This window comes from Alexandromys fortis, unplaced genomic scaffold, assembly GCF_014885135.2.
Source record: "Alexandromys fortis isolate MF-2015 unplaced genomic scaffold, M_Fortis_MF-2015_v1.1 scaffold_51, whole genome shotgun sequence".
NCBI lineage: Eukaryota > Metazoa > Chordata > Mammalia > Rodentia > Cricetidae > Alexandromys > Alexandromys fortis.
Window position 1 is genome coordinate 8,567,875 of NW_026067925.1, and position 110,228 is coordinate 8,678,102.

A 110,228-nucleotide genomic window follows, 5' to 3' on the forward strand; every position below is an offset into this window, starting at 1 on the left:
ATATATCAGCCCTAGCTGTCCTGGAACTTGCTTGGTAGACCAGGTCAAACTCACAGAGATCTGCCTGCCTCTGCCTCCTGAGTGCTGGGATTAAATGCACCACCATTGCCTGTCTCTGACTCTGGGTTTTTATTACTAATACCCATTAGAATTTGCGCTATAGTGTCTGGCTGTTGGATCCTCTGCAACTAAAGTTACAGATGAGTCTGAGCTGCTCTGTAGGTGCTGGGAACTAACCCCCAGTCCTCTACAAGAGCAGCTAGTGCTCTTACCACTGAGACATCTCACTTGTCCCCAGATTTTGCTTCTTTTTATTTGTTTGTTTGTTTGTTTTTTATGTTTTGAGACAGGGTTTCTCTGTGTAGCCTTGACTATCCTGGAACTCACTCTGTAGAGCAGGCTGACCTCAAACTCACAGAGATCCGCCTGCCTCTGCCTCTTGAGTGCTGGGATTAAAGGCATGCGCCACCAGTGCACTGATATGAGTACTGGGACCGGAAGTGTGGGTCTCTGCAAGAACAAGTGGTCTTTGCTACCAGAATATCTCCCCAGCTTCCAGTTTTAAATACATTTGTTTATTTGTGAGTGTGTGCATGCACTCAATGCATGTGTCACTGTATGTCCCATGGCACACTTAGAGAGGACAGAGGTCCTCCAGAGGTGATGGTTCTCTCCTTCCACTATGTGGCTTCACACTTAGAGGTAAGTGCCTTTACCCAGTTGGTCATCTTGCCAGCCCAGGCAGGTCTTATTTTGTTTATATTTTTGAAAACATTTATTTTTATTTTGTGTATATGGTATTTTACCTCCTAAAGTCAGACTTTCCTTGGTCTGCCAGCTCACAAATAATGAGACAGACATTATTATTATTATTATTATTATTGGTTTTTTGAGACAGGGCTACTCTATGTAATAGCTTTAGCTTTCCTGGAACTAGCTCTGTAGACCAGACTGGCCTCGAACTCACAGAGATCTACCCGCCTCTGACTCCAGACTGCTGGGATTAAAGGTGTATACCACTACAGCCTGGTTTATTATTAATTATTAAGACTTGGCCTTAGCTTAAGCTTTTCCCCAAGTAGCTCTTTTAACTTAAAATAACTTTTTTTAAATCTATGTTTTGCCATGTGACTCAGTTACCTGTCCTCTGTAACATATGTCTGACTTTTTTGAATCTTGCTGACATCTCTTCTGTGGACCTAGATTCATCCCAAGTTCCTTTCTTTGCCCGGAAGTCATGCCTATTTTCTCTTGCCTTGCTGTTGACCATTCAGCTCTTCATTAAACCAATCAGAAGGTGCCTTGGCAAAGATACATCTTCACAATGTACAATATACCACAACACTATAGTTACAGTTTTCTTTAGTTATGATAGAAACTAAATTGGGTATAAAACTTTGGACTCACCAAGAAAAAATAAATTAAAGTATTTTCTCTGAATTTGCCAAATACAAATGGACTGGACAATGTGAATATAGTTTTTACCTGATACTTGTTCTTATTGTATGTAGTTTCCTATGTTAGAGTTAAAATCTTTCTTTTTTGATTAGACAAAAAGTGGGAAACGTTGTGGAATATTTGTTTGCATTGTGAAGCTGTGTCTCTGCCTAAGGCACCTTCTGGTTGGTTTAATAAATAGCTGAATGACCAATAGCTAGACAGGAGAAATTAGGTGGGAAAAAGAGGAACTCAGGGTTAGAATCCAAACCTGCAGGAGATGCCATTGAGACCAGGAACAAGTCAGACATACAGTACAGAGGAGAGGTAACCAAGCCATATGACAACATAGATTAATAGAAACAGGTTAAGTTATAAGACCTAGTTGGGAAAAAGCCTAAGCTAAGGCTATGCTTTCATAATTAATAATAGTCTCTGTGTTGTTATTTGTGAACTGGCCACCCAAGGGAAAGTCCAACTACAGCCTGCATCTATGTCTGTGCACCATGCATGCTGCAGTGCTCCCAGAGTCCAGAAGTCATCAAATCCCCTGGAACTCTAGATACTTGTTAGCTACCGTGTAGGTGCTGGCAGTCAACCCCTGGTCCTCTGGAAGAACAGCACGGGCACTTAAGCTCTGAGCCATCTCTTCAGCCCCGGGTTTGTTTTTAACGAAGTCTCTTCTGATGTTCATTTGTAGTTATTTTATTAAGCACTAGTTATTTACAGTGAAGGTACTAGGAGTACAAAACCCAACACGATATGCTGCCTTTTGTCATATGTGGGGAATGACTGGCTACGCATGCATATTTGATTGCCTTTGACTTCTCCAAACCTATTTTTTAATTTTTTTAGTTTTTTTTAAGTGTGTGGGTGATTGGCCTGCAAGTCTGTATGAGCATCATATGCATGCAGTGCCTGAGGAGACAAGAAGAAGGCATCAGATCCCCTGGAACTGGGGTTACAGATGTGAGGCTCCATGCTGGGAATGGAACCCAGGTCCTCCAGGCCCCGCCCATTTTGGTTCTTTTTTGGTTTTTCAAGACAGGGTTTCTCTGTGTAGTGACTGCCCTAGAACTCACTGCATAGACCAGCCAGGCTGGCCTCAAACTCACAGAGATCCACCTGCCTCTGCCTCCTGAATGCTGGGATTAAAGGCCTGTGCCAGGACTGCCTGGCCTCCTTTGATTAAAACTCAATTTCTTAAACTTTTTCCATCCCTTGCAAATCTCCAATGCTATTTTCAATGCTGTGTGAGTTCTTCAGCCTGGTCTCGGCTGGCGTTCAGGTGTTTCCTCCTGCCTTTCCAAGTGCTTTAAATCTACACTGTTTACCTTCTGTCTCCCCCAACACTTCCCCTGCAAGGTACAGTCTTGTGGGCACCTTCCATATCTGTTCCTTGCATCTCTAAGGCCTAGAACAGTGCCTCACAGACACTAACACACACGTTAGAGAGCTGATTTGATAGAGGCATGGGCAAGGTCCAGTGGGAGCAAAGTGATAATCTGGTACAGAAATCTTAACTGTACTTGTAGTTTTGACCTATGAACCCTTAATGAGTCTATGGATTTGCGACATTGTGAGGCAAATCCAGTTTGTTTTGGCTTCCTTATAATGCTCTTATCAAGCTTCTCTCTTAAGTGAACTTCTTACTGACAAACTCGTTCTGCTTTTTCACATATTTAATACACCAAATGGCCATAACAATATATTTTTAAAGTAAATCTGATCAAGGTACTTCTCTTAAAGCTCTTGGGTGGTTTTTCAGGTAAAAGTTAAATAGGCTGAGAAGATGGCTCAGAAAGCAAAGAGGCTTGCGGCCAAGCCTGACAGTGCGAGCTCTGTCCCTAGAACCTACGTGGGAGAGGGAGAGAACTAACTCCTACAGGTGTTAGTTCTGGCCTCCACGTGGGCACCTACCGAGTCATAAATACACTACATTAAGAAATGTAAAAAAATTACAGAAAGCTAATCGCCTCCCACACACAAAAAGTTTTCAAGGTGCATGTGACCTTGTCCTGCTTTTGTTTGTTTGTTTGTTTTTGAGACAGGGTTTCTCTGTAGCTTTGAGCTTGTCCTGGAACTAGCTCTCGTAAGCCAGGCCATACCTCCAAGAGTGCAGGTATTAAAAGCGTGCACCACCACTGCCCGGCTTCCTTTGACTTCTTAAAACTCAATTTCTTAAACTTTTTTGATCCTTGCAAATCTCCCAATGCTATTGTTTTCAGTGCTGTGTGAGTTCCTCAGCCTGGTCTCGGCTGGTGTTCAGGTGTTTCCTCATGCCCTTCACAGTGCTTAGAAGTGCTTTCAATCTATACTGCTTACCTTCTGTCTCCCCCACCCTTCCCATGCAAGCTGCAGTCTTGGTGGCACACTCAGTCTCTGTTCCTTGTACCTCTGAGGCCTAGAGCAGTGCAGTGCCTTGTAGACTGTTCATAAAACACAAGTTAAACAAATGGATGCGTGAGTAATTGGCTTCTAAAGGCTTGTCACCCACTGAAGTACTTTTTCAGTATTTAATTGCTACCTTATTGCCTTATTACCGCCCCCCAGAGCACTTGTTTGTTCCGTTCATTTCTGCACTTGAAGTGTAAGACAGCTCTCGGTTTACAGTAGGGGTGTCATCAGAACTATTTGCTAAGAGAATGAACGGTTGAGTAAAACCCCGGATCCTTGTGAAGATTTTAAGATTCAGAGATGGGAAAGCTTGTTGTAACCGAGAATAGGCAAGCAGCTGGGCAGGCTCTGGGGGAACAGGTCAGGGACTGAAGCCAGCAGTGGTAAGACTGGATTTGTATTTGAGATGAGACGTTGTAGGATGCAGGTGAGTAGCGAGCAGACACTAAAGCGGCCCTGTGTGGAGGCGCAAGCCTGTAAACCCAAATTAGAGGTCAGCCTGGGCTACAGGGTGAGCCCCTACCACCGGGGGAAGAAAAAAAGCCCATTCCCCCCGAAACCAACAATGGTGGATGGATGGAAAGTAAAAGAAACACAAATTTCACACACGGTGAGTAACTCCTTATTAGTGTCCGCGGGTTACCAGCCTCCCCTTCCCCTCGGCGGGGAATTAGGGGGGGGGGGGGGAGCGGGGAGAATAGCAAACTGCATTTCCCATCATGCATCGCGCCGGGAGGAGCCTTTCCTGGACCACAACTCCCGGCATGCCGCCTGTCCCGGCGGCGCGGCGCGGCCCGGAGCTGGTTTGACGGGAGGAGCGGCGGCGGAGGATGGAGGCGGTGGTGTTCCTCTTCTCGCTCCTCGACTGTTGCGCGCTTATCTTCCTCTCTGTCTACTTCGTATCCTTGCTTGAGACGGGCTAGGGCTGTCGCTCATCCCCAGGGCTGCCGCCGGGGCAATGGGCGGAGGGCGGGCCGGGCGGGCGCTGGCAGGTGTGGGGTGAGGGGGCGGCGGCGCGGGCCCGGGTCGCAAGCGGAGGAGCCGAGCTCGGTCTTTAGCCGGCCTAAGCCAGCTTCCTTCAGCCGCCCCTCCGTCTGCTCTCGCCCGCAGGTGCCCCCCGGGAGATCGAGGCAGCCCGGGGCCGGTGCTGGCGGGCGGAAGGTTTTGCCGCCTTCTCTCGTCCCAGGTAGAACCCTTGCCCCTTTGTCCTCGCGGGTGTCTGCGCTTCTGGGGACACCCCACACCCAGGAGATGACTCATTCCAAGAACTGGCGATGTGCTTCCTTCACGTGTGGCCCTTTAGAGAGTTTTTAAAAAGGAGTTTCTTCAGAAGCATCCACAAAGTGGTTTTGGTTGCCCTCGGCAGTGGGAGATCTGTAAATTCAGTAACTATATTTGACTTAGTCCCCCGTTTTGAAACAAAAACAAACAAACAAACAAAAGGCTTGCTCGTGTTAAAAGTCAGTATTTTCTATAGTACTTTCTGTGAAGGTTTCAAACAGTATTTTCCGGACCGATAAATTATGTTCAGCAACCTAGCACTATTAGTAGCTGTGTGGCTACAGCTCTTCCAGGTCTTCGGGGATCACAGTGCTACAGCACAGTGTTGTAGTGCTGTAGTGTAATACACAGTCCAGTTGTTGTTTTCTTTCTCGAGACAGGGTTTTTCTATAGTTTTGGAGCCTGTCCTGGAACTAGTTTTGTGGACCAGTCTGGCCTCGAACTCGCAGAGATCTGCCTGCCTCTGCCTTCCAAGTGCCGGGATTATTATTATTATTATTATTATTATTATTATTTTATTATTTTCGAGACAGGGTTTCTCTGTGGTTTTGGAGCCTGTCCTGGAACTAGCTCTTGTAGACCAGGCTGGCCTCGAACTCACAGAGATCTGCCTGCCTCTGCCTCCCAAGTGCTGGGATTAAAGGCGTGCACCACCACAGCCCAGCCCACAGGCCAGTTTTAAGTAATTAACTATGACTAGAAAAGTGCATTAGGATTTTTGCATGTTACCCTTTTTCCTTCAAAATCATGTCCCTTTTTCTGATCAAATTTAACCTCTTTTTTTGGCCTTGTGCAACTTTAGGATAGCAGCACAGAGTATATTTTCCACTTTGTTGTGAACTGACTGTTTTAATAGGAAGGGACAAAATTTGGAATTAGAAATCATTGCTCTTCACTGTCTCTTACCCGCTTCTTTAGGATTGGACATGTTTGTTTCCTAGATACACACAATGAGAACTTGTGTTAAACACCCAGCAGTGTCTGCCCTATTGCATTTATTTAGCATCAGTTTTTACTTTGATGATTTCTAATAAAAAGAGCCCTGTGTTTTATTACCTTTGAGGAACTGACTAAAAGGGCAAACATCTCTTGCTGAAGTTCTGATGACCACTGCTTAGCTTGTGATAAAAGAAACCAGAGTTGTTGGACAATCTGAAATGCTTTATTATTATTATTATTATTATTATTATTGCAGTTTGGAAAACTAGATTTGATCATCTAAAACAGTCTTGGTCTATACCAGATCATGTAGTATGTATATGTTAACTGGAATGTTTAACATTGGTTACACATTCAGGGTGCATTTTGGTGAGAACACATTACTGTGTTGTAGGATAGTTACAGTAATAGTGTGACAGAGAATAGTTGGAGAATGGTCAGAATAGACTTCATGGACTATATAGACTATAGGAGTGTGGGGAGTTTGAGTAGTGAAGAAACCTGCAGGAAAAAGGGGACAGATATTTACAGTCACTGGCCAGAGCAAGGTGCAGGGCAGGCATGTTCATTTCTGGGTGATAGTTATAGAGCACCATGGTTGCTTTAGGCTGTAGCAAGAAATCAGGTAGGGAAGGAAGTTAGATCAGATAAATGAGGAGGGCAGTAGTGAGTCACTGCAAACTTTTGACTTAAGGAAGTGCTTTAGGTCAAAGATACACAATTTCTGCTAGAAAAAGTTCCAGCGATCTCTTGTTGATCTGGGGGTGTGGCTCAATGGTGGAGCACCTCCATAGAACAGATAAGGTGCTGGACCAAGAGAGTAGGGAAATACATTCGTATGGTGACCGCAGTTAACAATGTATCCTGTTTGTGAAAAATTGGAAGACTGAAAGTTGCATGCTTTTTACCACAGAAGTAACCATGTGAGATAATGCATCCTGCCTGGCTAGGTTGTATCATTCTACAATGTATATATTATTTGAAACATGTTATATATGATAAACACATGCAATTCTGTTATTTTAGAAGCTCAAAACACAACAGTTTTTTAAGAAGCTGAATCTGCAGAGTAAATTCAAGCTAGGAGAGTTTGGGAGATAAAACTATTGGGAAGAGGTTCTTCTGAATTTGAACTATAGTGTTAATTGTGGTATTGGCATTGTCTGGTTATGAATTTGTGGGGAAAGTGATGAAGAGGTGATATTTGATTGAAAACATTTTACTTTTTACTAAATTTTACCTTTTTTTTTTTGAGAGTGTTAATTGTATCCTGTGATGCCCTTGATATCCAAATTCACTATGTAGGTGAGGGTGGCCTTGAACTTCTAATCCACTAGTCTCCTGAGTGCTGGAATTGCTTTCTGAAACATATATAATGCTTGGTTGTCAAACAGGAAGTCTGTGTGCTCCTGACAGACGGCTCATTAGGGTAAGTGCCTGTTGTGAAAGGACCTAGTTCTGCTCCCCAGCACTGGGGAAAGTGGAAGCAGAAAGGTCCCAGGGGCTTACTGGCCAGTCTAGTCAAACAACAAGTTTCAGGTTTAGTCAGAGACTAAAACCAGGGTGGACAGAAGTAGAAGATTGCCAGCACTAACTTCTGGTGCATACATGTGCACATACATAGACTGTACAAACACAAGAATTATGTATATAATTCCTTATCGTAACCATCAGATCATAACATTGTCTGATTTAGAATGTGATTACATTAATGCTAGATCATGTTGCTCAAAATTAAACAAGGTAAGACATTGCCTAGCTATTCAATGTAATGTTGTAGCTAGAACTGCTGTGTTTTACAGTATTTTAGATCATGGAATTATGCTAGATCTGATTTTAAATATTGTTTCTTACTATGCATGTTTCTGGTCTTGTCTACATGAGGCTGATTGTTCTGTTTTCTGTGCCCGTACTGCCACCTCCCACTCATGGAGCAAATGTTCAGTCTGCCTTTTGTTGAGTGGAAGGTCTTTCTTGTGTGGTTTGTGGGGAAAAATGGACTTGGTTAGTTTGTTTGAAGGCCATTTCATATTTAGTATAATAACTTATATTGACATAAGTCCTCTAAGTGGGGAGTTTAGATAGGGGAAAACCATTTGTTCCTGATCCATTTTACGAGCTGGACAAAGAAGCTTTCTGGATAAAATTTCATGTAAAAATATATTGAGGGGCACTTTTTGCTTGACTTAAAAAGCAGTGCCCATGTTACTTCGTATCTTAAGTCTATTGAAAAAACAAGGTTCAAAGGAGTTGGTTGTTAGTTATTCCCTTACTGAAAACACCTGCTTCCTCATTTTTACTGCTGTTGTGCCATACCTGGCTTGCTGTACCATCTTCTTTTCTTTTCAGAGTAAGTTGATGTTTCAGTATTTGTGTCATTACGATCTACTCTTCTAAAAATATAAATCTTCATTGCTGAGCCTCAGAGTAGACAGTGATAGTATGTCCCTTAGACTCCCACCTCCCACCCCTGTAGTGGTGCACATCTTTAATCCCAGCACTCAGCAGGCAGAGGCAGGCAGAGTTTGAGGTGCTGCAGAGTGTATTCAGGATAGCCAGGGCTACACAGAGAAACCCTGTCTCAAAAACAAACAAACGAACAAAGGGAAAAAAAAGAGAAAAAGGTGTGTGTGTGTGTGTGTGTGTGTGTGTGTGTAGGGCGGAATAATTGTCACATTTCTTATTTCCTTAGTTTTCTGTTTACCGCCCTTTGATACTATTCTCTACACGGTATCATGCTGGTTGTGGTAGTCAGTACCTGTAATGGCAGTATTTAGGAGGCTGAGGCCAGAATTCTGCCATGATTTTGAGGCCATCCTGGGCTTCATAGCAAGACCCCTTCTACTTTCTTTCCCCCAAAATGAATTAGTAAAAGATTAAAAGGATGTATCAGTCCCCCATTTCCCCCTCCCTGCCCCGCCCCGAACCATTTCTTTTTCAGGCCAGCATGTCATTCTGCCCTCTAATTGGCTGTTCTGAGGCTGTTTCATAGGTCTCATTTGGTTGTGGAGCCCCTGATTCTTGAATCTTGTGTCTTCCTTCTTGGTTACAACTTCATTTTGGGGGAGTAGCTTCTTGAGGTACAGCCAACATGTAGGAATTGGAGTTCTGAAATGTTTGAACATATCTTACTTGAATCCTTGATTCTCTGAGTACGGGGTTATAGTGTGGCAAGATTTTTTCTTTCTGACTTTTAAAGACATTGCTTAGTAATCTTCTGTCATCCATTGCTATTCAAGTTAATACCCTTTTATTTTTAGTTATGTTTATGTGTATGTCCGTATGTGGTAGTGAGTACAGGTGCCTGCTGAGGCTAGAGATGTCAGTTCCCACAGGGGTTTGAGTTATATGGGGTTGTGATCTACCTGATGTGATTACCGGCCACCTGCTGGTAAGGATGAACTCTTAGTCACTGTGCCATCTCTCCAGTCCAATTTTTTTTAATAATTTAAAAAGTGATTTATATACTTACCTGTCAGGGGAGATACCATGATCATGAAGGTGGTGTTCCAGGGCAAGGCTTATCCATTGCACTCTGGTTGTGCTGGCCCCTGAGATTTCTCCAAATGTAGGAAATTCGACTGCATAATTTGTGGTAGTGAGGGACCACGTTCGCCCTCTCCCCTGATTTAAAAAAAAATTATGCTTTTATTTATGTGTCTATGTGAGTCCATGCCACATGTGTGCAGGTGCCTGAGGAGGCCAGAAGAGGCGTCCCCTCAGAGTTATAGGCAGCTGTGGGCATTCCCTATGGCTGCTAGGAAACAGATTCAGGCCCTCTAAGAGCAGCCAGCGCACTAACTTTTGAACCATCTCACCAACCTCTACTTAAAACTTCTGTTCTTCTTTTGGAGGAAGCACCTCACTAGGTAGCTCTGGCTGGCCTTGAATTTGCAGTGATTTCCCCTGCCTTCCTAGTGCTGGGATCACAGGCACTTATCATTACACCTGCTAATTATTTTAATCTTATCTTTCTGAATGGCATTTGCTTGGCATTTGCTTCCTTGGGAAAATGGAGATGAGGAATTTTTCTGCAGGGTGGGTGAGGAATGGGGAAATATTTGAAGATGAACATTCTAACTGAAAAGGCATGTGTATGGATATGAACCACACTAATTTAGAGCAGGAGACTTTAGCATATTGGCATAGATGCTGGGATAGAAGGTGAGTATTACTCTGCTTCTTCCTGAAGTGTTCAGACTGGCTTATGGACGGGTCTGAGACTTTGCTTAGGGTGAAATAGAACTGAGACATAAAGATTTCATTTTAAAGCTGTTAACTGACATATTTGCCTAGGGTAGGAGGTTATAGCCCTGTCTGGGGTTTCTGAGTCTAAGCTAAAAATTCTCTGCACGTTCATCAGTTTAGCTTCCGTGTCACGTGCAGACAGGAAAGGTGGGTCAGAGGTGTAATGCCTTGTTCTTCACTTGCAGTGGGTGATACCAGAGGTGGTTGGCCACGCCCTAGTCACTGTGCTCATGCTTGTTTCCTTGCACTGGTTCATCTTCCTTCTCAACTTACCTGTTGCCACTTGGAATATATATAGGTAAGTATAGTTTGTTACCATTTTGTGACAGTAGTTCTTAAGAAACTAACAGCTGGGCCTGGTGGTGCATGTCTGGCAGTAATCCCAACATTTGGGAAGAAGAATTAGGAGGATCAGGAGTTTGGAGTCTAGCTTTGCCATTTAGTGAGTTTGAAGACATCCTAGACTACATGAAATCCTAGATAAAAGAAAATAATTAAGAGCATTTCCCCCACAAAATATCCCAGTGAATAAAATAAAGAACAACAAAGTACTTATGAAATCAGAATAAATCATTGTTTAATCTGGTATATTGGACAGATAGTAGTTCGCATGACTCAGTCACATGTTTAAGAGCGATCTGTTGCTAACTTTGGGGGGCAGTTCCCAGTCAGCACCAGGGTATTGGGAAAATCCACCAAGGAGGCATGGGCTAGACTTTTCTATCTGGGGGTAAATTAAGGAAACATGCTTTCTGCTGGTAACCTAAGAAAAAAGGAACAAACACACACTTTCCTGATGGTAGCTAATCTCTTACTTAATCTGTTGCTAATCTCTTACATACATACATATCTCTCCTGCTCAGTTATGTATTTCAGTATTCAGTTATAATATCTCTATCACATGACTGCATATCTTTTACATACATTTTTCTTCTTCATCTCTTTTCTATACAGCTTCATTTTCCTTGCCTCCACACAGTTACAAATCTCCTCACAGACATAGTTAGACATCTCATTTACATATCCTCTTCCCATACAGCACTTTGGACAGATCCTAGGCGCAGCTCCTCTATGGAGCAGCAGCTCCCACACATAGCTCTTTCTTCCTCACACATACTTCTTTATCGTTCATTCATTCTCTCATACTTCTCTCATGCTTCTTTTTTTTTTTTTTTTTTTTTTGTTTTGGTTTTTCGAGACAGGGTTTCTTTGTAGCTTTGGAATCTATCCTGGAACTAGCTCTTATAGACCAAGCTGACCTCAAACTCACAGAGATCCACCTGTCTGCTTCCAGAGTGCTGGGATTAAAGGCGTGCGCCACCACTGCCCACCTGGCGTCTCACGCTTCTTCATTTCTCACACTTCTCTCTCCCACAGCAGCCTCTTCTGCATGTCTCTGCCTCGCCACTCCTTCTCTGCCTCCACTGCCTTCTCACACCTAAACTCTGGACAATAAAGTTACATTTTTAGGGCCTGACCCCTCTTCCCAAAACCCAAGATAAGTCACGTAGTTTCTCTCAGGCTAGGAATGTCACAATGACTGGACAGTGAGCAACCATGGCCCTACACATAGCTCTCAGTTGGTGAGAGTTCCCAGACAGTAAACAATTGGCTGAACTTTGAGGTTGGGGAGGAAATACAGTCTAAAGTTGCTTCAAGTTCTGCTGTTGAATCAGTAAAGCAACTCATGGAAAAATGACCTTGCGTATATGTCTCTAGGGCCAACCAGCCTGCTTTGAATCTGCTCTAAAGTTAGCTTATCTATGTAAAAGACTGTCTTTGTGACTGAGAATCCTTTGTCAGTGTGAGTAATGTAAAGTATCCTAGTATTATTTCTATTCATTAGGATCATCTTCCTGACTATTCATAGCTATGTGTGCCCAATAAGTATAAAACACACCACCAAAGGGCTGTGGAAAGAACCCCACAACTGTTCTTATTAGGGAGGCATAGCAGTGGTACCCGAGAAAACCACGGACAGGAACAACTAGTTATCCACTGTCAATAACCCTACAGTTTGCCAAGGGAGTTGGCTTGTTAAACACTAGTTGTCACTGCTGTACATTTCCACAGCAATCTAGTTGAGTGGTGGTAGCACACGCCTTTAATCCCAGCATTTGGGAGGCAGAGGCGGGTTGATCTCTGAGTTTGAGGCCAATCTGGTCTACGGAGTGAGTTCTAGGACAACCAGGGTTACACAGAGAAACCCTGTCTCAAATCCTTTTCTTCTAAGAATAGTCGAAGGCTTGAGAAAATAAGGCCTTTTATTTGTCTTTATAATACTGGAAATAAAGAAAATTGCATTTTAGTACCTGCAAAGTACACAATTTGTGTTTGGGATTTTTTTGTTTGTTTATTTTGAGGTTTTTGTTTGTTTTTGCAGTACAGATTAAATAATATAGAAAAAAAGACTGGCCAACTTTTCCATAGCCGAGGCAGGAACTAATGGAGAAGTCAGGGAGGAGTGCTGTCTACTGGCTTGCTTTCCCTGGACCAGCCTCCCACATCATTAGTCAAGAAAATGCACCACAGGCCAATCTGGGGCCATTTCTCAACTGACGTTCCTTCTTCCGAAATGACTATCTCGTATCAGTGTACCATCTAGTTTTATGTTAACTTGACACGAGCTAAAGTCATCTGAGAAGACAGAACCTCAACTGAAAAAAATTCATCAGCCAGGTAATTGGGACACACACCTTTAATCCCAGCACTCTGGAGACAGGCAGGCAGATCTCTGTGAGTTTGAGGCCAGCCTTGTCTACAGAGCTAGTTCCAGACATCCAGGACTATACAGAGAAACCCTGTCTCAGAGGGGGAAAAATGTCTCTGTAAGATCAGGCCAAAGGCAGGCAAGCCTGTGGGTCATCTTTTAAAATTAGTAATTTGTGGGGGAGGGCCCATTGTGGATGGGTACACCGCTGGACTGGTGGTCCTGAGTTCTATAAGAAAGCAAGTTGAGCAAGCCAGAAAGTGGCACTCCTCCATGGCCTCTGCATCAGCTTCTGCCTCCAGGTTCCTGCTCAGCTTGAGTTCCTTCCCTGACTCACTTCATTGATGAACTGTGATATGGAAGGATAAGCCAAATAAACTCTTTCTTCTCCAAGTTGCTTTTGGTTATGGTGTTTCATCAGCACTAGCGATCCTGAGGCAGTCATGTTGACATGAAACTAGCTGCAAAGTAGATGAGGGATGTCCTTGAATCTCTCTCACCTCTGCCTCCCAAGTGGTGAGGTATCAGGCATGTACTAGTGCTGGGGACCAAACCCAGAGCTTTGTGCAACCTAGGCAAGCACTCTGCCAACCGAATTTCATCCACAGCCCTATCTACTTGACTGCTACATTTACAGATTCTGGAAAGACACATATAAAGAGGAGTCCACAGTCTTTTCTGACTGGTCTCTTAGCATGTCAAAGTTTATTTGTAGCTTGTATAAGCACTCTTTTTTTCCCCCCAATCTGGGGTTGAAGGTATGCCCACCACAACCAGCTAAACTCAGGATTTTGTGTATGATGGGAAAAAGCTGTTCCACTGAGTCACATGTGCACCCCACATTTTATGTTTTTAAGTAACTTGAGGGAGACTTTTCATAAGCAGAATGTATTGAATAGAGAAGTTTCATGAGTATAGAATAGAGAAGGGCCAGGATAATGAGAATTCAGTTCAGAGAACGGAGAAGAGAACATTTTGTTGGAAAAGGGTTGTATTAGTGGGAATGAAAAAGAGAGATCTTATAAAGGGTAACAAAAGACAGGAATTCAGTATGCTGGCTGTATAAGATGAGAGAGCAAGAACTGGGGTTGGAAAAAACCTTAAGGATCACCAAGGAACTAGGTAATGGAATTCTAAATTGTAATCTTTTGGAAGCTTTTTGTAGGTATTTATTCAGGTATGGTTAGGCCAGTAGGATTTAGGGGAGAGTTTAAATCTTGTGAAGCTCAGAGAGGCTTTTACATTTCACAGAAATGACATTGAGAAACTGTATGTGGCAAGACCAACAGAAGCAAGAAGCCTGGACGTGCAAGCAGGAAGAGGCTGTTTATGGGGCTGGGTTCAGACGTGTATTGCACACGTGACATGGTCTGGATGAAGTGTAGGCATAAGCGTCTGTTCTTGCATAGTTTTCCTTCTCAGTTTACGTAACACGTTTCTGAGAGCCAGGTGTGGTGATACATACCTGGAATTTCGGCACTCAAGAAGCTGGGAAAGAATAATCCTCGGGTTCAAAGCTAGACTGATTGTATAGTGAGTTAGAGGCCAGTTTGAGCAACAGAGTGGGACCCTGTCTGAAAAACAGGGGCTAGGGAGATGACTCTGTGGTCAAAATGCAAGCATGACGGCTGAAATTGAGATCTCAGCACTCAAATGAATAACAGGTGGGCATGTTGGCCTGGGCCTGCCTGTAATCCTGACTCTCAGGTGGAGGCACGTGATCCCTGGAACAAGCTGGCTATCCGCTGAATTAGAGAGTTCTAGGTTCAGGCAAGAAACCCTACTTTGGGCTGGAGAGATGTCTCAGCTGTTAAGAGCATTGCCTGCTCTTCCAAAGGTCCTGAGTTCAATTCCCAGCAACCACATGGTGGCTCACAACCATCTGTAATGAGGTCTGGTGCCCTCTTCAAGCCTTCAGGCATGCATGCAGAAAGAATATTGTATACATAATAAATAAATAAATATTAAAAAAAAACCCTACTTTGATACAGAATGTGGAGAGCAATTGAAGAAAGTACCTGATGTCAACCTTTGGCCTCCACATGTACATTACACACACAAACACAAAAAAACCCTAAGAAGCTTCTGAGAACTTTAAAACATTAATTTGGTTTTGGAACCTCTTTTAACTTATATCTAATGAGAAAGAGCTAAAGAGAGACAGATGATGTGTTAAAAGTTCTCAGAATTGGGCTGGAGAGATGGCTCAGTGGTTAAGAGCATTGCCTGCTCTTCCAAAGGTTCTGAGTTCAATTCCCAGCAACCACATGGTGGCTCACAACCATCTGTAATGAGGTCTAGTGCCCTCTTCTGGCGTGCAGGCATACATGTAGACAGGATATTCTATACATAATAAATAAATAATTAAAAAAAAGTTATCAAAATTTACTAGGTATTATTACTACATTTGTTTTAGTGGGTAGAAAATTAAATGAAAAAAGGAAAACCAAATGGTAGCCCAAGATATCATTATACTGCTCTGTTTTGTTTGGATTTAAGGCTGCAAGGACTGGTCTACATTTGCAAGTTGATTACTGTTTTTCAGTATTCACGCTGAGATTTAATTTCCTTCTAATGTATGTATCTTTTATCAGGTTCATTATGGTGCCAAGTGGTAATATGGGAGTGTTTGATCCAACAGAAATACACAATCGGGGGCAGTTAAAGTCACACATGAAAGAAGCCATGATCAAGCTTGGTTTCTACCTGCTCTGTTTCTTCATGTATCTCTACAGGTAACTTTAGAGTCCTTTTTACAGCATACTGGATGCTGTTTTGGTTCATGAGGTATTATTATACTGTAAGATTTTGTACTGGCATTGTAAAACTTTGGGGGGATTATGTGAATTTATTGTGTCTGCGGAGATTTTTTTATGTATGTCATTAATTTAGTGTTCTATCTAACCTAAAAGAGGTTTCTATAATACCTAGGCTATTCCTTCGCTGTTGAGGCTATTAACAGGTTCTAAAACTGCCATTGCTATTCATCTTCTTAGAATCTAGCTAAGAGTTTTCACAGTTCCATTACAAAAAGCTATGGAAGTGTGTGTGTGTGTGTGTGTGTTCCTAATGATTAGAAACTCTTGTTCTGGGGGGCTGGAGAGATGGCTCAGCGGTTAAGAGCATTGCCTGCTCTTCCAAAGGTCCTGAGTTCAATCCCTGGCAACCACATGGTGGCTCACAACCATCTGTAATGAGGTCTGGTGCCCTCTTGTGGCCTGCAGACATACACACAGACAGAATATTGGATGCATAATAAATAAAATTAAAAAAAAAAAAGAAACTCTTGTTCTGCCAGGCATAGTATTAGCATGGTGTTATATGCTTTTAACTTCAGCACTCAGAAGGCAAAGGCAGACAGATCTCTGAGTTGGCCTACATCGTGAGTTCAGACCAGCCAGGACAACATGGTATGATCCTCTCTCAACAAAAAAGGGGGGGGGGAGGAGAATAGAAAAAGGGAGTTGGAGAGATGGCTCAGTGGTTAAGAGCCCCGGCTCTTTCAGAGGATCCAGGTTCGAGTCCCAGCCCCTCACGGTGGTTCATCTCCATCTCTAGCTTGGGCTTCATCTCTGTGGGCACCTGGTGCACAGACATAGATGCAGTCAAAAAAACAAACAACTCATTAAGTAAAACATTTTAAAGTGCTTGTTTGTAGGTTTTTGTTTGTTTGTTTTGGTTAAGACCGGATCTTGCTGTGTAATCCTGGCTATCCTAGAACTCACTGTGTGGTCCAGTCAGGCCTAGAACTTAAGGCAATCCTCTTATCTCATCTCCGTAGTGCTGGTATTATAGGTGTGAACCTCTGTTTCTGGGAAGATAATAGTTTGGTTTTGGTTTTCAGTTATTGTAGTTTTATGTGTGTGGTGTTTTGCCTGCTTTTATGCTTGAGTACCACATTTGTGCCTGGTGCTCTAGAGCTCAGAAGAAGGCTTCAGATCCCCTAGAACTTGAGTTACAGTTAGGAGCTGCCATATAGGTGTTGGGAACTGAAACTGGGTTCCTGCAAGAGCAAGAAGTGCTCTTAAGCACTGAACCATGTCTCCAGCTCCAAGATACGGGTTTTTTAAAAACCATTATTTTAGCCAGGAATAGTGTTGCACATCTATAATCCTTGCCTTGGGCTGGAGAAATGGCTCAGAGGTTAAGAGCACTGGCTGCTCTTCCAGAAGTCCTGAGTTCAAGTCCCAGCAACCACATGATGGCTCACAACCATCTATGAGATCTGGTTCCCCCTTCTGGCCTGCAGGTGTACATGCAGGCAGAACACTGTATACATAATAAATATAATCCTTGCCTTTGAGAGGCTGAGACAGCAGAATCACAAATTCAGGACCATTCAGGACTACTTAGTAGTTATAGCAAGATACTATTTCAAAAACAAGAAAACAAGGGCAGTGGTGGCTCACAATTTTAATCCCAGCACTCGGGAGGCAGAGGAAGGTGATGTCTATGAATTCGTCCTCACACCAAGTTCCAGAACAGCCAGGGTTGTTACACAGAGAAACCCTGAACTGAAAAGAAAAACAAACAAAAGACCCAAAACAAACAAATAAGAAAACAAAAAAGTGGAAGTAGTATTTTAGGGGCAGGTTTAAGATGTAATTCTTTAGAGCCTGTGTGACTCTTGTCTAGAGTGCTCTCCCCTTTTCTATCCTTCCTTTCCCCTTGTTAGCTTAAAATCTTGTCATTTTTAGCCACATCGTTGTTGCTTTACCTCTGAATGTCATTCATAGTTGAAAGGGTTGGAGTGGATGCTTTTGTTCAAAAGTGATTGTACTACCAATTAATCAGCTTTTATTTCAGGGGATTTATGCTTCTCACATCTGCTACAGTAGCAGGCATTCAGGGATTGTTTAATGGAATTAAAGTTTTGGAAAAAAATATTCCCATGTTTAAAGAATGGTGGAGCCCAGTGGGCCTTTGGCTTGTAGGTCAAGGTGCTCACCTAGTGGGATCTGGGCTCTACTACCTAGGGTGAGATTTGGGAAGTGCTTCTTAGCCTCTGTGTGCTTTGGGTTTTCATCTGAAATGGGCTGTTACTAATTTACCTAATGGATTATAGCATGAATGAAGTGCATGTAAAGTGCCTAAGTTTATTACCTATAGTAAATTCAAAAATCTTTTCAAATATTTGCGACTACCTTTAATCTGCACTGTATACTGAGTAAGTTTGATATGCCTATTTGTTAGTAACACCAAGGTTATTTCTGAGCATTGCAGTAGTTTTGGTCTGTTGATCAAGATTGATCTTGATCAGTTGTTCAAGAGTGAGGTTGATCCCTGTCATTGAAGGGAAGGATTATATTTCATTGTGATTTTCTTGAGTATTTCCTGTCTTTATGTCACATAGATTCCTGTGTGAAAGCTTTGAGGTTGGCAGTTACAGTCTGGAGTAGTATACAGAATGAAAGAAGGGGGCCTGGGTCTTGCTGTCCTCACAGCTCACTAATCACTACTAGCTTGCAAGCCAGACCACACAGGAGCATGAACAAGGTCAGCTTCCCAAAGGAGGTGCTTCTAAGGCTCCTTGTGAATAGAAGCTACTGGGGTAATAGCAGACTGCTGGGACTCTGCACAAGGCAGACATCTGGATAGGGAGTTAACGTGTGTGGTTGGTGGTGGTGGTTTTTGACTGGCCTTAGCTTTTTTATTTATTTATTTATCTATTTATCTATCTATCTATCTATCTATCTATCTATCTATCTATCTATTTATTTATTTATTTGAAACAGGGTTTCTCTGTATAAGTCTTGACTGTCCTGGAACTCAGTTTGTAGGCCAGGCTGGCTTCTAACTCAGAGATCGCCTTCTTCTGCCTCCTCAGTGCTGGGATTAAAGGCATGTGCCTGGCCATATTTTATTTGTAAAGAGTTTATTGTTATTTTTAGTGTGTGTGAGTGCTTGTGCATGTGGATATGTGCATGTGAGTGCAGGTGCCCTTGGAGGCCAGAGGCACTGGGTCCCCTGAAACTGGAGTTACAAGTAACTGTTGTCAGCCACCTGACATGGGTCCTCTGAAGAGCGAAGTGTTCTTAGCTGCTGAGCCGTCTCTCTAGCCCCTACTTATTTTTTAATGACAATACCAAATTGGTTTTAGATTTTACTTTCTTCCTCTTATCTCAGTTTGTTCTATTTTAGTGAAAACATTAGAAGCTTTTATCTGAGTATTGCTATTAGGTTTAAGTGACTGCAGTGAGTGAGCCTGGGGGATGCAGGGCTGAATAGACTGGATTCCAGGAGAGTCCTAACGAAACGTTAGTAATTCCAGTTCTTCTTTCCACAGTATGATTCTAGCTTTGATAAATGACTGAAGCTGGAGAAGTCGGGGTTGAAGCCAACCTACACTACACTGCACAACTGAGGAGCCAGAGACGACTTAAACCACCCTTAAAACCATGACCATAGCAGTATATATTTTGGTCTTTGAACAAAAAAAAAAAAAAAAAAAACCTATTTTTGCTGTATTTTTACCACATAAAGTATTTACAAAAAATGAATTGAGTTTTTGTAGATTTCTCGTTCATGAAGGTGTTTCGTGTCCTTTGTGGCTGTTTGGTAGAGGTAGGAATGTGTGCCAGTTTTGCATGCCAAAGAGATAAAGGACACACCTAAAAGAGCCCTTACTAAATGAGCTGGGTTGTCTTGAAGTCTGAAAAGCCAGAGCAGAGAGCAATACAAACCTGGAGAAAAGAAGAAAGTTAATTACCCCTTCTTTATATTGTGGCAACTTCATGTTAATGTGGCTTAAGGATTTTGAGGACTTTTCAGCTAAGCCTTTCAACAGAAAATGACATTTTAAAATATATTTCTTTGCAGTATTTAAAACCTTATAAGGCATGTGCCCAGGTACAATGTAATTCCTGCATATAAAGGAAAAATAAATTTTAAAATCAAGATTTTATCAAGAGCTTTCATTTTAAAGCTTATATCTACATGATTCCCTCCCCACCCTCTGACATCATAATTGTTCCATTTGTATTTCATCTCTAGTAATATGTTTTAATGGGTTTGGAGAGGTGATTTGGTAGAAGTCACTCAGAATTAGGAAACTGGTTGGTCATTGTTAGTGAAACAACCTGTGAGTGCTCACTTGGTGCAGAATTAATCTCACCTCCTTTTCTTCTGCCTGATTGGGAAACCCAGTACAAGCCACTGCATGCACACGGCAGTACCTAAGCCCTCTTTAAACTCTGGCTCAGGCAGAAGCAATTAACTTCCTACTCTGTTTATCATATCTTGCAGTGTAGCGTGAATCTGGCAACTCTTCCTCAGTCCTATTTGCACTTTAATGTTGGTATCTTAAGCACTGATATTTAAGAAAACATGACTGTTAACTTTGGCATGATGAACCTTGGTGGCAAAACAGTGTGCGGTTTCCCAGAAGATTAAATGTTTAAATGTTGCCTGTCTTACTGAGTGAGAATTGGTAGAAGCAAGACAGCCAGGAAGTGAGATTCCCTGTTAGAATGAGAGAGGTGCTCTGTCTACACTGGACAAAAGGATTTGGGATGGCATGCAAAATAAATTCGGATCTTTGGGACTTTGAAATCATGGAAATTCTCCCCCAACAGTAATCTTGTGTTTCAGCCTGGGAACAGGCTAAGAAGCTGTAACATTGTTACAGTTACTTTTGTGTTTACCTTTTTCTTACTTTTCTCCCTGAGATACCTTCTGCTTAACAGCCCACCTGCCATTGCCTGTCAGTGTTACTCAAGCTTCACAAGCAGAACTGTTGGAGAATTCATAGAACTGAGACAGGCTGTCGTACTTCAAGTGGCTCCAAGGTAGTGAAGGGCTTTGGGCTAAAATGTTTCGTCTTCTCCAAGTAGTCTTCACCCAAACTGAAAGCAATTAGTGGAGCACCCTTGGGCTGTCACTTGTCTGCCAGCACAAGCTGCCTAGTCTTTAATAACCAAACTTTGTTCTCAAACACTAGTTACAGACAAAACCCTTTGTTTCTCATATTGCTTGTGTATATCAAAGCCAGGAAGGGGTTGGGAGAATCATTCCTCTGGAATTTTTGGAGAGGGGTGTTTTCTATAAACCCTGAAAATGAGGATGCAAGCTCTGGCCCTAAGTGGTTGTGCCTACAGTGCTGCTGTACAGTGATGAGCGTTGCAGGGGACCGGTGAGGCTCTACATTCTAGCATTCTCATCTCCAAGATGGAGACAGAGGTCTCAGAGTGTGGACCTCTGAACTCTAGTTCAGTTCCTGTCTTCCTGTGCCCGCTGTAAAAGCTTTAGTGTTGAGGGCCTGGCCAGTGCAGACTACCATTGGGTGCGTCTATGCTGGGTCATATCCCTTTTCATGCCTGCTACTCAAGGGGAGAATGTAGCAAGAACCCAGAGGCCTCCCTCTGATGTGGTCTAACTTTAAACCTCTGTACTGTCTCCTGGGAAGAAGTGCTCACAACTTTCCATATGCTGTCACTTGTATGCAATTGGTCTCATTCTAGATTGTGCGCTCCTGGAGAGCAGAGTCCACTCTGGTCATGTTTGTGTTGTCTTCCTTTCCTGGCGCCTGATACAGTGCCTTGCACACAGAAACAATAAATGGCTATTGAATAACAAGCTAATCTGATTGTGTTGTTCTATTGCTCTTTCATTAAGAAGTCTGATTGATGTCCTTTAATTCAGAGAAGCAGCAATGGAACAGCAGAATCAAAGCCCACCACTATCTTTCTCTTTTTTCAAGGCAGTTAACTTTAGAAGTATTCTTTTTCTAAAATGACATATTGATTGTCTAGCTTGTATGTATGTTTTTGTGAGGGTGTCAGGTCCCCTGCAACTGGAGTTACAGACAGTTGCAAGCTGCCATGTAAGTACTGGGAGTTTTCTCTGGTTCTCTTGAAGAGTAGCCAGTGCTCTTAACTACTAAGCCATGTCACCAGCCCAATAATGTGCTGCACACTAGAAGTATTGTAAGATCTTCTGGGCTTATAAGGGAAACTGTTGTATTGGATTTACTTCAGTCTGCTGAAATTAATTTTGCTTACAAGTAATATTTTATCAGATTATGCATTATCACATACTAGGTGTAACTATCTCTCTCCAATATCTAGATAAACTTGTTTTAATAATGCAGAAGTAGCCGGGCAGTGCTGGTGCATGCTTTTAATCTGAGCACTCTGGAGTCAGAAGCAGGTGGATTTCTGAGTTTAAGGCCAGTCTGGTGTACAGAGTGAGTTCCAGGATAAACAGGACTACACAGAGAAATCCTGTCTTGAAAAAACAATAATGATGATAGTAACAGAAATAGGCTGAATTGGGGTGTGGCTCAGTGTTAGTGCAATTTTCCAGCATGAGCACGGTTATAGGTTTCATCTCCAATACCACAGAAGGGTAGAATTTGAAATTATGTTTGCCATCTAGGGTCAGCAATCGGAGATTTTCTCTTTTTTTAAATGTTTTTATATGTATAGGTGTTTGGCCTGATTGCATGTCTGTGCACTGCAAGTGTGCAGTGCCCCTAGAAGCCAGAAGAGGACATCAGATCCCCTGGAACTGGAGTACTGAAAATCAAACCCATGTCCTCCAAAACAGCCAGTTCTTAACTGGAGAGTCATTTCCCTAGACCATTCATTCATTTTAATAGGATCTCCTGTGTCCTCGACTGGTCTAGAACTCAGTATCAACCAAGCTACATCCCACACTTTGTCCTTTAAACCAGGCATAGCCTGTAGTAGAACAGATTGAAATATTTTTGATGTAGTAAAGTTGGTTAGGAAGGCTGTTCAAAATATGTCTGTCCTTGAAGATTTCCAGTGAAGCCTTTGGATTTAGCCTACTTTTCTCAAATATCTTAAAAGGCAGGAAGCTAGCTAATGACTTGGTCATTCAAAGCCTCAACTGTAGTGCCTCAACTGTAGTTACCACATCAGTCACAGCACTAATTTGGTACTACACTCAGGATGCTTTTCAGAAAGGTCATTTCAGTTAGAAAGACAGCTTTTCATGTGCTCCCTGTGAGGCTGGGTGCAGAAGAGGGTGATAGGTGGGTGAATACAGTTCACTTACTGAAGCAGAGGTTTGGCTTCCTGTTGTCAATCTCTGCCATATCTGTTCAAATGGCATTTTTTTTTATCTTGGGTCCCACTTATGTATCAGTTTCCACTAAATATTAGAACCTAGTGAAAATGTGTGCTGATTTAAAAGCTAGTGGAGGAGGTGGACACCTGTAATCTCAGCACTCCAGAGGCGGAGGCAGCACTGCTTCAAGGCCTGCTTAAGCTACACTGCTCAAATATGCTAAGTTCCTGTTTTCTTTTTCTTTTTTTTTTTTTTAAAAGTATTTAACTTTATGTGCATCTGGTATGGTGTTAGATTCCCCGGAACTGGAGTTACAGACAGGTGTGTGTGCTGGAAATTGAACCCAGGTCCTCTGGGAGTGCAGTCAGTGCTCTCAACCACTATCTCTCTCTCCAACCTTAAGTTCCTCTCTGTATCAGAGTGGAAGGTTAAGTTTTTGTTTCTGCATTGGTAGGCAATGAACCCAGGGCCTTGCACACGTAAGTATTCTACAACTGAGCTATACACCCAGCACTGGTATGTAAGATTGAGCTACTATTCCATGACTCTCCTGACATCTCTTCCACACAGCCCACTCCCTGGGATCTGTGATGTCAACTGAGGGGACTTGACCTCACCTTACATCCATTACCCCCTAACCATTTACTTGTGGTTGGCACTTGAACAAAGGCGTTTTGTTCATTCCCAAAGCTAGCTTCACACTGCTCATTCTGAGGAAGAGAACATGGATCCAACTGCGAGAAGTTTCCTTGACATCTCTGGAACTGATCTACCTCTGGGCCTGCTTATTCCACAGACTGGACTGAACCTTATTTAATTGAGGGCTATGACTGACAACAGAGATCTGTGGAACAAGGCAAGTTCTCTAGCAAATCTGCACATTCTTTTTCTGGGGCAAAGGGATATGGATGTCAGTGGACAACTCTGTGGATCAGCTCTCACCGTCCATCTTGTTGAAATGGAGTGGTCTCATCTGTGCCACCGCACAGCATACTCCAGGATAGCTGGCCTGCTACCTTCGGATGATTATTGTCTCTGCTTCCCAGTCTTCCCAAGATTACAGACCCACACCACCATATCCGGTTTCTTATGTGAGTGCCGAGGACTGAAGTCAGGCTTATAAGGAAGTGCTTTTATCTGCTGAGCTATTGCCTTCAGAACGTTTCTTTTAGTGCTGGGAACTGAGATTGACTTCACAAACACTTGTAGGTAAGTACTGAAGTCACCAAGCTCCATCTCCAGCCGCTATAGATGACCCCAGGTTTCTTAGTTGATATTTTCTACCAGTTGTAATAATCAGTGCATTGTACTGATAACCTACCTCCTTCCTGCCTACCACGCTCTGAAGCAAGTTCAAGATCACTTTAGATTTAGAATCTTAAAGCATACACAAATATAGTGCCAATACGCTCTGTATAAACTATCACGGGGAGGAGGGAGAGCCTTATGTGGCTCAGGTAGGTTCAAATCCACAAACCTCTTGCTTTTTCTTCTAGAGTTAGACTGTTTACCATTTCTTTATATTAAATAACCCATGAGGGCTCAAAAGTTCTATAGTTGGTTTGTTAACACATAGGCATCTAAACAAGGTCTATACATTTGGAGAATGTCTATAAGCCTTTCATTTCACTGCAGAAGTCAAAAGGACTGGAGTGACAGACACTTGTGAGCTGCCATGTGGGTGCTGAGAATTTGAACCTGGATCTTCTGGAAGAGCAGCCAGTGTTCTAACCTCTGAACCATCTCTCCAGCCTAGAACTTGGTATAAAGACTACTAGGATGACCTTGAAGTCTGCTTTATCCCTTTTAAGTCTTAAATCACTCTTCAAACACATTTTTTTTTCAATTCTCGGTTCAATGTCTGGTGGGATACTATTAGTTCCCTTCTAAGATTAGTGACACAGCTTTAACATACTAAGTAACTTGACTGGAGACTCTAGAAAACTGAAGTATTTAATTATATACATACCTTCTGAAATCTTATGTCATTTAATTTTAGTGACACTAACAAATTTAGATTTTTTTCCAAAGTGGCCACCTGCAGACTAAAGGGAGACTATGGTATGACTGAAAGCATTAGCTCTAAACTAGTCTCAGTTAAATCCCATCTCTTAAGGTGTAATTTAACTCTCAGCCTCATACCTGTCCTCCCTCATCTGTAAGCTGGGAATTACCATCTCCTTACAGACCTGTGCTGATATTATCAAGTAGCTTATTCTAGGGGTTGGAATACACTAAGCACTGGGTATATTAGCAGTTTATCAGTACCATACATGCACACACAGATTTTCTCCTATTATTTATTTCTGGGGGCGGGGGGAGGGGGCACATATTGTTGCAGGAGTTGGCTGTCTTCATGTGCGTCCTTAGTAACCAAATTCAGGTCACCAGGCTTGGAAAAAGCCCTGCTGAGCTATCTCAATGGCTTTTCTAAGTACAGGTTCTGGGATCTAACCTTACCTATGACTAGCTGCATAATGGTCTTCTTCAAGAACACTAACAATTGTTTCCTTATGCTCCACTCACAAACTCTAGTCAAGATATGGCTACCAGTTCAGCAAACTAATACAACAAGAATCAATTATTCATTCTGTTTATTGAATTGAGAGAAGGGAATACAAAGGACTGGGCAAGTGCTGTGCACTGACATGGAAAAGGTGTAATTAAAATAAAATTTAAAAACCCCAATAAAGCAAATCTAAGTTACTGTAATTTCAACCAAACAAAAAAATTTAAAGACATTTAATATACCACACATTTATAAAATAAATGTCAACCAAAAGGTGTTTTGTAAATAATTAGTAGAACAAGTGAAAATAAATATGAGACCTGAAGTTTTTATACTTTAATGAAATAATAAAGAAATTTAAACTACTAAATATAATCTGAGAGGCAGTTAAAAAAGCAAACCCCAAAGTTTAAGAACACAATCCTCTGGAAACATCTGTCAGTTCATAATAACTGTTAGTCCACACCAACAGCTGTGTGAGCTACATCACACAATGCCATATCACTCTCCATAGCTCAGAAATCTCCAGAGCAACACTAAGTTCTTCATGTGATCTCTACAGCTTGGTTTGTAAGCACACACATGCTTCTGTGATCTGCTCCCCTCGGCACGTCACCCCCACACACCCACACACACTCTCACTCCTTTACTTTCAAGGGACCAATAACATTCCCCTCTGAGCCTAAGAATGTTATCATTTTAGCATATTGATCCTGATAACGTAAATGTCTAAGCCAAAGATGGGACACAATTTCATTCTTATAAAAATAGACAAGTATTAACCAAGTCTTAAAGAGCGCACGTTACATGTGCACTAGGCTTTCAGTAAAAATGACAACCTAGTTGTTTCTAGGATATTTTATGAATCAAGTTCTTTCTCAAACACAAAATTTTATACGATTAATCTCATTAACCCAGGCTGTCTGGATTAAATAGATAGGGGATGGGTTTATACAGCCTTTTTTTTTTTTCAATTCTAGAGCAGCTACTGTAACAACAGCTCAACACTGCCAAGTTTAGATTAAATTCACCCTGTTTTTAGAAAGTGTCGAAGTGTAAGTTAGCAGTTTAAGTGAAATCAGTTATGGTTTCTGAAATGGAGGGAATGCTTTGGCCAGCAAACAAAGGGAGATTTGCTGAAGTCTGAGACATTAAAGTAAAATTACTAATATATATTTGAAAACTGGGACACAAAGGATATTAAGACAGATTATCTTCTTTCCTCCCCATTCTTCTGCTGTAAAGTAAATGACATGGATATGTTCCCTTTCAAGAGATGTGCGATATACATTTACCCAGTGGGAGGCAGAGGGTCAGTTCTTGTTTGCAGGAACCAATGTCCTAAAAAAGATTTCAAGGTGGGGAGGGTGGGGAAGAAGAATTTTCTATTAATGCCACAGAACGCCAGTTGAGGCAGAGCACTCCTAACCACTGACCTTGCTCAATTACTGTTTGCATTTTCTCAGACTAAGGAAATAGTGATAAAATTGCTCTTGGTTTATTTAACAGGTTATTTTAATTACCTATAGTCAGAGAATTCCTTTTTTGTTCTCCCACCCAATAAAATGGGCCAATATATGGGGACATTGTAAACAAAATTTCCTGTCTTCAACTACTTACCTGGATTACTAGACTATCTGGCCAGCAAGAGCAATGAAATACAGCTGGCATGAATACTAAGAAAATAGACAGAGTCTGAAGCTCTGTCATCTCCCAACTCCCACTCTTAATTCATTTGCTCACCACCCACACACCAACCTCAGTGATTCCCAAATCCAACACTTTACCACTAAAAACCAGTTATTTAGAGGAAAAAGACATTTAATTTCATTCTTGCACTAGCCCTTAATCAATGCATTAACAACAACAAAAACATTTTTAAGCATATGGAATTGAGCCTACTAACCTGATTTTTGGAGCCAAAATTCTCCACTATTTTGATCTATGCGCAAAAAGTATTGGTACTTTTCAGTTTATACATTGGTTAGTATCTTGTGACAGGCTTGACAGAATGTTCCCTCTTAAGCCTTTTTGTGTTGTTTATCACATTGTCAGAAAATTTCAGTTAATAGCTAAGGGTTAGAAAAATCCTGCCACTAGGTTCTTCCATCATAAAAGCTAGGGTTTCTTCACCATCTTTCTCACGTTGACTTCAGGGTAAATATAGGAAGTGGATGCTTACAGCAAATTGGCACAGTGAAGTACCAGTATATACAGGAAACTGCTAGTTAGGGCAGACCTGGCAACCAAATTCACCTAGCTGCTATGAACACCTTTGCATAGTTGCAACTCCACTTTAACAGGAGTTATGGTCTTGTAAAATGTCCCTCCCTTTCAGTCCACGTTTTTACTTCTGTTTTGAACTGTACTTCAGAAGTACTGTGACAACTCAAGACAGATCTAGGTGTGGCTTGGTGTAGAATCTGAGTGGGCACAGATCTCAGGGAATATTCCATAAGTACCATGTAGGACGATGTAACCACATTTGTAAACAGCTGTGGAGTTGTTTGCCACATTTTGTTAGTGATTGTTACTGTAGAGACTGGGGTGTATGTATTAATGGCTTCAGGGTATATCAATCAAAATACGGTTTTAACTGCACTGAGGTAAAGAGGAGTTGCCACTTAATTATATACATTAACAAATCAAAGTTTTTATTCAAGCTTAAAGTAAAAAGTAACTTCAGTCAGGAAATGAAGTACCAGATAAAGGGTAACATACTATTTTAACTTGGAAGTATCAAAACAGGATTTCTCTGATTTTCTAAAGTGGTGGTCTCTGCAAAATGAAGTTTAAAGAAACCTTTTTACACATCAATTTGATAAAATAATCGCCGACTACGATCTGCCATTTCCTTACTGTGGGCTTTGGGAGAATGAACACTATTTGAAGGCCAAGTGTGTTTTCTTCTCCCTGCGACCACCCTTCATGACCTCTACCATCCAAGCCTCGCCCCTCTTAGGGCTATGAAGGGTATGATCATGATGAGATTGCCATAGACTTGGCTCAGCCTCAAGGGCAACTTGGTACAAGATGTTTTTTTCTTCACCAAGATCTTACTTTGGGAGTGATTCCACTTCTCCTAATAATAGCTGTGGTCACCCTTATTACCCTCTACTGACAACAGGGCATTTCAAGGGAGACTGTTAGAGCCAGTGGCTGTGGGTTCAAAAACACCGTGAACATCAGACGTTGGATGTAGTCTTCAAAATGAGTAGTCTTTGTTCCTGTAAGGAAACCATCCCTTAAACTACAAGGGGGAGGAGAGGGAAAGACGGTCCACAGCACCAGTTTGAATGAGGTTCAGTATGGCAACATCTGAAAAGCTGAGAAGGAATCTTTCCAGTGTCCCTATATGTTGGGCATTAAGGGCAACTAGAAGAAATGACTGAGGCTTTAATCCCAGTTTATTTATGTTTGTAACCTGCTGAATTCTTCTAAGTCTCAACTACACTATAAATTCCCAAAGTAGCCTATCTTCTGATCTCTACTTTTACTAGATCACACCAAGACCAGAAGAACATGGAACAAGCTTTCTCAAAAACCTAGACTGATGGCTGATTTTTATGTTGGTGTATTTATAAAATTCTCCTTTTGAATCTTGAATTTCTTCAACATCAGGTACTGATGCCCCTTCGGGAACAAAATAAAAAGGGGGAACCTTCCAAGTATCTCTCTGCTCTCCTGTGCCATGTCCTTCTGAGCAGTCTCTGACCATGCCATCTCAGGTGGTACTCCAGAAGAGCATCAGTCACACTGCATATCTGAGTCACAGAGGAAACTCTTTTTAAGCTGGTTTAGATTCCAAATGTATACAAATGAAGTCACTTTAATCCTATAAATACTTCTTAATTTATTTTTAAAAAATTGTGCTGTTAACCCTTTTACGGGGCAACGAGCTATGTGAAAAGTACAAAACTTTTTGTCAAATGTAATATTGAGAGTGCTTTTGACATAGTTCACTGTTTATCATCTGATCAGTATATACTGCGCAACGGGCAAGGCTAGAATCCATGAACCAAGCTGCAAAGATCTCAAGCTAAATAAGGCGGAAAGATTTGAAGAAACAAAAGGAAGTTCTTTCCTGTCCAATGTATACTCTTCAGACTAATGAACTCTTCCTATCAAGCCTTCTAAACTGTTAAATAAAGTTTCCAAACGAGCATTTGAACTTCATTACACAGAAGAGCAACAAGAATGGTATCCCACCAGACAAAAGGCAGGAGGGAAAAATATATATATACTGAGTTCAATGGGTAAGCCTGAATGTAGCACAGTTCTTCACAACCGATGGGGAATAATTCAACATGGTGTCCAACAACGTTCTAACGACGTGCTTCATCAACTGGTTACTATGAAGCAAAGTGTAAATGTTTGGCCCCAATCGGGCTTCAGAAATGGTTCTTTTTTTCATGACGAGCATGTCTGTCCAGCTATCAATCATGTTTGTTTGCACCAAATCCCAAGCCATTAAAATACGACTAATTTTAAGTTAAACAGAAGTCGTCTGCTCCAATTCGCCATCAACTATCCATGCTACTGCATTCCTCTGAATGAAGACAAGATGAAAACGTGCAGAGAGAAAAAGAAAAAAAAAAGATACCAGTTAGAAAGTTTCAAAATCTGCATTAGTATATAAACAGCAGAATAAATAACATAAATAAAAATTCTTGATATTTTCGTAGTCCTTAATATATCTCCCTCAGGTTTTAGGTTATATAATTACATTATAATGTAACCTCATGCTTATTTGAAATAATACAGAAAAGGGATGAACATAATATTAGAATTTTATAATTTTATGCTACTTTTTGACAATCTCACTGTGTAGCTCTAGCTGGCTTTGAACTTTGAGTTCTACCTGCCTTTGACTCCAGATTAAAGGTGTGCATAACCATGCCTGATGGGATTCCTTATTTCATTTATTAATTTATTTTGGTTTTTCTTTTCTTTTCTTAAGACAGGATTTCTCTATATAACAGCCCTGGCTGTTCTGGAACTCACTCTGTAGATCAGGCTGGCCTTGAGCTCAAGAGCACCTGCCTCTGCCTCCTGAGTGCTGGGATTAAAGGCATGGACAGAATTCCCTATTTTTAAAATTAACCTTGAAATAGATAATTGGGATAAGAAAATTTTGCTAGTTTACAACAAGAACAATGAAAGAAAACTAATAATACAAGGCAGGGCTGCACACTTTATGTATTCAATCCCTTCAGCTGCTAAAGCCTGGGGTCTCCGGTATCACCCAGCTCCATTTGGGAGCGGTATATATATGACCTGTATTAAGATAGAGTTCACATACCATAACAATATAGTCATTTGGGTACTTAATAGTTTTAACATATTGATAGCCTATATAACAGCAGCACACAATTTTAGACCAACTTTACCATCTTATAGCAATCACACAAATCCCCATCTAAAACAAAACAAAACAACAAAAAACCCCAAAGATTCCTCTAGTCTCTGTGGACTGGCCTATTTTTAAACCACTTCAATATAAAATGCAATCACAGCATATTGTGTGTCTGTATGTTTTTGTTTCTGGTGTTTCATTTACTATACATTTTCAAGGTTCATGTACCTTATATAGCATGTATACATATTTCATCCTATTTCATTTTATATACCCCCCACACAAACAAAACCCAGAAAGTAACTAAGGCAATCAATCTTGTAACTCATTACCAAAGATTAGAAATCAAGCCAGGAGGTAGAGTCATGGCTCAGCAGTTAAAAAACAATGTCCGTCCTTTCAGAGGGCCCTGGTTCGATTCCCACAACACACACAATGGGATTTTAAAAGTTTCTAACTCCAGTCCCAGGGAATCAGACAGCCTCTTCTGGCCTCTGGGCACCACACATGTGGTTCAGATTCACATTCAGGCAAAAAATCCGTAACACATAAAGACAAATTTAAGAACAAATAAGATGGCACCAAGGGTCAAAGCTCTTGCTGGTAAACTTGAAGATCTGAGCTCACTCAACAGAACCCGTATGGGAGAAGGATACCAATTCCAGCAAGCAGTCCCACTGATTCAACATAGACGTGTACCCACCACCTTCCTGTACCCAACAAATGTACAAACTTTTTATATCATAGATATATGGTTTTAAGTATTTAAATGACATATAACCTTAGACTACGTTCTTTGAATGTTATTTTTAAGCCACTTACACTCCCAAATTCCTATTCTAAAAAGGTATAGAAAAATGTTTCGTTTGTATGTGGAAAAAGACCACAAGGGATATTCTCAAAAAGTACTTCTTTTATTTGAAATGAGAATGACCATATCTGTAGGGTCAGACCTATGTGATGTAGCATAATGAACATCGCTGAACTGGTCCTGATCCGGGAACTGAGCCAGTATCTGGCACACCCACTGAAGTCACAAAGTACAACTCCTATCCCACTGTGCTGCTGCCGGCACTGCTTATGAGAGGAAGCTGCTGCGTAGACAACTCCTGTCCTGCTTCTCCCAATCACATTCTGACTGACTAATAAAATACAGAAGTACAGATAACTGCAGATGCAGATGTCCAAAGATCATAATTTGCTCTGTAGACCAGCTAGCCTCAAACTTAAGAGGCCCGTCTGTCTCTGCCGCCTCCCAAGTGCTGGGATTAGAGGTGTGCGCTGGCTTCATCTCTGTCATTAAAAAAAAAAAAGCTAACTTCCCTCCAATGAAAATCATTAATTGAAACTGTTAAATGTTTTTCTTCCTAAATTGTTTAGGTGGGAGGTTGGAAGAGCTAGATGGCTTTAGCAGTTAAAAGCATTTGTTGCAAAAAAAAAAAAAAAAAAAAAAAAGCATTTGTTGCTCTTGCAGAGGACTGACATTCTGTTCCCAACATGCACATCAGGTAGCATAGGCACACAGCACAGGCACACACATGAGAAAAACAAAACAATAACCACCATTGGTGGAACATACTGAACAAAACAATCTCTAAGGGTTTCCCTCTAAATGAGACAGTTTACTTGTTCTCTCTGAGTGAAAAAAGGGCATTTACATAAAATATCTTATTCTCTCTAGTATTATTATATTTAATCAAGAATTGATCCTCATCTGTTAGCTTTATGGCTTTCTTCATCAAGTATCAAGGTGGTGGGAAAAACCTTCCAGACCTAGACTTGCCAAAATGCAGCATTCAACAAATTAACGAGATCTGCCATATTTTGGTTCCTTCCCTATAAAATGAAAGTAAAAATGTTCTTCTTACAAGACCATGAACACACAGAGAGCAAATATACACTGAACATGCTACTTGGCACATGGGCAGCACAGAAACTTTAGTTCCTTCTTTCCTTCGCCATAAGACATAGTTAATGTTAGTATGCTATACAGTGCTAACATATTAGTAAAACCCAAAAATGATGATCAATAAAATGAAAGTTTCTCAGAATTTATAATTGTTTAGTTCTCAAGTACATAAAACATTTCATATAATAGCACATTTACACAGTGTGACAAAGCATCACTTTAATAAAATCTGTATGTGCATGCAAGTGTATACCTGCAGGTGCAAGATGTGTGGATGTCAGAGGACAACCTTGGGTGTCAGTCCTTGCCTTCCACCTAGAAACAATCTCCCTTGTTCTCTGCTGTACATGTCTGCCTAGCTGGCCTAGCAGCTTCTGGCGATTCTCCTATGTGTCCACCTACCATGTTCCATAAAAGCAAAGGGATTATAGACTCACACCACTATACACCAGCATTACATGGGTTTGGGGATCCAAACTTAAGTCCCCACACTTATGGGGCTAACACTTAGCATGTTCCCATCTCTTAACCCCCCAAATTCTAAAGTATATTACAGCTAACTTGATGCAAACGAGGAAGTACATTGTAGCTTACTTTCTTCGTTGTCTAGCCAAAAACAACAAATAAAACTTAATCTTAGATTTTTCAAATTCTTTTTATAAAGTGAAAAGGTGAAATAAAAAAAAGTCATGTTCTACATTTAAGCTACTATTTAAAAGTACTGTCACTCAGAGCAGTATTTGTCTGGAGAACACAAGGGCTGTGTGTGCCTTACCTTCAATATTCTGGTGGTCTAGAAAAGGTGCTGGTCCCCATATTCTAACAGTGCCGTCATCTGATGCACTGGCCATCATAGATGGAATCTGTGGGTTCCAGCTAACACAATTAACTGTGCGCGTGTGCCCTGTCAGTTCTGCAATTGGCAATTCACTTCGTTTGTGCCAGATGTAAACCTTGTGATCTAAATGTAGAGCAATTCAGAGAAGTGTTAGAGAGCCACGTCATCAACAGAATTACCATTTACCACACACACGATTCTTCAATATTATATCTTAAAGGGAGGAAAAAATAAAATAGTTTAATAACTTCTATGAAAAGCCATGTTAATACATTATAATTTTTTTCTTCCTATTCAAGGTACCTAGCTCTGAAGCCACAAAAATAGCTACTTGCAGTAGTCTGTTCATTTGTGACTAATGCTAATCACAACCTGGGGCAAGATGGCTCAGTAGTTAATGCTTGCTGCTCTTGTAGAGGACTAGAGTTCAGTTCCCAAGCACCCGTGTAAGGTGGCTCCCAACCTCCCAACTGTCCAGACCTATACATGACATTTGTTAACAGAACAACTCCAGATACAAATAAGGTATCTGAGCATAAACCAGCTCAGAATAGAGATGATGATGATGTACTCTGTGGAGGTGACAGAGAAACGAGGTATCCAAACTGGAAAACTGCAACCATTAGAGGAAAACCTTTATTGGGAGCTTACAAAGTACTTTACTTGTGTAATGAAATCTTCCTCATGCTAGGAAGTGGGCACTCTGCTTCTTCCACACTGTAGAGACAGTGACTGAAGTAATCTGAAATAATGGAAAACTAATCTCTCTACTTTGCTGTTCAGGCACATGTTTATCTAAAAACACAGGTATTTGTCATCTACAAACCAAGTTTACTAGAAAGAAAATTGTAATTTGAGTTTTTCTGAAGCCAAACAACTATCAGCATAAATGTGTTGCTCAGACACACATACTATCTTTTAAAAAGAAATCATTATTATTTTCCATTGCCTTGATAGAAATAATTATTCTGTTGAAATATAGGTAAATCATAATAACCAACTTGTGGTTTTTGGAGACAGGATCTCTCTATATTGTCCTGGCTGTCCTGAAACTATGTAGACTTGGCTGGCCTCAAATTCAGAAATCCACTTGTTTCTGCCTCCATCTCTCTCTCGAGTGCTAGGATTAAAGGCATGTGCCACTATGACCAGCAAGCCTGACTTTTCCGACCTTTGAAAACAACCAATTATTATAAAGGTATAATGATTTAAGTAAATTTTGACTTGATTCAAACATCAAACGCATGTCTAAAACATGATTAGGATAGGTTCCACTAATCTGTAACAGGCACAGAACACTAGCAGCTTAAGGCCCTGGGTTCCATCACCAGCAACATAAGGGAAAATGGACAAACAATCAAAACCAAAACCAAACATCAAGGATTCAAGCCATTCCCCAAAAGGTAACATTAAGAATATAGTCGATAATCTACTAAAAACCTTAATCTTCTACCTGACACCTGCTGATAGACTGGGAGAACACAGACATTAAATTCACCTACGCAGTGAACGAACAGCGACACCAACTTTACCTTCACTGCCACTAGCGATGAAGTCTTCATTATGGCCTCCAAAACATGAATGGATTGTATAAAACCCTTGGGTAACACCTTGGTATTTCCTTACTAAAACTCTGTCTTGCAAGTCCCATAAATGAACTCCCTGCAGGCAAAAAGAAAAAAAAAGTTTTTGTTGCCTTTTTTTTTCCATTTTTTTTTTTTTAAAGGCTGGTCAAGCGAAGCAGTGGGAGTGGAGAAGGAACAAAGAAATCTGTAACTGGTTGTGATCAATTAGTTGTAAACACCACTACTCTCGGACCAACTTTTTTTTTTTTTTTTTTTTTTTAAAGATAGGGCTAGTTCTGCCTCCCATCTGTGACATTTATTTATTTATTTATAAAGACAACCCCACCAAATACTCTAGGATAGCCTGGAGCTGATAGATCCTCCTAGGTTTGTGTGCTGTGCTTTTTTGTTTTTGAGACCAGGTTCCTCTGTGTAGCCCTGGCTGTCCTAGAACGTGCTCTGTAAACCAGGCTGGCTTCAGAGATCTGCCTGCTCTGCCTCCTGTATGCTAGGACAAAAAGTGTTCCCAACTATATCCCACCCTCAGGTTTTTTTTTTTAAGAATTCGGGCATGTATGATATCATGAAGCTTAGTAGTTTTTTTTTTTTTAATTAAAAGGCAGACAATCTAGCTTAGGGTCTTATAATATAGTGCCTCATGTTGTGGTGACCCTAACCATAAAATTATTTTCATTGCTACTTCCTAACTGTAATTTTGTTACTGTTATGAACTGCAATATAAATATCTGATATGCAGGATATCTAATAAACGACCCTTGTGAAGGATCATTCAACCCCAAAAGGGTCTTGACCCATAGGTAAGAAACACCGAGCTAGTCCAATGGCTTGGAAGCACTCTTAAATTCAGAGATTGACTATTCTATTCTGCTTTTCTGAGCGCTGGGACTAATGGTACGGGCTCTACACCCAGCCTCAATAGACTCTTTAACAATAATTTGTGAATATTCCTTTGCCCACTGGAACATTTTTATTTTCTATTTGTGCAAAATGCTATTATTTCAATAAACTTATAGCTAATTCCTACATATTTAAGCATTAAACACATACATTACCAGCTAGACTAAAAACAACAAAAGCACATTTTCACTAAGTTGAATTTTTTCTGAAAGTTGTAAAAAAAAAAACATACCTGAGTTGCTACATTTAACAAAGCTAATCGGCCATTTTTTGAAATAGTAAATGACATAATAGGATGATCTTCTTGTACTCTGTAATCAGAAATAATTTTTCAGGAAAAGCAAATGAAGAGTCAAGAACTTCAAATTATGAGACTATAAACTATTTTAGCTTAAATGACACTTTTGCCTTACACATGTGTCAATAAGAATGAGTTAATAAGTACCCCATAACACCAATTCAAATCACCAATAAAAACTATAAACAAAATCCCAACTATATACATATTTTCGTATAAATTAGACTATTCTCCCCCCTTTTTTCCGAGGGGGGGGGGAGGTTCAAGACAGGGTTTCTCTGGGTAGCCCTGGCTATCCTGGAACTTGCTCTGTTGACCAAGTTGGCCTTGATCTCAACAGACTGGCTGGCCTCTGCCTCCTGAGTGATGGGATTAAAGGTGTGCCTAGCACTGCACCCTGCTAAATTAGACCATTTCTACTGGAAACAAAATAATAGTTACATGTTCCTATCTGTAAGGTCCTCAAAGTTGTAGCCCCGGATTCTCTGGTGGGTGTCAGAAGCCAGTACAGTCTTGCCGTCACTCAAGCACCATAGGCATTGCACTCTCACCCCCTCCCAGGAGTCCAAAAGATTTCCATCCAGGTCCTAAGCAGGGAAACAAAACAAAAACAAAACCACTCAGAAAGCAAACCAAATGTAAATACTTGACAATGACTTATGAAAATAGCTTTGTTTTTGTCTGAGGCTGATCTAGTCAAACTCTACATGTATTTTAACTTAGGAGAGTTTGACTACATACAGACCTGCAACTGTACTCTGACATGCAAAGCTGGGATATGAAAAAAAAGAGAACTAGGAATAGCTTATAACCTAATAGAATAAAACACAATGAATTCCATTTTACTAGAAAGGGGCAGCTTGTAATACCTACCCAGGGAGGTATTAAATTGTCAGTGAGCCGCCCTGAAAGTAGTTTAAATGACCTACCCAGAAGAAATGAAGCCTACTGCACAGCCTAGTAAAATGTGTTTTATTCCGTAGAGGTCAACTACAGACAGTTTATCTAAATAAACACCCAACTGAAGTGATGCAGTGGGGGAAAAGATATGAAAACATGTACTAGGACCCCGTGAGAAGAGACAGGTGTGACATGTGGGCCCTAGACAAAGCTTAGGGACACTGCATTTGTATGTCATAGAACAATTTACCTTAGTTTAATCAAATAATTTGCAATTGCAAGGTGTGGTGGAACACGCCTTTAATCCCAGCATCTGTAGGCATATGTAGGAGGATCTTTGTGAGTTTGGGGTTAGTCTGGTCTACTTGGAATGATTGGATAGCCAGGGCTACATGGTGACCCAGACTCAAAACTGACATCAAAATCTCAATCAACACAGCAGCTATTGACCATAAGATTCTTTAAATCACTTGTCAGTACCCATCACTTTTTTTAAAAAGGGTTTATTTTTTAAAATTAAGTGTGTCTGTGTGAGGTGCACATGTGTATAGCTACCCACAGAAGCCAGAAAGGGGATGGAGGTGTTGGATCCTCTGACAGCAGTAAGAGTGGTTGTGAACCACTCAACATGAGTGCTGGGAACCCAACTTGACTCCTGTAAGAGCACTGCATGCTCAGCCATCTCTTCAGCCGCAGCACTGATTACTTCTATTCCTCAGATACTTCGGCTTGGGCGATTCATGAAATTCAACCTTCTTGTGGGTTTGCTGCTGTTCCACACTGGGTCTCTTATATCCAGGGCTGATCACAAAGCCAAGGAGGACCTTGGACTTATGATCCTATTGTTTCTACCTCCCAAGTGCTACAGTTAGTGTGTGCCACCATGCCCCGTTTGAGATGAGCTACATCCTCAACTCTACAGCACTGTTAACTGTTTCTGGAGACAGTGGTCTCACTTTCCAGTCCAGGCTGGTCTCTAACTCACTAGATCCCAGGCTACTTCTTTTTTTCATTTTTCTTTTGGTTTTTCGAGACAGAGTTTCTATGTAGCTTTGGAGCCTGTCCTGAAACTTGCTCTGCAGATTAGGCTGGCCTTGAACTCACAGAGATACACCTATCTGGCCTCCCAAGTGCTGGGATTAAAGGCATGTGCCACCACTGCCCAGCTCCCAGGATACTTGTTAACTCTTGACAATATTCCCACCTCAGCTTCCCATACCATGCTTGGCTAGCACCGTTTTTCTTACAAAGGCCTAACCTCACTCAAAAGTAATTGCTGAATTTTTCAGTCCTATAAATTAGTACATTTTTTTTCTGTGACACAGTCTCACTATATAGTCCCGGCTGGCCAAAAACTCTAGAGATCCACCTGCCACTGCCTCCAAAGTGCTAGGACAACAGCCACCATGCCCAGGTAATTTTACACTTTTTTTTAAAAAAAATATTTATTTATTACGTGTACAGCATTCCTTCCATGCGTGCCCACAAGCCAGAAGGCGGTGCCAGGTCTCATTATAGATGGCTATGAGCCCCGATGTGGTTGCTGGGAATTGAACTCAGGACCTCTGGAAGAGCAGTCAGTGCTCTTAACCACTGAGCCAACTCTCCAGTCCAATTTTACACTTTTTATGAGTACCAGAAATGGTTTTAAAAGGAGAGAAGTAATAAAAATTCTACTAAATACTCGTAAGAGGACGGTAAGTAGGTTTTCATATTCTATATGTCAAGTGAACCTTCATTTTATTTAATCTTTTTTTTTTTTTGAGATGGGTCTTACTATTGTAACCTTGGCTAGCCTGTAGAACTTAAGAGATCTGCCTGCCTCTACTATGTAATTTAAAGTATGCCCCATCATGCCCCGCAACTGTAAATTTTAAAAATCATTAAGCAAACAGTTCAATTGACTTTTAAAATAGCATACCCTGGTGAGGAGGCACTCAATACTTACACACTGATAGAACTGCCCGCGCTGACCTCCAGTCACAAAGCGTTTCCCATCTGGATTCCAGGCTACACTGGTCAAACTGTCTTCATGAGATTGGCTCATTTTTGTTCTTAATTCTCCCGTCTATAAGGAAATAAAACTGTGGGTAAGATGCTCAAGATGTCTCTCTAAGGGGTATATGCAAAGAAAGAAGACTGGAAAGGAAAGGAGGGGAAGAAGAGGAAGGAAAAAGAAAGGGGTAAGGATTCGTGGATTCGTAGAAGGGAGCCAGAAGAATGGAAGGTGACTGGGTATATTGCTAAGGTACCAGTTCTATTCAGAAAGACGGCTATTTTAAATGGCCTCACCAAAAAATAAGACTACAACACTCAAATAAAAATTAAAAGTTCAGCTGCAATAAGCTTTAATAATCTTCTCATCTTAAAAGAATTAAACATGCCGGGTGGTAGTGGCGCTCGCCTTTAATCCCAGCACTCGGGAGGCAGAGGCAGGCGGATCTCTTGTAGACCCAGCCTGGTCTACAAGAGCTAGTTCTGGGACAGGCACCAAAGCTACAGAGAAACCCCGTCTCGAACCCCCCCCCCAAAAGAATTAAACATGTAATTTTCCACAATCAGGACAATGAAAAGCCCAAAGCCACAAAGCTAATTCTTCTGAGCTTCTCAGTCCAAAATTCTTTATGAATTTTATCCTAAAACTATAGTTAATGCAATTAATAATTCTTTAAGAACACAATTAATAGGTAGTAAGACTATGCCCTCAAAACCACAAAGGGCAATTATAATTTTGATAAATATATTACTCAAATGCTCATAATAATGCAGGGAAAATGGAAAAAACTTTTTTCTAATATGTAATTTTACTTCAATTAAAAGCAGAGCACAGAAATAATCTCTGTACTGTTTAGCATAGCATTCTACAGTGCTTCCAACTCATCAAGCTTGTTTAGTGCCGAAACCTCAGCCATTCTCCTGTTACATGTTCTAAGTTATTCAACTTAGGTGACATGACACATACCATTTAATCTAGTCTTGTTCCGTTTTGTTGAGAGATTAGAAACAGGATCTGAGAGGTAAAGCTGCCCTTGGTATAAAAAAAGTACATGGGCATAATTTTCCTGTGAGAAATGGGTAATCAAAAGTAAAAATCAAAGAGTGAAAACAAAGGGTATAATTAGGAACCTGGGGCCAAGTGATAAAGGCACAAGAGGCACAGAATAGAAAGCTAGATGTCTCCCTTACATGAGAGGAACACAAAACAATTCAACATCTAAATCCTTCCCCAAACTCTTCACTAAGTCTCAGCTATTTAATTACCGTTTTAGGCACTTGACCCGTAGAGCTAAAAGTTTAAATGCAAATACAAAAAGCACCCAAATTGGGTGTTTACTTTTAACAAATATGTTAACACAGTAAGTTCTGAGGCAGCAATGTTTTTCTTCTATTTTGCACAGAACTGTGAGTATGAGGTCATTGGATTAGAGATCTATCTAAATTTCAACAGAAATAGCTTTCGGACTTCTTAAAAGACAACCCTACTAGAAAAGGCCTCAACTTATCAAGTAGTGCATAATGGCAGTTAAACATAAACATGATTTAATACCCAGGAACTAAAATCTGACTCAAGACCATACAAGTATTAGTCACTGTGTCTCTAGTAAGGTTGTATATGCTTAGGAGGAAGAAAAAGAAGCTTTAATAGAAAAAAAGAAAAAAGTCTTTTAGATCAGATTCACTTTAATCTATACTTTATTCCTATTTAATTCCATGCTTTGCCATTTTCCTGAACCCAGCTACAAATACAACAGTGGTTAATTGCTAGCTTGATAATAAAAGACATTTTTGGAACAAAATGAGATGTGGGTTAGGTATGAAAAAAAAAAAAATAAGGGCTGGAGAGATGGCTCAGCAGTTGAGAGAGCTTATTGCTCTTCCAGAGATCAGGATTTGATTCTTAGCACCCTCATCGTGATTCCCTACCATCAATCTGATGCCTTCTCCAACTTCACAGGTACCAGTCACACAAGTAATGCACATACATGCATGCAAGAAAAACATTTACACACATAAAATAATGTTATGAAGGATAATGATATTTTTGAGGATACATACTTGAATTTAAGAATTAAACATGTCTGTAATTTACATTCAAATACTTTGGCTCTAATGTTTAAGTGTTTCTGTTTGTGTATTTATGTTCATTGTGTACACAAATATCACAAACATAACAACAACTATCAAATCCAGGGTGGTGGGCATATATGACCCACCATTTCCTTTCCTTTTGGGAAATATACTGGTCTCTAACTTGCTACGTAGCTGAGGATGACTTTGAACTCTCAATCCCCCACCTTTCTCTCAAATAACAGGATTACAGGCAAGTAATATCACACGCAGCTATACCATTTCTCAACTTTTCTGATTCCCAAGCCGGACCACTCACTCTATAGGTCACCCGGGACTCACCTTACCTTGGTATTTCCTGCCTTAGCCTCCTAATAGATGAAGGATTATAGGTTTGAGACACTATGTTTGGCTTCACCATTTCTCTCTCTCTCTCTTTTTTTTTTTTTCAAAGATTTTTATTTCCCAGAGCTGGAGTTATAGGTATTTCTATGGTGCTTGATTTTGGTGCTGGGAACCAAACTCTGGTCTCCTGAAAGAGCAGTATGTGCTCTTAACCACTGAGCTATCCCTTCAGCCTCTCAAATTTTCAACATTTGAAATTTCTCTTCAAAAGTTAGGGCAAAGCCGAGCATGGTGGTACGTGCCTTTTTGGTCCCAGCACTCTGTGAGTTCAAGGCCAGCATGGTCTACAAAGCAAGTAAATTTATAAATCTTAACAGCTGAGTTCTAAACATTTGAAGCACTATAATTTACAAGAGACATGTTACAGTAATTTAGCTTAAATGGTTTTGTTGTAAAAATATTTTTAATTTCTAATACTGTTTTTTATTTTTCTTCCTCCTTTCAGAGACAAAGAGTTTCTCTGTGTAGCCCTGGTTGCCCTGGAATTTGCTTTGTTGACCACGTTGGTCTTGATCTCAGAGATCCAACTGCTCCTGCCTCCCAAGTGCTGAGATTAAAGCTGTGTGCCACCACTGCCTGGCTAAGAATAAAGTTTTAACAAACGTGTGTTAAGATTATGCTGGACTTAAACCAAGGATAGAACTTGCTCACTTGTACATTCCAAAGCCAAAGCTCAGAGCAGTCATCTGGTCCACAAGCAACAAGATAGTTGTCATCTGGACTCCATGCAATATAAGAAACACCATACGCATGTCCTTCTAATGTTTTAAGCAGCTTTAGCAGGTGTGTATCCTATAAAAAAGAAAAAAAGAAAAAGACAACTTAGTTAACTAAAAGCTACCGTTTGCTAGCACAAGAATTTAAAGTATAAAGAGCTACACTGATAGTATTGTTTATTCTGTGAAGTTTCTGTGTCAATAAGGATTAACTAAGCTCAGGCAGCTTGCTTCATAGAGATTCGTTCACACCTATTAATTACCTACTATACAGAGCATATTATATACTAGATAGAAACATGAAACTGTCACAGGAATTGTCCTTAGGGAACTTGAAAGAAACTGAAAGTAGATGTGCACACCAAAAGCTATCTCTTTAAAAGATGTAAATAACTTCACAGACACATAACAGCACAGAATAAACATTTTCAGATTATACAGTTCACCAGTTGATGTAGATCCAGACTTGTGGGACAGCGGGTAAGAGGTCATAAACTTTAAAATTTATGCCTAAGGTTCTAATTCTGTAATGTTTTTATCACCCCCTCCCAAAGAAATTCCCTATCTATTGGTAATCAATTCTCACCCTACAGTTCGCAGAAACCACTACTTTATTTTTATTGATTTGTATAGTCTGGGCATTCCATATAAATGAAATTAAATATAATACAGTCTCTTGTAGTTGGTTTATTTCATTTATTCCAAAGTCTCTATGCTTCATGCATGACACAGTATATATTTTCTCTATTTGGTTTCTACCTTTTTGAATATTAAGAATAAAACGGCAGACAGGTGGTGGTGGTACATGCCTTTAATCCCAGCACTTGGGAGGAAGAGGCAGGTGGATCTCTGTGAGTTGGAGCCAATCTTGTCTACAAAGTGAGTTCCAGGACAGCTAGAACTGTTACATAGAGAAACTCTGTCTCAAACAAACAAAACAAATAAAAGCAAAACAACAAAAAGCCCACTAAAAATGTATGTGCTTTTCTGTAGACATGTTAATATTACTTTTAAATAATAATATTATTTAATATATTATAATAGCAGAAGAATTCCTGGGCCATTTCCTGTCTAATATTAAAAAAACTGACTGTATATGTTTCCACTAACAAACCAATATCAATACTACTTACAGATATTCACCGAATGCTTATTAAGTCTTTTATAATATAATAGCCACAAAATATTATTAAGAACGATCTATCCCAGGGAGCAAACTAAGTTTTAGTTACATTAAAAAAATCTGTCTGTGGGGCTGGAGAGATGGCTCAGCAGTTAAGAGCACTGGCTGTTCTTCCATAGGCTCTGAGTTCAATTCCCAATAGCCACATGGTGATTCACAACCATCAGTAATGAGATCTGGTGTCCTCTTCTGGCCTGAAGGAATACATGCAGGCAGAACACTGTATACACGATAAATAAATCTATACAGGAAGAATTTTCATTTGGGCTTCCTGACTCAAAGGACTATGCTCCAAGGGCTGAACTATATAGTGCAAACGTGTAAGAGACAAGACTGGAAGAGGTGACATGGTTACTTCATGCTAACGATTTGGTTTATCCAGAGGGAAACGTCAAGCCAGTCTAGGGAATAGCTAATAAAATATTAAGTTTAGCAAGAGATGGGAACAACAATGCTGAAGATAATTCAGAAGGAAGACTCAAGAAACATGTAACAAGCAAAAAAAAAATCCACCTATCAGAACTAAAGAGATGCAATGAAGACACTTTAGAGATAAAAATGCAAGTTAAAATTCCAGCTAGCATGTATACTTGGTCCAATCCCCAGCACTTAGGGGTGGGGTAGAGGACAAACTCCAGATTTCTGGTTTAAGTGAAAAGCAGAGAAATTTTGAAAAACCTAATTACCAGGCAGTGGGAGTGCGCGCCTTTAATCCCAGCATTCAGGGAGCAGAAGCAGGAGGATCTCTGTGAGTCTGAGGCCAGTCTGGTATATAAAGCAAGTTCCAGGACAGTCAGGGCTGTTATACACAGAAACCCTGTCTTGAAAAACCAAAAATCTAATAATAGGTTTTAGATATTCAACTAGAGATGTACTGAGCATAACTTAAAAAGTCTTATTTATGTGTTTGTATGTGTGTAGGGGGTTGGGTATGTTCCTGCAGAGGCCTTGAGAGAGTAGGTCCCCTGGAGCTGGAGTTATGCGTAGTTTGGAGTGGCCGGAATAGCCTGGATATTAGGGCTGAGAGCAGAACTGAGGTCCTCTGGAAGAACAGGAAGTGTTCTTAAATACTGGGTAGCCTCTCTAGCCCCTTGAGCCTAAATTTAAGCCTGGGGGTAGATAAAGTCCACCAGCGATGACCTCTAAGAAACTATACACAGGTCTTAAACTAGTCTGATAAAATTGAAACCTCCTGGCTTCAGAAACGTAACTATGGCTTGTTTATTATGCTATTTATTCATAGGACTAAAACCTTTTATGACAGGTACATTAACAATGCAACTACTGATTCTTCTTTGTTGAGTACCTGAATCAGATCAACAATAAAAGGTCAAAATGGCTTGCATAATTTTGTATCTTTTTTGACTAGCTTAACATTGCCAGAGAACAAAATTTTAACAAAACAATACTCCAGAGGAACCACAAAGATTTTCTTCTAAATTGACAATAAATTCCGTTAGAAATACTTATCCAGAAAACTGATTGTTTGAACAAGACTGCTTTTCCCATACTGGAGAGGTTACATATAGAAGACCATAAGTTAAAGGTCTGGCTGGGCTACACAGCAAGATCCTGTCTCAAAAAAAAAACTACAGGAGGGTGGGGGGAAGAGAGACAGAAGAGGGAGGGAAAAAACCCCAATTATTTTATATACCTCAATAAGAATGAACTCCATACATCATAAAGATACTGCTCTTCCACAGGACTCCTGTTGGGGAATATTATTTTAAGGTGTGTTGCTTTTGTTTATGCTGCATTTGAGTGACTGCGAAGCTGTGATTCTTTGCCTATCTAAAACACCTGACAGACATAATAAAGAGATGAACGGCCAATAGCAAGGCAGAAGCAAGGATAGGCAGGGCTGGCAGGCAGAGAGTATAAAAGGAGAAGAGCAACAAGAGAACAAGGAGAGGAGGACATCTGGAGCCAGGCACCTGCCTAGTCAGTCACAGAGTAAGAAGGAAAGAAAGGTATACAGAAAAAGAGAAAGATAAAAGCCCAGAGGCAAAAGGTAATTGTGATAAGTTAAGAAAAGTTGGCAAGAAACAAGCCAAACTAACAAGCCTAACTAAGAATAAACCTCCATGTGTGATTTATTTGGGAGCTGGGTGGCAGGCCCCACAAAAATACAAGAGAGTAAAACAATACACAACAGACTTCATTTGATTCCCAGCACCAATAGGGCAACTTGCAACTATCTAACTCTAGCTCCAAGGGAACCAATGCCCTTTTCTGGTCTCCACAGGTACCAGGGGCACAGACACACACGCTGGGCAAAATACTCATATATTAAAAACAACAGCAACGAAACCTTAAATTCTTTTTTTCTACACACTAATACCAGCATTGGGGAAGCAGAGCAGAAAGATCATGAATTCTAATTCAACCTGGAATCCAGTTTAAACAAAACAAATAACAAATATGGGCAATGAAAAAATACATATTCAAGCCGGGAGGTGGTGGCGCACCCCTTTGATCCCAGCACTCAGGAGGCAGAGACAGGAGATCTGTTAGTTCAGGGCCACTCTGGGTTACACAAGATTGAATCTGTCTAAAAGAGAAACAGTTCACACAAAGGTGATCCCAGCACTTGGGATCACAGGTCTTTAACCCCAGAAGTAGGGAGGTGGAGACAGGAGTAACGGGCAGAGAGAAATAAGGTAAGGAATGCGGTCCAGTCTGAGATTTGCTGGAGACAGATGCAGTCTAGAGAAGCAGTCTGAGGACAGGATCACCCCCTCCCCCTGGGTCTGACCATTTGTAGAGGTAAAAGAATTCTCTAGTTGCTGGTCACTCTGCTTCTCTGATCTTCAGCATTAACCCCTATATATGACTGGGTTTTTTTTTTTTATTAAGACCAATTAGAATTTGTGTTACAAAGGACAACTAGGGCTTAAATAAAACTATTGTCTTAAGAAAGAAAGAAAGGAAGAAAGGAAGTAAGGGAAACAACAAAGTGCAGTCAACTTTTCTTAAATAGTATTTGACATAACAAAAGCACCATTATGTCAAGAGTTCACCAGTCTCAGGGGACTTTTTTTTTGTAGTATGGCCATCTGTAAAGTCATCCTTCTCATTTCAGATTAGAATCTAAGTATTAATTCTGCATTCCTAAATTAATAGTGCCAAGAAAAAAATTCCTTTTACCAAAAAAAAAAAAAAAAAAAAAAAGGAAGGAAGAAAGAGAGAAAATAAGAAAGACAGACAGAAAGAAAACCCTATTATATTTTGCACACCCAGTATTCAAGAAAACCCATTCTGGAAACACTGACATCAAGTCTAAACCCCTCAGAAAGAGATACAGAAGATGTGCTTCATTGGTTCACCTCCTGAACTTCCACTCTTCTCCCAGATGGCCTTAGGATATTCTGAATCAGTTTCACCTAAGCAGTTCTTTGATCTTTCACCTAAATTCTTTTCTTACTTTCCTTAGCTTTCTAGATGTAGCGAGATCTCTTCTGAGCTCCCACAGCGTCCATTATAGAATCATCAGGATTTATTATCATATGCTTAGTTGCCTAGATTAAAAAAAATTAACACACAATAGGCATTTTATACTGGCTAAATAAAGTGAGAATCTCACCCACAACTCCTAGCAAAACAAACTTAACAAAACCCCTCAAAATTCAAAGGTCATGTGTACATCCCAGACTCTTTCTCGTGTAATTTGTGACTCTTTGCCATCACTAAAAATATGTCTATTTTATTTAACGAAGGGGTCAAGTCACACTCCTTTTCTACCATAATGTCTTTCTCGTGTCCCTATTTGTATGCTATACCATAGCTCTAATAAGGTTCCTTTATGTCTTCAAACTTCAACTGAAAATAAACATAGTAACATTATTTAATTGCATCTTAATGTCCTTTCTAACCTGTACAATCCTTTGATGGGCTTCTTAACCTGACATCTACAAGAAAGGGTCCATGGATAGAAGCAGGGTCTTGGAACACAAATGATTAAAGGTCACTTATGATTGAAGACTGCTGCTCTACTGTGTACTCAGCCCATGTGTTTAAGAGAACAATGTTACCAGGCATGGTGGCCTAAATCTTTTAATCCCACTGTTCCTGAGGCAGAGGCAGGTGGAGCTGAGTCTGATGCCAGCCAAGACTACATAGAGACCCCTTCCAAAAACGAGACAGAGAGCCATGTAAATAATCAAACTTACTGGCCTCGCCATGGAATCGACTTTCACAGCCTAAGCTGACATTTTTTTAAAAATATTTATTTATTTATGATGTATACAATATTCTGTCTGTGTCTATGCCTGCAGGCCAGAAGAGGGCACCAGACCCCATTACAGATGGTTGTGAGCCATCATGTGGTTGCTGGGAATTGAACTCAGGACCTTTGGAAGAGCAGGCAATGCTCTTAACCTCTGAACCATCTCTTCAGTCCCCTAAGCTGACATTTTAAGTGGCAGTTTTTAGTTATGTACTCTTCCATACCCAGACCCAAAGTAACACGTGTGGACATATGCTACGATAATCATTTGCTGAAAATATGAAAGTGGCCTTATAAAATATATATCTACCATAAATGTTGATTACAGCATACAGATATTATTGCTTGATAGCCTTTGATATCTGTGATGCCTTTGTTAGGGACAGAGTCACAAAACAGCATTAAAGCAAACAGATCAGACTCATACAGCAGACAGATGCGGGGAGAGATAGGCAGAGAATTCAAATCTGGGCTCATTGTTGGTTAAATTACTCCAGAGAAGTGTTTATTATTTTTTTTTTTCGTTAGTGGATGCTGTGGTAGTGGTCTGAAAGAAAATGGTCCCCAAATGGAAAGGCACTGGTAGGAGGTGTGGCCTAATTGGAGTAGTGTGTCACTATGGGGTGAGCTTGGAGGCCTCCTACGCTCAAGCTATGCCCAGTGTGGATAGAGATTCTTGCTGCCACCTACTGATCAAGATGTAGAACTCTCAGCTACTTTTCCAGCACCATGTCTGTCTGCATGCTGCCATATCCCCCCACGATAATGAACTAAACCTGTGAACTATAAGTCATCCCAATTAAATATTTTCTTTTATAAGGGTTGCTGTAGTCACAGTGTCTCTTCACAGAAATAGAGACCCTGACTAATACAGAAGCCAATGAACTATCTGTGACTTAATCTATCACTAATGCATTTAATCTGATGCAACATACATAGAAATATTAGGTAACAGTAAATTCAGTATTATACCTTAACAATAGAGAAATTTCAAATACTCTTATTTCATATTAAAATTGTTGCAGATATCTTACAATAAATTTAAGTTTACTAATTCAGAATGCTGGTAATCATTATCTGCTACTAAAATTATTTAGGGTTAATGAAGGAATATTATATATTGTACCTTTTTATTCTAGGTGGAGAGCCCACATTTCAATATAATTAGGTTCCTTAAATAATCAGTGCATAGTTTATAATTAAATCATATATGGAATTATATGTGTGTGTATATTTGTCACACACACACCTGAGTCCCGCTATGTGTACTTAACAGTATTATTTTAAGATAACCAGTAAGTCTGTCAGATTGCTAACTAGGTATTACGGCACAAAAAGGTAAGAGCTCTTTTTTTTTTTTTTTTAAAGAAAATTATTTATTTATTTTTATTTTGTGTGCATTGGTTTTTGCCTACACTATGTCTATGAGAGGATGTTGGATCCTGGAATGATAGACAGTTATGAGCTGCCATGTGGGTGCTGGGAAGTGAATCTGGGTCCTCTGGAAGATCAGTCAGTGCTCCAATCTGCTGAGCCATCTCTCCAGCCCCTAAAATCTCCTTCTTCATAGTGAAGAAGGCTGTTCTTTCCTGTCGCCAGTTACAACATATCACAGAAAGGTATTCAAGAAGTACCTGTCTCAAATTTGTATTTTCCCTTCTATGGTGCCTTTAAACTATTTGCTATGTATGTTGTATGTGCATGATACTTGTATGTGGGCTGACATGCCATGACCCATATGTCAGGACAATTTTGTGGAGTCATTACTTTCCACCTTACGAAGGTCCCAGGGAACAAAATCAGGTGTCCAGGCTGGCAAAGCACATGCCTTCTTCAGCCGCTGAGCCATCATATTGGCTTCGAAGGCTAATCTGTTGTTGTCTTACTCAAAATAAATTTGGGGCCAATATATTTATCCAAAGGCAAAAGCCTTGTTTTAGTCCTAAACCAAGTTTTATTTACTTTAGATCTTAGGTAAATGGCTCCTACAACAAGTGTAGTTCCTTAACCTATTTGAATTCATGCTTTTTGACTAGTAGATAAATGTTCAATTGGTTAAAAGAAACGAACATGCTTATTTCTACATATCTGTAGGTTATCTAGTGATAAAGACACTTCTGATTAGAGAAAACTTAGTTCTTAAAATCCATATGCAATAATTTTCAAATATTATCATTGGGGAAAACCAGGTTAAGACTCCACATGAGATCTGAAAATTATACTGAAGACTTTAACACTTCTACCCCAGTTTCCTCATCTCAACACAAGAAGTTTAGCACCTCAGAGTCTTTCAGAGGATGAAAGAATACACAATGACTTAGCACATAAACCCTGAACAACTAGGGTAATATTAACCTACACACACACACACACACACACACACACACACACACACAGAAAAAATATATAGAAAAAAGTGACCAACATAGACAGATATGATACATCTCTATCTGCCTGGTGTTCAGGAATACTGGCTGGGGCTGGAGAGTTCCACACCAGCCTGGGAAACTAAGTGAAAACTTGCCCCCAAAAATAAGTAAATAAAGCCGGGCGCTGGTGGTGCATGCCTTTAATCCAAGCACTTGGGAGGCAGAAGCAGGAGGATCTCTGTTAGTTTGAGGCCAGCCTGGTCTAGAAGAGCTAGTTCCAGGACAGGAACCAAAAAGCTACAAAGAAACCCTGTCTCAAAAATAAAAAAAAAGTAAATAAATAAATACAAATCAAGTGACAAACACGACCAAAAAAGGCACTTGCTGAAGTCAACTACTTCTACATATGTATATTAAAAGCAGGTAAGCGGTTGGGTGTGGTGGCACACACCGTTAGTCCTAGTACTCAGGAGGCAGAGGTAGGCAGATCTGTAGTTTATCTACACAGCAAGTTCCATGACAGCCAGAGCTACAGAGAAACCCTGTCCCGAAAACCAAAAACAAACAAGTGACCAGTGAGTTAAGATGCAAAAGTAACATGACCTGGGTTTGACGGCTATCGTCTATATCATGGCTCACAACCATCTATAGAGCTCTGTATCAGAAGCACTCCAGTCCTGTGCAAGAGAGGCACACATGTGATACACACACACGCTGGCAACACACATAAAATAAATGTAAACAAATAAGTACCCCTTTCTGCGGTCTAAGAACTCATTCAGGAATACATACCGGATCAATTTGCCATATGATAACTGTGGTGTCCTTTGATCCTGTTGCTAGTTTAGTGCCATCATTAGAGAATTTACAGAACCACACTTCATTACAATGCTCCGTGAGTATCTGCTGAGTGTAACAGGGGAATTGCCTCCTAAAACAAACAAATCCACACATAATTACTCTTTCAAAGCATTTTCAGCAATATTGAGAAGGGCATTTAACAACCGGCAGAACTCCTTTTGGAGTTCTCAAGTGTAAAATATAAATGAATGTATTTACAATTCTCAAGAATTAAATTTATTTCGGTATGCTGAAATACTATGATATCAGGCACTTTTTGTTCAAGTCAACTTTAGTTAAAATCTGTAATATAGAATCTACTTCAACCTAAACTTCACTTTTTTGCTGCCTTCTGAAAGCTACCAGGTCTGATTAAGATAATTCGTATAATTATTATTCAGGAATTAGGTTTACCACTTTATAGATAAATGGCATTAGTTGGTTGTTCTACAAGGAATAAGAAATAATGTAGCATCTTCAAGCATATAAATCAGTGAAGCTATTATTAAAAGCTTTGGTATGACGTAAAGAAAATGGGGCCAGTGAGACAGCTCACAGGGTAAAAGTGCTTGTTGATCGGCAGACAATCCATCCTTAGAACCCACACAGCGCAGAGAACTGACTCCTGAAGTTGCCCTCTGCCTCCACATATGCGCTGTGAATCACATGCACACACTTATTAATAAATAACGAGAACTGGCAAGATGGCTCAATGGGTGAAAGTGCCTGCTGTCAAGTCTGATGCCTAAGTTCAATTCCGGGGACAAACTTGATGATGGAAGGAGTAAAACAACTCCTGCAAAGAATGTGTCATGAGCATTTTACCTTCATGTGTGCATGTGCACCATATGTGTGCCTCATGTAGCATATGACAGCCAAGAGAGGGTGGTAGACAGTTACGATCCACCATGTGAGTGCTAGGAACCAAACTCAGGTTCTCTGCAAAAATACCAAGTGCTCTCTTAACCACTGGGCCATCTCTCCAGCCCTCCTATCCATTTTGACATTGGTTCTTACTACTGTAGCCCAGGCTTGCCTGAAACTCTGCATCTTTCTGCATCTTCCTGCTCTGAGTCTTACAAGTACTGGATTAATAAACAGGTAGGTATGATCTTGCTCAAGTCATACTTTTAAATTTATCTTCAAAAGTTCTTTTTAAGTTTATCTTCCAAAGACTTCTTTATTTTTTCCCCCAACAATAGTACTAAGAGCCCAGCAGAGTGAAATGAGCCTATAGTCCCAGCACTGTGGAGCTCCAGCAGGAAGCCTGACTGAGTCTGAGAATTTGAGACCAGCATGGGCAACACAGCAAGATCCTGTCTCAAAAAACAAAACTAGTGTGCACCAGTATGCACACAAGGAAGAGTATACTGTCAACTGGCAAGCCTGACAGGTGGCAGGCAATTAGCCTTAGCAGGTAATACTTGGCAACTTTAAAATTTTTAGATTACTTAACTAAGAACTGCTTTAGTATTAACTTATTTACTCTGAACGAAAACAATGCATAATTATATTTTATTAAGCACTTTACTAGGTGCCAAGTATTGCATGTGACACTTTCTATAAGACAGTCTTTTATTTTTTTCTTGTGTACATGGGTATTTTGCCTGCATTTATGTCTGTGCACCTTGTGAGCAGTGTATTCACACAAGCCAGAAGAGGGAGCTGGAAACCTGAAAATGGAGTTATAAATAGCTGCTAACCATGCGGGTGCTGGGAACCAAATCTGGGTCCTCATCAAGAACAACTACTCTTAACTGCTGAGCCATTACTCCAGCCTCCAGAATGCTAATTCTTGAAACTAATTTGACAAGAGAAATTTTATCACCCCCATTTTTACAAGGCTCAAGAAGCCATTATCTTACCAGATTTTCACAAAACTAGCTGAACTAAATTTTGAACCTATAATTGACTGAATTATCTTTCCCAATGTCAACTTTAAACACTATTTTTTTCAAAGACTAATAAAATTGTAATAAAAATTCTTTTGCCTGAAGTTGATTTGATCACAGTAGAAAGATTCATTTAGATTAGCAAATAACCTGTAAGTAAGAACTGATTCCAAATTACAGGGCATTAAGTCACTTAGTCTCTTGACAGCTATCGGTCAATTTAAAATTATCTTCTTGTGTTGTTTCCCTCTCCCTCCAAGATAAAGTTTCTTTGTGTAGCTTTGGAGCCTGTCCTGGAACTAGCTCTTGTAGAACAGGCTGGCTTTGAACTCACAGAGATCCACCTGCCTCTGCATCCCCAGTGCTGTGATTAAAGGTGTGTGCCTCCACCTCCCAGCTAGCATTTAGTCTTTTACTAAGACTAAGGGGGGCTGGAGAGATGGCTCGGTGGTTAAGAGCACTTGCTGCTCCTGTAGAAGGTCTGAGTTTGGTTCCCAGCACCCATATAGCAGCTCACAGCTGTCTCTAACTCCAGCTCCAGGAGAGCCAGGCATCTCTTTAGGCTCTGTGGACAGCAGGCACTCACACAACGCACAAAGGCAGAACACTCATACACAGAAAATAAAATCTAGAGAGAAAATTAAAAATAAAGGCTACAGTAACCTGCAAATTTATTAACATCCTTTTCAGATACATAAGTGATGGTTGATGGCCTTGCTTTCAAATAAATTCAAAACTTTAGATGGTATTAAAAACCAGTACTGTATGAAAGAACACAGTAAATGTAGCATTTTGACCAAATTCAATCTTTAACTTGTGTCTACAAATATTTTATAAAAATCCTGTACTAAAAAATTTGTACTTATAAAAGTAGCATATAAAAACATACTTCCATTAGTTATCCGTGTGAAAAAGTCCAGAAAATACTTTCTTTAAAAAAAAAAAAGTTCCTTACTGGTCACATTTAAACCGAAAATATGTACAAACTAGTTAATAAAAAAATTGTGTACAATCTAATAAAAACTCTTCAGTGTTTACATGGGTTTTTCAAAGTCATAATCAGTTACTCATAATCAATTCTCTATTCTCCAGAGAGGAAAGAATGGATAGTATGTTTATATTTTATTTCAAAAATTTCTTTCTAACACTAATACTAAAATGTAGCTTCTAGAAGAAAATAAAGTAGATGGTTAAAAATGATCAACTTTTCTTTTGAAGAACTCTAGCTAAACTTAAGGAATTAAATTCAGGCTCACTTTCCAGTCTGGCAATGAAGGGACAACTTACTGAGTTAATGCCTGGTGTTACTCTCTTAGTCTCCTTAAAATCTACCTCTAGAATGAACAGCTGGGGACGGCTCCTGGTTTCCGGCTTGGTGAACTGGGTAGGTAGCTCCTCCCTGAGATAGAAAATGCAGGGGAAGATGGCTTGGCAGCTGAAGTTCTTGCAAGCAAGCAAGAGGATGGGAAGTTCAGATGCCCCGAACCCCATGTAAATGCCAGGTTGACATGGTAACCGGCCTGTAATTCCAGCCTCTGAAGGTGGAGGCAGGGAAATCTCTGGAGCAAACTGGCTAGAGACTTGCTGGGATTGGTGAGCTCCAGGTTCAGCCAGAGACCCTGTCTTAAAAGAATAAAGTGGAAGAACAACTGAGGAAGATTTCCAGTATCAACCTTGGTCCTCCACACAGATGCATCCATATGTACACGTGTACCCACACACATGTGAAAACACATATACTCAAGCACATATGTCATACATGTGACAAAAATATAGAACTCAAGTATAAAAAAACAAAAACAAAAAACAAACAAACAACCAGACTTAGCAGGCCTGACTGAATAAGAGGCAGAGAAAAATCTATTTGGATCTGCTGTGTTTAACTAGAGCAACAGCCAAACTGTACTCAGATCCAAGGCTTAGGAGAGAAAAACTGTAGCTCTGGCCTATTTCCAGGAGGCCCTAGATTCGTGGAAGTATAACCTACGGAAGGAAGATGAGGAAAGAGGCAACCCTGGGACAAACTATTAAAGGGACAGACAGAGAAAAGAAGAGCCCTTGGAGGGGTCAGAGTATCAATCTAGAGCCTGGAATATTTATAGAAAGCTATAATACTGTAGAAAGCTCGAGAAAACCTGGAAGGCAGCTGCTGAATCAGACAGACTATCCTCACCAACATCAGCAGTGACACTATAGGAACCTGGTGAAGAAAAACAAGGACAGACCAAAGAACTGCATAGCAAGCAGGGAACGATTTGAGAAGTTACCCTTGAAGGAGGGAAGTGGTAAACAGAAGGTGCAATGCTGTTTTTAATTTATTGTTATATGTATGGGTGTTTTGCCTGCAAAAGTAAGTCCATGTACCAGGTGTGTAAATTATTTTTAATCATAAAGAAGATCTAAGGAACACTTTTGAAAAGTAAGAGTTTCAGTTTTAGTAAAATGTCAGAGTGCTTTACACAATGTTCTGATGAGTACCCCACCCGAGGTGAAGGACAGAAAAAGGACTAAGTATTTGTCATATATTAGTCTACAAATAGTGACATCAGGAACTAAGGTATATACAGGGGTGGAAAATCCTCCTGTCATGGGTTTCTGTTTCCATGCATGAAGGAAAGGCTCTTATTTTCTGACACTTCTGGCACTATCAGGTCTACTTGTCACCTTTCATTCCCTCAGCAGAAATGAGTTTATGAGCTACAAAGAGACCTTGGCCTACAGGTGACTTAATTTTAAACAACCTAAAGGAGCTATAAAACAAGGCACAGACTATATAGTCTTTAATCTATCCCTTACCCACGCACTCATCCAATTTAAACAAAAAGCTCTAAAAGTTCTCCCCAAGAAGTCAAAGAACAGTGCCAAGGAGTGAGCTGTGCTAAGGGAAAAGGATCACTATCACATCCTACGCTAGCACAACAGTAACTCACACAAGAGCATCATTTCTAAGGCCAATAGCTCAGACAAGTGCAGTCAGCGATGACACAACTACACACACAGGCAAATTATAGGGCTGGGGACAGGGATCAGTGGTAGAACTTTTGACTAGCATTTGAAAAGACCTATGTTCTGTTTCTAGTACTGATGAAAGAAAAAACAAAAACAAAAAAAGCAAAGTAAATCACTTGGTTTAAACACACCTCATGGGACTGGAGAGATGGCTTGGCAGTAAAAGCACTGGCTACTCTTCCAGAGGTCCTGAGTTCAATTCCCAACAACCACATGGTGGCTCGCAACCATCTGCAATAGCATCTGATGCCCCCTGCTGGCATGCAAGTGTACATGCAGAACACTCATTCATAAGATATAAATTTTAAAATAAATAAATACTCCTGAAAATTATTTTAGAGCAGTATCTACATGTATGTATAGCATTTCTGGTTATTCAAGAGCTCCTTATTGATTAACATATACACTCTGTCTTTCACCACCGAAATCCATTCTTTTTGTTACTTCTTCAATGAATATGAGCAGAAGGAACGGAGTATGTGCACTACAGCAGCCCGCTTTCAATGTCTGATCAGAACCAAACCATTTCTTTCCTCAAGTTTGGAAGGGTTCACAATTTTTATCTTGGTATTTTAAAGTTAGGATTTAATTTTGGAGAGCATCATTAAAATAGAAGAGAAATTTTTACTAAAAAGTACACTCAACACCAAAAGACAAGCTTGAATTCTTCCAACTTCAATTATGTGCATGGTTTGGTAAACATAAACACAAAGTTAATGTCCATTATTCTAGCTATTTTTGAAGCCATTCTACAAAAAGCAGAACTTTAAGAAAAAAGCATTTCAATGATTTATATATGTAGAAAATAACTTTGTACATAGTTAAAATGTTGAACACAGGAAATAACTAACCAAACCCACAGGTAAGAAAACGAAAAATTGGCTTTTGGGCTTCAGGTCCCAACTGTGGCTTACCACATAAACATAGGCTTACATAGTAGAAGCTAATTTTCTATTTTTTTTCTACTAAGTTTCAATTTTAGTAGTTCTGGATTTTACTGTGAATAAATAGTAAATCAGATATGAACTGATATACAACTACACAAAGAAACCCTAGAAAATGTTTGCATAAAGTTCATAATTCCATCTGTAATACACTAACATTTGAAAATGTAAGAAATTTTTCTCTTACCTACTACAAACATGATCTATAAGTAGAGACACAGAATCTAGATTATTGTCAAGTTTGGTATTGTGATATAGGCACCGATCCCTTTGTAGCTCCACCGCCTGCCGCAGAAGAGTCTGTAAACGCCGTGGGGGAAGCATCACTGATGGTGGTAAATAGGCTTTAATAAAAGATATTTTAAAAAAGAGAAATAAAAATAATAATAAACTGTAAACTTTTATTTAAGACATTCAGTTCTCTTTTGCTGCACCTTTTACCTCAGTATTACTGTTTCCGCTACACAGACAAAAGCTCCAGGGACATGACATAAGGGAAGTTGTAGGAACATTTTCAAAAACTACAGTGATATTGCCACTAGAAAGGAGTAATTGGGCTATATCCTGTAGGTGGAGTTTCTGTGAGGAGTAATACCACATACAAAACACACTACAAAAGTAAAAAAAAGATGGGACAGAAAATACAATGATGATTATGTGTCAGTAGATGATTGTGTATCTCAGGATGAGATAAATCTTCACTTAACAAAGAGTAACTAATGCCAAAGGTACCATGGTAATTCAGAGAATAGAATCCATACAAACTTATTCTAATTCTCTTATGCTTTACATTTCTCCCAGGTATATGGAATATGTATTTTCTGATTCTTGAGATTTCTACTCTGTATAATCTGAATAGAAAAGAGGCATTTTACATAAAGATATGGTAAAAAATGATCTCCCCAAAAAACTAGAAAGCGAGCTAACACAGTTGGGAGAAGCATAAAACAATTTACCTAAAGAACAAAAATTGTAAAATGCGTAGGACTTGAAGCTGTGGCTCACTTTTTTTTTCTCTCTATCCTTAGTACTTTTCATCCAAAGAACTTAAAAACATCACTAAAGGGGCTGGAGATATGGCTCAGTGGTTAAGAGCACTGACTGCTCTTCCAGAGGTCCTGAGTTCAATTCCCAGTGACCACATGGTGGCTCACAACCATCTGTAATGGTTGTGCCCTCTTCTGGCATGTGGGCATACATGGAGGCAGAATGTTGTATACACAGTAAATAAATAAATCTTAAAAAAAAAAAAAAAGAACATCACTAAAGAATACAAACATGCGATGGTGGCGCACGCCTTTAATCCCAGCACTTGAGAGGAAGAAGCAGGTGGATCTAAGAGAGTTCGAGGCCAGAGCAGGCTCCAAAGCTACACAGAAACAAGGTAAGATGAAACAAAGCACTCAAACATAGGGGAGTTGATATGTAAAATGTAAAATAAATGAAAAAAAGTTATTTTAAAAAGAGAAAACAAACATAAGGGGTTGGAAAGAGTGCTGGCTGCTCTCCGAGAGGATCCAAATTCAATTCCCAGCACCCACATGGCAGCTCACAATTGTCTGTAAATCTAGTTTCAGGGGATCTGACACCTTCACACCAATGCACATAAAATAAAGTTAAATAAACTGTTAAAAAAAAAACTATTAAAAAAAGTTTACAAACATAAGGAGAATGCAGAGTCCAGCACCTCACACTGACTCCAGGTCCCGTCTGGTGAGTGTGAGACTCTTTGGTGTAAAGGGCTCTTTAATGGACTCTTCTTCCACAAAAACTCAGTGAAAGTGTGTCTAAGTACAAGCTTCCTATTTGATCTTTATTACCTACTTCCAATCTAAAAGGAAATAAACATCAAAAACTCTTACTCTGAAGCTTGTCCAGCAGTTTGGACCGAGAAGCTGTCCCCTTGCCTTCCCATTCAGCTTTTGCCCTTAGGTCTTCCGCATGGCTACACATTAGATACCTATAATAAAGAAAGCACCAAATCTCAAACCCTTTTGAAATATAATTAAAAAATAGTTGATTATATTTTCACAACCAAGTTCTTGCTCATGCAAATCAAGAAAAACATTTTTACGGTGAATTCAATTTATTAATGCAAACTGGTACCTTCATAAATGATTAAAAGGCAATAGACTATTATCAAAATACACAATGTTATCACTGCAATTAAGAGTGCTCCTTTCTGCTATACATAATATATGTAGCTTTATGTCGGGTTATTCCAAATCTTCAGCACATGCTTCACTGAATGCCACAACTACCCCGTATGAAGCAAACACTATTATTCTAATTACATAAATGAAGAAATAAGAGACACAAAAAGCTTGGGAAATAGTTGTGGGAAATTAACCAGTGCAGGAACACAGACTGCACCTTGTTCTTCACAACTGAGCCAACTTCACTGATTCTCTGTGATATAAGTACTAAAAATCACAAGCCAAAACAACATAGGGCTGAGAAAGTGTTTTAGTGGGTAAGAATGCTTGTTTGGCACGAGGACCTGAGTTCAGAACCCAGCAACCACAAGGGAGGGCTACCTATGCTTGGAATCCAGCATTATTCCTCACTATGTATAAATGTGGTATAAATGCTCAACTTCCTCAGCTCTGGGGAATATATAACGACCTCCTATAGGGAGGATACCTCCAACCTGGCTTTTCTCAGGGAACGGAACTATATAAAAGAAGTAAAGGCCATATTCAACTCGGAAGTGAAATCTGATGAGTAAGTCTCCTGGGTGCTCTGCCAAATATACCTTCCTTGTCACTTATATAAAAAACAATTAAAGCTGGCTGGTGGTGGCACCCACCTTTAATCCCAGCACTCGGGAGGCAGAGACAGGCGATATCTGAGTTTGAGGCCAGGCTGTTCTACAAAGCGAGTTCCAGGACAGGCTCCAAAGCTATACAGAAAAACCCTGACTCGAAAAAAACAAAAACAAAATAAATAACAAACAACTAGGCAATGAGGGTGAAATAAAACCACGTACTCACTCTGCTCCCTGCTGCACAAGTAAGGCAGTGACACCTCTCAAATACCAGGGTCAATGCCCCTCCTTTCCTCAACTGAAAAAGTAACAGAGTCTACTCAAACAGCCTTCTTGCTTTAAGTATGGATGTAGCATTTTGGTTAATGGGAAAACGTTTTAGAAAGTGTAATTATACTTAACAAGCCTCCAAAGAAACTGGATTATCAGAATTTTGTCTCTAAAATAATTTTGGAGAACTAGTGAGTCAAGGCTGCACAAGCCTGCCTGCCAGCCTGAATCTGATCCTTAGAGCCCGCGGCTGGAAGAACGGACTCATGAGTTGTCCACTGACCTCCACATATGCATGTGTACAACACAAGAACAAGTGGAAAATGCTAGGTGGTGGCGGTGCACACATTTAATCACAGCATTCGGGAGGCAGAGGCAGATGGATCATCTCTACCAGTTTGAGACCAGCCTGCTCTACAGAGAGTTTCAGGACCACCAGGACTATTATGTAGAGAAACCCTGGGGGTGGGGGGTGAGGGGTGAGGTGGATAATGAAAAAAAGGGAATATTGTGGGAGAATTAACGTCAGTAGCTAGGTGGGAAATTTGTTCATTTTTAATTTTGCAAAATTGACATGCGGTGGCACAGGGACACAACCCAGATTGCTCCAGAAGCTGAACTACTGCGGAATATTTGTTTCCACTGTGAAAATGTTAGGTGAGACTTCTGGGGACAGAGGACTCTGGGAAGAAAAAAAGGAGCAGAAGTGAGGAGAGGCAGAACACAAGATACGCAGGAGGAAAGGTAACAGTCACAAGCCATGAGGCAGAATTTAGATGAATATAAATGGGTTAGTAAGTTATAAGAGTTAATTAGAAACAAGTCTAAGCTATAGGCTGAGCTTTCATAATTAGTAAGTCTCTGTGTCATTATTTGGGAGCTAGCAGGACAGAGAAAGACTTGTTACACTGAACCAGCCAGGGAAGCTTAAGAAGATTGTCTAAAAATAAAAAGGAAGAAGGCTGGAGACATTTACCTCAGTGATAGATGCTTACATGCTTACCCACCACACATAAAAATCCTAGGTGGTGCACACTTTTAATCCCAGCACTATAGAGGTAGGCAGATCTCTGTGAGTTCAAGGGCAATGTGGTACACAGAGCAAGTTACAAGACAGGCTCCAAAGCTAAACAGAAAAACCCTGCCTCACAAAACCAAAGCCTCAAAACTAACCAAGTCCTTGGTTTAATCCCAGCATAGCAAAAAAAAAAAAAAAAAAAGAGGACCTATGGTTGGTTATTTCTGTGCCCTTGTGCCCTTTATAGGAATATGGGTTTAGACAAATGTGCTTATGCTAAGTGACATGGTAGAACGGAAAAGATACAACAGGGGCAGGAATTCTTCTTTCAACATCACTTTAAAGAAAAAACTATGCATTAAATCGTATGTTCTGGCCCTGTGTGGTGGCATGTACCTTTAATCCCAACACTTAGCAAGTGGAGTCATGTGGACCCCCCCCCCCCCTCCTCCAGGGTTTCTCTGTGTAGCTCTGGCTATCCTAGAACTCACTCTGGCTTTGAACTCAGATCCACCTGCCTCCACCTCTTGAATGCTGGGACTACAGGCGTGCACCACCACTGCCCAGTTGTTCATTCCTTATGAATTTTAGGTCATCTATGTAGGGATATGTGACAAGACCATGTTTCTATATAAACAAATAAATGTAGCAGATAAAGGCCATGCTAACAGTTAAGCAAGTAATAGTTTTGTATGCAGAACACTTGTATACTGTTCATTGCTTGCTGTGATCCAAAGCCATGAAGTTTTCTTTTTTTCTTTCTTTTTTTGTTTGTTTGTTTATTTATAGTTTTTCGGGACAGAGTTTCTCTGTGTAGCTTTGGAGCCTGTCCTAGAACTTGCTCTGTAGCCTAGGCTGGCCTTGCCCTCAGAGATCTCTACCTGCCTCTGCCTCCTTAGAGCTGGGATAGGGGTGTGTGCCACTACCGCCTGACTGCTTTTTTAATTTTGAGATTTTGAAATAGTATCTCACTGGTTATATGGATTTCTTCTCCTTTTCACCTATTAAGTATCTCAAATCATTTTTTGTTTTGTTTTTTAAATTTGTTTGAGATAGGGTTTCCTGGCTGACCTGGAATTCCGTCTGTAGACCAAACTCAAAAATACACACCTGTCTCTGACTCTGAGTGCTGGGATTAAAAGTGTACCACTGCCCAACTCTCAAAACTTAATACAGATAGCTAAATAGCTTTGTGCATACATAAGTGAATTTATCCAGAACTAAGAGTTCAGCAATATCCAGTACTTTCTCAGTAAGAAAGTTAATTAATGAAATATAACTTTGATCATTAGTTAACTTCTATAAAAATAACAGACCCTTCATTAATCTGAAGTCTTAAGAACTCCACTTCCTTACCCACTAAGAACATGAATGCGTTCTGTATTGTATTTCAGCGGCGTCAGTTCACAGCGTAGAACTTGAAGTGCCTCCAGGACCTTGCCATCCTCCAGGTATTCCAGGTACTTCTGCTGCAGCAGCAAAAACTTCATCCTCTGACATGACAGAAAGCAGCAGTCAGGGGAAAAAGGTTGATGGAAGGTTCAGAAAATGTTTGTGCCTAAACAGAACAGTAGAAACCATTCTACTATGCCTTTTGAAAATAATTTTATAAAGCTTCAAGATGACTCAAAATAATTTGTTTTACGAGTCATAGTAGATTAAATGAATGTTCAAGTCTACATATTAATAAAACTCTTTGAAAAATCTCCAGTTAGGATCATTAGTGACCAAGGCATTATCAAAAGAAAAAAACCAAAAAACAAATTCTGTTCCTAATTTCCTTAGAATTTTATGTGTCAACATTTAAAACTATGACAAGAATTCCCCATTTGCTCTCAAAATTTCTGACTATCTTAATAGGGCAGCAAGTTTTAAAAACACTGGTGAAAACAGTTCCAGTTAGTGGAAGTTATTTTGAAGCTATGATGTAGCAGGGGTATAGCTCGATTGTATAGGACTTGTGTAGCATGTAGAGATCTGGATTTGATTCTAGCATCACAAAAACAATTAAAAAAAAAACCAACAACAAAACCCCCAAACAAAACAAATCAAAAAGTCACAATGTGGAAGAGAAACTAAGGTGACTGGAAGGCAGAACTACAGTCATTAGGCAGAAGTCTGAAAGTACCCGAATTTGGCTTATCTGAAGTAAAACTGGCTTTCTAGCAGATGCATACTGCAGGCTGGTCTGCAAGCGTCTGCAGACCCTGTGACTAAACTGGGAGAGCACAAACTCCACTGTCTCTGCAGTTATCAAGAGACACCCACATGAGAAGGTTGGAGTTAAGGGTCTTTAGAAGATTCAGTATCTACTATTTTTGTATATTTGTAATAATCTGCTCATTGATGTGTTTAGCAAAGCACAGATAAATATTATTTATTACTTGCCCACAAGGATAAAGCACTTTTCAGTTATGAGACACTCCCATTTATTCCTGCAGAAATGTTTGGTTTTAACATTTTTAACGTTACATTACCATCTTACTCTAAACTTGAAAATGAAGATCACAACCCTAGCAGTTTTTCCACTAGGCAAGCAGTATCTATGAACTATTCTCTCTATAATGTCTTCTAAACTTGAAGCTTAACTGAGGACCACTGACTGGAGGACCCGCTCACAATTGTTACTCGTGCTTCAGCGATCATAATGACAAAAATGTTTATCACATTTAGAAGCTCCATTGAATGTGGATTTAATATCCATTAAAAAAAAAGGTAAATTATTCTGTAGTAACAGAATTAAGAGTGTGATGAATTGCTTTGATTTTATATTGAGTAATATCTATACTGGGGCTGGAGAGATTGGATGGCCTTCCAGAGGACCCAGGTTCTGATCCCAGCATCCACGTGGAAGTTCACAACTGTCTATGATTCCAGCTCCAGGAGATCACACACCCTCACATAGACACACATGTAGACAGAATACCAACACACGTAAGAGAAACATAAGTAAAAACTAAAATTTTTTTAAAAAGTAGTATAAGATATAAACTATTGGCTTATTCTTATTGTGACTCAATACTACAGTATATTTAAACCCTCTTATATAGAGCAGGACAACTATTTAAATGTATCTGTTGTAAGACCTGTTACCCTTCTGTTTAATAATCTAATCTTAAAGCTTTAAGTAAGACAAAAACAAAAACAAAAGCAAAAAAAACCAACAACAAACTTTAGAAACTGAGACATACTCCTGTAACTAGGAAAACTGCACTTACCAATTTTACACACAAGGCTAGGCTAGTTGGTTTCAGAAACAGACTAATCAGCAAGACACTTTAAAAAGTACTTTGTATAGGTATACTTAAGTTTATTTTTTATAAACAAGTAAAAACACTTTCAAGTGACAAAAGTCCCAAAATTAAATTTAAAAGTCTTTAAAAATAGGAGGAATTGGGCCTTATATGTTTAGTTATTACGGTATTGTCACCAACTTCTGAAAAAACCATTTAATTTTACAAAACGAACCTTCTATGTTATCAACTCTGTTGGGTTCATTAATTTATTGTACTTCTAAGTCAAACTTAAACAGTGTCACATGCAACTAGTCAGTATGGATTTCATTTCCTCACTAAAGTTTCTCAGCAATTGGGAATTTGGGAAACATTTTTTTCCTTTTAATTTCAGGCAAGTCTTGTTCATTTACTATTAATCATAAAGGCCCCATACTCTCTCTCTCTCCCTCAACCCAGTGTGTAAAGGGACATTGCTAATGTCTCCCTCCCTCGATCCAATGTACAGAGTGGCAGTGCCCAATGCTATTTCTCCCTTACTTTCTCACCAAGATCCTGTCAGAACATATTACTGTGTTCTATGGGCAAAGATGGGGCAGGAGAAAAAAAGAAGGCAGACTAAACCTTTGAGCAAAGACAATACAAACTCATATTCCTGTATATACAGGGAATGCTATAAAAGCAATACAAGAACATTTTTCTGAATCATTATCTCAACTAAGACAATGAACACCCTCAATGGGTGTGAAAGCTTGGCCTAGAGCACTGCAGCTAATACGCTGCTGGACAGTCACAGCTAGAGAGCTTGACAACAAAGGTTTATCCATCTAATGCTCAGCTCAAGTATCTGACACACGGTAACAATAAAAAATGTATTTTACCTTCCTAAATTTAAAGCTCAAAATTAATATAATCTCAAGAAAGTAAAGATCTTTTAGTGCATAAATGATGTCCATTCCTAAGAAAGTTAAAAATCAGGCAATACTGCGGCTTGTTTAGACAGGGGTCTTCTTTCCTCTCTTTTAAAGATCAGAAACTTCTGAAAGAAGCCAGAGAGCGAGAAGAGGGACGAGGAAATAACGCCCTCCCTGGGTTTCCAGTCAGACCTCTACCAGACTATTTCAATGACTTCGGTCCCAGCAATATTTTCTTTTCTTTCTTTTAAAATCTAATAAAAACCTGAAGCTGAAATCTCTTCTTGGACCCCTCCCCACACCTTACTCAGTATCTGAATCACTGTTCTTTTCCCACATTGTCAGACTGAATTTCAACACTGAAGAAAAACTTTGAAATAATAGTTTTCATAAAGCCTAGTTATTGAAGGCAATCTCCTAATTTTACAATGGCTTTAATACTGAAATAATGTTATAAGCAAATTTTGCTATTAAATCCTGATTCCAAGGAAAGGAGAAATAAATTATATTTACGGTAAAGATCTCAGAGCTCTTATTTGACTTTATCAGTTAATTTTTGTCAAGTCCATATTTGTCCTTTTTGATAAAATTATTTCTATTACATTAAAAAAAACCAAATTGCAATATGTTTACAAAGTCTCGTTCTTGCAATTTTTCTGTTGTTGGTCTCAAATGCCTATCCAGATTCTATCCAGATTCTCAGACATGGCATTATCAACTCAAACTGAAAAATGTTGATTCATGACTTTAGCCAAAAACCTCACAACATCTGCTATTCTGAGTATCATTTGACTAGAAACCATTTTAAAGTGTGGAGACGGGGGAAAGTGAGGGATGTAAACTACATCAATAAAAGCGTTCAGACTGTCTTCAGGACAGGGATGCAGCTCAGTGGCAGGGCACTAACTAACCCAGCCAGGCTCTGGCCTTAGTCCCCACCACTGGGAATAGCAATCGTGTGCACTTTGAGACTGTACTGTCATCAAGGGTGTGAGTAAATAATTAGGTAATTATGTTAAAAACCCACAAGGTTGGTATCTAAGATATTACAAATTTCAACTTTTATGATGATCTTCTAGTAATGAAATCAGGAAGGAATAAGTATTAGAAAGGTGAAGAATGGCTTCAAAAAATGTTGAACTGAATCTTTTAAAGCAATTGATTCATCAGTGCTTATGGGAGACAAAAGTGGGCCCCCTTTCTTTGTATAAATACCTAAACAGTTTGATGGTGTGAGGCTCAGCCAGATTTAATCTTCATCTTTTATTAGATCCTAGAATGTTCTACAGACTGAACAGGCTGTAAAAAGAAAGGATTCCTCCTTATTATCTATAACTACCTTTTTCCAAAATACTTGTTGCTTCTATTGAAGTTTCTAATGAATCATAATCTAAATCCAAGTCTCAAATTACTACAAATAAAATTTTAAAGGAGGTGAATCATTGAAATTTTACTATTAGAGTACAGATACAATTTGGATAAACTTAAAAAAATGAAAGCATACTCTTAAAAAAAAATCACATCAAAATACTCCACAAATAAAATTTCTTTATAGCCACCAATAAACTTCAATTCTTATTTTGGACATTTTCTTTGTTCTTGCTCATCCAGACTGAGCCAAAAATTTGTGAAAAACTGCTCAGTTAAAATATACTCAAGTTTTAAACCCCAGACATACCAATTGAGAATACTCTATTTCCTGGAAATAATTGAATTCCTTCAAATATGGATGCTAACTTTATTTTTATTTTTAAATTATCCTATGGAATTGTTTATTTCGTAAGTTAAATCATTTGACTTTATACTCATTTAAATTTTTTAATACTTTGGGTATTGATTGAAAGAATAGAACCATGAATTTAACTACACCTTTGTCGTACTTCTTTAGACCTTTAATTTTCCTGAAGTCCACTTTCTAAGATTATATTATTGTACAGAATTATATAAAGAATTTGAAACTATTTTGTAAGTTTTTTTTAAAGATTAAAAAAAAACAGCTCTATTCACCTTATAGACAAAGGTAAAAAAAAGTTAATGTTTGACCCAATTTAAAAAAAAAAAAAAAGAACCAAAATACTAATGGTCACTTACTAATAGTTAACAAACTACTACCTCTATCCTACTTCCTATTCTCCTTCTCTCCCTTCCCCCAGCAGACAGGAAACTGCTTTTGACAATAAATGAATCAGCTAGAAGTTTATAAACCAGCAGCCAACAGCTGATTCTTCATGCTTTCCAATCAGTAGTGCTTAAAAAACAAACAAACAAACAAACAAAAAACAAAAACAACCCGATGTATCCCTTCCTAAAGAATTAAAACCCATCAGCACGAGAAACCAAACCAAACCCATAAAGGCTAATGAAGGTTAACAGGGTAAACTACTAAACTGATTTTGACAAGGAAATAAGGGCGGTCAGCAGGGCCCAATGGTCAAACTTGCACCTAAACTCCTCAAAGTGACACATATTATGCAGACTCTGACACTTGTCAATTCACATAACTTGAAAGAAAGAAAATGGGGAGCACAACAACAGTAATAATTTGGCTTAATTATGTGTTTCCAATGTTCAAAAAAATAATGTACCAGCTTCTTCAGGCTGTATGGTATACATATACCCAAACATATTCTCTTCAAGCATATTCAGTATTTTGAGTAACATAAAAGTATAATTTATCCTTGATCCTAACAATATAAGGCTCCTATTAACAGCACTAAAAGCAGGAAGATGTTTAAGTTTTTAGAGCTTAAATTACAGTTTTAAACGACACATTTACTAAGTAGGATATAAAACATTTAAAGTTCATAGCTTACAACCATAAACAACTCATCCTTATTTATAAATTATATAAAATTTACTTTCAAGCCTCTTAAGATCAGATGCCTATAGTTATCAATAACCTAAAATAAGCATAAATGTGAAACTAAGAACAAAAGTGTATTTACCACAATTATTCCCAACAAGGTTTGAGAGATTTCAAGTGCGCCTCTTACCACAATCGCATGAGGAGAATGCACTAAAGGCTTTAGTTCATTCAGGTCATTTTCTGCCTGCAAAAATTGGCATAAAAGAAAAACAAAACTGTCACAACATTTCCACCAAACGCTTAATTTTAGCAGCAGTCACACAGCTCTATGTGCCCTACGTTACCTTATCCCAGTCTCCTTCCATGACATGATTTCGGAATTTGGTAGCAGAAGGATGTTCTAAACGACATCCTGACTCTTGCATGAGGAGATCAACAGTCTGGCTGCAGGAGAGATACAGTGTAAAAAAGACCTGACCAACTTTAGGGATCCATGCTTTAACTAGTATCTACAACTTCATGAAGAGGAAAAAAAAAAAGCTTTGAAACACTTGGTTAAGTAAACGATTTCAAATGCCACCTACATTTAAAGTTGAAAACCTTTCTTGAAACCATAATGAAATTCTTCCTACTTCTGACATCTAATGTTTCAGAAGTTTAAAGGAGTACACAATTTCTAAAAATGTTCTCTAACCAACTGGTCAAATAAAAAGTAGGATCCAGAAACTCTCTATGGCACTGCATTTCAAAGGATAAAATGCAAGGTGACAAATGGCCTGTGTTAGGTAGAGCTTTCCTTCCAGATATTTTGCTTGTATGGAAATTCTGCTAGGTCAATCTTTAAAATTAAAACAAATCTAGCATCAGAAACCATTTCCTTTCTCTCCACACTAAAAATAGCCAATTTACTATGGTGTAGATTCCAAACAGTCACGGGTTATTTCCGCCTGCTGCTGTCAGCTTGCTGCTTCCCTCAGTAATATGTTGTTAGCATTCACGAGATTTATTTTCACGCTTACCCTTTTCCTTTAGGGAATAAAGTGAAACCTTTCTATATTTTTCTTTGGGAGCTTACTCATCAAACGAGGTTTCATTTACCAGATATTTTGGCATCTAAGAACCTTCATTCAGCAGTCGTGTGTTTGTGTTCATGGCTTTACTTATGCGGTTTTTTTTTTTTTAGTGCTCCTCATTTTTCAGCTCAACAGTGCAATGCTCAGCTTGAGAATTAAAATACTTCTGTCCCTCTGAGTAAGAGCAGTTCTCCCCATTTTCCAAGTACACGCGCGCGTGCACACACACCCAACAACAACAATCCCAGCACTTCAGCCTAAGAGTTTATTTTAAATTTCGCTTTGGGGCTAGGAAACTGCTGTGTTTACTCCCATCAGCTCCTTCTGGCTCTGGCCCTTCATTCAGCTCCAGGACACTCCCACCAACCCTACTTCAACTCCCTTAGTTTTTCTCTGTGTGTACAAAACAGTGAGTTTTGATTAAACCCGCTGCCTACCTTCACCCAAAGTTAAAGGCCACCCAAACTGTGTTTGAAAACAAATGATTCACCAGACCAGACATCACGTTTTCACAGGCAATCGTCTTGGTTTTGAAGTGTGATTTCACTAGTGCTAGGCCTTTAGTACACACACAGCCTCGACGTGACTTCAACTCCTATCTTTCTTCATTATTCCCATCAGATTTACTTTGACAGCCTCTTTCCAAATTACCCCAGCCCCTTAGTTCCCATAAACACTTGTAGGCGACTGTCCTTCCTGATTGGTACTTTGCCTGGGCTGTTGTCGGTCATGGGTGGGGGTGGGGAGGTGTCCCACAAAGATGCCTCTGAGACACACTTGAAAAACAAATCCTCCAAGGTTCATTATTTCCACCGCTCTGATCCACCCCTCCCCCAGCATAAACACCCTCGGTGTCCGCCTCCTCGGACCGACGACCTAGCTCTGGAGGTGCGAGGGGAGGGGTCGCTCTGGCCTTCCACCACCCTTCCCCAGCCCAGACGGTCCGGCTGGTCTCACGACACCAAGCCGATTCGTTTCCCTCGACCTCCCTTCCGTTCCTGCCGGGGCTGTCTGTCCGCGGCCTCCTGCGCACTGGGCCCCGGGGCCCCCCACAACCCTCCCGGCGGCTCGGCCCCAGCCTGGCCCTCACTGGTTGTCGGACGGACACTTACTTGAGCCCTAAGCCATTGAGGTGCTGTCCTATGAGTCTAATGACATCCTCATCCGATTGCGAGAGCCGCTTCTTCTTCTTGAGGCTGCTGCCCAGCTCGGGGGTGGCCAGGGCGGCGGCGGTGGCGGAGGCCGCGGCGGCCCCGCCGGGAACCCCGTTATTGACACTCAGGCTGTTGCTATTGTTGCCAGCGGCGGAGGGGGCGGCAGGCAGGAGCCCGTTGGCGTGGGCCAGGTCCCCCGCGGACGCCGCCGAGGGGGACGACTCCCCGTTCTGCGCCGACAGGCAGGCGAGCTCCGGGGTCTGGCCCTGGCCCCCGCCGCCCCCGCCGCCGCCTCCTCCCGCCCCGTTGGCCTGCATGCTGCCGCCGCTGACCAGGCTGTGGCCGCTGCTCCGCTGAGGGGCGGCGGGGGCGGCCGGAGGCAGTCCCACCACCACCACCACGGAGGAGGAGGCGGCGGCCGGCGAGGGCGAGGGCGGGGGGGGGAGGCCTGCTCGGCCGGCCGAGGCCCCGGGCTCTCCTGCTCCCTCCGCCGCCGAGGCTCGGGGCTTCTTCCGCGGGGGCGGGGAGGCTCCGCCGGCGTCCGAGTCGGAGGAGGAGGAAGCGGAGGCCAGAGTTTCCTCGCCGAGAGAGGCCGTGGTGGGAGGCCGGCGGGGCGCGGCGGGGGTCGGTGGGGCGGGAGGAGGGGGAGAAGGAGGACCGGGCCCTTCCCCCCCCCTCCGGAGGCGCTCGCGGCTCGGCCCGGGGACTCGCGGGCACTGGGGGGCGCAGGCCCGAAGCTGGAACCCCGGCGGCGGCGGCGAAGGCGGTGAAGGAGGCAGCAACCGCCTCGGTGCTCGGTCCGTGCCGCTCCGCTCCCTGGTGTGTTGATTCTTCCCCCAGCTGCTGCCTAATGGAGTCCGGGCGCTGGCGTCACAGGAAATGCCTATACTGCCCTCCTCGCTCACTTCCGGCAGCAGGTATGGAACCTATAGGGGGCTGTCACCCAGCACGTGTGTGTCCGGCAGCCGGGGTAAGGCCGTGGGGGTAAAGGCGAGGGCCGCCGGGGGTCCGGCCCCGGGTGGATGTGACCCAGCACGACCTGGCCCGGTTGTGCGAGGGCCGCCCTGTTGCCCGGGCCTGGCGTGCGAGCTCGGCCCACAGAGAGTTCGCAGCCTACCTCTGAGGCCCTGCGGGGTGGGAGGTAGAGTTTGTGTCCCCGCCGCGCACCCGGAGTGACCCCGAGAGGAGCGACCAGCTGGCCTGGAGGGGACCGCAGACGCACTGGCACGGGCCAGGGTGTGGCCGGCCGGCGGCCTGCTTTTGCAGCTGCAACTTCAAGCACAAGGGTGTGCTAGGCCCCTGTCCACGGGCTTCAGGCTCGGCACCCAGGATTAACCACTGCCTCGTTTTAGGGCGGAAACACTTGAACTTCCCCCAGCCAAGCACTACCCACACTTGTACCCGTGTCACCAAAGGACAGGGGAGGTGACGAGCCGAGGAGACCGTGCTCCACCCCGAGAAGGCGAAGTCGTCTGTCACTGCCTGTCTGGTGGGGCAAGAAGTTACAAAGACTGAGGGTGTGTAGAGGAATGGAGGCACTTTGCTGGGGAGTTTTATGTTTTTGTTCTGTTTTTCTTTTAAGTGTTCACTCAAATGCCTTAGTCCTGGGTCCTGCTCCTTCTCAGACAGGGAGGATTCAGGCATTGATGCAGATCCTGGTGTTTTACTGTTCCAGTGCTGTATGCGGCTTTCTTGGTTGGAGAAATACAGCAGCAGAGAACTGAGCTGAATGGTCCGCAGGACCATCTCATCAGTAACATGTATATGGGTGGTGGCCTGTAGACCTGCTACGTACAGATGTTTTTTCTGAAGTTTAGGAAATCCTTGATGACTTCCCTTTGGGAGGAAAAAAAAAACCAGCCTCGAGCAATACATCCTATGTCCCTAAAATTTACAACACTCACAGCGCGGTAATTTTGAGACCTTTGGAAGCAGCCCTTTTCAATTTACAAGTGCAATAAAAATTATCCTATGATTTGTCAAGAATCCTGAGCTCTATTCATCCCGAGACAGAGAAGAGAGACAGGAAGCTACGAGGGCCGAGTCTTCCAGTGTTTCTGACGCTTTAAATATGCTTTCAGGTGTCAGCCGTAATTGCAAGGTGACTCATACCGCGTTTGTATTCACCTGAGACAGACCTTCCTTCTAGCTGAGGTTCAGAGGGCAAATTTATATCCAGCAGAGCCAGAATTTTTAGGTAGTTGATGCCTTCACAGAGTCTTGTACAGTACCTTCAGAAATCTCATTACTATATAGGTTGTTTTTAGGCAAATTTGTGTTGTGCCAAATGGTTTATAGTAATCTAATAGCAATCATGAAGATGGATCAGGTCTGCAGCCTAGTTTAAATAAAGTCTATACCTTTTATAACGAGAAGAACCATTTAACAACAGATCAGGCGACACTCAGTAACAAAAGGAACAGGATGAAAGGAACAATGAATAGGATCTCATTGCCACCGACACTCAATATGTATATCTCGGCTTTTCTTCCTTTTGGGGAACCAAAACTGCTAAAAATGTTTGAATTTCTGAAGTTCATATATATGTACACATTTTTATTTATAGTAAAACAGAGGTTGGGAGCATGTTGTCTAAACTCTGGGCCTTGCTCCACTTACCCATGAATAATTTTGGAATACTATTCTGCACATTCACAAACCTTGAGAAACATCGTGTTACCCACAGGGTTTAAAGATCTATGCTTTCCATAGATGGCTGCGGTCTCATCTCAGTCTTTCTCTTTGGCCAACTCTCTTCTTAAAAGCTTCTTATTTTTATCTTATTTTTAGTTACCTCATAAATTATGTGCTACATATTGTACACTGTGCATATTATTTATGGAAAGGTTTTATCTCTTGCCATCTCTGTGAACCCTTCTTCACTGTCACTGAATGTGCTGGCCTTGTTTTTTCTGAAGACCTCCCGTCTTCTCTGGCAGTCTGATTGTATGGAGCTTCTCTGTCAGACTCAGCTCCTTTTGAGCCTCCTTAGTGGAGCAGTTCCTGGCTTCCAGCCTTTACTGTGAGTATGACCTGTTGGTTTTCCCCAATACTGAAGAGTGCGTATAGTCTCATTCATTGACACTCCTTGAGGTCACTGAGGAGACCTTTTTGAGACCTCTTGTCTCCTGGCTTTCTCTTTCTATTCTCCTACAAAAGACTAAGCTGTGTCTAGGATTAAGTCCAAATTATCCCTCAGGAAAAATTTACATGTTTGTTTAGGTGCTTGATTAACTTCTGCACTATTGCATGGGACTCTATGTATGGTAAGTACCAAATGAAAGGTAACTTCTTGTCCTGTTTGTACTAAGCAGTGTTCTGTCTCTGTGCTTTGCTCCCGCCCCGGAAAGCAAGCAAAAGCTGTGAGGAGTGTCGCCCTGTAAGGGATGCTACAGAATCTGCCACACAGTAGGTTAGGGACTTAATTGACACTAAGGCCTTTCCAAGTCTTGAGGTTGTCGAGGGGCTGTGTATATTTGAGACTTCCAGCAAATACACGAATATTTCCAGGGAGGAACATGTGTGTACTCATCATTTCAGAAATCAATGTGCTGAGCCATAATTAGTGGGTTTTTTTAAAAAGTAAAGTAGAAAATTATACAAGCATAAATATTCAACTAAATCACCTGAGGTGAGGTGGTTATTTTGTGAACCTTTTGTTTCAGTGATGAATGCGTGTAAAATAAATGCATTTATTTTCTCAGAAAGGTTTGAGGGTTGGAGAGATGGCTCAGCAGAACACTTTGTGCTCTTGCCGAAGACCCAAGTTTGATTCCAAACACCCGAAGCATCTGTGACCCTAGTTCCAGGGGACCCAACAGGCATGTGCGTGATGCACATACATGCATGCAGACAAAACATTCATACACATTTAAAGGGAAAATAAGTAAATAAACCTAAAAAATGTTTTTCTGAAGAGTTTGAAAAATAGTCGATGGGTGGTGGTGTACACCTTTAATCCCAGCACTTAGTAGGCAGAGACAGGAGAATCTCTGTGAGTTTGATATCAGCTTGATCTGCATAGTGAGTTCCAGAACAGCCAGGATCCTGTTTGAAAAAACCAAAAGTATGAAAGAAAACAACAACAACAAACCCATCTGTATCAGTCCTGATTGGCCAGAAAGCAACCCAGGAAATAGAAATGACAAAGGACTGCTGTATTCCAAGGCAGCATGTCTCATTCTTAAATCTAAAGAAGATATAAAAACTTTGAAAGTTGAGATGGGTTGAATATGTAGGTATTTATAATAAGACACAAAAGTAAATTTTCACAGATGTTGGTAAAACTGGTAATAGTTACGTTTCTTTCAAGATTTAAATTTTGGAGTTGGAAGTAGAGAAACTTCTGTTTGGCGTACAGAAGCCTGGTCTAGGTCTAGCATAGAAATCCTGTCCCTGCCTCACCTTCCTGAGTGCAGGAATTCCAAGCACTCACCAGCACACACCTATAAAGTGGCAAGCTGGACTTGTTAGACTAGGGTAGGCTGGGGACAATCAGGAGTGAATGTGGGAGTGTCCTGGAGTCCAAAGACTTGACTTCGAGCCAGGTGGTGGTGGCGCACACCTTTAATCCCAGGCAGAGGCAGGCGGATCTCTGTGAGTTCAAGGCCAGCCTGGTCTAGAAGAGCTAGTTCCAGGACAGGAACCAAAAAGCTAGCTACAGAGAAACCCTGTCTCGAAAATCAAAATCAAAATAAAAAAAAAAAAAAACTTGACTTCACTGTCCCTCAGACACAATGTCATTGTTTTACATTTATTTTTATTTTATGTGTATAAGTGTTTTTGCTGCATGTATGTCTATGAGGGTGTCCGATCTCCTGGAACTGGAGTTACAGATAGTTATGAGCTGCCGTGTGGGTGCTGGGAATTGAACCTGAGTCCTCTCGAAGAGGACTCTTAACCACTGGGTCAACTCCTCAGCCCACAATTTCGTTTTTTTAAGTAAATAATAACCCCAATCAGTTTGTTGATGGAGTTGGTGGATGGGTGAATGAGATTGGAAAAAGCAGACAAACAAAGTTAAAATGTTTCAAGATAAATTTAAACCTCCCATCATTTAAGGATTTGAGGGCACTAAGTACAAAGATATCAGATCACTTTATTATTGACCTAAGGACTTGAGCCCCTTTCCTACCCAGTTCTGCTGTTCAGCCATGGTCGTGTGCAGCCACATGCAGGCCCTATGTCTGTCACACTTCCTGTCAGCCTTTGTGAGAGGAGGAGGGTCCAGTCACTAAGCCAGCTCATCCGCTGTCCCTACACTGCTCTCCGGCCCTTGCTTACGTTCCTCCTCTCTGCAAACCTCCGTCCATGCAGTGAGCAGTTAGTAAGCAGGGGCTGAGGACACCAGGAGTGTCAACCTGATTGGGGGCTCACAAGTGAACATGCATCCTCCTTTGTCCCAGAGAGAAGTAACCTTTTCCTCAGTAGTTGTCTCCAACAGAAATGTCTGGGGAAGTTTTCTGAAGTATATGAACTACACTAACAAGTACTTTCCCTACCACACAGCTCCAAGGGATGGCTTGGAGTATTTTATAATTACTACTCCATCCTTGTGGGTTTATGTGAGTTCGAGGCCAGCCTGGTCTACAGAGCAAGTTCCAGGACAGCCAGGGCTACACAGGGAAACTGTTTCGAAAAAACAACAAACAAACAAAATCCAAAGCCTAACAACTAGCTTTTTTAAAAGAGTACTCAAAAACAATCAGAATATGAGAAGTTAGTCCTAATAAAAACATGACAGATAAAGCAGTGTTGTGTATTCTATATTTGTTTTAAGAATCTCCTCTCCATAACCTGACTCTCCTATATCCTCAGGCTGCTGTCTCCCAAATACACACTGTCATGGACACACACTTTGTCACACAAACACACTCCATCACATACATACCATCACATGTGGCTAAATTCATCCTGGGGATAAAGAGCAGAAGGACATTTCTATTTATTAATTTGAGAAGTAGATAATAATTAATAGCCCTGGGAGTCCCCTCATAGATTCTTAGGCAACAGCCCCTTTGGGCAGCCTTCCTTACTCACAGTTCAGATGTATTCTTTATCTCTCTGGCATTATCACAACTCATAATAATCATGGGATAATTATAACTTAAATTCTGGTTATTAAAAATATACACAGTTTGTATAGAGATACTAGACTAGTAGATGTATAAAATTGAAAATTTTTGAAGTAGTTGTTTATAAAGTTTTTAAGAGTTGGATGGTGTGGTGGTGGTGCACACCTTTAATCCCAGCACTCGGGAGGCAGAGGCAGGAGGGTCTCTGTGAGAGACTAGCTTGGTCTGCGTCATTCTAGACTACCCAAGGCTACCTAGTGAGACCTATCTCAAAAAAAAAAAAACCATTGAAAGAATATCTAGACTTTCTGGTTCATTATTTTTATTTTAAAATTGTGTAAGGGTCTGGGGGGATGGCTCAGCAGTTTAGAGCACTTGTTCTTACAAAGGAACCTGCTCCCATTCCCAGCACCCATGTGGTGGTTCACAGCTATCTGTAACTGTGGTTCCTGGGGATCTGAGTTCCTTTTCTGAAGTCTGAGGCTACCAGGCATACATATATGCAGCAAAACATTCACACATATGAGATAAATAAGTTTTAATAGTGTAAGATGGTTGTGGAGCTGTAAGTCAGTGGTCCAGCATGTATGAGGCCTTGAGTTCAATCCCAGCACCAAATAAAATGTTAGAACCGTGCTCTTCAATATTAAGTGTGCTCTTTAATAATGTTAAACATATAGGCAAATGTGAAATGGAATAGGCTAAATTTAAAAAGATAGTTTGTTGAATGAAAGGCCATCGAGCCATTTCTGTGACCCTGGTCTTAGCATTTGGGAGCTGGAGGCAGAGAGGGTGAGAGACTAAGAGTCATCCTCAGCTGCAGAATGAGAATCCCTGCATGAGACATAGTTCTGAGTGGTTTGCATGGGTTTCCTATCTTAATCTTCTTGGGTCTTTTTTTAATAGAGGAGAGAGGCCATAGCCAGGCCCTTCTTGAGGCTAGTGTAAAACACCCATGGCTAGGTTGGACTAGGACTTACAGGTCCTATTTAACAATGATGGGAGTTGCTTCTGAACACAGACTTTCTATATGCATTTCTGAAATGTGAGAATGCCTAGTTTCCTGATACCCCTTTGAGCTCTTATAATGTCTGCTTTTAATGTTAGGTTATTGTCAACTACTATGGCATAGGAACAAATGTTTTGGTAAGGTTTAGCCAGAATTGGAACAATACCGTTCTTGTTTCCTGGTGTCTGCAGGCTCTACTCTTTTTTAGCAGTATGTTTTGTTTATTTGTGTGTTTGTGCGTTTTTTGTTTGTTTGTTTGTTTTGTTTTGTTTTTGTTTTCAAGAGAGGGTTTCTCCACAGCTTTGGGGCCTGTCCCGGTACTAGCTCTTGTTGAGCAGATTGGCCTTGAACTCACAGAGATCTACCTGCCTCCACCTCACAGTGCTGGGATTAAAGGTGTGCCACCACCATCAGGCTTGGGTACCGGGTTGGGATCGAACTCAGGTCCTCAGGCTTGGCAGCAAGTGCCTTTATCCCCTGAGCCATCCTGCCAGTTCTTTGTTTCCTGTGATGGAAGATGTCCACAACAGAGCTTCACTAAATAAGACTAAACACCAACACTGTTAGCCAGACATTGTTCTAAGCAGCTTACATATATTGTTCTGTCTTGCTTTTCCCATCAGCCTTATGAAATACAGTTGGCCCCATTTTATAGGTGATAAACTGAAGCCCAGAAAATTTGAGGCCACACAGCTTGTGTATGGCAGACTAGGGTACTCAACTCCACGATATGCTACTTTTCAGAGCTGGCTGCTGGTAGAATGAGACTGGAAGTCATTGTTTATTTCCTTCAAGGTTAACAGAAAAAATGGAGCAAGCCCTATAAATTAATTTTGGTGCCTGGCCATTTTTGTGTATTTGAAGCCTTGAATGTCCATACCATTTTACCAGACTGATTAAGTAAATAAGGAGACCACGGAGGGACACTATGAGGATTTTCTTCCTTCGAAAGCTGCCACAGGGCACCTGAGGCACCTTTTTGGAGATGCAGCTCACTTCTCTAAGGAATCCTGGTTGGAATGCAGCTGTTCTGCTGGGCAGAGACTATTCACGAAGCCAGGTGTAACCCATTGACTCAACCAACTCTGGACACCAGAAAGTGACAAATGAAAGCAGGAAGAAATTCCCTTTCCCTGTAAGTAGGAAGGCTCTCACAGCTGAAGTCTTCCTGAGAAACATTAAATCAAGAGGCCCCTACCAAGTCTGTTTTGTGTTTGCACCTGTGTCTAGACCTCGTTGTTTGGGCCTAGGATTCTGGAGCTGCAAACGAGCCAGACTAGATTCATTGAGGAACTCGTTCTCTCTCTCTCTCTCTCTCTCTCTCTCTCTCTCTCTCTCTCTCTCTCTCTCTCTCTCTCTTCTCTCTCTCTCTAAGGGTTTGTCTGTGTAGCCCTAGGAACTCTCAGCTCTGTAGACCAGGCTGGCCTTGAACTCAGAGATTCACACCCCTCTGCCTCCAGAGTGGAATGCTGGAATGAAAGGTGTGTGCCCTCCCTCAATTCCCCCCACCCCTGCCCATACTTGTTCTCTTAGCACCTTGGCCAGGTCAGATTGCAGAGGAGGTCACAGACACTTGACTGAGATGATGCTGCTTAGTCTAAGTTTGGTATGTAGTCGCAATGTGTAGGCCAGGTCAGTTCCGGAAGCTGTGGATGCTCAGAGCTCTTAGAATGGCGCATACCCCAAGGAAAGTAACTGTCTTAGTTTGGCTTTTTATTGCTATGATAAAGACCATGACCAAAAACAACTCGAGGAAGAGAGGATTTAGTTTATCTTACAGCCCACAGTCCATTATTAAGAGAAGGCTGAGCAGGAACTCAAGGCAGGAATCGGAGCAAAGGCCATAGAGGAACACTGTTTACTGACTTGCTCCCCCCTGGCTTGCTCAGTTTGCTTTCTTATATACCTTAGGACCATTTGCCCAGGGGTGGCACTACCCACAGAAGGCTGGGCCCTTCCACATCAATCATCAAACAAGAAAACACACTGAGTAAGCTTGCTTACGCTCCAGCCCGATGGGGACATTTTCTCAGTTGGGGTTGTTCTTGTGACTATCTAGCTGTGTCAGGTTATCAGAAACAAATCGTAAGCAGCACAGCGTCGTGGTTTTTCTGTTACGACTGGAGGCGCTCTCTAAGAGTAGGCTCTGTGCCACTGCTGTGAGGTCAGTGTGCAGCTTGTTTATGCTTTCTATTTCAGACATTCTGAAAGTGGGTGAGAGTAAAGATGCCTTTAAAAATATTTATTTTTAATTTATGTGTATGAGTGTTTGCGTGAAAGCATGCGTGTGCACTGTGCGTGTGTGTGCAGTACCCACAGAAGACAGTTGTATAATCTCACAGAACTGAAGTTATAGGCAGTTGTGAACTGCCTTGTGGGTGCTGGAAACCAAATCCTGGTCCTCTACAAGATCAACTAGTGCTCTCAACTGTGAGCAATCTCTCAAGTCCCCAGAATACTCTTTCTTTTCTTTCTTTTTTGTTTTGTTTTGTTTTTCAAGACAGGGTTTCTTTGTGTAGCCCTGGCTGTCCTGGAGCTCACTCTGTAGACCAGGCTGGCCTCGAACTCACATAGATCTGTCTGCCTCTACCTCTGGAGTGCAGAGAATAAAGGTGTTACTTATTTATTATTATTAATTTATTTAAACCTGAATTGGCTTTTGTTGTTGTTATTGTTTTGTTTTTGTTTTCCCTATGAGACAGGCTTACACTACATAGCCCTGACTGGTTTGCAGTTTGCTATGTAGTCTGTGCTGGCCTCAAACCACAGAGTCAGAGCTACCTCTGCTTCTGCTTCCCCAGTGCTAGGTTAAACAGTCTTGCACACGCCAGGGAAGGATCCACCACTGAAATCTGTCCCTCAGAATGCTTTATTTTTCATTTTGAGACAGGGTCTCTCCAGTGTGCACACACTGACCCTGAATTCACTTTGTGACCCAGTCAAGCCTTGAATTTAAGATCCTTCTGCTTCATCCTCCTGAGTAGGGCCTGATTTTGTAGAATGCTGGAAGCTGTAGGTTCAATTCCCAGTACTGTCAAAAGCAAAAAAAAAAAAAAAAAGAAACCATTGCTGTAGTACCATTATGACACCTAAACAGTTAATAGCCCCTTAATTATCATCAAATGTGCAGTTAGTGTTGAGAATTCCCCCAACGGCCATAATTCTTTAAACAGTTGGCTTGTATGAAACAAGATCCAAATAAGGCCCACACATCACATTTCTTTGAAGTAGTAAGTCTCTGTCTTTTTTAGTAACGATTTTAATTAAAGTACCATATATAGAGAGGAGTATATAAATCCTTAAGTGTACAACTTGGCTTTTTTTCTTCCAGTGAGTATGTGTGCAGCCATCAGCCAGGCTGTGAAGTAGAACACTACCCAGATGCTGGTGGTAAACAGTTGTAGTTTTAGTGGCAGTTGGCTCTCTTAGGGCTGGTGCTACTGCGTACACATGCGCGTATATGCTTGCTTTGCTGCTAGCGCATTCTTATTTTCTCTTGTAAAATCTTTTTTTTTTACTACCCACCCCTGCCTTTTTTTTTCTTTCCTATTTTTATTTATTTATTTATTTTTTTTGAAATGGGATTTCACTACCTATCCCTGGCTAGCTTAGAGCTCGATTTATAGTCTATGCCATGAACTCACAGAGACCCGAGTGCTGGGTTTAAAAGGGTGTCACCATAACCAGTCCTTACTCCAACCCTTTAAAAACTGTTACTTTACTGATTTTATTATTTTATGGAATGTTAAAAATGTTAGTTTTATTTTGCACATCTGAGGGCTTGTCTTCATGAATGTAAGTGCACCACATATGTACCCTTGGTACAAAGGGCAGAAGAGGTGTTGGATCGCCTAGAACTGGTTATAGACAGCTGACATAGCAGTACTGGGATTGAATGTGTGTCATCTAGAAGAACAGTCATGCTCTAACAGAGGAACCATCTCTCTAGCCCCTGAGTCATTGAGTTGTGTAATTTTGTTTTAAAGCAAGGTCTTATATAGCCATGTTGGTCTTGAACTTCCAGTGTAGCTGAGGATGACTTTGAATTCCTGATCCTCCTTGCCTCCACTTCTTGAATACTAGGGAATATAGTGCTGCAATTACAGATGTGAGCCACCACTTCTGTTTTTTTGTGGTGCTGGGATGGAACCCAGAACTTACTGCATGCTAGAGGAGACTGAACCACATCCCAGCCCTGACTTGTGAAATTCTTTGTAGGTTCTGGTTGAATCCTTTTGTAGATTTCCTCTCCTATAGTGTGATTTGTTTTCACTTTTAATGGTGTCTTGATGAACTCCCCCCTCCCCCCACTGCCTTTGGTTTTCCGAGATGGGGCTTCTTGTCCTAGAACTCACTCTGTAGATCAGGCTGGCCTGGAACCCTGAGGCTAGGATTAAAGGCGTGCACCACCACTGCCTAGCTTTTTTACTACTTTAGAAGCCATCCTGTCCTCAAGGACATGGATAGTCTACTACATGCCCTCTAGGTTCAGCGTTTGTCCTTCTGTTTCTGCAGTCTTTGTGGACTAACTTTTTGGCAGGTGTAAGATAGGAACCTCATCTATTGCTTTTCCACATGGGTGCCCAGCTGAACATACCATATTTTTTTTTTAAAGATTTATTTATTTTGTGTACAGCATTCCTTCCATGTGTGTCCGCATTTCCAGAAGGGGGCGCCAGGTGTCATTACAGATGGTTGTGAGCCACCATGTGGTTGCTGGGAATTGAACTCAGGACCTCTGGAAGAGCAGTCAGTACTCTTAACTACTGAGCCATCTCTCCAGCCCCATACCATATTTTTTAAAGGAAAAAAAAAGCCCTCTTTTCCCCATGCCTTTCAGTGCAGATGTTACGTTAAACAAAAGGACAGCATGCGCTGAGCAGGTTTCTAAAAGAGCTTCATAGGTGTGCTTGTGTATCTGTGGTAATTGACAAAGTGCTCTGCTATCCTGACTCACACTTGGTAGTGGGGGGTCTCTCACTGGTTTTCCTTTAAGATCATCCTGACTATTCTTAGCCTTTTGTGTTTTATATAAAATATAAAATCATCTTGTTAATCATCATAAAAAAACATGCTTAGATTTTATTGTGGTTGCAATAAACCTGTAAATCAATTTGGGGTAAAGTTTCTTTGCAATGTTGAATCTTTATTTAAGAACATGGAAAAGCCACCCTGGTGGTGGTGTATACCCTTAATCCCAGCACTAGAGAGGCAGAGGCAGGCAAATCTCTGAGTTTGAGGCCAGCCTGATCAGCAGAGTAAGTTCTAGGACAGCCAGGGCTACACAGAAAACCCTGTCTCAACCCCCTTCCTCCAAAAAAGAAGATGGAATGTTTTTCTGCTTTATAGCTCTTCTTGCCCTTTTGTTTTTCTTTCTCATTTCTCTTCTTTATTGTTTTTTGACTGAGTATTACTGTAAGGTTATGCTCCCAGGGGCTGGGATTTCAGGTGTGTGCCCCATGGATATTTATTTTTCTTTTATTTATTGTTTGTATAGGGAAGGGGCTTATACATGCTAAGATGTACATGTGGAGGTCAGAGGACAGCTTGTATGAACTGATTCTCCTCCACCTTCCTGTGGGTTCCCAGGCAAACATGTTCATCTCTTGAGCCGTCTCAGTGGTCCTAACTCTCTCCTCCTCTCTTCCTTAATGATGCTTTATGGTTTTCTTTCTCTTCTTTTTTTCCTTTGGTTTTACAAGACAGGGTTTCTCTGTGTAATAGTCTTAGCTGTCCTCGAACTAGCTCTTATAGATAGATCTGGCTGACCCTGAATTCATAGAGATTGCCTGCCTCTGCCTCCTGAGTGCTGAAGTTAAAGGTATGCTCCAAAACCACAGAGAAACCCTGTCTCGAAAAACAAAAAAAAAAAAAAAAAAAAAAAAAAAAAAAAAAAAAGGTGTGCTCCACCACAGCCCGGCTCTTTATGGTTTGCTATATAGGAATCTCACATCTTTTATTGGAGTTATTTCTAGGTACTAGTTAAATATATCACATTCGAATTTTCAGTTTCTTTTCCCTGTCTTAGTGCTAGGTTATGGACAGGTACATACTTCATCATCAAGGATAATTTAAAAGCCTGTATCAGTACTGTTCTTCAGTCTTGGATTCAGTGCTGGATTCTCAACAGTTTATAATTGTCTTCTACTGCCAAACTTCAATATAGGTGAGGCTGGTTCTTCTCAAAGCTCCGGCATTCCGCTCATCCTTTGAGGAGATTGAGAAGAGGGACTCTGGAGTCTGCTGAGGATGAAGGAGTTACCGATGGGCCAAGTGCATCCTGAGGGAGCTGGAGCCAGGCTGAACCCACTTGACCCCTTAGCAAAGCTCTGGGAAAGGGAGGACTGCACGGTGCCTGTCACTCTTGCTTGTCTTCTAGCCTAGGTGAGAGTGGACTTCTGTCTTTCTCAGATCTTCTGGAGGTGGGTGTCAGGAGAAGGATTAGGGGGTGCAGCAGGTGAAAGGTCAGCTGTTGATAAATTCAGAGCACAGGGTGTAAGCTGTGGTGTTTTCTTAACCTGCCAGAGGCATCCCAGGGCCATCAGGTACCATGGCAAGAGCACAGTAGCTTATATTTATTGGGTGCTTGCTATGTGCCAGGTGCTTTATTAGCCACTTTATAAATATTAATAATTTTAGTCATCACAGTTACCCACAGCTAACACTGATATATGTGTGTGTGTGTGTGTGTGTGTGTGTGTGTGTGTGTGTGTGGTTGTGTCTGTGTGAGTGTATGTCACATGTGTTGGGGCACCCAGAAGTTGGGTTTTCTGGGGGCTGAAGTTATAGGCCTCTGTGAGCTGCCTGCATGGGTCCTGGGGCCTGAGCTCAGATCTGCAAAAGCAGCAAGAACTCTCTTAACCACTGAGTTGTCTGCCCATCACCCACCATTCTTCCTCCTCTTCCTTTTTTAAACAAGGGCAGAAGCTGCACCTTAGGAAGGCTAATGACCTGCCCCCCCCAATCACATAACTCATAAATGGCAATGTCAGTATTCAGACCCAAGGTGGCAGGTCCCAGCGCCCATGGGGTTCAAGTTAGATGACCTTGCAGTGGCAGCTGCAGTTGAAGCCAGAGGAGGACTTAGGAGAATTTGAGGATCCCTAAGGGTTTCTTCCCAGACAGCCTACTGCACTCACTTTGAACTTGGTTACCACCAGTGAGGTATCCCATGAGGACTGCCAGGAATATCTCCCAGTGGGTTGAGGCCATAAGAAGGCAAAGAGTGACTTTAGCCACCAAGGTCAAGAGAAATGAAACATAATGGAGGCAACCCTAACTTAATCCTTAGATCACATTGACAGCTGAGAGAAGTAGTCATTGATTTATCGATTCTATCACCTTAAAATTTCCTTGAAGTAACTGGAAGCCTGACTTCTGGTCTTTTGTTTCTCCAAGGCTACAAGTACATCTATATTTAGACCAATAGTCACGCTTCTGTGGTGATGGACCAGTGTGTTCCTCCAGAAATGGCTGTGAGCTGAAACCACATGTGTGTCCTTAGCAGAGAAGTCGTCAGCATTGTAGGTCTGGCCTATCCATGCCAGAGGGACTGCGGTACAAACTTACTCCTTAAACAGATAAGCAGCTTCGTGAGGCCAGCAGAGCACAGATCTGTCACAAACGGGACAGACTCGGAGCTTCAGAGCCTTTTATGTTGAAGAAAACGTCAGATTTCTCCCACTGACACCGGCAGACCCTGGGAGTCTCTTTAGCCCCGTTTTCTCTCCCTCCCACAGCTCAGGAGTCGCTGAGCTCTATTTACCCCCTCAGCTTTGAAATCCGACTCTTGTCATCATTGCCGTTAAGAGTTTGCATTCTTTGCAGTTTTTGCTCATCTGAATTAGACGACAGCCTCCTAAATGCTTTGTGTTTTCTCCTAATTAGTTGCCTTTACTACGACCGAGGTCATCACAATATGAAACCATCCTGTCACTTGGAACTCTTTGGGTGGCCCTTTGTTCATACAGGTCACAGTTCAGTCAGTGCTCAGAGACTTCTAAGTTAGCTCACACCTATATTTCTGTGACCTTCTGTCTCCCACAACAATCATATCAGATCTCCTTTGTGCTTAGCACCTCTGTCGTGATTGCCCTCACCGGCTAATTCTTAACTTTCCATGGAGATTGTTCTAGAGTTATCTTGGGAAGAAGGGTTGGCACACTTTGGACACAGTCCTCTTCCCTTACCAAGGTCTGGCCTCCCTGCTAGGCTGCGAGGCCTTTGAGGAAGCCCCTGCTCCTTATTGCAGCCCCAGTCCACCATGGGCACCTTGCAGGCACCTGCCAAATGGATTCTTCTGTCTCCCCAGCCTTCTATCCATTCTGTCGACCAGTTTTTAAAGCACTCGCTATATATCTAAGGCAGTAGTCGAGATCCTGGAAATATGCAGTGAACAAGACACAGACTCCAAATTCCTGTGTAGCTTATGTTTGTATGAGCTCATATCAGTTCATATCAGAATCTTGTATTTGATTCTATCTTCTAAGGAAAACCCAAAACAAAAATGAAATAGAAAATCCATCAGGCATATGGCGTGAGGTGCTAAGCTGTGAGTTAAAGGTTGGATCCCATGACAGATGCTTTATGTTGGAGGGTTGGGAGGGGCTCTGCTAGGGGTACCCTGAAGGCTAGATCTGCATCAAAGGCTCCTAAGAACATCACATAAAGACCATTCCAGGCAGAAGGGGACAACTATAGAGGCTTTAGAGCAAGCACCCCAGCTACCAAAAGGCAGGTCGGAGCAGAGCACTGTGAGGAAAATGGCTCCAGGGCATTGAGAACTGAATACGTGGATCACAGCTAGTCTGGGGACCAAACACAATTGTTCTTAAAACGCTGGATTCTTGCTGGCAGCTGCTAATAGCAAAAGAAAAAGGCCCTGTTGTTCCTACCTGATGTACAAAACCTCCTAGTAGTGTAGGTTCCATATACCCTTTAATTCATGTCAGAAAGGCCCGTGTGAAGAAAGTATCTGGTTATAGTTCACACAGGTTTCCATCATTCCATTCTTTGGGCCTTTATTCTGCCTAACATACCTGATTACTATGACCTCCGTTTGTTTGGGGATTGTAACTGCTGCAGTGAGTGGTTTCCAGTTTAGTGTTTTTGTTTCCTTCCTGTGCACTTTGTAAAACAAGGCACCATCTCCTCCATCTGATTCCCTGGTGTCAGGCCACACCACCTACTTATACATACGTGGGCTTCGTCTGAGTCTCAAATCACATGAGCCTCTCCTAGTGTAATTGGTCCCTGCCAGAAATCCCAGAGTGACAACACTTATCACAGGTGGCTGGCATGAGTTGCCAAGCAGGAGGCCCAGCAGGAGATTTGTTCTGATTGGGAATTTTCCTTTGAATCCTTGGAGCTGGCCTCACAAGACCAAGCGGGTCTGTCACAGAGAAGGATTTCCACTCAGTGATGGCAGTCCCTGATGGCTGGTGGGTATCCTCCGGGAGATCTGCTCTAATGAACGCATGTCTATTCCTGTGGTCCTATTAACCAAGTGTTTGCCACACCCAGGCCGTGTCTCTACTGCATATAGAACCCGCTGTGGTGCAGGAGCCAGTTTTGTTTTGTTTTCCCTTCTACCATGTTCTGAGATTTACTTGTAGGACTGGCCTCCTAAAAAAGTTGTTCAGTCCAACACTATAGCAATATAGGAATTTCAAGCTTCTAAACATTTGAGACATGGCAGCTGAGGCACAAAACAATGAATGAGGTGTCTTGCTCAGGGGAAGCGTGGGCTGGTATCAGAGCTGGATCTACCAGTCTTGGGTTCTTGGTTTCCAGGGTGGTGGTTCTGTCTCCACTCATCCTGCCGCCAGCCAGTAGACACATGGGTAAGCCTGGTGGAAACAGTAAAGCAAGGAGTCCGCAGGTCAACATTTAGAGGTGGGAGTCTGGTTCTGACAGGTGTGTGGTTCACACTTAGTCCGACACCTGGGAGACAGATACGGGAGGATAAAGAGTTCTAGATTATTCTTGACTATATAGTCAGTTTGAGGCCAGCTCGGGCTACTTGAAACACCCTCTCAAAAATAAAAAAGAGAGAGAGAATTTGAATTTCTGGTTTCTCTTCAAAGACTTGTGTACAAATATTTGCAAGATAAATGATTGATGTGAGCAGTGGCTTCTGCCCCTAACAAGTGATGCAGGCTCCTGCTCACCTGTGTCCACTACTCCCTGCCGCCTTCCAAACCTCAGATTGGCCGGGTGGTGGCACATGCCTTTAATCATAGCACCTGGGAGGCAGAGGCAGGCAGATCTCTAAGAGCTAGTTCCAGGACAGACTCCAAAGCTACAGAGAAACCCTGTCTTGAAAAACCAAAAAACCAAAAAGCAAAAAACCCTTCCGACTGACAGTCAAGTCAGATCTGTATACTTGCACTTTGTATTTCTGATGGCCAGAGTCAGAAGAAAGTGATCGATTTCCTCTTCTTGGGTCTGTTAAACGTGGGCTGTATTTCAAGAAGAAATGGGTACTTTAGAAAGCATGGTGTTTGGGGCCAGAACACAGGTACTAGGATAGTGGTGTGAGGACATCTGCAGGCACCGGGAGGTGCTGAAGGTCACCACTGTCTTAACCTACAGCACCAAGATCTGAAGACGGCATATGAGTCTATGACTTATTTATTTCTACTGTGAAGCCTTTGACAAGTGTTGAAAGTGGGTTTTCATAGCATGAGAGGAAGAGGAAGAATGGAGCAAGGAAGAAATGGGACACTTCTCTTGCCTTTCAAGACTATTAGGACCTGAGATCTGTTTATTTAGACCCTGGGTAACACTGACCAAAAGATGGAGCAGTGAGAATTTCTTAATTTTGATGGGATTGTCTGGAACTGTACTATTGTGATTCAGCCAAAGTCCAAGAGGAAGTGTCAGGAGGAATTGCACTGTAGGACTCTGAGAAGCAGAGGGTACCTGGAGTGGCCCTTTGAGTAAAAGATGCCTTGCTCTGCCCAACCACGTCAGAATAGTGCTGTTTATTGGCCTGTTTTATTGGCAAGCCCCGCCTCCGCTTTTGTCTATCCTTCAACTCCCCCAATTTTCAAAAAGCCAGAAGGCTCTATAAGGTTAAAAATAATCCAGCTGTATTGTATTGAGTGTAATTGAAATGTCACAAGGCACCCAGCGAGCACGGGGACCCATTCTCTCCCTTTCCAGTGGTGTCGTCGGTTTGCTTTTCTCGCTGGCAGCTGGCACGCTGGCTGGACAGCAGAGCCTGAGCTGAGACCTGCTGAGGAATGCTTCCTTCCGCATTGTTGTGCATGTCAACAGGCACAGCTATTTGTCACCACCTCAGAAGCTGTGACTGTAGCTGAGGAAGGCCACCTGCCCGTGTGGGAGGGATGCTCGTGACCAGAACCTGCCTGAGCATTTAGCCTGACCTTGTGTGCCAGGCTGGCGTCGGATGCAGGAAGTGCTGTTTTTGTTCCTTCACCTCGGCAATTTCCTGACTCACTCTCTAGAAGGGACACGCCCCACGGTCCCGACTAGGAAACTTTGGAGATGGTGATGCTGGCCTTTGCCTGGCTGACCATGGGATTTTTAGATGGAGCCACTTAGGAAGAAGGACTGGCAGAGGATGGAGCTGTTGTCGTTAGGATACCACACGTGACAAAGTCAACATGACTGCCTCACCTCTTGGATGACTCACAGGCCTGAAGAATGATTAACCTGGAGGGGGGGCAAGCAGGTATTTGATTCAGCAGGGTGGGGCTCGATTCCCTCCTCTCCATTCAGCACCCACTGCTTCTCCAAAGAGTTCAGGTCCATGTGGACCTGTGAAGTCTCTGTTGGCCCGTGGAACCCTTGTCGTTTGAATGGCTCAATAAAGTGGCACTTGTGACTGAAAGCAAGGCTTTTCAGATGTCTGGATGCTCTCTGGCTTTCCAGGGAACTGACTGGTTCAGTGTCATCCAGGGGTCACCAAGCAGTTGATACATAACCAGCAAGGGGGACAGCTGGATTGGCTCGGCCTCCCTCTCTTCGTGGAGCACATTCTTGGCACCGTCATCAGGGCTCGAGTGTGGGTGATATTACAAGAGGTTCTTTCTCCCAAACTTCATGCCTCACATGTGATAGGATGATGGGGGGGGGGGTCCTAGTTGCCATTCCTTTGTAGGCCACATCAAAGCAACAGCTATAACCCTGCATGGGAAGTTAGTGTCCATCCCAATGTAAGCATTGTTTTATCCCCTTTATATTATTACATGAAGCACTTGGCTCGTACATTATGTATGGGGCATCAAACATCCTGTGTAATCTTATTTCAGTGTGAATAGAGCCTATGTTTTAATAATAACCAGCATTTTTACTATGTGTATGGCATCACAGATGTGTCATAGTAAATTATGTATATAGCTTTTAAAGTGTAGTGACTAAAATAATTACAGTGCTTCATGTGGCCTATATAGGATATGTCAGTTAGGCAGATACGGACATTGAACTCACATAAAAAGGTCACCCGTCATGCCTGTCAGAAAGCATGCGGTCACATCTTAAGTAGAGCTAGGGTGATCATCGCCTGTAAGGAGGACTCCTCTTACGTCCTCCTCATGCATTCCACCAGCCCTGTCCTTCCACAGGCATATGGTTTTGCGCTCCCTCAGTATTAGTGGGTCTGAGTTCTGTGCGCATCATCTAAGGTCCAGAAGTGGGATGTAGTCCAGGGAATCCCCTAGACAAATGCTCACTGGGACAGCACATAAAAATTTGCCTGCCTTGCCTGCTGTGGTGGCACATGCCAGTAGGATTTGCTGAAGGAGGCAGAGGCAGGAGGTTCACAAGTTTGAGGCCAGCCTGTGCTACACATTTTAAAGCTGAGAGGTGGTGGTACATGCCTTTAATCCCAGCACTCAGGTGGCAGAGGCAGGTGGATCTTTGTGAGTTTGAGAGGCCAGCCTGGTCTACAGAGAGAGTTCCAGGACGGCTAGGGGCTACACAGAGAAACCCTGTCTCGGAAAAAAAAAAGTCTTCCTCTTCAAGACATTTCTGCTCCCCCAGGGCCACTGTACCCTCCCAGGATGAGGTCTCTCATGCTGGAGCCCCTCTGTAACTGTGCCCTGCCCCCCTTTGGATGCTGGCAGTCCAGGGAGGTGCAGGAGAAAGCTTGCTTCCAGAAGTCACTGTTCCCCGCAACGGGTCAGCTCTACAGCGGGGCCAGTCAGGGGCTCAGCAGAGGAGGACGGACAGCAGCCTGGGAGTTGAGTGGGATGCCCCTGTGCTGCCTGTGGGGGTTGGGCACTTTTCTACCAGCATCTGGAGATGGCAGCCTGGGCCTGGACAGGAAACTTGTGCTGAGTCAACTAGGAAGTGGCAAGAGCTTCTGTTCTGCTTACACAGAGCTCTGTCTACCCAGAACGGGATGTCCCTCCTGAAACAGGCTGGCTGTGGGTGAGCCCCTCCTGTTCCCCAACTTTGGGCAAGAAAGATGCCTTGACTTCAAAAAGCAGCCTTGCAGTGACAGGAGGACTGAGCCTGGGCATGTCACGGAGATTTGACAGTTTTGAGCAGATTCTCTGGAGACCAGGGAGGCCAGCTGAGTGTGAGCGCATGGCCTGACAACCTGGTGTTTTTCCGGAGCTTTCCTTTGCTAGAGCACCCTAGGCCAGTGGCTGAGACATTGGGCCAAAGGGCCCAAGCAGCTGCCTAGGGAGGCGTCGCCCACGGTTTTGGTGGATGCTTTCCCTCTTGTAACTTTCCAGTCGCCGGGGATTCCTACCGGCAGTTCTGACGCCTGGTGGTCACTTCAAAAACTGCACTCTGGGAGAATTGTCCACTTTTATTGTTTTTAACAGTTTTAGTTTTCTACTTCCAAGTTCGATATAAATAAGCTGCAACTTATACATTATCAGTCATTATTGTTGCTAAGTGAGCCATTTATCAGAAATATTCTTGCAAATGCAGTCAACAGAATTCACGTTTGTAGAAGATTCTAGAAAGCTATGCCAGAATCTTTGTGACGAGCCCCAGGGAGCATTGCTGTGGGAAGGAGAAAGATTTATTTTGCTTTATACCTGTGCTTCTCTCTAAAATGTATTTCATTTTTCATTTCTTAAAAATTTCCTTTTAGATTTATTATTTCATGCATGTGGGTGTTTTGTCTGCATATATGTATGTGTACCATGTGCCTGCCTGGTGCTCATAGAAGTCAGAAGAGGGCATCGGATCCCCTGAACTGGAGTTGCAGATGGTTGTGAGTGACCATGTGGGTGCTGGGAATTGACTCATGGTCCTCTGCAAGAGCAGCCAGTGCTCTTACCTGCTGAGCCATCTCTCCAGCCCCCATTCTCTCTCTCTCTGTCTCTCTCTCTCTCTGAGACAGAATCTCTTGATATAACCCTAGCTGTCATTGAACTCACTATGTAGACCAGACTGGGCTCAGATCCACAGAGATCTACCTGCCTCTGCTTTCTGAGTGTTAGGATAAAAGGTGTGAGCCACCATGCCCTGCTAACATCTATTTTTGACAAAGGCAACATGCTGCTCCAGCATTACAGTTAAGTGCTGGACTGGGCAGGCCCGAAGTCTAGGGCTGTCCCTTCCAGGTCTCCAGGTTTTGTGCTCTGGAGCCTCTGGAGTGTTAAGGGAATGAAGTGTAGCTGGATTCTCTAGTCTCTTTTACTAGCAGCAACAGAATAGCTCACAGCTGAAGAGGACAAAGCAGCTTTGGGGAATACTAAGACCAGAGAGCCAAAACCAAGCAAACCTTCACTATTGAATAGATCCTCCCATCCGTTTCTCCAGCATCACTCTTCATGACTGCCCACCTTATGAACTTGTGGACCCATTTACACTTTTTGAGACTATGAATGGGTTGGGGACTTAGCTCAGTGGTAGAGCACTTGCCTAGCAAGTGCAAGGCCCTGGGTTTGGTTCCTAGCTCCGGAGTGGCTGTCAGGTGGGAAGTTTTTTTTTTCTTTATTTTCGAGACAGGGTTTCTCTGTAGTTTTTGGTGCCTGTCCTGGAACTAGCTCTTGTAGACCAGGCTGGCCTCGAACTCACAAAGATCCTCCTGCCTCTGCTGGGATTAAAGGCGTGCACCACCACTGCCTGGCAGGTGGGGAGTTTTTTGAAAACAAACAAAAAGAATATGGTCTTAGACAAGAAGCCCTCCTTCTGTTTCTGCCCCATAGCCTAGAAGCCCTATGTGGCTTTGTGTGCTCACAGCCTAAAGGCAGCATGTGTTCAGAGGAGGTGAAGGCAATTGGGACCGCACATCAGTATAGACATCCAAGGCCAGTTTTCACTGCAGTCCTGAAGGCTGGTCCACAGCATGGCAGAGATGCTGTGCTGTTTCAGAACCTACCTGTTCTGAGTCGGCCCTGTCTCAGACTCCAGTCATTAGACACCTGCCCTTCTGATGGAGTGGTACCCTAATTCCTCATTTTCTTCAACCTGGCAGTGTCTGCCAAGGTGATCAGCCACTTCCCTTAGCCACTCCCCGCCCCCAGCTCCCTACTGCCACTGAGAGCAGAACCTCAGCAGCCTTGAAGATGGAAGTCACACGCCAGAGAAGGCAGAAGGCAGAGACCCATATAACTTCAAAGAGCCAACTAATAGCGCCTGACTCCTGGTGTTTGTAAAGTGAAAAGAATAAATCTTCGTTGTAAACGACTGGATTTTCCACCGCACGCAGCTGAACCTGATTATAGCAGATAAGGTGATAGCCAAGTGTCTTCCTGTTCTCATCTACACTTGCAGAAGAGCAGAAATAACATGACTTATGACTTCAATCTCTGGTGGGGCCTCCCCTCTGGCCGAGCTCTGTAAACACTGTAAAACTGGTCTGTCTGTGCTAGCTTTTGTACAGTTGTTGAATCTGATGCCTTTCTCAGAGTAGGGGTGGGGTGAAGCTGGGCTTTCCTAAGAACATGCCGTCTCCTAGCTGTCTAAACATGGGGACAGGATGAGGAGGGGTGATAAGGATTCAGGGCAGGCAGACAGGCTGCTCTGATGGCCTTTGTGAAGTGCACATTTGGGATCTGCAAGGCCCTGGCACAGAGCTCAGAGGAAGCAGGGCAGGACCAAGCTCCTGGTTCAGCTTTCTAAGCACAGGCTGGACGGCAAGAGGAGGTGAAGTCAGAATCACTAACGCACGTCTTTCTTGATTGTGGAACCATCCTTTAAAAGTAGCTTTATTGCGGGTATAACTGAGAGACAGCAAACTAAATACTAAAGTAGTAAAAGTAGATAATCTGACATTTTTTCTTATGTATTTAGGAAGGTTATTTATTACAGCCAGTAAGTGTTCAGAACCATTAGTCCTGAAAGTTGACTGAAGCCTCTTGTAATCCATCACCCTTCTGTTGACAACTAATAAGCCACCTGCTCTCTATGACTATGAATTAAATTGCATTTTCTTTTGTAAGTTTTTGAGATTATAATTACATCATTTCTTCCTTTCCTTTTCTCCCTTCAAACCCTCCAATACCCCCACCTCGCTTCGCTCTCCTTCAAATTCGTGTCCTCTTTTTCTTTAGCTGTAGTTACATACTGTGTGTGTGTGTGTGTGTGTGTGTGTGCGTGTGTTTATATTTATTCCTAAATACAACCTGCTCAGTCTGCCTGATATTTACTTGTATGTTCTGCTTTCAGGGTCATTGTAGTATCATACAGAATAGTTCACTTCCCTGAAAATCCATTATGCTATGCTTAACTTACTTGTTTGTCTGTTTGTTTTTGAGACAGGGCTCTCTCTCTCTGTAGCCCTGGTTGTCCTGGAGCTAGCTCTGTAGACCCAGGCTGGTCTCAAACTCACAGAGATCTGCCTGCCTCAGTTTCCTGAGTACTGGGATTAAAGGGTGTGCCACAGGCCTGTGCTTAACTTTAAAAAAAAAACTTCTTAAATGTTTTGTAAAGTGGCAGTGTTATTTTACATTCCTGCCAACTCTGCAAGAGTCCAGCATTCTTTTTTTTTTTTTTTTTTACTTGCTTTCTTTCTGAGGTACTGGGGATCAGCCCCAGGCCTTTTGCATGCTAAGTAAATGCTCTGCCACTGAGCCACACTGCCAGCTCTCCTCTATATTACTTGATAACATTAGGGATAACGAGACTTTTTAATGTTAGTTGTATAATGTGATCTTGTTGCAGTCTGAGTATCTTCTTTGGTGAAGTGTTTGAAGTATATGCTAAGAAGGGTTTTTTTAAAAAAAAATCCTTGGCCCATCTTTATACACAAGCCCTTTCTCAGGTGTTTGCTGCACAATGACTTTCTCCTAGCTTGTCTGTTGTCTTCATTCTGTCAGCAGTGTAATGGTCTGTCCTGTCCCTTTAAGAGACAAGCCCCGCCCACTCCTTCCCCATCCACTGTTGAGGCAGGCAGATCTTCCTTCTGCTTCCAGTCCAACCTCTTTCTTTCCTTGCCCCCCCCCCTCGTAGCTGCTGCTGTGGCTCCTCTCTTTCCCCCCTCTGGTTCTCTCTCTGCTCTTCTCCCTCCTCCCCTTCCCTTCTTTCCCCTCCATAACTTACTAAATAAATATCCACCCTCACTCTGCATGGCATGCCTATCCATCACCTGCCAGGCTGCTCCCTGCTTGGGATCCGCAGATCCTCATGGCCTATGGGCCATAACAAGCAGTATCATTTTTTCTTTCCTGTTGTTTGTTGGTTTTAGTTTTTTGTTTTTGTGTGTTTTTTTTTTTTTTTTTTTTTTTTTTTTTTTTTTTTTTTTTTTTTTTTTTTTTTTTTTTTTTTTTGAGACAGATTCTTGCTATGTAGCCTAAGCTGGTCAGACTAGGACTTCTGTCTCAGCCTCACAGATGTAAGATGTACTACCATGCATGGCTAGTTTTAAATTTTGATGACTTGCTTTATAATATCTTTCATGTGTGTGTGTGTGTGTGTGTATGTGTGTGTGTGTGTGTGTGTGTATGTGTGTGTGTAGGAGATAGGGCATGGGTGTGCCACAGTGCCTTTGTGGAGGTCAGAGGACAACATTCTTTCCACTATGTGAGTTTTTGGGGGCATAAGCCCACGTCAGCAGGGGCTACTTTACCAGCTAAGCTATCCTGTCCTCCCCCTACCCTTTCTGGATGGTGGTAAGGGATTGGATCCAGGACTTCACACATGCTAGGCAAGGCCTGTACTCTGAGAAATGCCCCATCCCTACACTAAGCACTGTTTTGATTCCTTTAGCTTTTTAATAAATCTGGAAATCAGGCAGTGGTGCTCTTCAAGACTGTGTGACTACTCTGTAAATTCCTTGCTTTATCATATAAATGCTAAAACTAGATTGCCAATTTCCATACAGAAACCCACTAGAAGCCTAGGTGTGGTGGCACAGGCCTCTAATCCCAGCACTTGGAAGGCACATGGGTGAATTGCCAATTCTAGTGTGAAGTCATGGACCACACATGGAGGCCTTGTTTTAAAACAAAAAGAGCAAACCAACCAACCGAGAAAGCCTTCTCTGAGACAGGGTGTCCAGCCATGGCCAGCTGACCTTGATGTTTTGAACCATGCAGTACATCATGGTACAAGTACATGATGGGACAGAACACTCCAAGGCCTGAAATAAAAAGAGGATGATGAAGGGGCCAGGGGCTCCCAGTCCCCTTCAAGGGCATCCTCAGTTGCTGAAAGTCTCTCACCAGGCCTTTCCTCATCCCAGCAGCAGCATGCTGGGAACCAGTCCTCTAAGACTTGAAGAGGCCTTTAGCAGAGTCCTCGTTCTCCCTCCCCCTCCCTCTTAAAGTATTTTATGAATCCATTTTTATGTCATTTATTAAGTTGTTAGCTATAATGTCTTGTTATTTTAGTGGTTATTTCAAGGCATGCAGCCTCAAGTTTGGCTCATCACAGCCTGCCTTTGTAGGTCCCAGCCATGACAAACTCAATAGAGGCCCTAGTCTCAGTAGTTTACACTAAGGCAATACCTGGTTCCCAGAGAGACCACAAACTGAGATCACCCAGGTACCACCCAGGAACAGACCATCCAAAGGAAATTCCTAACGTTCCAACCATTGTAGACTGGATCACCTGCCAGCACACACCCATCACTTTTCACCAGGACACCCCTAGACAAATGTCAGTCACTCAGGGGTCCTGAAACTTAGAAATCCCTCACCCCTACCTTTGCTACTATAAAAACCCAATCCCAACTGACTTGGGGCTCTCCGACCATGCCAACACGTTGACACATGGAGAGTCTGAGTTCACTAACTTGTGTAAGAACAAAGGCTCTTTACTGTTACAGACTTTTTCAAAGTCAGTCTCCTAGTTGATTTTTGGGGGACTCCATGATCTGGGCATACCACTGTCAGATAATATTACACTTTGTATATTGTAACCTCAGAGGGATGCACCCTCATTTCCCCTTAAGTTTGTTGCAGTGTGGCCACATAGATACTTAAGTATTTGTTGTAACTCTGTATTGTCATTTTTCTAGGCGGAAAGATAACTTTTCCATATACATTTTGGAACAATATTGTTTATGTCTACAAAAAGCCTTGCTGGATTTGTTTGTTTGTTTTGTTTTGTTTTTCAAGACAGAGTTTCCCTGTAGCTCTGGAGCCTGTCCTAGAGCTAGCTCTTATCATCCAGGCTGGCCTCGAACTCACAGAGATCCACTTGCCTCTGCATCTCGAGTGCTGGGATTAAAGGTGTGAGCCACAACTGCCTTGTTTTTAAGAGAAGGGTGGGTTTAAGACCGAGTTCCCCTCTATATAGCTGAGGCTGGCCTCAACTTGTAATTCTCTGGTCTAGGTCTCTGCATGCTGGAGTTTGCAGGCCTACGCTGTCATGCTGGGCTCCGCCCTGCTATAAAGCTCATTCTAGTTCCTCCCTGCATCTTCTGCTCTCGAAATGATTAATTATTCTTTCAGTGTTTCTCCTTTGGTCTCAGGTATTTCCCATCCTAGGTAGATCCCCATTCTTCTTTCTTTCTCCTTTGCTCTTTTAAAACTTTCATATGGAAAAGTTGAGGCATGTGCCAAGCCAACTGGTACGATGACCTCTGTACCTTCCAGCAATTAGGAACTTGTGACACTGCAGTTTTCTAATGCTTCTACAGGGGAATTGTGTAGAGGGGAACGCACAACCCTTTCCATCTTGGGTAGCTGAGGATTGTTGTCCCTTTGAGGCCATTTATTATCTATGTTAAGATGCATTCAGTATGAAAATTTAAGAGTCTCCAGGGATTTCAGTAGTCACCACAAGCTTTCAAATTCTCTCTTCATGTTTTATGTATAGTCTTTAAGTGTAGCCTTTAGCTCTCTCTCCCTCTGCATGTTTAGTCTCTGGTTGATCTGAGCGTACTGCAATATTCACTGAGCTTTATGCTTTCTCAGTGCAGTTCCTGTATTATACACACACAGAAATTTATCTGTCATCTGTCTACTGACTTATCATCTGTCTATCATCTAACTACCTACCTATCAAGTCTATCTACCTATTGTCTATTTTCTATATCATCTATTTATCATCTACCAATCATCTATTATCTATCCGTCTGTCTGTCCATCGTCCAGTCTGTCACACATAGCTCAACCATGCTCGATGACTAAAAGCAAACTAGCCTAGTCAGTGAGCGGCCGCTGACAGATCACAGCTCCACCACCTACCAGCTGATCTTGTTGCTCAAACTCAGATCCAGTGTCACCATCTGGAAATTGAGCAACACCCATTTCCAGATGGTTGTTAGGATTAGAGACAAGCAGGTGAGGTGCATGATGGAGCCCAGTGTGACGTAGTAACTCAGTAAGTGACAGCCTGAGGAGTCTAGGGATGAGGAGCTGCTGTGATGTGGACAGCAAAGTGCCACCCCTGAATGGGCTGATTACACATGCACCAGGGAGACTGAAGAAGCCACTTAAAGAGTCTGTGACAGATTCAAACAAAGCCAAGCTCATAAATGCTACTTCCTGGATGTTGAGGCTTCTGTAAACATACCCAAATCTAATTTCTGCTTATATCTTTATGACTCAATTCTATTTTGTAACAGAAGCAGACATTCCCAGCAGCTCATTTCTGGGAGATTGGCAAATTTATGGCCCAGGCATTGAGTCTCAGTCTCTGAGCGTTTCAGATCAGCGCATCCCTGTCTGGCTGTCTGGCTGTGTTGTGGAGTTCCTCTGTAGACAGGTGTGTTTTCAGGGTCGTAGCATCTTATGGACAGTCTGGAAACTGACTGATAGATGAGCGGGGTCTACACAGAAAAAGGAACGTTAGGAGTTTCTTTCTGTGTGAGTCTCTGTTCCGTTTTCTCTCTCTGCCCACCCCACCTCATGGATGGATAGCTATATAGCCTAGGACTTGCTTTTCTTTGCTGTCTTCTATCATATCATATTTTACTGACTTATAAAAAAATCATTTGGGAAGTGAAGGCAGGAAGATCAGGAGTTCAAGGTCATCCTTAGCCACGTAGCAAGTTCAGGACCAGCTTGAGCTATATGAGCCCCCCTCACACACACACACACACCTGGGATGATGGCTCAGTGGATAAAGTTCCTGCTGCATAAGCTTGAGGACCTAAGTTCAGATCCCTAAAATCCTTGTGTCTGTGATCCCAGCACTTCTATGGTGGGGTGAAAGGCAGAGACAGAAAACTTGGCCCAGCTAGTTTTAAACTAGCACACATCTTTAAACAGCATCTTTAGTCCCAGCACTTGGGAGGCAGAGGCAGGCGGATCTCTGTGAGTTCAAGGCCAGCCTGGTCTACAAGAGCTAGTTCCAGGACAGGAACCAAAAGCTACAGAGAAACCCTGTTTCGAAAAATAAAAAAACAAAAACAAAACATATCTTTAAACAGTCCCCAAAAAAGGTTAAAGGTAAAAACCAACACCTGAGGTCGGTGTGGCAGTTTGAATGTAATTGGCCCCCACAACCTCATAGGGAGTGGCACTATAAGGAGGTGTAGCTTTGCTGGTGTGAGTATGGCCTTGTTGGAGGAAGTGTGTCACCGTGGGGGCGAGTTTTGAGGTTTCCTATGCTCAGGATGTTATCCAGTGTCTCAGTCAACTTCCTGTTGCCTGCAAGATGTAGGACTCTCAGCTACTACTCCAGCCTCATGTCTGCCTATAGGCCGTCAAGCTCCCAGCCATGATAATCGTGGACTGAACCTCTGAAACTGTCAGCTGCCAGCTCAACTAAATGTTTTCCTTTATAAGAGTTGCTGTGGTCATGGCTTCTCCACAGCAGTAGAAACCTTAACTAAGACAGTTGTCCTCTGAATTGTACACATACACCGTGGCACAGAGGCACCCACAGTGGCACACACAAAAAATGCACACATGTGCACCTGCACACACAGATTTAAAATAAGTAGAAAACCTACTAAAAATTTTAGTTTATTAACTCTAGATATCTGAAAGCCATGGTTTTGCCTGAAAGGTGACAGCAATATCAGGTAAAAATAATGAAGCTGGGGCCGGGAGCCTGGGTTCTGATTTCCATTGCCTACAGAAAAGCCATGTCCAGTGGAATGCTCCTATAACCCAGTGCTGGGAGCAGATGGGGTGGAGACAGGCAATCCTTTGGGCATGTTGGTTATCCAGCCCAGGTGACACAGTCAGCTTCAAGTTCAGTGGAATATCTGTCTAAAAAAATGAGGCAGAGGGGGCTGGAGAGATGGCTCAGTGGTTAAGAGCATTGCCTGCTCTTCCAGAGGTCCTGAGTTCAATTCCCAGCAACCACATGGTGGCTCACAACCATCTGTAATGAGGTCTGGTGCCCTCTTCTGGCCTGCANAGGTCCTGAGTTCAATTCCCGGCAACCACATGGTGGCTCACAACCATCTGTAATGAGGTCTGGTGCCCTCTTCTGGCCTGCAGACATACACACAGATAGAATATTGTATACATAATAAATAAATATTTTTTAAAAAAAATGAGGCAGAGGGCTCTAGAGATGGCTCAGTGGTTAAGAGCACTGGCTGCTCTTCCAGAGGTCCTGAGTTCAATTCCCAGCACCTACATAGTGGCTCACAACCATCTTTAATGAGATCTGGTGCTCTCTTCCGGCAGGTAGGTATACATGGAGGCAGAATGTTGTATACATAATAAATAAATGAATCTTTAAAAAATATGAGGCAGAGAGCAATTGAGAAAGACACTTGGTATTGGCTTTTGTTTTTACATGCACACCTGGGGATTACACCATGTGTGTACACGTGCATGCGGCAGTGCACACACACTCTATAAAGGTGTACAGAGAAGGCTCCCCTTCTGCTCTAAATGAACACGGCTGGGGAGAAAAGGACCATTTCATTGGAGAGCCAGGACAGATGTCCCTGTGACTGTGGCCTGCTGATGTGAGAGCCCTTCGTACTCTGAACTCGATTTGACATTATTTTATTAGGGACCACCATACAAGTGCAATTAAATAATGATGAGTTACCCAGAGGCTGCTGGGTATATTTTCTCCTCAGAAGCGTGAAGGCGACTGCCTTTAAGTCCCGTTCCTTCACTATCGCACCCCCACCGCGGTCAGTGGTCTGTCCCTTCCTCATTTCTGGTCCTCAGTAAATAATTATTCTTATGTGGAATGTATGAATAGGTATAACTGGTAGTCTCCTGTGTGGTCCAAGTTTTCTGGCTGCTTCCCCAGCTATTACAGAAGCATGAGTCAGAATTATTGGTTTTCCTTGTGTTTACAAGCTGGTGGCAACATGGCAGTTTGTGTAAATGTTTGATTATTATTTTCTCAAGCATTTTGACTGTCCCTTTATGTTCTTTTCTTGGGACACATGGCAAAAGGCTGACTCTTTTGACAAGGGCCTGGAAAGATGGCTCAGCAGTTAAGAGCGCTTGCTGGTCTTTTGGAGCCCCTGGGCTCAGTTCCCAGCATTGACAGAGCAGCTCACAACCACCAACCACCTGTAACTTCCGCTCTAGGATCTGATGCCCTTTTCTGGATCCTCAGGCTACCTGCACTCATGTGCATATGTCTACACAGAGGCACAGATAGGCATGCACATACATAATTATAATTAATTTTTTAGACAGGGTCTCACTATGTAGCCTCGAACTCACTGTATAGATCAAGCTGGCCTCGAACTCAGAGAAATTCTGCCTGTGCTTCTTGTGTGTTGAGATGAAAGAAGTGTGCCCCCAGGCCCATCAATAGAAATCTTTTGATGAGGTTGAATAGGTTCCTGAAACATTGTCAATTTTTCAATTGTTATATAACATTGTTCATTTTATTAATTTTAGGGAGGATTTGTTATTTTTATTTTACGTGTGTGTTTGCTTGCAGGTGAGTCTGTGTACCATGAGCACAAGGTACCCTCAGAGACCAGAGCAACAGGTGTTCTCCACCATGGAGCCAACTTTTAGCCCAACATTGATTTTTTTTTAAAGTTTTTATTTATTCTATGCATCATATATCTTGGTCCCAATCATTTCCCTGTCCTGTTGAATTATCTCAGGTTGAGAAATACTAGGAGGGAGGGAGGGAGGAGGAGGAGGAGAGAGAGAGAGAGAGAGAGAGAGAGAGAGAGAGAGAGAGAGAGAGAGAACACCCTGGGCAGCCAGGAGGTGTTTTCTACAGGTACCCAAAAGGTCAAGCTCCTAAGTTGGTCCCACCTCTTAAAGTTCATTGGCTGACAGAGATTTCTCATCGCTGTCCCCTTGCATCCACCCTCCACCCTGGTACCTTCCCCAAAATAAAACAAAATTTAAGAGAAAAATGGAAAAAAAATAAAAATATCTCGTCATGGAAGCTGCAGTGAGACACTATGAGTCACGCAGTAAACCCTTTTGTTCCTGCATCTTTACTTGCAAGTGTTCATTGCATAGAGTCATTGTTCTGGTTTGAGGCCTCTGGTTTTTACTACACTGTGGATGCTGGGCCCTCATAGAACTCCTCTTGATTATCCCATTGTTGCCCCTATATTATGGAGATCCTGCATCTTCGAGTCTTCTGGTCAGGCCCTTTCACGAGCTCCAGCAGATCATAGATGGGGCAGATGTTGGGATGGGCCAAGTCATAACCCTGGTTCTGGGCCTGGGCAGCTGTAAGGCTGGTCCACCCACATTGTTCATTCTTAAACTGTCTTTTCTTCCATGCTTTTCAGATTAGGTTAGCAACCTATTAATCCAAGTTCACTGACTCTCCTCTTTTGCTGTTATAATCATTGAATAATTTTTATATATTTAAAGTATTTTTGTATTTTTTAATTTTATGTATGTGAGTGTTTTGCCTGCCTCTACACATGTGTGCCGTGTGTGTGGTGCTTGCAGAGGCCAGAAGAGGTATCCGATCTCCTGGAACTGGAGTGCTCTTAGCTACTAAGCCATCTCTCCAGCCCCAAACCTGATTTTCTAGAGAAAAAGTAATTAACCTTGTGCTTTATTTTTCCTTTCAGTGTGCAATGGTCTCCCCGCCCCCACTATTGATGACCTGAAGCTAGGGAGTTACATTTCTATGGCGTTTTCCCCTTAGTCGCATTCTCTCTGTCTTGCAGACTTGATTTAATAAATTCTGGGATTTTCTGACTCAATATAACTTGTTTATACTTTTATCTTACTTACCTGGCTCTTTTATTTATACAATGTATAAAAGAAATGAACACAAAAAGACATCCTTGTTATAGACTAATAAAGCCAGAGCCTTCTGGCTTGAGACTTAACTGGCAAGTCTTCTGCAGTCCTGTACACTTCTATGTATTGGGTCTTCTGCTGAGTGGAAGGGAAGAAACCCTCAGCAAGTCGTCAGCTCATCCTTCCTGCAAAGTTCTGCCTGCATTTTCCTAAAGGACACAGTTTGTCTGATACCCTCAGCTTTATCACTTTCCTGAGACACTAGGGGATTTGATTAACTTTTTTTTTTTTTGACAGCCTCTTCTGTAGCTCAGACTGACCTTGAACTCAATAGGTAGCCAAGAATGACCTTGGATCTCTGATCCTCTTGCCTGCACCTCCCAAGTGCTGGGTTCGTAGACGAGTGTGACCAGGCCCAGGTCAAGGATATTGATATCGAGAAGACCCAAAAAGTGGTCAGCAAGATGGCTTAGCAGGTAAGGGTGCTTGTCATAGAGCTTCAGGTCTTGAGTTTGATTCCTCAAATCTACTTGATAGGAGAGAGCTGTGACTTCTAATCTCCACACCAGTGTGTGTGTGTGTGTGTGTGTGTGTGTGTGTGTGTGTGCGCGCGCGTGTGTGTGCTTGAGAGAAAGCGAGACTCATACTTTCTCTGTCTCTGTTTCTCTCTCTCTCTCTCTCTCTCTCTCTCTCTCTCTCTCTCACACACACACACACACACACACACACACACAAAGTTAAATTAATAGGCTTCAGAGTAGCCTGCTGGTGAGTGCTGGCTTGCAAGAACTGATTTTATTTTATTTTTTTATTTTTATTTATTTATTTTTTTCTTTATTCCGTATGTGTTGGTGTTTTGCCTGAATGCATGTCTGTGTGATGATGGCAGAACTCCTGGAACTGGAATTACAGATAGATAGTTGTGAGATTCCATGTGGGTGCTGGGAATTGAACTCAGGTCCTCTGGAAGAACAGTCAGAATTCTTAACCACTGAGCCATTTCTCCAGCCCCAAGAACTGATTTTATAAGCAACTTATTAAACATGATCACTATTAAATATTGAATCCGATAGCTTACAATTAGATTATATTGAAAACACGGCAGTATGTCCTCAGCACACACCACTTAGCACGGGTTGTCAGCATTTCCTTTTCCCTCCGCTCCAGGGTTTTGAAAAGGATCATGTCTTTCTAGTGGACAGACTTTCTGGTGGTGTGGCATGGCTTATCTCTTCCTACTCCACAGCCAGCTGTTCCTGTTGGGATTGGCCACCCAGGAGAATTTACACCACAGAAGCTGGATGTGCTACAAAACATCTTGTCCTCTTCGGTAGAGCCACTTAACCCTTGCCAGTCAGTCACTACCATGAGAGACAGTTCCCCCATGGCCTGCAACGCACAATTGTTTCTTGGTAGTAGCTTGTTATATCCAATTAAGCAAGGGTTGTGTCTTGGTTATTGTTGCAAATTTGATTAATCCAGTTGAATTATTAGAAGAATGTATTTCTGGTAAGCCCAAGTAAGTTTGACTGTAAAAAAGAAAAATAATTAAGAATATAAAAGCACTTGAAGAATTGTTGGGCACATGGTGCAGGCCTGTAATTCCAGAACTTAGAAGGCAGAGGTGCAAAAGTGATAAGTTCAAGGCCAACCCAGGCTACCGGGTAGCACTGGGCTACACAATGAGGTGGTCTCTTCCTCCTCAAAAGAAATCCCTTTGAGTAACATCTAATAGTTGCTTTTGGGTAGTTTGTTGCTAGTCTATTAATACAGGATATTAATATCTTGAAAGTGTTTTTTGGTTTCCTAATTTAAAATATATACCAAGAATTTTCTCAAGAAGCCTCCCTCACTCCATTTCTGAGTAGAGACGTTGGGGTCGTTGACCATCAGAGCGTGTTTCATTCCTGTTTGCATAACTGTATCCTGTAAAATCTATAATCAGAAATAAAAGGACTGTTCCCCAGGAAACAACGAGAATTAGAACGTTAGCCACATGGAAGTCCATTTTCTTCACACTCAGAAGTCCACTTTGTTTCACTCTACTTGGGCTGAGCCCAAGTAGAAATCACTTGTTCTGCCTGGAGTTGAAGGTCCTCGCCCAGGCACGGCTAGAGACGGACAGGTGTGTGGTCCGGCACCAGTTCTTGCTGGCAGGTGTGTGCTGAGGCTGTCAATACACTCGCTACAGCTTCTCCTGCTTCTCCTTTCGGGTCTTCTTTCAAAGGTTGCTATTCTTTTCTGAGTTTGCAATCTTCGGTCAAGCTGGACGGAAAAGCAGACATCTATTGACAGTGAAACTGAATTGCTTCGGCTATTTTCATATGATAATCAACAGGGGCAGGATGGTGATTGGCCATCTAATGGCTACAAAGCCAGGTCCTTGCGTCCAGAGGCGCACAGCCAGGGTGTTTGTAGGACCCCTGTGGTGGGTCATAGGCCACCCAGAGCGGGCAGAGAGTAGGTGAGGTGAGGCCTTCAGTCAGATTACACAGGAGTGCGTGCTCTTGCTTGCGTCTGAGCTCATTTGTGGGGCAGATCTCTGCTCACTGCTGTGGGAAAGCAGCTCTCCAAGAGGCGGACTCTTGCCTCCCTCCATCTGTGTGAGGAGAACATGTTTACAGCTGCTCTATTTTTAACTTGAAGCTGCATGTGAGTCCGGGGTCTCCGTTTATGTCTGTCTGACTTTGTGGTGAAACCACAAAACAGGTATGGTCCCTGTGGGGCCCCTTCTCAGCCTCTGGGTGGTCCCAGGCTTTCCCATAATACAGGGTTTTAGTTTAATGACTTCCCTGGGGAGTGAGGGCGCTGACCCCAGGCCCTTAATCATCTCATAAATCTTGTTTACTTGTTAACAGCTGACAAAGATATTTTAAGCCTAGAAATAAAATCCTCCCACTTTTACATTTTTTATTTTTGGCATGACTGACGATCTAACCCAGTCCGCATCCAGGCAAAGCATGTGCTCTGTTATTGAGGTACATCTCCAGCCCTTAATTTTTATTAAATTTAAATTTAATAAAATTTAATTTTTATTAAATAAATTTATTGATTTACTTTTTTATGCATGATATGTCTTTTGTCTGAATGTATGTGTATATCATGTGTATGCCTGGCTCCCAAGGAGGCCAGAAGATGGTGTTGGATCCTCTGGAACTGAGTTATGGATGGTTGTAGGCCACCATGTGGGTGTTGGGAATCAAACCCAAAGGACTCACGTCCTTTGAAAGAGCAACAAGTGCTCTCAACCACAGACTCAACTTTTTTTGGTGTTTCTTTTTTCAAGACAGGATTTCTCTGTGTAACCCTGGCTGGAACTCATTCTGTAGACCAGACTGACCTCAAAGAGATCCTCCTGCCTCTGCCTCCCATGTACTGGGATGAAAGATGTATGCCAACACTGTCCAGCCAATTTTTTTTTTTTTTTGGAGACAGGTTCTTTTTATGCAGCCTTGGCTCTGTAGACCAGTTTGGACTAGACTCATAGAGATTCCCCCTGCCTCTGCCTCCCATGATGGATTAAAGACATGCGCCATTACACCAGCCTCCTTCATTTTTTAAAGGAATCATCTTACTGAAAGTTATTTAGTTTGCTTTTGTTTATATTTGATGTGGTAAGTGATAACGAGGTTATCAGATAGGCAGCTGATTTATGTGATCAACATTGTGAGTCTTTTTAGTTGTTGGAAATATAAAGATTTACAAGCCACCTGCACTGTCAGTAATGGTCTGGCCTGTTCTCTTCTGGACTCAGTCACATTGCTGTCACCTCTGTACCCAAGCCAGTAACCGTCAGACCTTTAAAACAGAACCTATTACAGACTTATAATTTACATTTTAGCTTTAAAGATTAATTTATAGACTGTGCTTCACTCTGTAAAATTATGTGCATATGTGTGTGTGCCTGTGTGAATTTATATGCACCATGATTGTGCAATTGCCTGAGGAAACCAGAGGAGGGCTTGGGTTCTCTGGATCTGTAGTTACAGGTGGCTGTATGGATTCGGCAAAAAGGACCTTGGTCCTCTGCAAGAGCAGTAAGCTTTCTTAACTCTGAGCTATCCCTCCAGCTTCATCACTTAATAATTAAGTTTGGATTTGTGAGATATAAATTACTTGTATTCTATTCCCTTGTGTAGCTATTGCCACTTTTATTAAATTCTACTCTAAAATTTTATCATATGTGCATTATGTTATTTAAAAATTTAATCATGATACAAAAGTAGCTTGACAGATTTTTTTTTCTGTCCATACCAATTCAGGAACATTTTTCATGTTGCTAGTGGCCTGTGTAGTGCTACTTTCCAATATTTGCTTACTGCAGACTTTCTTTGATCAGGAAGCCTTCTTCATGCATTTCAAACAAGGTCCAGTTGATAAAACCCAAGTGCACAGTTTCCAGGGATGCAGCTACTGGGTGAAGTGAAGCGGAATCATGCAGAGCTGAAATAAAGGTCGGTCATCCCTTTGTTAGCAGGGAATGGTGCATGTAAACATGGCTAGAGTACATGAACACATCAAATGCCTTAACTTCTCAGCCCTCCACAGTGTCTTATTTAGTTGTAGTAAATATACTGGAATTTGGGGTGATTTGCTTTGATCATAAATTGGGTACAATTGAGGCCTCTCTCTTTCCTGGTATCTTTTGTTTTGTTTGTTTTGTTTTGTTTTGGGACAGGGTTTCTCTGTGTAACAGCCCTAGCTATCCTAAAACTAGCTCACATCAACCAGGCTGGCCTTGAACCCATAGAGATCCACCTACCTCTGCTACCGAGTGCTGGGATTAAAGGCGTGCTCCACCACCACCTGGCGCTCTTTCGTGCTTTCTTGATTCGAAGCTCAGTGGCATAGATGGGAGCTGGGTGTGTGAGTTGGAGGAGAGGGAAGGAGGGAGGAGGCTCAAGATCCCTCTGCCCCACAGGTCAGGGAGGCCAAGGCCCTCAATTAATAGTGCTGTGCTTGTCTCTTCCCAGAAGCAGCCTCACTTCAGCACTGCACAAATTTAAATGCACCGAAAGGATGAAAACAGAAAATGCAATACCTTGGATTGTGTGTGTGTGTGTCTGTTTTGGTGTGTGTAGAGACTTACTATAGGCCAAACTTTGGTGCTATTCCTCAGGTGCTGTCCACTTTGTTGTTGTTGTTTTTTTTTTTTTTTAAATTAGGTCCTCTGCAGAAACAAGTGTTCTTTCAATTTTTTTTCAATTCTTTTTTTTTTTTTAAAGATTTTTATTTATTATGTATACTGTGTTCCATCTGCATATATGCCTACTCGCCAGAGAGGGCACCAGATCTCATTACAGATGGTTGTGAGCCACCATGTGGTTGCTGGGAATTGAACTCAGGACCTCAGGAAGAGCAGTCAGTGCTTTTAACCTCTGAGCCATCTCTCCAGCCCCCCACTTTGTTTTTTTTTTTTTTAAGTCATGGTCTCTCATTGACTGGGAACTCCCTGATTAAGCTAGACTGGCTGGCATCCAGCCCCAGAGGTCTTACTGCCTCTGCCCAGATTGTGCTGGAACTCAGGACTCACACCACTGTTCTGGCTCTTGGATTTTTTTTTTTAATCATATACCCTAGAGGACTCTTAGGTGATTCTGTCCTAATCAAAACTGAACTCCATTCTCCCCATGCTATAATAACAAGTGATCTAGGTTTGGGGCTGGTAAAGGGAGCACGTTTGACCAAAGTGCCCACCAGCTTGCTCTGTGCTGAACCCACACCAATGCACCTTCTGCATTTTTATCACTGTTGAAATAGGAGCGGTGGCGGGGCTGCGTCCCCAACACCCCGGCCGCTTGGCTAGCTCATGCCCGAAATAACAACACACAAACTGTATTCATTTAAGAACTGCTTGGCCCATGAACTCTAACCCTTACAGGCTAATTCTCGCACCTGGACTAGCCCATTTCTAATGATGTGGGTAAGCACCCCAAGGTGCGCTTACCCGGAAGATTCTAGCCTACATCCATCCGGGATTGGAGGAGCTTCATTGCGTGCATCTGCCTGGGAGAGCTGAGCATGGCGTCTCTGCTCCAGTAGAGCTGTCGGGTCTCTCCGGGAGCAGAGCAGAGTCTGACTTCACTTCCTCTTCCGCCCAGAATTCTATTCTGTTTACTCCTCCCATCTATGTTCTAAGCTGAGGCCAAGCAGTTGGTTTATTATAACTTAACCAATGAAATCAACAGATTGATATATGACACTCCCACATCATATCACACCGACTCTTTCAGAGGTCTTAGAGAGATCACATTGCTGTGACAAATTACCCAAGACAAAGCCGCATTTACTTGGAGGAAGGTTTGTTATCTTAGCTCATGGTTTCAGAATATTCTGTCCATAACTCATGGGCCCTGTCTCTTTGGGCCTGTGGAGGGCTGAATATCATGGCAAGGAACTTATGTTGGAGTAAAGTTCCTAAATCACAGATGCCAAGAAGAAAGGGGGATAGAAGGAGGGAGGGAGGGATAGGACCAGCACCCCTTTTGAAGAGCATGTTCCCCAGTAACCTAGCTTCTCCCTATGAGGCCCCAACTCCTAAGAGTTTTACTATCACTCAATGGAGTTATCAACTAGGAACCAAGTGTTCAACACACGGATCTTTGGGGGAGCATTCAAGGCTGAAAAACTGATGCCCAGGAAGTGGCTGGCTTTCTTTGGCAGCCTCTCCCTAACTCTATTTCTCCAGTGCTGGGGGTGCCACAAGTGCTTCTTCTCAGCTCCCAGAGTTCAGATACATACTCAGGCACACTCACTCACACTGTGTGCACAAGCATATTCTTGTCTCAGAGACCTGCTAGACATGCTGGATGATGAGAAAAGGCTTCCTTTCTCAGGCTTGTATCAGACTCACCAATTTCACTTCATATAAGGACTTGGGACTGAAAGACTTTGAGACACCTTAGCACTACTGCACCCCCATCCTGGGAACCAGGTCCCTAATAACCAGCCACGCGTGCACGGGAGCTTTGAGTATGTTCCATCCCCATTGTAGTCTTTCGCAAATAGACCTGGACCCTGGAACTGGGGTGAGATGACCTGCAGGTGTTCCTCCTTGTAACCGCCATAACATTGATCAAATAGAGTTAGCTGACCATTGTATGAACTAGTCAAAACAGTTGACAAATGATTTTTGGACTTTCCCTTTGATTCTGTACTACCCCCTCCCTGATTTTATGGTTTTTTCCTTTAAAAGAGCTTGTAATGGACAAAGCAGGCGTCCTTCTCCTCTTGGGGCTGAGGGACCTCTGCCGTGGCAGAATAAAAATTCCTCTTGTTATTGCATCCACCATGCTGTGAATGTCTCTTGGGGCGACCTCCTCCTTGGTGGGGCTTTTGGGCCCAACAGGACCATCTCACACAATTCCTAGTGGCCTAATCCTGAGTTTTGATTCCTGTCCAATCCAGGCCGAGGAAAGGGTACCAGGATTCACCTTGA

The 110,228-nt window shown here is 41.9% G+C and overlaps 2 protein-coding genes, 1 long non-coding RNA gene and 1 other non-coding gene across 6 annotated transcripts; 3 read left to right on the plus strand and 1 right to left on the minus strand.

Moving 5' to 3' along the window:
• The first annotated feature begins 4,585 nt into the window (after window positions 1–4,585).
• Cnih4 (cornichon family member 4) lies at window positions 4,586–21,051 on the plus strand. 2 transcript variants are annotated; one of them, XM_050142844.1, is made up of 6 exons: window positions 4,627–4,733; window positions 5,138–5,210; window positions 7,360–7,483; window positions 10,488–10,600; window positions 15,607–15,747; window positions 19,299–21,051. In XM_050142844.1, the coding sequence occupies exons 3-6, from the start codon at window positions 7,430–7,432 to the stop codon at window positions 19,324–19,326; spliced, it is 336 nt and encodes a 111-aa protein (XP_049998801.1). In that variant the 5' UTR covers window positions 4,627–4,733; window positions 5,138–5,210; window positions 7,360–7,429; the 3' UTR covers window positions 19,327–21,051. The 2 variants fall into 2 exon arrangements, with proteins under 2 accessions (XP_049998800.1, XP_049998801.1); XM_050142843.1 differs by lacking the exons at window positions 5,138–5,210; window positions 7,360–7,483 and adding an exon at window positions 7,729–7,797 and having other exon boundaries at window positions 4,586–4,733.
• On the plus strand, window positions 9,519–9,681 carry LOC126502255 (U1 spliceosomal RNA). The gene has a single exon (XR_007591877.1). It is a non-coding gene; the product is annotated as a U1 spliceosomal RNA (small nuclear RNA).
• A 4,570-nt stretch (window positions 21,052–25,621) lies between the features above and the next one.
• Window positions 25,622–71,051, minus strand: Wdr26 (WD repeat domain 26). Of its 2 annotated transcripts, none has more exons than XM_050143037.1 (14): window positions 70,182–71,051; window positions 68,341–68,440; window positions 68,136–68,240; window positions 62,400–62,536; window positions 58,851–58,948; window positions 57,176–57,332; window positions 51,096–51,234; window positions 42,462–42,602; window positions 39,286–39,405; window positions 36,879–37,024; window positions 36,372–36,450; window positions 35,189–35,318; window positions 33,594–33,779; window positions 25,622–30,102 (listed from the first exon to the last, which is right to left on the minus strand). In XM_050143037.1, the coding sequence occupies exons 1-14, from the start codon at window positions 70,538–70,540 to the stop codon at window positions 30,077–30,079; spliced, it is 1,923 nt and encodes a 640-aa protein (XP_049998994.1). In that variant the 5' UTR covers window positions 70,541–71,051; the 3' UTR covers window positions 25,622–30,076. The 2 variants fall into 2 exon arrangements, with proteins under 2 accessions (XP_049998994.1, XP_049998995.1); XM_050143038.1 differs by having other exon boundaries at window positions 68,184–68,240; window positions 70,182–71,050.
• On the plus strand, window positions 71,007–72,209 carry LOC126502197 (uncharacterized). The gene is made up of 2 exons (XR_007591857.1): window positions 71,007–71,140; window positions 71,576–72,209. It is a non-coding gene; the product is annotated as an uncharacterized lncRNA (long non-coding RNA).
• Window positions 72,210–110,228: the final 38,019 nt, after the last annotated feature.

Bases quoted from the DNA above. Each gene is read 5' to 3' on its own strand.
- Cnih4 (XM_050142843.1), top strand. From the start codon at position 4,665: ATGGAGGCGGTGGTGTTCCTCTTCTCGCTCCTCGACTGTTGCGCGCTT. The intron at 7,798-10,487 runs GTAAGACATTGC...CTTCACTTGCAG, and splicing joins GTTGCTCAAAATTAAACAAG to TGGGTGATACCAGAGGTGGT. The intron at 15,748-19,298 runs GTAACTTTAGAG...TTCTTTCCACAG, and splicing joins TTCTTCATGTATCTCTACAG to TATGATTCTAGCTTTGATAA.
- Wdr26 (XM_050143037.1), bottom strand. From the start codon at position 70,540: ATGCAGGCCAACGGGGCGGGAGGAGGCGGCGGCGGGGGCGGCGGGGGC. The intron at 68,241-68,340 runs GTAACGTAGGGC...CAATTTTTGCAG, and splicing joins TGGAAGGAGACTGGGATAAG to GCAGAAAATGACCTGAATGA. The intron at 57,333-58,850 runs GTAAGAGTTTTT...CTTTTATTAAAG, and splicing joins ACTGCTGGACAAGCTTCAGA to CCTATTTACCACCATCAGTG.